Source organism: Protopterus annectens, chromosome 4.part0 (assembly GCF_019279795.1).
Source record: "Protopterus annectens isolate FY-2018-M chromosome 4.part0, PAN1.0, whole genome shotgun sequence".
NCBI classification, from domain to species: domain Eukaryota; kingdom Metazoa; phylum Chordata; order Ceratodontiformes; family Protopteridae; genus Protopterus; species Protopterus annectens.
Window position 1 is genome coordinate 165,956,763 of NC_056733.1, and position 144,179 is coordinate 166,100,941.

Sequence of the window (144,179 nt, forward strand, 5' to 3'; positions counted from 1 at the left end):
CTGCACAGGAGTGTGTATAAAACATCAAACTGTATATGTGTGAGAGTATGTGTGTGTGTGTGTGTGTGTGTGTGTGTGTGTGTGTGTGTGTGTGTGTGTGTGTGTGTGTCTGTATCTATGTACGTAACAAGTTTTTGGCTGCTGCACATCAATTATACAACACGAGTGTAGATACATTCATATAATTGATTTTGTTGTCAGAAAGCTGCTTGATATGGAATCCTTATTCATTATTGCAGCAGGTGATAGTAATATGTCTGCATGTTTCAAATGTCTCAGATATCTCTTGAACCCTACATCCCTTCTAGAATGAATAGGTAACATCTCTTTTTATGAACTGAGTTTCAAATATTTTCATAAATCAAAGAGCAAAAATTAGCACAATATATCGCCCACTCTTAGAAACAAATGAGTATTAACTCTGGTCAGTTGCCACACATAACTGGAAAAACCCAATGCAAGTGCGTCATGCAGTGCACTGTGGGAAAGAAGTGTTATGTACCGAAGATGATGGAGAGGCAAAATATGGAACAGAGAAGCAGAATAATGTTATTTTTTCAAACCAAAATTTGAGGGGCATTACCTCAAAAGGGATAGTCGAAAAGGAAGGTAGCTTTCTATACATTAATTTGCATAGCTTGATACACAGATGATAGCAGCATGGGAAGCTGTATCTAAGTGTTATCTGTAGTTGCGTCCAATCATACATTCCAAATATCTCTGGCATGTGGTTACAGGGAAAGGAATGGCACGGAAGTGGAAACTTATACCACAAATAGTTATTGGAAAACCATTCAAGCTCACCAAATACCACTCACAAATCATTTTAGACCACTAAAGAAAGCATCAGTATCTGTTTCCTGGTTGATTGACTAATTGTTTGATTGACTGATTTATCCTTCCCTCCTTCGTTGACAAAGTTAATCTGACTTAGCTGGGAGCCTGTTTTCAGGACAGACCCAGGTTAATATTTACATGGACTAGGAAAAACTTGGCCAGGGCACCAGGGAATTTCCCTTACTCTTTTTTCAATGAATCCAAGAGGATGTTTTAACATTTACCTCAGCTACCACCAGCTGAGGCAGCTAGGGCCTTGGTTTAGCATTTTATCCAAAGGAGGGCAGACTTAGGAGTGTGCACCCACTAACGCTGCAGTGCAGTGTCAGTATCTGAAAATGGATCCAGTCACCTAGCATGGGTACTGGATCTATAGCTGTATGATTTTCTGACATAATGTTTTACTTTATGGGCAATGATCAAGGGTACTGCTCCCTAGAAGTTACCTCTATCCTTAGAAGTCGTCCTCAAGTACTTGTTTTGGGTGTTTCTTACTTTTTGTGAATAAAATAATCTGAGGATAGCTAAGTGAAAAAAATTATAAAAGCTATCAGCAGAGACAATTCTGTTAAGACATGCATTCTTTGATCACAAAGGGAGGTAATATGGTAAGGAGAACTGAAAGGCAATGGAGACTGCGTAAAAGTATTTACAGATGAGAAATGCTCTCTGGAATACAGAAATACTAAGGAGGACATACACTAATGAAGGCAGGTGACAAAGTGCTGTTACATATAGATTGATACCATCACTTTGGTCTCTCAGATGACAATGGCTAAGAATTATAATGTTTTATGGATCCAAGACAGTTTAAGTTTCATTAAACTTCCTTTAGCTTTCCCATGATTGTGGATTGTAGAAACAATGCCATGGGAAGGACAAGGTGAAAGGTCTAGGAACTGGGATGCGACAAGTGTTGAACCTAGCACTGCAACATGGATGTCTTCATTTTTCTGCCTCTGCAGCAAAAGATTATCATCACAACTGTGTATTGATAGAGACATAGTAACAAGAATATGTATAAAGTGTACAAAGATAGCGCTGCATGTAAACATTACTTGATTCAGCCACTAGCCTCAACCTTCTGCTGTATGTAATTCCTTTCTGTTATACTAGATTCAGTATTCATTTTTTAACTTGATATACGACCAACTCAAGCCTTCTGCTACATGCAGTCCCTTTATGTAATACTGGATTAATTTCTCCATTTTCTTAAATTACAGTATTGGTCTCGGCTTGAATATTATTATTAATGCCATTGTGATTACTTTGTTAACAAACTAAGCTGTACCATAAACAAATAAATACATTTTTTGCACTGTTGCAGTTTGGAGGTATGTCACTTGTAAGAAACAAAGTATTATTTCAGGGTAATAGCCATTCACCAAGAACAGCAAGGTGATATAGTTAACAGTTTTTGCATTACAGTGCTGTTCCTGGCTGGAGTACCTTCTGTATGGAGTCTGTTTGTCCCTTGTTCCTTGTGTGTTTATAGCTTTTAGCTTTTTTCTGTGTTTGTCTGCTTGCATGTGTGTGCATTATAATAAACTGGCATCCCATTCATGATTAGATTTTTTGTCTTAGTCCTTTTGCTTGATGGGATATGCTGTGAATCCCTTATAACCCTAAACATGTCAAAGCAATTAAATGAATGAAAGAATGAATTTTTACAGCCTTGTCAAGTCACTAGCTGGGACAGGTCCACATGGCACAGATGTGTTGTTTCTACAAATGGAATGATAACTGGACAGAACCAGTACTGGGAGAGCTATAATGGATTCAAATCAAAATACAGATTCAGTCAGAAACAGGATATTGATATGGTGAATACTGAAGCAGGGATGTATTACAAATGAAGTAATGAGAACAGAAAGGTATTTGTTTTTTTTTTAAAGCTGCAAAGAGAAGGAAAACCATACTCTGTACAGATACGAGAGGGTGCAAAAAGAAAGAAAAAATCTTTAAAAAAAGCAAATATAGCAGAAACTAAAAACACTGTACTTGTGTTTCAAGAACCCGGCTATATTATGAACCAAACAATAAGGAAGTGTCTGTAAAATAGACAATAGTTCAGTAATGTCAGACACAGCTGTATGATTTGGTGATGGTCTTTGAGTAATAGCAAGCTGTAGCATTACTGTAGTACTTTTGTGAAGGAGCACAATGGTTAGAAGGTAATGAGCTATAACTTCACAAATGTGAACTTTGTTCATAAAACTATAGCTCTGTAACACAACCATGCAACCATTTAATGACATTAGGTCCTTTCATAAATGGATATATAAACTGGCATATTTCAGTAATTATCCCTATTTATTGATGGGGATTTGTGTTCAACATTTTATGAAAAGAGAGCATAAGGTACCTGTGCTATACAAAGGAAATTCTGAGCACAGACAATTATTCCTGGAAATGAGCATTTCTTGATACTGTGACAGGAAAACAGTAATCATTTTAGAATTTTTCAAGGACCTTTGGTCCTATTTTCAATGTCTGCAAGTTGAGAGGTATGTTATATGTATGTATGTATGTATGTATGTATGTATGTATGTATTTATATTTGTCGAATAGAAATGTCCAAATGGAAAATCCCATTTCAGTGGAGTCCCATGGAGAAAACTCTGTACCTTAAGATGATACAATCAATGGATACAAATTAAATTATTGTTGTCACTTGTGATACAGTGATTATTTTTTACAGAGAGCAAATTTACACCATATTAATAATGGCTTATTTAGTGTATAATGTCATATAGTGGAAGCTTATTTGGTGTATATTGTCATATATCGGAAACTTCTACATCTATATTTATCAGTATGCATGTAGACATAGATACCAATTATAAATAATAGAATGGCAGAAAGCTGAACCACAATAAATATAATGCGTATGTGTCTTTATGAGATAACTACTATAAAAACAAGTAGTATAGGCTTGATCAGTGATAGGTATATAGTACAGCTGATGATGTCTTGAGAATAATTATCTCTGATTTATGATTGCAAAGGAAGAACTATAATTATGTTATTTTTACATCTGGAGATACAATTGTGCTCAGAGTGGACATTCAAGGAGTTTCTGAAGAAGACCTTAATGAGAATGTATGTAATGCTGAATGTCAGTTTATTCCGTAGGCTTGCTGATGCATACAGAGGATAATGGATCACCATGTTTGTTACTCTGTGATTAGCAGAAGTCCTGTGATTGTAAGGAGAATTTCTTCAAAAAATTATGCATAATATAGATGAACAGTGGGATTTGTAGAAGAGTTTGTGAGACGCAAAGCTGTGTGATAATGAGAAATGATAGTAAAATTCCAGACAGGGCTGGTCATGTAATTACAGACAGTGAAGTGTTCTGCTATGGTCACCAGCAGCAAACATCACGACATCATGTTGATGGAATCACACACATAGTGTATTAACTTGATCTTTGCAAGTTCGCTGGCTATATCATTCATATAACATGTGATGGCAAGCAGCCAATCACAGATCCTTGAGGGAGACTAATTTTAATTTGAAGATGGGGAGAGGCAAAACTGTTACCTCATACCACTTGTGTTATATTGCCCAGCTACTCAGAGAACCATTAGATTGCACAATGTATAAACACATGACTGGGCAGAACAAATAAAAGTTTGGGGTCTGTATTAGAACACCAAAAAGACCAAATGTCGCATGGCTGAAAACTCGGAAATGCTGTTCATCGAGTTGTTTTTTGTGAGATTGAGGTACAGTGAAGATCAAGAAATGTGCTCTTTCCTCACTGTAGTGCAACCTTGGAGTTGGTATATATAATTAGTGGGAGGTGTGGGGGGATGCAGCCTCCACAAAAGCAATTTCGATGAATGGCATTTTTGAGTTTTAAGCCATTCGACATTTGGTCTTTTCGGTGTTCTAATATAAACCCTAAAAGACTAAACTCAGACATAGTATCAAATGCTTTAGAGAGGTCAGTGAGGATAATACCAACATTTGTCCCCTGTCAGGTTCACCACAGATGCATTGAAAAAGACCTAGGAGAGCAATGCCTGTGCTAAGATTTAGTTTGAAATCATACTAGACACTAGAGCTGGAATTAGAATTTAGAAGGAGCTCCAAGAGTTGCTTGTGTAGTCATTTTTCCAAGGCTCTGGAAAGTAAGAGACAACAAGGAATGGTAACTTAGCAGCAATGTGTACCCACCTTTCACAGACGAACACTGATTGTTTCCTGTAGAACGGAACATTTACTTCTCTAGCAATCTATTTCTGAGAATACATGGATTTTCTACAGACTGAACTCTAATTCTCAAGAAGTTGAGCAGTATATTAGCCTCAACAAGTGAACCAAGTTAGAGTTTACTGAGAAATTCCAGGACTGTGATCATATATATTGTTTGACGTGTAAAGCTGAATAAACTGAAGGTGTTAGATTCACATTTCTGAAACAAAGCTTGCCAAAGATGTATGAAAAATTTAATGACAATGACATCAATGAATTCAAAAAGGGGGGGGGCAGGGTGTTCTTATAACAAAGGTGGAGGAGTTGATGAATGTTTACAAACTGAACTTTTCCAACATTTAATACTGTTCAGCTTAGTTCCTCATAGGTGGTAATGATAAAGTACAAAGGCCACTGATGCAGATGTACATCTCCCTCATAATAATGTCATTAAGCTATTAATAAACAATAGTGATATATACACTCAGTATTGTGAATTCATCTAGTTCTTTGTGGCCCCGATATATGCAGCCATCTAATGTAAAATTGTGACTTTCCTGGGGTAACATGGTATCTGGCACAGCAGAAGCTGATTCAGTGCATTTTAGTTTTAGTTGATTATTACTTGACAGCCAGTACCTTAAAGAAATATATTATATTTCTGATTACAATGGAAACTCTGGGAATGACATGCCTCAAGCTAATCAATAAATATAAAGGCAGTAGATTGCACCTAGTACCTAAACAAGATTTGTGTGGTATAATATATTATATATTTTATATATCACTGCCAAATCAAAAGCTTAGCTAAACAATTCTGTATTGGTCTGTGATTGATTATGTAGTTGCCTTGTAATAGAAGACTTGTTTTGATTTATAATTTATTTTTACCACTGTTTTTTGCTGTAGGAAGAAAGGGATAGTGTGCAGACAAGATTTACCAGAGTGTTGATTTGTAACTTATTGAGCTTTACTGTTAAAAAGAAATGCAACTGTGAGTGATAGTGAGCAGAATTTATAGGTTGCATTCGCTCATGAGTTAAACGTATTCCATTTTTTTTTTATGGAACATCTCAAATGGTACCATCAGTGCAATGACTTTATTCTACTTAATTTAGTATTTAGTTGTATATTATTTGTGTGATTTTTCTCATACAAGTTTATTTAACATCTCTGTGAATTCTGTGGTAACTGATTTTGATTATTCTTTTCGTTCAGATTTTTTTATTTATTTGCAACTGAAAATGGATTCCTTAAATGAGTATGCCATTAATGATTTGGTAAAGCACAAGTATCTTGTACAGTGTACTAAATGCTATTTATATTTAAACACAGCACCTGATAACATCGGTGATCTGTGCTCCTCATGTCAAAAGTTGGATAATTTGCTTACCATTATTAGCAGGAAATCTAGACTTACTGATGATGATTGTACTTGTAAAATCGGCACAGCAAAGAGCAAATAGAATACATTTAGGAAAGGAGCTGTCTATTGTCAGTAAAAATCAGTCAGCTCCTACCAAACAGGATAATATCACTGACAGTTTTGGAAATCTGGATACAACTATTCAGCAGTCTGAGGATCCAGAGCATACAGACAAAAATAAAAAGAAAGAAAGGAAGACGCTTACAAGTAACAAGGAAGAAAGAGAAACTGATTAAAGTCTATAAAGCAAAAAAGTGCATACTAAACAGGACACTGCTTTGTTATGTAACTCACAGATTACAGGGAATGATAACACTTTTCTACGGGAAAATCTTCAGTCTACAGAAAAAGACATAATGTTTCCAAAAGGGAAGGTAGAAAAAAGAGGCAAGGGACAGGTGAAAATGAAGAAATCAAAACATAACATAGCAGGACTGAATAACATTACTGTAAGAAAAAAGGGGAGAAAGACACTTGTTAAAAACATGGCTCAAGCTGTGGATGTAAAAAGGCAGCAGGATGAGAATTGTATGCTTACAAATGTAACAGGCCATGAAAACAGTGGGATTAATAAGACTAATGGTGATGAAGATCATTCCTTTTTAACAACTGATAGAGTAAATATTACTGAATTAGAAGATGGATACTCTTCAGTTCTGGCCAGAAAAGCTATTCTTGTCATTGGAGATTCAGTTATTAGAGGACTTAATGCTTACGTTTGCAGAGAAGATAATGAGCATCAAATAGTGTTATGCTTGCCATGAGCAAACATAGAGGATATGAGAAAGGCCTTAAAATGCTTTAATGTAAGGAAGTATGGATCTGTTTTTATTCATGTTAGTATAAATGATCTCATCTACAAGGACTCTCTGGCTGTTAGTATGGAATTTACAGCCCTCTTAGATAGCATAGCTTGTACAGGCGTTATGATGTATTTTTCACAAATCACATATAGAACGGAGAGTCAGGTCATTGTAAATAAAAAGATTTTAGGGTAAATACCTACATGAAAAAAATTACACATTTTAAAAAATGGAAATGTGCAGAACATCTGATCCTAATTTTGGGCACACAAGATAGGATGGCATTCATTTGTCAAGATCAGGCAGCAGATGTTTTACAGCAGATATTTTAGAATATTTGACAAACACAAGATAGGATTTTTGCTAAGAAAAAAATTTAACATTTCCCAAATAATAACATTTGATGCATCTCTGATGGTTGTTAATGCTAGGAGCATTGATAACAATGTTTTTTTTTTGTTGGAAAATTTGTTACATTCCCATAAGATTGATGCTGTTATTGCTTGTGAAACATGGCTAAAGAACAATGACTGGGAACTAGTCCTATCAGGGTATAAATGTTTTCAGTGTAACAGGCATTGTAACAAAAACAAAAAATAAGGTGGAGGTGTTATGATAGGGATTAAAGATTCATATGAGACCTATGATTATTACATGTTCAATGACAGGACCACACTGTAGATTGCATAACTGTAACATTAAAGACAACCCTGAAACATATAACAATTGTTGGAGTGTATAGACCACCAATGTCAAGTGTTGATGACCTAGAGGAATTCATACAGTTCTTGCATGACACACAGGAAGGAATAATAATAGTGGCTGGTTACTTAAATTTACCAGAAATAAACTGGAATAATATTGATTTGACAGCATTAGAGAGGAAAGTATTTAAAGCATATTTTCAGAAACAACAATTTCTTCAGATTGTAAAAAAGCCTACCAGGGAACAGAACATACTAGACATTGTTTGTGATCCTAAAGAAATTCCTGTTTCTTCATGTTAAGTTCTACCACCACTGATGTGCAGTGATCATGGGGTTATAAAGGTTAATTTGTTGTTATATAATTCTGCCAAACTGAAATCTAAACCGAAAGCACAGAAGATTAATAGCAGAGTATATGGAAGCAAGAGAATCACTTCTTCGTCTTCTTCTTCTGGCTTTTCCCATTTAGGGGTCACCACAGCAGATCACCTGTCTGCTCATGATTACCGGTGGAGTTTTACGGTGTCGAGTTGCCAGCCCAGCACCCAACCTTTCACAGAAGGAAAACATACGCACACACTCACACCTAGGGCCAATTTAGAGTGTCTAATCCACCTACAGCATGTTTTTTGGGATGTGGAAGGAAAACAGAGCACCCGGAGGAAACCCACGCGACCACAGGGAGAATATGCAGACTCCGCACAGAAGGCGCCCCTGCCAAGGATTGAACGGGAGAACTTCTTGCTGTGAGGTGGCAACGCTAACTGCTGCACCACCGTGGCCGCCTGGAAGCAAGACAATCTCTATGTAAAACTAATTGAATTAATTAATTCAGAAGAAAAATTTTACAAGGAATTGTTAAGGTTAAATAACATACTTCAGTCTGTGACAGAATAAAGTACAAAGTACAACTTTATTCAAAAGAAATCAAACATCCGGGAGACAGTTCTCAGAAAGTCACGTCTCCCTGAACAAAAAAATTCATGGTCATCTTATAGGAAACCTTTATCAAGATAATAAACCTCATCTATCAGACTACTGCTAACATTCAATAGAGTAAAACTGGCCAATACACTTTCTTCCTCAAACCACTACTAAATATCCAATAGGAATATTACAAGTTTAGCAAAAAATATATCTACAGCTTCTTATCTACATTTTAGCCTAGTAAGGAATAAGTTTCTTTTTACCATGTGACTTACAAGAAATGTTGCCTCAGGCTCAGGAAACAAAACTTAACATTCTGTACTTTTCCATAGTTACACAGTACTTTTGCTGTCACGTACACCAGGCTTTTAAGATACATGCAGTTTTCATTTTAACCATTTACAATTCTTCATTTGATGCATAAAAAGCACCACACTCATATAAATATGTCTTCTATAATCTAAAAATGTTATTATATATTTTCCAAAACCTTTAAAAAGCAATTTTTCATTTTTACTTTTCATATGGCTTTTATTGGCATAATTTGTAAATGGCACATTTCATTGCAAAACTATTAACATGCACATTCTGTAACAAAATGTTAGACCAAGATGTAAAAAGCTTGGTTAATAAAATTTTACATACAAATAAAAGCAAAAATAAAATCATAATAATGACAGCAACAAACATAATACATTTAAAAACACTGCCTTCCCATCCTGAAAACAGATTAGTTAGCCAAGCCCATTGTGAACTATACTCCTATTCGGTATCTGATAGTTCAGCCACCTTTTGGATGATTTCCAAGTCACTATGTATTGTGTGCTCATTATCAGGAATAAATGTACAGCACTTCTTGTGCATGTACACGCATGTACCTCACTTTGATGCAAGTATGAAATCAAGTGTCATTCAGTTTTGCAGTACCACTGCGTGCATGGCACGCAGCTCTATAGTGATTAAAATTAATGATTCAAATGTAGCATTGCACAATACTTTTAACAGTTTAGAGAGCTTTTTCAGCTCCCAAATTGATTTTGCAGCCCCATAAACAGGAAATATACCAGCCCCAGAAATAACGTTATCCCAAGGTCCATATGAAAAATTCCTTTAAAAGTTGCTTGTTCTAAATTATAGTGATAGATCCAAGAAACATCAATCTTTCCAATTAGATTTTTTACAGTCTGCGTTTCTTGAACATTGTGAATTTTCTGGCTGGGTAAACTAGTAGTATGTCAAATAACAGAAACTAGATAACCAATAAAACAACTTTCACTCCAGTTTTCTGGTAACCATTTGTATGTGTTTTTTCCACAAATAAAATAACACCCTTTACCTAATGCTATCTGAGGTGTCATGTTGTCATTAATGGTTACTGGCTGAAAAAAAGATATTAAATCCCAACATGTTGCTTATAACTGTTTTTAATTCAGATACATTTGCAAATTTCCAGACCTGCTTAAATAGAGTGTTATGTTTGAGGTTATATGGTCAAGAGCAGTTTTACCAATAAGTAAAGTCATACAAAATTTCATCTAATTGTCTTCTCGTCAAATTTCCTTTATATTTCAAAGATGCACTCACATTTAATACTTTGCATACATTTACTGTACCCCCAACTTTTTTGTCCCATTCTGTTGAAAACACAGATTTTTTTTCTGTGAGTAAAGGGCAAAGAGAGAGATGCAGTTGTATTGATCATGACCACAATGCTCCCAGTCTCATTTAATAAAACTATAGGAGTCACAAAAATATCTAATGGAATTATGTTATATAGTAATCTGCCATGTGCTGTCAGAATTGCTACATACACCCAACAATTGCTTACATTGAAAGTCATTGCATAGGTTTGTAGAGCAGCATTAAAAGTATTAAATGAGGGGTGCCAGTCTATTATTTGTTGTTTAGGTTTGGATGTTATTAATTGCTGCCTTTTCCTTACAAAATGATTGAACAGTACGTAGAGTTTCTGCAGGAATCAGGAAGTGCAGCAGTACAACAAAAATAACAATTGCAGTCATTAAGGTGACAATCAAGCACCAATGGTGAACTGGGTGGGGTTGGAGTGGATTTTCACAAATGTCTAAATACACATTTGGTTTGCAATGAACCATTCACTGCAGCATTTTAAACACATTCAACAAAAGTTGCTGATGATGTTGTTGTTTGGTTCCCATGAGTGGTGCTTGGTCACCTGACTCAGAGAAAATGTTTTTTTTTTGGGGGGGGGGGGTTGGTGCCTCCACAGCATCAGTCATTGGTGCTATTTGCAGTTTTTCTGTTTTTTTTTTTCTTTTGGTACAAGATGAAACTATTTCATGTTCAGACAAAGCTGCAGAAGGTGGGTTGAAAGGAATGGGCTGACTTTCCTCATTTGGAACAACTTTTCTAACGTGGGAGATTTGGATCCAGGTTGATGACCCTTTCAGTCTAACGGCTGTTGCTGTGATGAGGAGCACCAGGAATGGGTCTTTTCATCAAGTTTGGAGGGAATGTCATCTGGAGAAGGAACGGATGTACACCCAATTGCCAGGGTGGGCATCATGTGTCATATCAGGATCAGGCTGAAGCTGGGTAGATACTACCTGCAAATGGAAATGCTGCAGAACAGAAATAAGTTGTTTACAATAATTAACATTGTCTCATTGATTACCTGCAAATTAAGGGTTGTGAGTAGGAGTGTGGCTGGCATTCTTACAGAGCATCCCATGAGGATTACATGAGGGAAGAATTTTTTTAGGTGCACTAATTGTATTGTGGATAGTAAACAGCACTAAGGGCAAGACTTTTGGCCATTTTAGACCTGTTTCTGCAGCAAGTTTTTCTAATTTAGTCTTTAATATCTGACTTAATTGTTTTACCATGCCTGAAGCCTGAGATCTGTGTGGGCAAGGATACTGAATTTGCACCTGAAACCCTTTACAAATGCGCTGTATAATCTGACTCATAAAATGAGTACCTTTATCTGACTGAATACAACATGGTACCCCAAAACAGGGTATGAAATTTATAAAACAGCCTTTTTGCCAAAGTGAGTCTAGGGAATGACAGCAGACATCACAGACTCACCTTACCTTTTTTAGATTCATCAGCTTGGTTCTGAAAAAAAACAACACTTTCTGCAAAGATACAGGTACATTGTCAACTTGAAGAGGCTGCAAAAAAGAAGCCTGAACAGGATTTAACAATGCAGCCTGTCTTGCCATTCTATCATCAAAAGCATTTTCTTCAGACCCAAAGGAATTATCTGACTTATGAGCAGCACATTTAGCCACAGTGATTTTCTTGGGAAGGAGTAATGCATCTAACATTTTTTTACAGAGAGTTTTTAATTGTGGTCCCTGCAGTGGTTAAGTAACCTCATTCCCTTCACAATGTGTCAAAATCATGGACCACTCCACAAGTATATCTAAAATCACTAAAAATTATGATAGTTTTACTCTTTTCTAGTTTACAAGCTTCAGTAATAGCTATTAATTCAGTTACTTCAGCCAGTTAGTAAGACTTGATTAATGGTGCAGGCAGTGAAGGCAGCTTTTAATTGTCCCTTTTTTTCTTCTTATACAGGATTTATAGATGAAGAAAATTAAGTCAGGGTCTTTTAGAGGTGCATCTCAGAGGTCAGGTATAGGAGGAAGCACATTGTTAACAACAAAAACGCATTCATGACGTTCACCTTTATTGGAAGTTGGAATGAGGGAAGCTGGATTCAAAGGACAGCATCTAATAATTTACAAAGAAGGATTATTTAGTAGACCTGGCTGATGGAAGGGATTGAATCAGGAGGTTGACTCATCTTGCCAGTGGAAGAGGATGACTCAGGAGGTTGACCCTCCTGAGAAGGTAGTGGAGTAGAAATCCCTGAGGTAGAAGAAGAGACAACAAAATTCTGATGGGCAAGGTGAGGTACATTATATGGTGGTGGTGTAGAGGGTGAAACCAACCAGTCATCTTCAGATGACTCACCATGGCTAAGCTGTAAATTCTGAAGTTCCCTAAGAGGATAGAGCCCATAATCACTCTGCCACTGATGATCAGAATGTTGAATATGGTTAACTGTCTTATTAGCCACCTGTAATTGTGTTTTTAACTTAGCTGCATTATGTTTTAAACTACAAGCAATAGAGTCTTTCTTTATCTTTAGATTTTACCTGTCATGCATTAAACACTGACCAGCAGTTGACATGAACTTTATTACCCTTTTTTCTAAGTCTTTCATATAAATTTAACAAAATATCTTTGTCAAAGTATCTGCAGGTGGAAAGGTCAATTTATCATAAGTCTTAGTAAGGTCACACCATCTATTTAAGTAAGCACAGCTGTCTTTGTTACAATTCTGATACATATATCTAGCAGGAGTACCATACCCTGGCTCCTTTAAAGTACCCACAGTTGCTCCCATTGTAAAGAAAACTTACAATGATAATACAAAAATAAAAGATATCACACTGACATACTAACCCACATGCATACAAAAACAACACTTACCTGTAGAAATCTAAAGCTCTGCCAAGACTGAAAGTTCCAAAAAGAAAAGTGCTGCTGTGAACTGATGCAGCAGAAAACATGCTAGACAGAAGTGGCAGATGGCCCAGGAAAGTGATTTTTTGCTGAAGCAGCTCCAGTGGCTTGAAAAAAATCTGAGTCACGGCACTAGCTGTTAAGGTTGAATAAAATACTTCAGTCTTTGGCAGAAAAAAATACAAAGTGCAATGTTATTCAAAAGAAATCACAAATGTGTGGGAGACAGCACTCAGAATGTTATGTCTACCTGAAAAAAAAGAAATTCATGGTTATCTTATAGGAAAACATTATCAAGGTAATAAACCTTATCTATTAGACCACTGCTAGCATCCAATAGAGAAAAACTGAACAATACACTTTATTCCTCAGACCACTACTAAATATCCAATAGGAATATGCCAAGTTTAGCAAAAAATATATTTACAGCTTCTTATCTACATTTTAGCCTAATAATGAATAAGCTTCCTTTTACCATGTGATTTACAAGAAATGTTGCCTCAGGCTCAGAAAATGAAACTTAACATTCTGTACTTTTTCATAAGTACTTTTGCAGTCACATACACCAGCCTTTTTAAGATACATGCAGTTTTCATTTTAACCCTTTACAGAATGTAAAATGTTTTGAAAGAGAAATTGTTTGAATGAGAAAATAAAAAAAGATCTTTAACATCAGGATCTAGGCACACAATGTCAGGAGGATATATTTCCATAATAACAATATACTTGATTAAGGTGAGACACAAAAATATATAAGAAGTAGAAAAGAGATCAAACTATGACTTTGAAAACTGAAATAAACAAGCTGAACAGACAAATAAAACATAGGGCCAGATTTCGTAAAGTTTGCAGAAGATATTTGCAGGCACAATTCCAGAAGACACACTGAAGGCAGACTGAGTACTTAAGTATTCAGTATAGGATAATTAGGGATTCTGTGCATGCCAGTGTGATTCCAAAACACATCATGCACACACAATGCAACACAAATGTGACAAACAACAATTCCGACTCCATTTTTGAAAGCCACATCACAAACATTATGGACCTCAAGGAATTCAAGTCAGTACTATGAATTAATGCAAAGGCTACAGCAAAACTAAAAAAAATAATAAAATGCAACCAGTTGGTAATATACTACAACTGACAGCAGTAACACAAACCACAAATGAGGCTGTAGCTGTGCATCCTAGAAAGTAGCCAGCTATAGTTAGAGCAAGGCTGCAACTAAACCAGTTGTCAGACCAGTAAATAATAGACAGATATCATCTAGACAGACAAATGGTGCAGACCGTCTGTAACATCTGTAGAAACCCAGTGAGGAAAACCCATCCCCCTTGAAAACAAAGTGTATTTCAGCCCGGGTCTACTTGCATCTGGGACATTCCAGACACACATGGGGGATGCTGTAGGAATATCACAGACAGATGCCAGTTGTATCCTGGCAAAATTCCATGAAGTAATGTGCAGCAACTGGATGACTGCATACACTTTCCATCCACCACCATGGAGTGAAGAACTGTAATGCACCACTTCTACAACATAGTAAACTTCTCTTATGTACTCAGTGCAATCATTAACACCATTAATCAGGTAAACACAGTTAAAACACACAGAATGTGTGACATACACATACCGCTCATATGTGCACTTGATGATTCCTGCTGTTGTAGGGCTTGTGGGTTGTACTGTGCATCTTGCAGTGGGAAAGTAAGGAGAAAGACACCACAGTTGTATTTAGCAAAATTAATACTGACACCATCACATATACAGCACAGTAATATGGACTGCAAATACACATGTGATGGACAATGCAGCTGTATGCCAGAAGGGTCTGTATTGAAAAATATTGACAAAAATGCAAGGCATCACATATGCTACACATTGTTGAAAGCGATGACATTGATACTGTAACATAACTGGTCTGTCTACACTTGATAATGTGTCACTTGCCCCTCCACTGGATGTACCTGTATTGTTCAATGTTAGTGAAACAACATAACAGTAAACAGCAATGACATTACATGAGGTGGGGGACTAGCAAGGTAGTGTGCACATCGACAGTATAAAGACACTCACCTGCTGCTCCCTGATGTAGACCTGAAGTATATGGACTGTATATATTAATGTAATAAACATTTCAAATATTGTTTGCACTGCTCTATTTGTAACTCAGATGTACCAATACATGCAATAATATTTATGTTCATTACACTGTCTGTGATAAATACTGATATTTAAAAGTATCAGCAATGCCTTCATAGAATATCTGCATAATCAACATAACTTGTGATATGTGTACAGTTTGCGACTGGGATTAGAACCCATGACACTACATATATGTTGAAGGGAGGTCCAAGGATAACAGCATCATGTGACCATAGTCTGCTTACATTTCGCATTAAAATACTACATCAGTCAACAAAGAAACAATTTACAGAATGTGTCAGAATAAATCAGGATCCATAGGCAGTACAGATATGTAGTAAATTAAGGCAGTAGTGACAGCATCTTTGTTAAGAGGCATCATTGAAGAAATATCCATAACATCAACACCACATGTTTTAACACTGTTTTAGGAAACATGATTTAAGAACTATCCATAAGATAAACATCACATTATAGTAATCCACAGGTTTCTATAGTTGGACCACAGAGTACAGGGAATCACCAGCAAGAATTGCAGATGATCCCTAAATCTTCCACTTTATACTGGTACCATTTTCAGTAGAAGTCTGTCTACACAACTGCATATAGGACTGAGCCAAAATATTTAGTAGGACAACATCTGTATGCATACATTTTCAAACATGACTCCAGGAAAATTTAACAAATTTTGTTAAATTTATCATTTTGAGTAAATATGACTTTAGATATGTACCTTTTGAAATAATTATCTTTTTCAGCTCTATTATCATTACAGAAGTTTCACCAGTTGCCAATGTACCTATTACTCAGACTTACAGAATCCAGGTACACCTTGTGTGCACCCAGCTTTTAGTACAATTTGTGCCATACATAATTAATGAGGTTAATTAAAATTTAAGTTTTTGGAATCTCATTCATGCACATCCACATAAATTGCTGTTATGCACCAAAACACCCAGGCATACCATGTAAACACCCAATAAGTATCAATAAATGATACCATGTATGGCACGTGCCCATTATCTTCAAATAAACTTATAATATGACATCATTGCCACTTCCAAATATTGATTTTGATACATTTATTGATCAGACCATTGCTAACTGCAAACTGAGTGGTACCTCAGTAAGCATTTCTGTGTTTTTGTGTTTTTCACAGTTTTACCAATTGAGGATCATGATGGCTACTTCAAGAAGAATGAGACATGTCCTTGGTCCCAACTGGACCAATGAGGAGATGATCCAGATGTTGATGGTGTATGTCAGATTGCAGCAGCAAATGAGAGACAGGCCCAGGAACTTTGCCATGACTGAAGTGTGGAATCAGATCATCAAGGAGTATCAACAGAGGAAGAGGATCTACCACACTGGAGTGCAGGTTCATCACAGCTATAATGACCTGCACTGGAGGGATACAGCAGAACTTCAGAGGAAGGTTGATGAGGTGCAGAGGCAGCCTGAAGATCCCTACAGTAAAGTAACACTATTCTATGTATACCCTGGCATTCTTACAGATTTTACAGTTATTTGTTTGAAACATGTATATGATAGATATGTTTTCATAACCATGTTTTAGCTGCTGTGAGAATTAATTTGTGGAGATAATTTATTGGATTTAATACATATTGTTGTCTTAATTAGGTGTTTGATACCCATGTTGATTTTTTATTTAATAATTAAATAAGATCCCTAACTAGGTACTTTGTAGATGTACATATGTTTTATAACATCTAAATACATAATTTTACATAGTGTTTATTCTTGTAAATCACAGAAACCTACAGTGCCTAGGCTGTGGATGATTGTATATTTCATAGTTTTCCATTATAGTCCCACTATATCAATTATTGAACTATTACAAGTTGGAAGATAAACACTTTTATAACTTACTTACATCATTCTTCAGAAACAAGTACGCATACACATTTGCTTAATTGAAACATTAATACCCGTAACACTGCATAAACATAGGTTTTTAGTTATGTGTTGACAGCTGTTTTGCCTTCACTATGAGAAGTGTGCAAATTGTATGCATTTTCTCTATTCTGCCATTTATTTCAGGATTAGTGATAAACACCTCAGAACCTATTTTCTACAATGAAGCCCTAGCTGACTGATATCTTAGCCTCTAAAGCACATGGTGCATATGTCTACATTTTAGCGTGTTGTGGGTTCCAAATTACATAAGGGAACCTGTTGCCTTAGCTAACTTCACCCATATCATTGTTTTAAAAAATATATTGCAATACTTCATATTAAAGTTTATGGGGTGCATGGTAATGATTCACTGATCTAGCCTTTCTATGGATAATGCCATAATCTGTAATGGCCTGATAATATCTGTTGTTGAATAATATGGTTTGAAGAGCAGTGCCTGTTTATGCACAAGTAGCACATGCTCAGTGTTAGCTCAGTTTGTATGGGCACAGGCCAGGATGTCTGCATTTTATGTTCTGTGTCTTCAATTCTTGAAAGGGAGCATATATATCTTAAACTGTTATATTGATTTCATATACCCATACCATTCAGTTAACTGAGTATAGTACCATTATTGATATTAGCATATATTTTGAGCGTTGTTGCGAATAACTGTTATTTGTCAAAATCCTCCTGATATCTCTGTAATCCGTAACATTCCATTAACATCTGCTATTCAACAGCAGGGCCAATACATCTTAATAAATCAGTTGCATGTCTGAGATAGCTTCAGGGCAATATTGTATACTTTTTTTAAATGTCAACTGTGTAAAAAAAAAAAAAAATATCCAAACCCAGAAAAAAATGAATGGAGTAAATAACCAAGAGCACTGCACCAAAAATAAAAATCCAAAAGTTTTATTCCACCACGATAAGAGTTTAGTGCTTTTGCCAAAAGTACATAAAATTGATTTCTTCAGAACTACATGACACACATAAAATGCTGATTTAAATAGCCTGCCCTACTCAACAATTAGTCAAACAAGAAAGATGTAATTTCCTGCTAAAAAATGTTATTTCCTGCTAAAAAAGTATGTCATTTCCTGTTAGAAAAATATATCATTCCATGCTAAAAAAGTACCACCCTACTAAAGTAATACAACTGAATTATTGATCCATTGATCCCCCAAAAATAGAGCATATGTTAAAAACATTACATAAAAAACTGCTTTTAGTTTTAACATAGAACTAATAGAAATGTTATCATTGAGCCCAGGTGGCACACATGCATTTAACCTTATTTGCCACTTGAGCTCTAAAAATTCAAGAAAATTATCGACAGGTCCACCCCTTGTACCCAAGTTGACCTGCTCTAATACAAAAAACTTGAAACAGTGTGTGAGATATAATTTAATATGCTTAAATAAGGCATTGGTCTCCCTATGTTTGTTAATATCATAACTGTGTTGATAGATCCGTTGTCTTAAAGCTCGGACAATCTTACCCACATAGTAACAGTCGCAACCTGTACAGGATGCAACATATACAACCCCCTTGGTGTAACAATAGTACTTTTTATATGTAATGATTTTACCAAAATTCCTAAGTTTAATAAATTTGGCATCAATCACAAAAGAACACTGGGTGCATCTTCCACATTTGAAAGTACCACCTAGTCCAGATGCCAACTTTTTTCTTTCAACTAAACCTTTGAAAGATGTACATTTTTTGTACACCACCAGGGGTTTTTCACCTAGTTTATTAATGATATTCTCATCAATACAAAACATATTCCAACAATCACAAATGATGTTTTGATGTCAAAAAAATCAGTAGTGAAAGGTAACACTAATGCCCTGCTATAGTTGTTCATTCTCTCAGTTGCTAGGGGCCTGGTTAGACCCAGATTGTTGTCCAATAATGTTCTATAAACACCATTAGTTCTTTTTTGTTGGATCTTACCTATTATGTCCTTAACAAATTGAGGGGGGTAACCTCTTTTCTGTAACATACCCAGTAGGAGGTCGCACTCTCTAAGAAAATCAATATCCTCAGATACCATTCTGGCCAATCTGACACATTGTCCCTTCACAAGGGATTTCTTCTGGTGCAAGGGGTGCCAACTCTCAAAGTGCAAAAGAGAGTAGGAGTACGTGGGTTTCCTATAAAGATGTGAGATTAATTTCCCCTTGGAATAATCCTTCCTGATGGTCATGTCAAGGTAGTTCAAAATATCATGGTCCTTGGTCATGGTGAACTTCAGAAAAGTGGTGGTGTTGTTAATATAAGTAAAAAATCTATCCAACTCGTCTTCACTACCATGCCAAAATAAGACCAAATCGTCAAGGTACCGCCCATACAGTACCCACATGTCTGTGAACTCGGAGTTGACAATATACAGGTCCTCCCACTGGGCAAGTACTATGTTGGCAAATGACGGTGCACAACAGGTGCCAATAGCCACATATGTCTACATTTTAGCATGTTGTGGGTTCCAAACTACATAAGGGATCCTGTTGCCTTAGCTAACTTCACACATATCATTGTTTAAAAAATATATTGCAATACTTCATATTAAAGTTTATGGGGTGCATGGTAATGATTCACTGATCTAGCCTTTCTATGGATAATGTTGTAATCTGTAATGGCCTGATAATATCTGTTGTCGAGCAACATTGTTTGAAGAGCAGTGCCTGTTTGTGCACAAGTAGCACATGCTCAGTGTTAACTCAGTTTGTAAGGGCACAGGCCAGGATGTCTGCATTTTATGTTCCGTGTCTTCAATTCTTGAAAAGGAGCATATATATCTTAAACTGTTATATTGATTTCATATACCCATACCATTCAGTTAACTGAGTATAGTACCATTATTGATATTAGCGTATATTTTGAGCATTGTTGCAAATAACTGTTATTTGTCAAATTCCTACTGATATCTCTGTAATCCGTAACATTCCATTAACATCTGCTATTTAACAGCAGGGCCAATACATCTTAATAAATCAGTTGCATGTCTGAGATAGTTTCAGGGCAATATTGTATACTTTTTTTAAATGTCAACTGTATATTTAGCTTATCTAATGTTCTTTGGAAAAAACAATCTACACATTGTGCTGTGAAAAGTATATCATTGTTATTTGTGGAATACATTTTGATTTGTTTTTATTTTATTTTTCAGATGATGAAGACAACAGTTGGAACTGAGTGATGTACATCTAGCAGATGCAAAGGCTTGAAAAGCAGAAAAGGGAGAGAGGTATGTTGAATATTTTATGTATCATATGAACTAAAATGCATATTCCACTGTTTTCAGGGTTGTAATTTTCAAATTAACATGTTTATTGATTAGAATGTAGGAATACTCATCTTGCATCACTAATGTAAGATAAATCAGCAAATGTTAGCTGTCATTACAGCTGTGTATAAAACTTATAGTGTTGATATACTATGTATTTTTGATTCATTCCCCCGGATTTACTAATCTACCAAGCAGGACTAGTCTAGTCTTGCATGGAAGCAGCCATTTAGGAGCAGGACAGCAGCACACCATGCATAGTAATGAAGGTGCGATGCCCGAGCTCCCAGGCTTACACGGAGTATGTACGAGTGCAGGGGCTTGTCTGAGTGCAGAGCTCTCAGAATAAACATGCCCCTGCAATTTTGAACAGCAGAAAGTGGAAATAAATGAGCAAGACCACTCATAAGTGTCCACATATCCCCACCAACAGTCCCCCATGTGTACAACAGCAACAGGACATAAAAATCAAAAGAAGAAACCCCTGTATTGTTTTCTAAAACTCCGAGTACAGCTAACCGTAGGTTCGTGGGTGTACCCATTGCTTAGCTACGGATAAAGCAGCCTAAAAGGCTGAAGAGGATAACAGGGATGATATATGCAAATGAAGCATCTCAGCAATAGTATAGTGGGCAGAGTGTTCGTCTAATGAGCAGGCATTGCCAGTTCGAGTCCCAGTGCAGCACAGTCTACTTTACATAGCAAAGCATGGTATAAGCAATATTTGTATTGCAAAACCCATTAAATAACATATATTTATGAACTGGAGTACTGCAGGAAATGTATATGTGAAGAGTCAGTATCATAATGAATAAGGCAGCAGTAAGCAGGTGTACGCACTGATAAGCAGTAGTAAGCATATGTAAGCACTATTAAGCATGTGCAAGTGCGTTTGCACAGGGGTAAGCACTGCCAATACAGATTAAGCAAAGGAGAAGCTAACTGGGTGTAAGAAACTGTGACTGGAAGTTAGTGCTTACCTCCGTGCAAATCTGTGCAAACCCACTTACAACCACTTTAAAGTGCCTTAATCACACCATATCCAGTGGCTGGTGTTCTGCCCAGCAACAAAACAAACAGCTTCTGCAAGGCTGGAACCCAGGACCATGCACACCATGCACAAAATGATTTACCACTAAGCCATGCCAGATATGTATAAATTGTATGTTGTCAGAAACATAACTCCAGCCCAGTCATGCAAAAGTACAGAGAATGGATACCTACATCTAGATGGATGTGCAAACATATTACAATCTAAATGGATACAACATATCTATAGATGTAGTCACACACACATATATATATATATAGATATATATATATACACACATATATATATATATATATATATATATATATATATATATATATATATATACATACATATATATATATATATATATATATATATATGGTTTACCATCATAAATTCGAAAGCAAAAATAAATAATGTCTTTATTTTCGAATTTATGCATCGAAAATTAACATTTTCGAATGATAGTAAACTCAAAAACAAGGGTGTATTGTCGAAAATGTCGCTTGCGACATTTACGGCGATACACAGCATGCCCACCCTTCCCATAATCACCTACCTACCTAACCGAACACACAGTTATGCAGGGGGGCTGTGCCCCCAACACCCCCCCTAACCTAATATTCCAACTCCGAGATCGCGCTACAGTGAGGAAAGGGGTGCATTTCCCTAACAGCACTGTACCGCGATCCCCTCCCATGACCGAAAGTTAGAATTGCGAATGCACAGTGCATTCGCAATGCAAACCTTCGCTCATGTCACCTGCCGTCATATGAAGTATTCGAACATCTGATGTTCGAATACTTCATAGCCGTGCAAATGCATGTCGACATAATGATAGCAAACCTATATATACATGCAAATGCGGACATCTACACATATATATGTCAACAACTATATGTCCACATATACACAGCAAGTTATATATATACATGAACACAGATATATGTCTCCATAGGTTTATATGGACATAGTTAGAAATATGTAAGCAAATATATATACCCATAGAGGTATATATGGCGAGACATCTGTAGATAGCAATGGTAGATTAACAGAAACATATATGTCCACATGCACCGTTAATGGGCTTGAGATGCCCCAAACAATATACATCTTGTACGAATTGGTATACCCCCCCCCAGCCAAACACGTCCGCCCTGCAATACACTACCAAGCTCATTGTATTGTACGTGTGTCATTTAAATAGGGATTTAAATTAGCCCTCTGTTATGTTCCACATGTTGACATCACATTCCCCTCTCCCCCACCCACTAGGCAAGCCGACCAGTACAGGCCCATCCAACCCAGGCCATCCTTGACCCATACATTCATTACCCACAGTTCCACTCACCCCAGCTGCACACATGCAGCCATCATCCCTTCTCTGCTTACCGGCCCATAGGTACCACACTACACATTGCCCTCCCTCCATTCCCCGCCTCGGGACCTATCCTGTATGTTGTCCCGACCCAAGTATTCTAGGTCTGGCACACGCTGCTGTCCATGCACATAGCCATGGGTACCTTTGTAACTCTGGTTTTAGATGAAAGTTGAATACCCAATTTTTGGGTTGTTCCCCATGGGACGAATGTTTCCCTGATACTAACAATAGATTTCACGTCTGACTCTGTTTACACTAACGGTTTTATTTGTAGGTATCGCAAAGCATATGTGGCACACAAGGTTGGCCGGTATGCACACGAAACACAGTATCCAGCAATACCAGTCTACATTACAGGACATGTAGCTAAATATGTAGAGGTATGTGTGTGTGTGTGTGTGTGTGTGTGTGTGTGTGTGTGTGTGTGTGTGTGTGTGTGTGTGTGTGTGTGTATATACCCATAACTAAATAGATATATACCTCTCCCTCTCTGTAGTACATATGTATACATACATAGACATACATGTATATAAATACCCACATATAGATATATACATATACAGACAACCATACATCCACATGTCATTAGATATATATACAGCAATATATATATATATATATATATATATATATATATATATATATATATATGTGTGTGTGTGTGTGTGTGTGTGTGTATATATATATATATATATATATATATATATATATATATATATATACACACACACACACACACACACACAGATATATATCTATGATATGATACAGCACATAAGAATGATATAAGATCACAAGCCATACCAATGAGGGTGAGGGTCCCAATCAACATACGTGTAACATCTAGCAATACCACCACCCCCAGCCAGACAGGGAAAACATACAAACAAACACACAAAGTGAACAATCCACTGCTCCCCAAACCACAGGCAGGACACTACCAGTGGGTTGAACAGTGTGGACCAGCCAAGTCTAATCTTGCAACAGAGACAGGAACATCCCTTGCGGGACACCCAAAAAATTTTGATGACTGGAGTCCCGTCCATGCAACAATTTAGCAATGCACTCGGACTACAAGGGTGGGAAAGCCTGTTGACCCATGGGTCGAGACAACATACGAAATGGGTCCAGAGAAGTGGAGAGTGTGCAGTGTGTAGTGGTGTGGTTAGGCCCAACCTGCACCCAGAGTAAGGATGAGTGCTGTAGAGGAGGGGCGGGGGGAATCATGGGTATGAAATTATTGGCCAAGGTGTGCAGGTGTTAGCTGGAGTGGTATTATGTGGACCACCCCGGGGATGTAAGCAATAGTGGGAAACGGGCAGAGCTGCTATCTAACGAGCAGCCAATCCCGGTATGAGTCCCACTGCAGCACAGTCTATTTTACATGGCAAAGTATGGTATAACCAGATGTGTTGTTGCAAAACCCACTACATAACACCAAAGAACACATGGTCGCAACACCCCACTGTAGGCATGTAAGCCAATCTAATTGGCATCACAAGTTATTGTAGTCCTTACCCCCACCCAGGTGTGTGAGTGTCCAAAACAACCTCCAAATGCAGTGTATATGCACAGCTGTTGCAGTGGAAGAAATGGCCAGCTGTGGACCTTCCCTTCAGCCTTCCTACACATTCCTGGATAATTCCCCTACTATCTCACCCTCTTTGCGCCCCATGACTACCACTTACCTATCAACCCCTTTTTCATTTCTGTTGATGTTTAAAGTTACAAGTAGGTGACACCCACTTCCCCAACTATATTGGCAGAATCTGGAACCACCTACCTACATGTGTTACCTCAGCTGTCCCACAGGACACATGTAGATAACACATGAAAGAACACCACAAGCACACTTGGATCAGTACATGCTCACCACCTGTTGAATCCCCCCCCCAACTATCACTCTATACCCCTACACCAACTAGTGAAACCGACACCTCCTGTCCTGCCTTGCATACAAATCCCAACATCTTGCATACCTTCCCTATCACTCCCCCACCAATCATTCCAATGGCCTACTATACAGTTATAATGTCCCCCCCTCCACCTACCTACCTACTCCTTCACTATTGTCTTCTACTCTACCACACAGGTATGGCATAACCTTTGTCAACTTTGTCAATGCCATTGGAAAAAAATGGAATTCCCTCCCCCCCCAGTCTCACCATCATTTCCTCACTAAACCTATTCAAAAAAAGATTAAATCACCATCTCAAATCTCATTGGCTCTGCCAGTGTGCAAGTCCGGATTATCTCTCCCTTAGCTAGTGAGCATCTTCTTTTTTTCAGGTCAAACAAAATAAACCTAGATGACCTCTCTCTCTTTCTACCCCTCCTACCCCCCCCCCCTTTTAATTCTGGTTATAAGATCTCCTTCATGGTCAGACTAGAAAGAGAAAAGCATGTTGTAGCCTGTGTCTGTTATCTTTCTCTTAATACTTAGCCTAGTCTATTTTTTTTAATATACTTTATAGTATCTTCTCCTCTGTTAAACTACCAAATGAGATTAATTTGTATTCTATGAGCATGTACTTACCTACTGTTATTGTGGAGCTTTTCTCTCCGGGCCTCCGCTGAAAATGGACATGTATCCAGTCGGACCATCCCGGTCAACAAATGTAAAATAAATAAATAAATAAATAAATAACTAAACCTAACCCGAATACCTGAGTGTAACCTATCCAGAACTGTTACACTGGAATATAACTTCACCTTAAACTGACCTTTGTCAGCAGTCATACCTGACATGTAAACCTGACCTAAGCATGTATAATACCGACATGTTAATTTGATCTAAGCATGTATAATACAGACATGTTAATGTAAAGTAAGCATGAAGAATGTGGTACATAGCTATGTTAAAGCTGTTACTCTCTATGAATGTGAACACCTCAGTATTACTTGTAATGAGTAGCCGGGGTTTACTGTGCAGCTCTACTCCCCTTGGCCACCGCTGAGAATGGACAAGCATCCAGTCGGATTGTCCCGGTCAACAAAAACTAAATATATCAAGTAGCATGGGGGTATGCAGGAGCAAGTGGGTTTAAGCCTGTGTGGGTGGTGGTAAGCAATGCCCACACTGGTTAAGCAATGTAGAAGCTAACTCAGTGTAAGACGCTGCAACCGTAGGTCTGCAATGCTGAGCCTGGCACAAACCAGCGCATACCTCCCTACAATTGCTCTACAGTGCCTTAGTCACTCTGTAGCCAATAGCTCTCATCGTGCCCATTAACAAAATAATCTGCACTCCCAGGTTGCAACCCCCCGGCCCTGCATACTATAGTCTAAGTGAGTTACCACTAAGCCATGGCAGATGCACATTCAGCTGCTGTGATCACAAACATGCCATCCAGCACAGTCATTCAACAGTATAGGAAATGTATGTAAGTATGTAGATTAATACCAGCAAACATGGCATGTGTACATTGCTCAGCCACAGTATTTTGAGCAGTCTATGTGTATCAAAGAACAGTGCCTTTCCAATCATACTGTGAGAATGGTAGTCTTGCATAGTACCAAAGAGAATAATGAAAAATGGTGCATGCCGTGGGGGCATGTGGATGTGCTTCATGCACAGAATGTCACACCTGGGGCATCACTTCCGTGGAACTGGGAGATGAGGCTGGCCAGGTGTGTGAGCAAACCGCTGCTTCTCAAACTCTGGCAGGATTCTATCAGTGGGAGAAACAGTGTAGACCAGCTAAGTCTACTCTTGATACAACAACAGGTCCATCCCTGGCGGGACGAACCAAAAGTTGTGGGTCACATCTATGTCTCCACCAGTATCAGAGGAGGATCAAGGGAAAGCTCGTATGTACATGGACTAAATGGATGAAGAGCCTGCAGAAGCTTGGGTCGAGACAGTATACTGGAGGAGTAACGACACGTGCAGAGAGGGAAATGTGTGGAGGTGTGGTATGGCTGGGCTAGCAACTGGAGAATAGATGGATGATATGTACATGGAGCTCGGGGGCTGGAGGAAGGGAACATGGGTATGACATTATGGTAGAAATATGCAAATGAAGCAGAGAAGCAATAGTGTAGAGGGCAGAGCATCCGCCTAATGAGCATGCATTCCCAGTTTGAGTCCCACTGCAGCACATACTAGTTTCCAAGTGAAATCTGTATAAGAACATCGTTTTGCTGTATAACCTACAAAATAAAATTTAAATGTGAACTGGAGTACTGCATTAAATGCATATGTGAAGTGTCAGTGTCATAATGAATAAGGCACTAGTACGCAAGTGTAAGCACAAATAAGCAGTAGGAAGCATAGATAAGCAGTAGTAAGCATGTTTAAGTGGGTTTGTGTGGGGGTAAGCATTGCCTACACAGATTAAGCAAAGTAGAAGCTAACTGAGTGTAAGAAACCGCACCTAGAGGTTAGTATTGCTTAGCCCCATGCAAACCCATGCAAACCCGCTTACAACTGCTCAAAAGTCCCTTAATCACTCTCTATCCAATGGCCGGTGTTCTGCCCAGCAACAAAATATACAGCCTATACAGGTAGAAACGTGTTTAGCATTTCCACATTGGAACAAAATCCTGAACCACTCATTACAACATAACAAACCATAACTACTGTTAATGGGAGTGGGGGCTCAAATGAGGGATTTCTAGTAATTAGTGCTATGTTACCCCCCCAGCCCTAATGGATATGCTGTGCAATCCAATATCCAGCACATGCAGTACTTGACTTTAGGACCCTCCACAACACAGCTACAATGCTTTAACAGTAATCCAATTCACCTGTACATGTCAGGGCAATATCTGTAACATATCATGCTGAAAAGTCATTCTACCATAGGGAATGTACAACGTGGAAGGGGTACACATTACAACGGTACAGATATGCACACACATCTATACATTGACAAATATGTTCAGGTATATCTATATATATTGTGTGCATATATATCTATATATATGTATATCTATATATATATATATATATATATATATATATATATATATATATATATATATATATATATATATATATATATATATATATATATATATATATATATATCGAGATATATATATATATATATATATATATATATATATATATATATATATATATATATATATGAGATATATATAGGTACATACACATATACACAGACAAAAGGTATTAGTAGCCATACATATGTAGAAGTAGTGTGGAAGTACTGAGTGCAAAGTATATCCCTCCGCCACAAGCCCTGTAACTGGTACCTGTGACATGTGTAGTGTGGCAACCATTCCCACAAGTAAGAATACTTACATTAAACATATACCCACTCACAATTCAAAGGACATGACATGACACACAGGTACGCATACACAGAAAACCTTTATTTGTGTACTATACAATAATGTATGCCATTACTTACAGCACATAGAGTGTGAAATATTTAATCAGTGATGAATGCAAGGCCCACACAAAACAGTAAATGCAAGCAATGTGGATATATAACATACTATGCTGTCCAGGCCAAGGCCTTCAATTAGCACAACAGTAGACAAAGGATTTTCTTTCAAGATAAGTAACAATCAACAATTACAGATGTAGTTAAGCAGCCTCCAATTACACCCTGTAGTCAAGCCCTAGGGGGAAATGTATTACTTGTGGTAATGTCAATGTATCTGTCACATGTATGGACCCTGACCAACAAATATTGTGGGAGTCCACAATATGACTGGGATGATAGCAGGAATGCTAGTAGTAAATAATGATAGGCCATTTCCTAACAACCCCTAACTGTATCACAGCAGGACAAAGCCTGCCATATATGTGGAGGACAGAGGTAGGAACAGAGAGCCATACTCGCAATATTGCTGTTACACACCCTGGAAATTGCTGGTGTTACAGGATTTTTTGCAACATACCCTTATGCAGGAATAAGACATCAGAAACACAAATGGATGTAGCCATGGAATGATAGCATGCAACAGACAGATTGCCGGTGATATATTTTGGACAAGACCTGTGTGGTTCCCAGGCAAATGCAAACAGACAATCCACTGCCATCATGTGGATAGGCCCACAGTTGAGAGCTATGCAGACAGACTGCATTCCATCCTAAACTACTATGTACACGCAAACACTGCAAGACCAGCAATATACAATGCACATAACAACACTACTCACTCTGTCTGTAGGTCTGGAACCTCATACAAATGTGTAATTGGCCTGTGTCTGCAGGTCCTGCTGTAAGAGGTATCGCAACCTGCTGTCTGTAACACTGCTGCCCACATATAGGATAGGATGTCTTCCATACTGGAAAGGTTAAGGGACAACGCCCACATTTGTCAGTATTTTATAGTACTGGGTTGCCATGACAGTGGTTATCTGAATCACTACACAGCAGGCTGCATGAAGTTAGCAACTGTTGCACACTGATTGGTGAAGAGCCCATCACCTGATCATGTGCATCACCTACAAAAGCCATGCTGCAATCCATTCAAACCAGCTCAATCACTCTAGTGGAGAGAGAGACAGAGAGAGAGACAGACAGATAGACAGAGACACACACACACACACAAAAACACAGAAAAAAACCCACCAACAACAGAAAGGTGTCACAGCAGTCAGAAAAAAAAAGGTATGTAAAACATAAATGTATGTAACTGAATGTAGTATGTGGTATAGATTAATAGGATATATGATGTGGAATGTTTGATATGTGCCATCTGTAGTTGTCCCTGTAATGATGTTCTGCTGAACAACTGCTCTGGACAATACTTTCTGTCTCTGTAGCCAGTGGGACATACCCACCAACTGTGCAGATCAGCAATGAATGACAAAGATGTAAGCCATAATATCTGTGTTTGGTATGTTAGTGTGGGCAATAGCTGGTGGTGGAAGTACTGCCGTCATGATAGACACATGGGTGTCAGAGCACACCACTTGCAGGACAGTCATGTTAATGTGTAATGTAGCATGCGGAAATGTCATAGGTGTATAATAGGCTTACCAACAATCTCTCACCGTATATACCATCCTAATGTTAGTCTGTGTTCACATGTGACACCTGTCTGTGTTGCAGCAAGGCAGAATAGTGCAGCTGTGAATGAAAGACAGTTACAGAATGTGGACCAGATGTCTGTGTGCACCCCACATACAGATAAATATCTGTGTGATATATAGTGAGACGTGTATGTCTGCAGATACACAGACACTCATATAGATATAGGTATATCAACAACCTACAAGATATATCTACAAATATATGTACAGATATATATATATATATATATATATATATATATATATATATATATATATATATAGTGGCACTGACAATGGCATGCAGGTGAAATAGTCTGTAACAGGCCAGCAAAGATAGTGTCCCCACAGGGAACATGGCTACAAACACATAGCACAAAGCTTGGTACAATGCAACATATGTCCCAATGGTAGGTAAGCAGCCAACATACCAATTGCATTCTGTGAACAGTTTGTTGTAGTGGATATGGTGGGGGGAGACAAATATATGTATTAAGAACTATTGTAACCCTGCTGTATGAGTTGCTCAGACCTGTTTCCATCTTTATGTCTTCCAGGGAAGATGGCCCACACACATTTGCCAGAGTTCAGTGCTGCTGAAACAGAAGTTATCATTGAACATTTGGTACAGCACTATGAACAGCTGTTTGGCCGAAAAGCCCATGATCAGCATGAGAGGACCGCCCTGTGAAACGGTCTAGTCCACAGGGTCAATGATGTTGGACTGCAGAACCGCAGCTATGAGCAGTTCCGGCATCATTGCACCAACCTGCTTCGCCATATACGTCGGCATGCAGATGTCATATGGGGGGACCACCTCACAACAGGGGGGGCAACCCACCCATCTACCCCTCACCCGTGTGGAGGAGCTTCACAACAGCCTTGTGGCACTTGCCTACCTGCAGCACCAACTGGCAGGGTGCATTGTGGAGGTGGGTGCCACCAACACACCGGCTGAGGAGCATGCAGGTAAGACCCCAGGGCACATCAGTACACCACTCTAGTGTATGCATCTGCATATGTACAGGTACATCATGCAAATCTGAGATGTCATATACATAGTCTGTTGCTGTGTACTAGTAATAAACAGTCGTGCATAAGCTGTAGTATTGTGGACTTCTACTGTTGATTTAACATAATGCTGCACTCAACCTTTATGAATACCACAGCTGTGGCCACTGACATCAACTTTCTCACACTCTTATGTAGGTCCCTCCAGGATACCACCACAGCAGTAGCCTGTAGCTGGTGAGTATGGTTCATGTTCATGCATGACAATACACTGGGCATGTAATAGCTATGGGATATTCCATGCACACATCTAAAACACCTACCCATACTGCATGCTGTACATGTTCACGTTTTGTTGCTGTGAAATGCACTGCATCTTAATAGAGACCATGCTGGGGTATCGTAAGGGTACAACAAACACATGCAAGATAACTAACATCCTGTCATTGTGCAATGTGTCCACAGGGATGAGAAATATGGCAGGACACACAGCCTACAGTAGGGACATGTGTGAAACAACACCCTCATGGCTGTATCTGCACACAGTCAGGTTAAGTAACTGTGACAGACCTAACCCTGACCCCAGAGCAATAGTGACAGCAGTGTGTGCACTCCAAGAGATGTGCACATGAGTAGACCTTGCAACCATGCAGAGTTCTGGGACATGTGTAGGGCACCCCCCACAGCCATGGTAAGGTCTGCTGGTTGTCAGTGTAATAGTCTTGTACTGGTCATACATGCACTGCTGATGTTGTGATCTGTAAAGCAGACATCAGACTTTCAGAAATTATATCTGTTAACATATCATCCCAGGTATGATTTGCTCTAACACATAGGGGCTGTGAGCATTGGAGCTGACATAACTGACAAAGTACTACATATGCAGCAATGGTTTGTAGACCTGTGAGGTATGGTGCACAGTACAAAACGGGGTGCAGAACAGGTCCACAGTAACACTTTGTATGTGGGTGCAGTGTTAACAAGGGGAAGGACCATCACCTACCAATACAGCCCATGCATCACACACATGTATACTGCCTCTAGCATTATGTCACTATAGCTGCACTGCATGCTGTTGAGCACCATATGTAATGCATGCTGACAGAAGAGTAATGGGAGGACTGTGTGTACAAAGGTTGTGCAACCCCACATGTAGGTGTGTGTGTGGGTGTGGGTGTGTGTGTTGATTGCAATCTGGTGGAGTGGAGTGTGGTCGATGCATGTCAAATGTGTGTGTACATGTGTGTCTGTGTGGGTGTCCATGTATGCAGAGGCGATAGTGGGATTGATCACATGGCAGTACTTCTCCTTGGGATTGTGCTGTACATGTACATGGAGTGACACATGAGACACCAGGACAACCTGTCTGATATGTGAGCACAGTACAGCTGATAGCATAACAAGGTCTGTAGCATGGAACATGCTTGGGAGGAAAATACATACCAGGTATACACATAATATTGCCAACAGCAGCTAAATAACTGGCTACCCACGTATGCAGCACTACTAATGCAATGGAGAATTACCAGAGCACATCAATGAGTGTACCCAGGTATTACTGTTGTCCGCATGATGGGTTGATCATGCAGCAGATGTGGCATGGACTGAGCAAGTCTGTAGTATGAGACTCCGATGTGCGACATATGTAGTGAATGTAGCAGCCCCAACCATATAGGGGCCATGTACACCATGACTGGACATACACAGGGTAATACTGGATGACAGCAGTGAGAACATGTACAACTTACTCCACCCACATCAGGGAGGTGATGGAGTAACAGGTCATGTGTTGTGATCACATGTGTAGGCATGGAGAGGAATGATATGTTAATGGGTAGTAGTAATGAGTGTATGTTAGCAAGTGCCATGCAGGAGGGGGAACATATGTAACTGAATGTGGGACTGTCTGTAAACCCAGGGAAAGGGAGGTAGTAAGGTGGACTGTCAGTGTGTGTGTGTGTGTGTGTGTGTGTGTGTGTGTGTGTGTGTGTGTGTGTGTGTGTGTGTGTGTGTGTGTGTGTGTGTGTGTGTGTGTGTGTGTGTGTGTGTGTGTGTGTGTGCGTGTGTGTGAGTATGCGAGTATGTGACTATGTGAGTGTGTGACTCTGTGAGTGTGTGACTGTGTGTGTAAATGTGTGTACTGTTATGCAATGCTGTACAGGTCTTAAAGTGTGTGTTTGTTTCCCTCACAGGTGGCAAGGTATGTCAGGATCCTTCCTGCATGCAAACGGAGGTAGGTGTCCATACAGACACTGATGATGATGATGATGGTCCTGTTGAGGCGCAGGTGGGGTTGTCAGAGACTGACACTGTGCCAACATGTGTCATCACCCTCCTAGCCACCCCATACAGTTACAGTGCCCCTACAATCCCATCACACATAGCCATAGCAGAGGGACAGCTGGTGGTTGGAGCCAGTGACCAGGAAAGTGTGGTGTCCATGCCAACTGTGTCAGATCACAGTCGGCATAGCCAGATGTCTGGCAGGGCACCACATTGGCAGATGTACCGTTGTGCTCGTGGGAGGGCCACTGGTCATCATGACCTTAGCAGAGGTGCCACAACTGGTACCACCAGGAGTATGTTTCAGGCCATAATGGAGGCACAGGCACGTATGGAAATGTACACCAGACAGGGCCTGAGGCTGCAGAGGGCTGCTTTCTCATCTGTAAGTGGCAACCTCCATGAACTTGCTGCTGCCCTCCGTGAACAGACCGAGGTCATGGATAGACAGTGGGGTGAGATGATGGGCCTCCTCGACCGTGGTATGTCCGTGCTTGAACATGAGGTGGGAGTGGTGCAATGGCCTGTGGATGAGGCCAGAAACAACAGCAGCTGGCAATCAACGTGGATGTGCCAGGATGCCAAGCCTCTCCCGTAGTGACAGTACCAGCCCCAGCACACCACTGGGGGTGTTGTCCACACCACACCACAGCAGGCCTCATGCACATGGCCCTGGCCAGTCCCAGTTGGGACATGGTTCCAGTGGACATCTGTCATCATCACGGGAGAGTAGCACTGTACCTGCATGTGCCCATGGAACCCCTGGCCAGCACAGTCAGCGTGTCCATGGATGGAGGCAGTGAACTGCACACCCTGCCAGGTATGGTCTGCAGCTGTCCAACAACACCTGTACAGGGCAGCCACATGGCAGAACTGTGTGCATGCATACCCACACACTATGTAACCACACCTAGGGTGACCCCATACTGACACACACCACATCATCATGCCCCAATCAGTGAACCAAACCCCTCACCCACAAAGATGGTGGCACATGTGTGGACCACCCTCGGCCTCTGGCACACCAGCAACACACCCTGTGCATATGATAATACCTGTGCCACATCCCTGTCATCCATAACATCAATGCAGGGACAGGCTAATATGGTTCTGATGCACACGGTGACTGTAATAGAGTGCTGCGATATACTGCAGTATAAGATGTCAGGGGTAATGTGTAATGCATACATGTCAGGTAGTGTAGCCATGCAGCTATGATGCATTTCAGCTGTTAGTAACACTGATTATCTCCATAATGTTATCCATTTGTGCTGTAGGTGTACATGTGTCAGCAGGAGGATGGTCTGCAGTCATATTCGACAAGGGTATGTTTCTGTGGTGACACCATGGCCATGATATATCTGGTGTACAGTTGCACACATATCACAGGTTTGTATAACATTTATTGCCCATGCCACATTGACAGGTGGCCTGCTGGCACATTTATAATCTGCACCCTTATGTCAACCCATCCACACACACACACACACACATCCTTACTTGGCAACACTGTGACTAGACCCCTACTTAGGTATGTAGTGCTACTGAACTGTGTGGCTTTCATTGCACACATAACACCATGTTTAGGGTGAGGTGTGTACCAGGTCACATGTTACATGCAGAACATCCACAGACATGTACAGTGTGGTAATGGGGGATTTAATGTTTGTATATGGAGAATACATAGTGTGCCATACCATCATATACACATTGACTAACACATAACAGGCAGACACACATCTTAGAGACCTGGGAGTATTGTTGGTTACTAACTAGTCCATTTTTACAATGTGTTACAGGTAGGCTGCACACAGCACATGTGTAACTGGGCTGTATCCTGTTATCAGTTACCTGTATGGGTGATGGTGACAGTGGTCACCAGAGAGTGGTACGTGGGCCACATACTGGGTGTACCATGGTGTAATGAAGTGTACACAGCACCCACATCCCCCAGTGGATATTGTACACACTGGAACCCATCTTGATACTCTGACATAGCCACTATCACACATTGCCCACAATGCCAATACAACCCATTGCATATCACAACAGTGGTACCACAGGTATATGCATGTAATGCACATGCCACAGGCATAGTAAGGTGTTGCATTGTGATGCCACACCTATGGGCAGTGACAACAAAATCTGTACTACTGTGTGGCAATACGTATTGTAATAGGAGTATGTGGCCTCGGAATGGTGCATCCTACAGATATGCAGACATGCACACATACACACACATGGCAGACCTCAATGGGATTCCCATGCCTATTGACCCATTTGTACAACATTGTTGTTCTGGTACTGCAAGGCACATGTAGCTGTTAGGGACAGGAGTGTAACAGGCTACATGCCATGCCTAACACAGCAGCAGCCACATCTGACTATGGCAATGGGAGTGGAGGTGGTTGTGAAGGCTGTCATGGAATTTCCAACTACAGGTGTACTAACACACAAACAATGCTATCCTCAGTAATGCACACTTACACATGTCAATACTGTGGTGCTTTGCTGCAGGTGGTCATAGCTGTGTACCTGGTTGTTGTCCATGGAGGGACTGGATGTGTAGGGGGAGTGTGTACATTGGTATCATGCCACCTGCCATGTGCCAGCAGGCAATCTATCAACAGACACCACGTTAGTGACTGGCAGGGTGAGAGTGACATGCATCAGCCAATCCTCTGGATGCCTTCTGCACATGGCCACCAAGGTAATCCAGTTGACATGTATGCAACATGTATTACAACACATGGTTAGTGTCTGTGATGGAGACCCGTACTCAAGCATGTTCAGTTGACTGTGGTAGTTTAGTGTAGGTACCAGTGGCATGTGGCCCATACAGGGTGATGTCTCCTATATGTAACAGGTAGTACACAGCTGGTCACATATGTTGGTGTCAATCAAGCATAGGTTATCTGTACGTATCCCAGCTGGAGACCTGCCATCTGCACATCTGAAGAGGGACTGACAGACACCAGTTTGGCAAGTAGCTATGCAGTAGGATGAATGTGTCAACAGATGGATGTTTGACAACAATAAGTATGCCATTACTACATGTTGTAAGTCCTCACTAACATGTACTGTACCGACGGTACTCTTCAGTTAAATTCCATATGTCTGATTATTATCCAGTAGGGGATATATACTGTGACACAGCCCACACACCAGGAACACAACAGTGATCCCTCAGAGTGCAGCTATGCCTGCAGGTGTGCTTGTTGTCAGTAGTAATGCTAGCACTCCACCCTTCCCTGGAACAGCACTGTTGACAGTCGTAATGCCATGTTACACTACATGCCTGTGTGACAGCATGTGCCCTGGGTTGCTACCCCTGCATGTCACACATTCACACAGATAAGAGTGCTGTGCAGGCCTCATATGTGTGTCCCAGACATGACACTCAATACCCTTTACTACTGTAATGAAAGCACATAGACACATGTACTGCACATGGCAGTACATACACGTACTACAGATGTCATTTCCCAGGGTTTGACATAGCCTTGTATGTGACCCAGAGATAGCCTCTGTGTAGACAATATGCCACAGAGTATAGCTGGAGGATGTTTAGATGGTCAGCATAGGCCATCTGTTTGATGCCTGTGATTCTTACAATGAGGTATTTCCACTCCTTTCCAGATGTCACAGCTGTCTTGCGAGGTACATACCAAACGGGGACATTGTACTCTATACAAGGTGTAATGAGGGATGAGTACAGTGGGACAATTACCCCCTTTTCTCTGGATGTAAAGCCCTCAGTGATGAGGTGTGCCACATAGAAGGATTTCCTTACTGTTGTGGCTATGTGGTTAAGGAAGGTGAGACCACTGTCCACCTGTGTCCTTATGTCTGTCAGCACACTTTTGGTGTTTAGTGTACTGCCACCTATGTGATAATTCATGGGTACAATGTATGTCCAAAGGGGATAATTATACATTACTTGGCATTAAGCTTGAGCCCATGGCTCTGGCACCAAGCATCTGTTTCTGTAAAGCCATGTTGTAGAATATCCACAAGATTTGTGGATGCGAGTCATCTGTAAACTCTGTCAGCCAGAGTTCCGTAGTGTTGGCCTGTACTTCAGGGAAGTAGATGCCAAACAAGAGCTGTGCCAGGACCAACCCTGACGTACTCAAATTGTCAATTGTCTGGAGCAGGGATTGGACATGGCTACGTTTACAGTCTGGGTTCTGTCTGTAAGTCAGTTGGCAACCCATCAAATGACACAGGTGTTTATGGCCAGCTTTCCATATTTAACTATGTCTCTAGAGTAGGCAATGTTGTCGAAGGCCTTGGCGAAGTCCAGATAGGCAGTGTGCACTGCCTTACCCTCCTCCACAGCTCCGGAGACTGAATCAAATTAGTTAAACAGGTTCAGGAGACAAGATCAGCCCTGCACAAGCCCAACCAGGGTGGGGTCCTGTGTTTGCTGGTTGCCAATGTCTTTGTTAATAATTTGCATGATATTGCATTCCATGCCCTTGCAGATCAGGCTCGTCAGACTGACGGGACAGTAGTTCCTGGGATCCAAGGTGGATTCCCCCTTGTGGAGTGTGATAATTGTAGCTGTACGCCACTCAGTGGGATAGAAGCCTGAGGTGAGGCTATGATTACACATGGCACTTAGGTGAGATGCAGGGTTATGTAGTATTTCATGTAGTACACAGCCCGGGATGTCATCTGGTCCCATGGATGCTGTATTCCTAGCAGTGGAGTCGATGGTTTCCACCTGTGTTTCCATGATTACTGGAATTTGGCAACCATTTGTTACTGAGATGTGCCCTTTAGGGGGTGAGGGAAGCTGAATGTGGCACTAAATCGGTCTGCCCGGATATCAAAACACATCCTTTGAATCAATCTGTTGTAGCACAGAGCAGTTCTGAGCATTGCCGTATAGATCCTGGACATAACTATAGAATGCCATGTGGTTGTCTTTGGAATCTATGGCAATTATATTTATGTAACAAGCTGTGGCAGATTTTGAGGGATAACAACTTCTTACTGAGGCTGGTAAGGGAGCAGTTTGCATTTTGGGATTATCCTTTTAACTGCAACAGTGTCTTTCTTCTGTTGTATAGACTGCTCATGGCAGTGGAGCACAAGATTGGCTTCCTTGTTTGGAGGACAGTATTTTGGTTCTATGTGGGATGGTACAATTCATGCATGAGTGGATGTGCCCATACAGTGCCTTAATGTAGGATTCACCAGTTGCACTTTCAGCTCCCATCTCCATGGGTGTCATGAGGTTTGTCACTTCTGACTTGAGTAGCATGGTGTCGACTTTGCAAAGGGTATTTATGGAGGATCCTTACTGGTGGGTGGGGGTGGGATGTGGATGTCAACGGTGATTACCTAATGGTCAGACCTGACCTATGAGGGGTGACCACTGGTGTGGGGCATCTGACTCCCATGTTGGTAATGACCAGGTCTAGGATATTGGAGACCCTGGTTGGACAATGGATTTGTTGATGAAGGGTTGTGGCACACAAGTTGTTTTCCCAGCTAATGGCAGAATATTTGGAATCACCCAGTATTATGGTGTTCGTTTGTATCTTAATATTTTCCAGTATGTTTATAATGGTGTAGTGAGAACCTTGGACCATGGAAGGGGATCAGTAGGCAGCTACAATTTGGATTGCACTCTTACATAGTGTTAGTTCCATCTGGTGATTCTCAGATGCATTGTGTTTGACACTAGGCTGGAGGTGTGAATGACCTTGGTGAATATGGACATTCCTCCACCTGTAGTGGTGTGGTCTTGCTTTGTTTCCCAACATGTGTGATAAGGGTTGTAGGCAGGTATTGCAGGTGTGCTGTCTGGAGCGTTGTACCAGGTCACAGTTACTGCACAGATATCAATGTTCCCCATTTGTAGGTGTGGTTCAAGAGAGTGCATTTTTAGGTTTAGACTTCTAACACTGAGTCGCATTACCATCGGTTTTGCATGCTTGTATCTGTTACAGTGGTGATTTTGTCCTTTGAACCTTGTCTAGATAAGGTGCTATGGGGGTGCCAAGAGCTGTAGCCAGTAACCTGAATCCCAGGGGCAACATGTGCAGACCATCTCTGCCAGAGCTTCATGGTTTGTACATCATGTTGCCCCAGGCAGACAGATACTGGATCCCCTTTGAATGACATCAGATGCGTAGCCACTTGTTGAAGCCATTGTGTGTATATGTATATGTGTGGTATATATATATATATATATATATATATATATATATATATATATATATATATATATATATATATATGTACATATATATCCCCATATATGTATGTGGATATGTATATGGCCATATATGTATGTGGATATGTATATGTGTATATATCTACATAGATATGTGGATATATGTGTACACATATCTGTTTACCATATGCCCAGAACATGGAGTAGAGTCCTACCTCAGTGCCAATAGTCCCAACACCATAGTGCAAGGGAATGTCACGGATGTATTGCAGGTATATATGCAGACGGTTGCCACTGTCATAGGGGTGTCTTAACAGACATGTTGGGTGTGGGAGGTCGCATCTGCTGTAGATATGTGCACCATTGCTTATGGACAGACATCCTAGGGGCAGCATAGTACAGACCCACTGCTAGCACAGTAATGATCCTGTGGACTACAGCAGGGATATGACCACTATATGTGGTCAGTGTGGCACTCTGTGGTCAGTCTAAAAGTGTACACATGTCCCCTTCATGTGAGACATGTGGGTCATGCCTCCCAATGTAGATGCTACTAGCCATGAGCATGGGTATATCACAACAATACTGGGGTACATATGCCCACACAGTGTATGCTCTCACACACGCCAGTCTGTCCAGGCACATGATACCTGATGCTGCTGAGTTCACATGGCCACATGCTACCCAGTAGAGAATGACATACATCTGTACAGCATACCACTGCTTTGTTAGAAATACACAACAGTTATGCTGGCCTGAGAAGTATGTCCTGCAAATAACTAGACATAACAGCACACTAGGTATTTACAGTAGGCTGCTAGGCATGTCACAAAGCACTGGGCAAACTACAGGCAGACTGCCACAACACTGGAATACATATTGAATGGAGGAATACACATGTACCTGTGATTATAGTGGGCTTGACACGCATGTCACAGCACAGCATAGCAGACACCTGTGAGAAAATGCCTACCCACATCCAATGACAATGCAACCACAGTCACATATGATACACAAGCTTAACACTGGAGCAGCATGTAACATGAGATAGAACAGGATGGAGAACAATGGCATCTACCACAGTCTGTACAGAGCCCATGTGTCATAAGTGCAATGCACATATAGTTATCAATCATCCTAACACAGGGTTATGCAACCTGCGGATCTGGAGCCACATGTGTCTCTTCAACCCTGCTGTAGTGGGTCTTTGTACCTCAGAGGATTAATGGACACACTACTGCACAAAACACACACACACCCACACACACACACACACACACACACACACACACACACACACACACACACACACACACACACACACACACACACACACACACACACACACACACACACCCAGCAATCCCAACACAGGAACACAAGTATGGACATATGTTAGGTATTGTTCTTATACACTTAGTTATATTATATTTAGTATAACTATATATGAAACTGTATATGCTGTGCTATTCTTCATTGTAGGAGTCAGACAGCTGTTGTGCCTCCCAATGACATTAGTTCGGTGAGTGAGGGGTCAGGAATGGCTCTTTGGATAGTGAAGGTCACAGACCCCTGCCATACATACACAGACCACAGTACTGTACACACAAACACAGAATGTCCAGGTAATGTCCTCGGAAACAGCCTCTATTACACACAAAATGTCCAGCAGTCTGTTATCTGACTGGCTGGTTATCAGGTATGCTGTCAATAACTAATGGTGTACAGACCATATTTACCATATATATGTGGGCTTCATTTGCACAACACATGTGTGCACCTCTGTAATCTAGAGGTCAATGTATGTAACAGTGTGCTATGCCCCTGTAAGGCAGTGTATGGGGAGTATGCACCATAAGTATCCCAGGGTGTTATAACATGTGAGAACCACCAGTAGTAAGCTGCCTTATGGTATGCAGATGTACATTGCCATACATTTCACTTTGTGAACACTGCTGGCCTACTGCTTACCACCATCAGTGTGATTGTGATGATTACAGTTATGCATTGTTATGTGACAGATACCAGCCATAGTGTCAACCCAAGTCTTTCCCCCTAGGGATTGCATGCAGAGTGTATTTAGAAGTCACTTGGCTATACATCTACATGACATACTGTGGAAAGTTTGTTATGCTGTGGCCACGTCAGTCTTCTCTGTTGGATTACCTGAAGGCCTTGGCATGGACACCAACAGATGTGATGCTTTTGGACTACTGTAATAAAGGATATTTCTGAGTGTTGCATTAATTTGTATGTATGTATGTCAAAGCATAATCAGCTATATGACATGGCATATACAACTGTATTAGTACACAACTGAACCTTTTCTATGTATACTAACCTGTGTGTTGTGCTACATCCATTGACTTCTCTGTGGGTATATGCGACAGCCAACACTTGTCTGTGGTATGGGTGACTCATACATTGTCCATCGGATGAGGTTGCAAATGTAGGGATACTGGCTGTTCAGTATGGTGTGCACCCTTTGATTATGTTTCTTCCTAGACATACCTCTGTGTGTGTCGATGTGGCTACATATATATATCTATACATAGGTATATATATATATATATATATATATATATATATATATATATATATATATATATATGTATATGGATCTAGGTCATTTGGTCGACAACTCATATGACTGACACTCATTTGGTCGACAGCTCATTTGGTCGACAAAAAGTATTCAAGGCAAAAACCTGAGATTTGCCCCCCTCCCCACTGTTGTGCGACCGTGGAGTTGTTATATATAGTTGGGGGTGTGTGGGGGGCACAGCCCCCCACATTGGGGGGTGTGGGGGGGGTGAAGTCCCCCACCTAGAATGTTTGTCGACCAAATGAGCTGTCGACCAAATGAGTGTCAGTCATATGAGTTGTCGACCAAATGACTTAGAGCCATATATATATATATATATATATATATATATATATATATATATATATATATATATATATATATATATATATATATATATATATACATACATATGAGTATCTGCATGCATGTGTCCATGTATAGGTATCATAAGAATGTTCATTGCTTACACATTGTACATTCACTATGGTAGCCAGACTGTACTGCATGATATGTTATCAATACCTGCCTAATATAATACAGGTGGGATGGCTTACTTTTAACATCTTGTGGCCATGTATTGTCAGGTCCTGGTTATAGCATTTGCAACAGTTGGTATTGTATTGCAGGGGGGATATCAATACGTGTAAGACATATGTTGCTTGCGCCCCCTGACCCACATTAACAGTGCCTGTGTTCATATATGTCTTTGTTATATTCTCTATGATATCTATAGATATATATCTGTATACACACACATATACACACACACACACATATATATATATATATATATATATATATATATATATATATATATATATATTTATAGATATATATGGATCACCTTCAATTTACCGAAACGCCAAAACGCCGAAACACAAATCACTGACACCAAAAGACCGACAACAAAAAATACCGACAACGCAAAACACCGAACACCATTACACCGACACACTACACGTAAACAACACAGTACACTACATGACATATCCACTAGCCCTAACCCAAACCCTAACCCTAAGGTCCGACACTACCGCACACTTACCCTACCTGCACCCCAACCCTAACTCACTTACCCACCCCTAACCCCAAGGTCCGACACTACCGCACACTTACCCTACCTGCACCCTAACCCTAACTCACTTAACCCACCCTAAAACATAAACCCATCACTAACACACACTTCTATTACCCAAACCCTAACTCCGACACTACCGCACACTCACCTTTCACACACCCTAACCCTACATCCCTCACTATTGCACACTTACCTGTCCGCTCCCTAATCCTAAATCCCTCACTATCGCATACTTACCAAGTCGCGCTTACACATTCCCCTTGTCGGTCTTCCAGCTGTCGGGATTCCAGCATGTCGGTCAACTGCGTTGTCGGTCCTTTCGCGTTCCTCTTCCGCGTGTCGGCGAATCGAAGGTGATCCATATATATATATATATATATATATATATATATATATGGGTTCCATACACTAGATCGAATTTTCACTAATTCGAAATAGTGCATGGAATGCTCACTGCAGCAAAAGTGCACTTAATCAAAAGTGCACTTACGTGAAGTTCAGTACAATGAACGGGTGTTGTGCTGAACTTCCATGCAGTACTCACGGACCTTAAGGTTAGGGTACGGGTCACAGTAAGGGGATAGCCCCCTTACCATGACCCGTGCCCTAACTCTAAGGTCCGTGATGACTGCAGCGCAGTGAAGGACATAGCAATATCCTCCACTATGGTGCAATAGTCATGAACCTTAAGGTTAGGGCATGGGTTACAGTAAGGGGATAGCTTTACTAACTATCCCCTTAACCTAACCCATACCCTAACCCTAAGGACCGTGACTATCGCACCATAGTGGAGGACTTAGCTTGTTTTTTATGTCCTCCACTGTGCTGCGGTGTTTTCGGTGAAGTGCACTTACGCACAACTTCACTTTTGTTAAAGTGAACTTTCCCAGAAGTGAGGCTTCCTATTACAAGTTCGAAGTAGTGAATTTTCATTCTTATAATAGGAATCCATATATATATATATTGCTGTATATATATCTATATATTGACATATATATGTAGACAGATTTGTATAGATGTATGTATGGAGAGAGTGAGGTATATATATATATATATATATATATATATATATATATATATATATATATATATATATATATATATACACATACATCTAGATGTTAAAGTACATTTTCTGTACTGTTGTATGATTGTGCTGGATGACATGTTTCTGAAGCCATCAGATGTAGGTATATCTGTCATGGCTAAGTGGTAATTCATGTTTTATATGGTGTGTAGGGTCCTTGATTCGAGCCTTACAGACACTGTTTAATGTGTTGCTGGGCAGAACATGGGCCATTGGGTGCAGAGTGATTAAGGCACTTTAAAGCAGTTCTAAGCAGGTTTTCATGGAGCTAAGCACTGCCAACTTCCAGTTACAGTGTCATACACTCAGTTGGCTTCTATATTGCTTAACCTGTGTAGGCAGTGCTTACCCCCGCGCAAACCCGCTTACACCTGCTCAAAGGTGCCTTATCACACTGTATCCAATGGGCCGTGTTCTGCCCAGCAACAAAATAAACAGCTCCTGCAGCGTTCGAACCCAGGACACTACACACCATAGACAAGGTGATGTACCACTAAACCATGCCAGATACAAATAAACCTGATGTTTTCAGAAACATATCATCCAGTCCAGTCATGCAACAGAATCATAAACAAGTTTCCAAAAGACAACAAGTCTTGAAAAACAATCCGGTGTCTGCCAATAAGCGGAACAATGCCAAAAGACGCCTCTTTGATTTAAAAACGTGTTTTAATCTAAGTCACTCAATATCCCATTAAAACAACGCACATCACAAACAAAAACGGACAGAACAACAACGCTAAAGCGCGGTTTTAGCTTCAACCAATAATCTGGTCTTCTTCAGAACAGAGAATGTATACCAACATCTAGATGTATGTCTGGGTACATATATTAATATCTAAACAGATACAACATATCTATATATGTAGATATATATATATATTTCTGAAACTATATCCCTTACCCGCACCGTAGTACAGCCTCGGCAACAGGCATACTTGTGCGAAAGTGCTTCTTCGGTGAAAAGCACTTTCATGTAAGTATGCCCGGCCATTTGGGTTTCGGTCGTTTGCTCACTTGAGCAAACGTCCTAGAGCCATATCAATATATATATGAACATATATACATGCAAATGCCTACATCGACACATATATGTGTCTACACCTATATCTCTACATATACACAGCAAGTTACATATGTGTACTCAGATATATATCTATGTAGGTATATACGGACATAGTTTTATATATATTTTAGCAGATATATATATCTATACAGGTATTTATGGCCATACATCTGTAGATAGCAATGGCAGATTAACAAACGACACATATGTCCTCATGCACCGTTAATGGGGTTGAGAAGACCCACACACTATATGTCTTGTACGAATAGGCATCCCTCCACAGCCAAAAACATCCATCCTGCAATACACTACCAAGTATTGCAGATCCCGTAACCAGGACCTGACACAACATGGACACATGATGTTACCAGTACTACATCCCACCTGTATGATGTCAGGTTGGTATTGGTAACATATCATTCAGTACAGTCCGCCTTCTATAGGAAATGTAATATGTGAAAGCCATCAACATCCCCAGGACACAGATACACAGACACAGATATGCAGATACAGATATATATATATATATATATATATATATATATATATATATATATATATACATGTGACTACACATACACACGCAGTTATATGTACAGTAAGATACATAAGTAGAAGGTGCACACAATATGGAACAGCCACTATGCCTACAGTTAACCCCTGAACAACTGGACACTGTATGGGCCACCCATACAAATGACAATCATTGCCTGCCACATATACCCACAGAGAGGTCATAGGAAAAACACCACACACAGGTTTGCAGACATGGAAACCTTTAATTGTGTACTATTACAGTTCTATATGCCATGTCATATAGCTTTTCAGGCACTGACAACCATATAAACAGAGTAATGCAACTGTGAACCAGTTACAGTAATACAGTAGTCTGGAAATGTTCACAACTGTTGCTGTCCAGGCCCAGCCCTTCAAATTGCACAATAGTGAAAGACTAACTGGGCCACAAGATACCAAACAATCAACAGTATGTAATGCAGGTGTATAATTCAGCAGCCTCTATCTACACACTGTACAAACTCAGTAGGTGGTAAAGATGTCATGTGACCACATGGGTTGTAACTGCTTCATAATAAGGCATAACTGACACCGTCATGAGCACACCAACAAACAGAACAGTTTGTATGGCGGGGACAGTAGGCTTGCATTAACCAGATCCATGTCAGTAATGTATATATAGGTGACGTATATAGTACTGTACATCCAGATACCTTAAGGCAGCTCACCCCTGATACTCCCACATTTTGTAACAGCCTAGGTCATTTATGGTGCTCCTCCCTAGACTCAGTAATACAGAGCCATATACCACAGTTACATACACTGGCTTCTGGAGTGTATAAGGGTGCACATGTATTGTGTAGGTGATGTCCACACATATATGGCCCCAGCCCCACCGTATGTGTGGGGGATACAACAGCAGTGGACTGATGACAGCAATGGCAGTGTGATATACTCACAGCCCACTAGAGAACAACCACCGACAGCATGACATATGTGCAAAGCTTGGTATGTAGGTGATGGACAGAGGCTGGAATACAGGCATATATATGGACAACTGTTGCCATACACTAAGCAAGGTGTTGGTGTTACAGGATAGTCTGTAATATACCTTTAGTCAGTGAAATGAGATTAGAAACAGACATGGATGTAGCCATGTACCGATAGCACTCAACACACACACTGCCAGCATAATATCTGACACAGGACCTGTGTGGTGGACAGACAAGACATGATAGGCATAGCTCTGGCCAGCAAAAGGATAGGCCCACAGTTGTGAGCTATGCAGACAGACTGCATTCCAAGGTAAACTAGTATGTACACACACACCCTGTAACACCAGTACGATACAAAGCATAACACAACTCTACTCACAGTCTGTCTGTAGTTCCTGATCTTCCTACAAATATGTGGCTGTCCTGAGTGTGCCAGTTCTCCTGTAAGAGGTATTGCTACCTGCTGTCAGTGACACTGATGCCCACACACAGGACAGATGTCCATCACACAGGAAATGTAAATGGACCATGCCCACATGATGTGGGGATTTATAGTGGGTGGTTGCCATGACAGTGGTAATTACGAGTAGTACACATATGGCTGTCTGCATAAGTATATGCACATATATTTCCACCATATGTCCTAGACATGGAGTGTAACCCAACCCCAGCCCCTATGATCCCAATGTTGTAGTTGAAGGGGATGTCAGGTATGTATAGCAGGTATACTAGTAGACTATTGCTACTGTCACTGGGATTGTCTTCACAGACATGGTGTGTGTGGGAGGTCACATCTGCTTATAACATGTGTGCCACTGGCTACTGACAGACATCCTAAGGACATCATTGTACAGTACCGCTGCTAGCTTGTAATGCCACTGTGGACTGCAGCAGAGATATTGGCCAATATATGTGGAAAGTCTGACACACTCTGTATAGTCCAGAGGTATACACATAAGCCCTTAGTGCTAAACATGTGTACCATGCCTGACAATATGGATGTAGACAGCCATGTAGATGGGTATACCACATAACGACTGGTATACATTTGCCACCATAGGTTATGCATTCACACACCCCTGTCTGGCCTGACACTTAATGACCGCTGGTACAGGGGGGACATGGCCACATACTATTCACTAGATATTGGCATACATCTGCACAGCATTCCACGCCTCTGTCTGACATACATGACTGTTAAGGGAGGCCCAGCAGTGGTACATCTGGCAAGTATTTGCACATGACATCTCACTGGGTAAGTACACTAAGCTGCTAAGCATGTAACAATGCACTGTGCAGGCTGCAGGCAGACTGGCTCAACACTGGCCTACATCTCCTGTGGGGGAATGTACATGTACCTGCATATAAAGCAGGCTCAACAGGCATGTCACAGCACAGGGTAAGATACACCTGTGTGAAAGTGCATAACCACAACCAATGTGAACACAGCCACAGTCACATATGGTTAGCTAGCATGATATTACATTATATGGACTATCTGTTCTACACCATCCTCATATGTGCCACTCACATACTGACCCTACATATACTGGGCTGCTACACAGTTTGGTCTGATGGCTGTCTGTGGTATGTGACACGTGTGTGTATGGCCCTACAAACATGTACGCCAATACAGTACCATACAGTGGAGCAGCATGTAACATCAGATAGGAGGGGAACTAGAACAATGACATCTACCACAGTCTGTACACAGGCTAAAGTACATGTTAACAATACACACACTGTCGGCATTCACCATAGGTACACAGACTTCAGTACTGTACAAACATCTGCAGAATGTCCAGGTAATGTTATGAAATATAACCCCTACTGTACATAACATGTGTATCAGTCAGATATATCACTGGCTTGTTATCAGATATGATGACACTAATTATGGTGTACAGCACATATGCACCACTTCATGCACGACATATGTACAAAGGTTGACAGAGGTGTGGCTGGAAGCACATACACAGCGCCAATATTGACATGTTGCTGTGATAACCACATACATTTACTGTTGTAACAGGGTTTGTTGCAACATATGTCCTATGAGGGATACGACATCAGTGACTATCACAGCTTTCACCATCTACAGACTGCAATCCTCACACTACTTTCTGCAGTCCACAGATAGATGCTCCGTGGGTGACACATGAAACCAAAGACACAACACTGCCCAGTCTGCAGATAACCCTGCAGATGGGGATTTCTCATAAACATGGAACTGACATGGCAGGTATTGAGACATGTATGACAGCCATATCCACACAAACACTGTTAAACCAACATTACTCCAAATGCAGTATAGCAGCACTTACAGTCTGTAGTCAGGTCAGGCACATCACCCTCCTGTTTGTTGCCCTCTTTCCACAATGTATGTTGTTAGAGGTAAACTCCAATCCCTCTGAGATGCTGTTTGCCAAACGAAAGACCTAGTTCCTGCTCACAGTGGATGAAAAGGGTCAACACCACCATAATGTTACTAGATATTGGAGTGTGGTTCCATGCAATTGGCAATGGGAATGTTACCACAGCTGTTTCACATTCAATCAGCTAGAGGATGGCTGCAATTCATGCATAGGCCATCAGCTGATCATGAGCTTCACTTAAAATACACATGCTGCTGCCTAAGCAAAGCAGGTGTGGGTCTCCACATCCACCAGAGAGAGAGTGTGGGAGAGGCAGACAGAGGCAAAGACATGTCAGGGAGTGGTAGGAGAGTAAAACTGAAGCATGTTTGTGTCATACACCTACCAGCCCAGGGTAACAACCCCCTGACAACTATGCAGTGATATCACTGCTTGATGCAGTTATTGCCACATGGGTTAACTGCTGTGGAGCACTCAGAACATATATGTGATGGTGAGTGACATCTGCAACAAGGATATGGTAGCTGTATGGTAGGTGGGTAGTAGGGAGTGTGGAAGTGAACATACATACCCTACACACACACACACACACACACACACACACGCACACACACACACACACACACACACACACACACACACACACACACACAGGGTGCCAGTACTGACATGCATGGGTGCATGTCTGCATGGGTGTGTGGTGTTCAACTGTGCCAGATGGCTGTACAAGACTAGGCGATGGGTATACCTTGGCATCAGGCCACATGACAATGGTCTGCATTGTGGCTCAGGGCTGTAGTGTCTGCATTTGCCCACACAGGTGGGTATTGTATCCCCCATCCAGTCACCTGGCTGACTATTGTGTGTGGCCAATCTTGTGCATCACTTGCCATGTATGTGCTCCTTAGTCCATGACATGGATGGTGTCTGGGATGTGCACATCTCCCACATGCATGTACCGTGACATGTGGAACTGTACCTGGAGTGTCTGGCCCATGTTGTGAACACAGATTATCATCAGATGTGTCAGTCCTGCCCACCTGTGGTGGGAACTGGTAATGGCCAACAGGTTTACCCTGCACCTATATTGTGAGCATGCTAACAGCATTCCCTGATGTCAGTGGCATCTGTCCATACAGGGCATGTTGTCAAGCATGGTATGTCCATTGTGAGTCACATGTGATGGCACCACAGGTGGTGCAGATGTCCACTGGAGAGCTTGGGGGAGGTGCACTGTCTGCAAGGATGTGCATATTGGACAGATGGAAAGGGTGACATGGCCTCTGTAGCCCACTGCTGTCACTCCATAGCTACTATCAGTGGCCAATGTGCAGTGTACTACCCACATATTGGCTGTTGCCTAGGCATGTGTGTGTGTGTGTGTGTGTGTGTATGAGACATGAGTTGAGAGTGTGCTCTGGGTAATACTGGGGTTGCTAACTGTGATTGCCTGGCCTAGATGTCACATGTATGGGTATGGCTTTGCACCCCAGCCTCTCAGCCATTTCACATCTGTTATCCCTGTATGGTGGACATTGTGATATATAGTAGGGCCACCATATAAGAAATATGCATATAAGAAATATGCAAATCTGCTCCACATCGGCCACACAGTCATAACCACCTCTAGACAGGATATGGGTTACAAACACACACACCTGTTATGTCTGGGAGTAGAACCCCTACCTAACTAGTGTATTACACTACAGAACTACACTGTTATAGTACACGCCATGGACATTACTGGAGTACTCCTTCCTCAAAAGTATATTTCACAATGACTGACATCAGCAGAAATGCCAAAGTAGGGCATTTGAAATTTACTGTGAGTGACTAGCCTACAATCCATTGCTCTCTACACAGACAGTGAGACACACAAAGCATCCACAACCAACATGTGTGGGTATAGAACCCCTAACAGAGGTCTATATCACACTACAGCATGGAGCTGCTATAGGACGCACCACAGGGATTATAAGCGAGCTCCCTCCCTGAAGGTGTATTTCACAATGAATGACATCAGCAGGATTGCCAAAGTAGGGCATTTGAAATTTACTGCAAGTGACTAGCCTAAAATGCATTGCTCCCTACACAGATAGTGACACACACAATACATCCAGAACTGCCATGGGTTGAGATGGAACCCTAAGAGGGTTGTAATTCACAATGCAGCAGTACGCAGTTACAGGATGCGCTACGGAGATTACTGGACTACAACTTCCCAGAGGTGTATTTTTAGGTCGGTGACATCAGCAGCCTTGTCAGAGATGGGTATATGAATTGTAAGGAGTGTGAGTAGCCTAAAAGGCATTTGCTTTCTACCAGTCAGACACACACACAAACACACACAGACTTACACGCACACAATTGCTAAGTATGGGGTTTGACCTCTTACCTAACTACTTTATCCCACTACAGCAATACGCAGTTACGGGATGTGCTACGAAGATTATTGGGGAACAGCCTTCCCAGAGGTGTATTTCTAGGTGGGTGACATCAGAAGCCTTGCCAAAGTTGGGTATATGAATTGTAAGGAGTGTGAGTACCCTAAAATGCATTCCTCTCTACACAGTCAGACATGCACACAAACACAGTTGGCAGGTCGGGGTTAGAACTCCCACCTAACTCCTTTATCACACTATAGCCATATGCAGTTACATGACTGTACAAGGAAGTAGTCAGCTACTAGATGACTACTTCCTTGTACAGTCATGTTGCACAGCTGGCACGTACACCACATAGTCTGTGGTGCTGACAGGTACTGGTCACTAGTATCTGCAGTGAGTGACATCTGCACTTCATGTGTTTGGGGCCCTTTGGCTGTGTGCTGGGTGGGACAGGCCTGGATGTCTCCTTGTCACGGTCACCCTCTTCCACACATCTATGTCCATCTACCTTTTGCTTATTATAGTGTGTTGTCCTTACATATATGTCTGTATTCCTATCTACTGTGTGTGCAAGGCATGAGTGGTGCATACTGACAAGTGTATGCACTAACAATTGCAACTGCCGGATGTATCTGGTCCACTGGTGTTTGCAGACATGGCCTTCATGTGTTCAAGTGTGTAAGCATGCCCAGTATGTCCTTTCAGTATGTTGTTGACTGACATTGCCTTCATTTCTCTAAGTGTGTGAGCATGCCCAGTAAGGCCGTCTGTATTGCATGTGTGGATCAAGTCCAAGTAGTTTGTACTGCAGTGCTGACCTTTGTGTTGTACACCGACAGGTAGCATGCTGTGTCTGCAGGGTATCCATTGATCATTTGTCATTGACTGTTGCTACATTTCTGCATAGTGGGGAGGGAACACCTGACTATTTCTGTATTTCTACACAGGATTGGGGGTGGGCACACCTGACTGTTACTATATTTCTGTGTAGGAAAGGGGGAAGGGCACACCTGACTATTTCTACATTTCTACACAGGAGTGGAGGGGCACACCTGACTGTTACTATATGTCTACGTAGGATGGGGGTGCACACCTGACACTTGTGCACATTTACTAGAACTGTACTGGTATGTCAAGTACTCCATTTCAGTCTGTAGTCTTACCTATCGTACTGGCTAGGCCATACCAGTGTATTACAATTTTTATCTTTTGATTACCTACATATTGGTTTCTGACTTCCTAGCCTTCACAACTGATTTTCCACTACCTGTCCTGCTGTAGTCTGTCTGTGTAGGCCTGGGGGGGTGGTTACCCATAGCTCTAATTCAGAGGCCATAGTACAGCATTTGTTTGCATTTGTCTTTACCTGTCCTGCTGGCTGTGACTGTTGTTGGGTATGTGACCCCCCCTCCTGACTGGCATGCATGAGTCCCTTATCTTGTGGGTGTCCCAGTATTGTGGGTGGCAGGGCTGCTTATGTCGGATGTGCATAGTACACTCCATACTCATGGTTAGGCACAGGTAGTGTAATGTTTGTCATCCCTTTTACCGTATGTGAGAGTCAGAGAGAGGTGTTATTCCCTGGGTCCCTCCTGTATCAGTGTATGTGCTGTGCATTGCCTCTTTGCCAGGGCCAGGGCATACTGGGCATGCCTCCTTCTGCCTACTGGGGCAGGCTCAGGTTGTTCCTCCTCCGAGTCACTCTGTGCCTTTGCAGGCCTTGGCAATGGTGGGGGCTGTGTGGACCTGCCCCGTGCTATTCCTGCTGCAGCTGTTTATGCAGGATAATATTGTGTAGCATGGCACATACTAGGATGATGTGGGTATATGTAGTTGGTGAGTACTGCAAGGTTCTACTGGATGTGTCCAGGCACCGGAACCGTGACTTGAGCATCCCAAACACATGGTCTATTATGATTCTTGTTTGTGCGTGTGCCTCATTATGGAGTTCTTGGTTGGGTCTGTGTGCATTTCTGATGGGTGTTATCAGCCATGGCTCCAGTGTGTATCCAGCATCCCCCATTAGGTGACCATGTGGGATGTCCCCATTAGCAAATTTCTGGTACAGCTGCATCAGATCCCAGATGTGGGAATTGTGATAACTTCCAGGGCAGCCAGCACACACATTCAGTATTATGCCCTGGGCATCCCACACAACCTGGCAGTTGATGGAGGGAAATCCCTTGCTGTTGATGTAGACCCAACCCTGCTCACCAGGTGGTGCTTTGATGTGTATGTGCATGCAGTCTATTGCACCCACTACCTCAGGGTATTCTGCTATTTAGTGGAAGAGATGCATATTGCTGGCCAACGCCTCACGGGTGATGGGGAAATATACGTGCTCACCAACATGTGCTGACATGGCATCCAGGAACTGGTGGAGTACCCTGGATGCTGATGCCTGTGAAATCCCCATCATATCCCCAGTTGGCCTTTGGAAGATACCTGTAGCTAGTATTCTTAGGCCTACACATACCTTGGTGCCCATTGGGATGGGTTCCCCTCTGTTAGTTCTGTGTGTGAGGTGTGGCCAGCACAGCTCCACAATTTACTGTAGGAGGTCCCTGTTCACCCTATAGCACTCCACTATCTCCAGCACATGTAGCCTTTGGTAGGTTACCCTGGGTCTGTGCACTCTTCTCAGTCTCCTCACTGTGGGTTGGTTGGCAGCATTCACATCCTCACCACCCTCAGCATCTTCCACAAGTTGTATGATAGCTATTGCAGCCCCTAACATTTTGCTGTTGTGAGTGTTAAAAGTTCCCTGCTTGTTTACACTGGTGGTGTAGAGTGTGGGAAAAACCAGAGGGGTAGGTGTTTGCATAGTTTATAGTAGTGTTCTGGGTTGGGCTGGTCTGCTGCCTGTGTAATTGGCTAGTTCTGATATGTTTCACCTGGCAACTAAGCTAGTACCCCTTGATTAACTTCCTACAGCTGTTTTCCCTTCCCATTGCCCTTCTGTTTCAGCCCAGTGGAGCACCATGCAATCGGAGTACTCAAATGTGCAGACTGCTGCTATTTCCTGGTTTAACTTCCTTTTTCTTCCTGTAAATCCTGGTGCGCGGCACGCACACCCGCTTATACTTTGTCAAGAGTACTAGGCAGGTTTAGACATACACCCTAGCTTAGCTGTGCTAAGCTAGGAGCAAACCCAAGCCACAGGGCTCCAATCTGCTTACAGTATGCCTGACATACTCACCCATGATGTCACCTACCTCCTAGTCTTGTACTCGGCTATTCATACTCTTACACTGTTGGGACCTGCCTCACATGCTGGGGAAAACTGGGATTCACTATCCTTCCCCTCATTTGCATAGGATTGCCTGCTAATGCATAGCTGCATGTGTCACACTGAGCCTCTCCCCTTAGCAACCACTATTCACTGGCCAGGTTGTCTTTTGCCTGCCATTGACTTGCATGGCAGAATACTGATTTTATTTAGAATGCTTGTTTTAGGTTTATTTTCTTATTTTCCCACCGATCCCATTTGTGTGCCACTGCCCTATGCTTAAACAGTCGTGATCTGCAGAAATAAAATAAAAGTTGTATTTTTTACATTTTGTATTGTTTGCAATGCCGTTGGTGTTATACTTGGCCATTGGCATGCTTCCTCAATGATATGCAGCCTTTATTTTGAGCTGTCATGTCTCCATTTTGGATTTTGCAGAACCGTACTTGGTTACTAACTGAGTACATTTCTGCAGACTACGCTAGTCCTGCACGACCTGATTCCAGCTTCCTGGATAGCAGATTTACCTCATTTGCATGATTTTCACCTTCAAATGGGGTAATTTGCATACAGGGGCTGGGAACATGCAGGACTAGTGCAAGAGCCCTCGCGCACGTCAAACGAGCACATACATGGATCACTCGGCTGCCATATTGCCAACATGACCTCGTACACTAATCATGCACGCAGTGCAAGCTTTTGGGAATCCGGGGGATATTGTCAGCACACATTTTTTAACAATACATCCACAACCTAAATGACAGTTTGATGTGTCTCTGTCACACAGTTGTTAAGGTGAATGTTTTGCCTACAATTGCAAGAGTTGTGACTATTGCTTATGATTTATGGTTTGGCATACATTTATGTCTGGCTGTGTTTTCTGATGATTGATCAGTTTTGCATAGCCTGTTGTGTTAGTGTTAGTACTGCTGTTTGCAGACTGTGTTGCATGGCCTTCACTTCAACATTAGTATTGTATCTGCCTCCACACACCACGGGTGTGTTTGTAAAAACACTGTTGTAACCTAGGTTGACTGACACGTGAGCGAGCACCAGTTTGATAGCAGCAATTCATAATCAGCACACCCTGCAGGTCAACACTGGCATTGTTTCTGTCACCCCTTGGTTGTTTTTTTAAAACATTCCTATAGCTTAAGTGGACTGACACTTGAACAGGTACCAATTTGATGGCAGCAGTTCAGAATCAGCAAGCTTATTCTCAAAGTTTTGTTTTGTATACCTTCTTATTCCTGATTGTTTTAAAGATAATGCATACAGTTGTTCACATGCACTATTGTTATTAATAGATATATTACATTCTGATATGTCTAAAATTGTTTTGACTGAACATATCATATTGTTTTTAGTGCTATACTCCTGATGTTGATGTGTATTCAGCCAAATATTATGCTGACTGTCTCAGAAGGTTGCCATATAGTTTGTTGTCCTCAATAATGTCCGATACCTTTCTCCTCATTTTTAGAATGACATGTTGGGGCTGCTCAAATAAATCATTGAATGTAGACAGTAAAATATGAATTTTGAACATTCATGCATTTTTAAAAAGTTAATGACCTGTGTGTGTGTGTGTGTGTGTGTGTGTGTGTGTGTGTGTGTGTGTGTGTGTGTGTGTGTGTGTGTGTGTGCGTGTGAATGACCTGTTTGTGTGTGTGTGTGTGTGTGTGTGTGTGTGTGTGTGTGTGTGTGTGTGTGTGTGTGTGTGTGTGTGTGTGTGTGTGTGTGTGTGTGTGTGTGTCTGAGCATAGAGAATTGTTCAGGAAAGAATACTATCTTTTTTATTAGTACAACATATAGCGCCATAGGTAACTCTGTCCATAATGGATGTGTCTCAGACCCTGTGTAGATTGTCATCATAATGATACTGTGTTATGCTATGATTTTCATAGGACTGTTCTGCATGATAGACATTTTGTTTTCTTTTCTGTTGAGTTTTGCAAATCTTTACAGAGCATGGTACCCGAGGACATTCACCAGTCCAAATATGTCAATGTGCACATGGGAGACCACTGCCAGATTTATCCAAAGAAGATGGTGATGATGATGATGCTGAGGCACATGGACCAACCCCTGGCTGAGACATCCTGCCTGCACCCCAGAGGAGACATTCCCATGACCGTGACAGAGATGATTTTCATGATGAGATCTGGGAGATCATGACAGATGTGTTCTAAACACAGATGAGGGACATGATGGGGACTGTCTTTGATAAGATGGCACAGGCTATGTGAGATTCATTCAGGGTGATAGCTCAAGAGATCATTCAAGGGTCTGATCCACATCAGCCAGGTTCCTCTGGTTGATAGGTATTGTCTGTGTGCTCCATTTCTGTTATGTTGCCAACATGGTGATTGCAATTGAATTGACTGGACTGTAATGCATTCTTGTTCATGCATAACATGCATATGCCATACGTATGTGTTGTTATAATGTGACATTTACTTTGTTTTCAATGTATGCATGATACATATTAACATATTGCACTGTCCACACACATTCAACTGCTCATGCTTTGTTCATAGGTTCATAGGTTCATAGGTAGGTACTAGGCTATCTGCCTGAGGGCATTTTTAAGCCTAGCCAGAGTGTGCCGGTTTTCGCCGTCCCATTGATTAATTAACTGAGCCTCTGTCAAGCAGAGCCAATGAAGTGATCCCAGGTGTGTATTTTCTGTTACACATCCACTCGTCAAGGCTTTTCTTGAAGAGTGTTAGCGAGGGGCTCTGCCTAATGTAGTTAGGAATTTTATTCTAAAGCATGGGGAGTCTCTGTGACAGGAATCTATCCCTCCAGCATGTTCTATTTATTGTTGTGGTGAGGTTTAGCTTACTAGAGTGTGTGGCTTGCAGTGACTTGCATTTCCTTAGGTGGAGCATGTCCATCAATTCTGAGTTGGGCATGGCTTTGTCAGTCAGGCAGAGATCACCTCTGAGTAAGCAATATGCCACTGAGTACAGCTGGAGTTTTTTCAGTCAGGCTGCATAGGACATATGTTTGAGGCCAGTAATCCTCTTGGTGAGGTGCTTTTGCAGTTTTTCCAGCTGTTGGAAGTGTCTTGTGAGGTACATCCCAAATGGGGCATTGTACTCTATGATGGGTCTGATGAGTGATGAGTAGAGGGGCACTATAACCTCTTTATTTCTAGATGCGAACCCCTTAGTAATTAGATGGACCACATAGAAGGATTTCCTAACTACTTTGGCAATATGATTGTCAAAGGAGAGATTACTATCTACCTGGGTCCCCAGATCTCTTATTACCTCTTTTGTATTAAGGGGGCTGCCACCTATGTGGTAATTTGTGGGTGTTTTGTTTTTCCCAAACGGGATGACTATGCATTTTTTGCAATTAGCTTGAGGCCATGACTTTGACAACAGGTTTCTATCTCAGTAAGATCTTTTTTAAGGATGTCTGTGTCAGCCGGAGAGTCATTTATGGCTCCCAGTTTGCAGTCATTGGCAAACTTGGTTAGCCATTGTCCTCCTGTGTTTGCCTGTACTTCTGAAAAATATATGCCGAACAATAGGGGTCCCAGCACCCAGCCTTGAGGGACACCACTTGTGACTGGTTTAGAGTCAGAACTGGAGCCCGCTATTCTTACCGTGTGAGTTCTGTCTGTAAGCCAGTTGGCAACCCATCTTGTGACGTAGGGGTTTATGTTCAGGCTGGTGAGTTTTTTCTATAATACCCAAGTGAGGAATGGTGTTGAATGCCTTGGCAAGATCAAGGCAGGCTGTGTGCACCACCTTTCCCTCATCTATGGCCTTGGTGACTGTCTCAATGAAGTCAACCAGGTTTAGTAGGCATGATGTGCCCTTAACAAAGCCGAACTGGGTTGGGTCAAGTGTTTGGAGGTTCCCAATGTCTTTGTTAATGAGTTCCATGATGATGCGCTCCATAGCCTTGTAGACCAGGCTAGTCAGGCTTATAGGGCAATAGTTACCAGGGTCAGTTGTGGCCCCTCCTTTGTGGAGTGGAATAACTGTTGCTGTGCACCATTCTATGGGCACGTAGCCTGTGGAGAGGTTGAGGTTGAACAGGATGCTTAGGTGGGGGATTAGTTCATTCTGTAGTTCGTGCAAGATGCAGCCTGGGACACCATCTGGCCTCCATTGATGCTGTGTTTTTGGCTTTTGAAAGGGCTGTTTTCACCTGTGCTTCTGTGATTTCTGGGACACTACACTTTTCTGGTATTGTTGTGGGCCCTTTTGAAGGTGAGAGGGAGGTGAAGTTTGCACTGAATCTATCTGCCAGGATGTTGGCAATATCAGTAGGTTCAGTATATTTTGTGCTATTTTGCACTAGCTCAGAGCATATCTGTGAGTTGCCACTTAGATTCTTGACATAGCTAAAGAAGGCTTTGTGGTTATCTTTCAAATCATTGGCTATTTTTCTTTTGAAGTTAGCCTTGGATGATTTTATGAGGGACCTTAGTTTCTTACTGATACTGATCAGGGATGTCTTTCCTTCTTGGGATTTGCTTTTTTTCTGAGCTAGTTTCATCCTTCTGTTGTATAACCTGTTTATGGTAGGGGTCCACCAGACTGGTTTCCTTCTCTTAGGGGAGTGAGTCTTGGTCTTGCTAGGGATGGCATGATCCATGCATCCTTGTAGGTGCTCATAGAGTGCAATTGTAAAGGATTCTGCATCTTGGGCAGTGTTATCCTTTAGCGTGTAGGCTGTGAAACCTACCACCTCTGACTTAAGTAAGGTGAAGTTTTCTTTAGAAAAGTTTTTCACTGTGGTTTCCTTGGCAGTGGATTGTGGCAGTTAACTTGTTGAAAGTGCTACAACAGGCAGCTTGTAAACATGTGTCTTACAGGGACAACTGACAGACAACATATGTTGTCCATACTCTAACACTACTAGTGTCATATCTCTTAGATATCTGTTTTACCATATCAGGTATGTGCAACATAAAGACATGTTATTCCATATGTTTTTGGATGGCATTTTTCATGATGTGGTGTTGTGTCATGGTTTGGCAGTACTGATGCCATGTGGGATCACATACAGGTATATCATATCTATGTGCAGCCCCCCCTTTTCTGACTGCATCAAACAGCAAGATAACATTAATATGTACACATTGTTACAGATTACACATTAATTTACAGTGGATTGCACCATGTTTGTTGTATGTAGCATTTCAACACTCATGATGTAGTAACATTGATATACACCTTTCATAAATAGTTGTACACATTATGACTGGACATGTCGGATACATACTGACAGAAATGTAACTTTGACAAGTGAGCATTCAGTGATCTACTGCTGATGTGCTGTAATGACGCTCACAGGACTGTCCTCTGCTCCAGAACAAGTAGGGTGGTTGACATATACCTGCATTTCTTTATTTGACATTTGTATGACAGATTATGTGTATGTGTTTGTAATTTTTAGGTTCATAGGTGTTCATAGGTTCATAGGTGTGTACTAGGCTAATGGCCTTGGAGTCTTTACAAGCCTAGCCCATAGGATTACCCTGGCATCATGCCACCCAACCTTAGCTCTTAGTGCCTCTGTCGAGTAGAGCCACTGGAGTGATCCCCGGGATGAATTTTCTAGTTCCCGTCCACTCATCAAGATTTCTCTTCAAGAGGACCAGTGAGGTGCCCTGTTTGACATGTATGGGAAGTCTATTCCATAGCATGGACAGTCCCTGGGTTCTGAACCTGTCCCTCCAGCATGTTCTGTTGATTATGGTAATGAGGCTGAGATTTCTGGAGCATGTGGTGTGCAGGGACTGGGATTTCTTTAGATGTAGCATTTCTAACAGAGCTGGATCAGACATGGCTTTGTAAGTCAAGCAGAGATCACCTCTAAGCAGGTGATATGAGACTGAGAATAGTGGGAATTTTTTGAGTCTGTCCATATAGGACAAGTGTTTAAGGCCTAGGATCCTCTTTGTGAGGTACTTTTGCAGCCTCATCAGTTGTTGCAGTTGTCTAGTGAGGTACATGCCAAATGGGGCATTGTACTCGATGACTGGCCTAATGAGGGAAGAGTAGAGGGGGACAATGGCCTCTTTCTTCCTGGATGCAAAACCCTTAGTAATGAGATGTGCCACATAGAAGGACTTTCTGACCACAATGGCAATGTGGTGGTCAAAAGAAAGGTTGCTGTCAACCTGTGTTCCCAGATCTCTTATAACACATTCTGTGTTCAGTGAACTACAATCGATGTGGTAATTCATGGGAACTGGGTTTTTCCCAAAGGGATGATGACACATTTTTTGGCATTGACCTTAAAGCCGTGGTTCTGACACCAGCCATTGGTCTTAGTGAGGCCTTTCTGTAGGATGTCAACATTACCTGGGGAGTTAATAATAGCCCCAACTTGCAATTGTCTGCAAACTTTGTTAGCCAGAGTCCCTTCATGTTGGCCTGGACTTCAGAGAAGTAGATACCAAACAGGAGAGGGCCCAAGACCAAACCCTGTGGGACTCCACTCATGACTGGTCGGTAGCCTGACTTGGGGTCAGCTACTTTCACACTGGGCATTCTATCTGTGAGCCAGTATGCAATCCACCTAGTGATACAGGGGATGATGCCTAGCTTAGTGTGGTTTTCTATGATTCCTGAGTGGGGAATGGTATCAAAGGCCTTGGCCAGATCAAGGTAGGCTGTATGAACTACCTTGCCTTCATCCACAGCTCTGGTGACTGACTCAAAAGTCAACCACATTGAGCAGGCATGATCTACCCTTCACAAAACCAAACTGTGTGGGATCCAGAGTTTGGAGAGTCCCTATATCCTTGTTTATTAGGTCCATGATGATGTGTTCCATAGCTTTGCATATCAGACTCAGCAGGCTAATGGGGCAATAGTTCCCAGGGTCTGTAGTCACTCCTCCTTTTTGGAGAGGGATGACTGTAGCAGTGTGCCATTTGGTAGGGACAAAGTCTGAGGTGAGGCTGTAATTGAACAGGGCACACAGGTGAGGTTCCAGTTCACTCTGTAGTTCATGTAGAACACAGCCAGGGATATGTCAAGTCTCATAGAAGCTGTATTCTTGGCCTTGGGCAGTGCAGTTTTAACCAGTGCAGCAGTAATACTGGGTGCCTGGCAATCTACTGATATTGTCATTGGTCCTTTGGGAGGGTAAAGTGTGCAGTAGCTCAGAGCAAATCTGGGTATTGCTGTGGGTATTCTTTACATAACTGTAGAAGGCCTTGTGGTTGTCTTTGCTATCTGCTGCAATTCTGATTTCATAGCTAGCTTTAGAGGAATTGATGAGGGATCAAAACTTTTTGTTGAGGCTGATAAGGGAGTTTTTCCAGTCTTGGGACTTCACCTTATTCCACATCAGTTTCCTCCTTCTGGTACAGAGTTTGTTTATGGCAGGGGACCACTAGATTGGCTTCCTATTTTTGGAGGAGAGTGTCTTGGTTCTATTGGGTATGTCGAGATCCATGCATATGTGTATGTGTTAGTAGAGTGCATTGGTGTATGGTTCGGTGGTCATGCAACTATTCTTCATTTGCATTGGTGCCATGAAGTTAGCCACCTCTGTTTTTAGGAGCCCAGAGTTAGCTTTGGAGAAGTTTTAGCTTGCTTACATCTGTGACATCCCTCCTCTGGCCCAGTGATCAAGGAGCCTCAATCCTCATCACTGACATGAGTGGGAAATGTTCACTGTAAGAAAAACAGACACACACACACACACACACACACACACACACACACACATGCACACACAGTATTTTTAGATGCAGCTCTCTGCGCCAAGCTCAATTTCCCTTTACAGCTCACAGGGGATGCACACTCCAGTCCTGGAGCTGGGCTTTCTCTCCAGGTCCAAAATAAGACTCCCCACTGGCCACTATAGGGCTGAATACTTAGCCAGGTGTTCCAAGCCAAGTTCCACACCACTCTCTCTGTGAAATCAGTGCTCTTGCTGTCCCTGTTCAAAGTTGCTAATACACACCCTCTCTTTGAGATTTGATTTTTCACACACACACACACACACACACACACACACACACACACACACACACACACACACACACACACACACACACACACACACCTGGTAGAGGCTGGCACAGCTTACCTGATCTGCCACCTCCACCTAGACTATAAGTTAGATCTGCAGCAACCAGAACACCCGAAGCCAGCTACTACCAGGATACCCAATTACACACCAGCTACCACCAGGATACCCAATTACACTTAGCAAAATTAATACTTATACAAATGGTAGTGTTTAACCAAGCAGCAAGACTTTCAGGAACATGGAGCCACAATGCTACTAAGTAAATGCAAGCACTCTCAAGGGTTAAATATTTTCAAAAGACTATCCAAAATGAAAGGTTCAGATATATTTAATAATAAATAATAAAAAACATGAAAATACTAAATATCTATTTACAATAAACATCAGAGTTTCAATCACAGGAAATATAAAAAATGCCACTGGAAAGACTGAGACAGATACAGAAAAAATAACATTTAGCTAATGTCAATATATATTTTTAACTGACTGAAGAATTACTGTTCCCTGGCTATTTACTAAAGCAAGGCAAGTTGAACATAGATGAGTGTCTTGTCAGGTTCAAAAACAGAATGCAATCCTTGCATCTCTCACTATTATTCAAATACAATGTGAGTGATGACTACAGTGACATCACATCTGGTCACCTGACTCTGTGGTTCGCACACTATCCTCTCACTAGAAACTGAGCCAGGATCTGGCACATGTGTCACAATACACACACAGAATTTTAGCTAAGGTTTATTACAGCATATGCAAAATGTAAAACAATTCCACCACTTCCACTCTTCCTGCAGAAGCTAACAAACCATTCTCTGGCACTCCAGGGTAGCAATTATTTCACCACTAAGGACAATAGAGCGGGATCCCAGCCCAAGCTTTTCACAGATATTGTGTCTTTGGCTGCATTCAGACCTATGATATAAAATCTTTATGGCCTATTTCAGGCTATATTTCTTAAGGTTAGCTGGGCTGAGTTTAACCACTTCCCTTCCAGTATCCTCTGTTAAAATATATACCATTCATTAGTTACAACAATACAGTCTGACATACAGGTATATATTTTTTCTGTCCGTCAAGACCCAGTATTGATACATTTTTAACATAAGCAACTTTACAAATACATTTTAACACAAGCATCTGTACAAATCAGTTTGATATTCAAATGACCTATAATTCTTTGCAAAATTCCAGCTAGCTTTGCTGGCATGTGTTACACATGCACAATCCTACTCTCCCTGGCACAGCTGGCACTACCTCACATCATCACAGCCTTTGCATGTTTATGTGACATAATTACACACTACTGTGTGTGTGTGTGTGTGTGTGTGTGTGTGTGTGTGTGTGTGTGTGTGTGTGTGTGTGTGTGTGTGTGTGTGTGTGTGTGTGTGTGTGTGTGTGTATGTGAGTGTGCATGTGCATGTTTTATACATGTCCAGTTTTGTGGACACCAGCAATCCATCTAGCCATTTGACATACATTTTCCATTAGTTTAAGTGTATGTCTGACTGCCTTCTACAGCACCCTGTTTGCTTTACACATGCATTTGAATTGTGTCAAATTACCATGTCCTGCTTTACTCTGATGTGGTCCAGATTTCCCTAGTATTTTTTGTAGGTATATATTGCCTTTGTTAAAACAAGTGTCCATTGCCATATCTTACATTGACACAGTGAACATGTGCAATATATATGGCCATTTTACAGTGCGGGACATCTGCACATAAATTGCTGGCTAATGATTGCAATATGTCCTTGTTATCATTATACTTGTGTTTTACCCAGTGTAGTTTTCTCACATCCATGTGCACATCTTGCTATATTCATTATTCTATACTGTTATATATTTTAACATATTATTACATATCATTGGTGTATGTATATCTATTGACCTTGATTTCATGCACATTCCATTTATGGTACTGACACACATATATATATATATATATATATATATATATATATATATATATATATATATATATACACATGTACACCTGTGTGTAAATGTATATGTGTGTTGCATAAACACGTTAAATTACATTTATTTGGGTTATGCACACCTAGTTGTGTATGTAGCACCATTTGCTGCTTTTTCTACAGTACTTCTGTTTGGCACTGTGCTTGATTGTTTGCCTTTCACATACATGGTTATAGGTTTGATGTTGTCCTCTGGAGTTATCTACCATTGTTTGACATGCATTTACTCATCTGTGATGTTGCTTAACTTACACCTACACTGCTGACACACTATTTGGATATGTGTTTATTCATCCAATTTGTATTGTGATCCTTATTTATCATCCTACAACACATATTTACCATTGCTCATAAACAGCCAGGTGTGACTGCCACACAGCTTGAGACGTGGCAACAGGATAGTGTCTAGATAGATATGTTTTTTCTGCATTTCATCATAACTAGTATGCATCTCTACCCTATTTGTCAGCTTTCCTTTCCTGTGTTGTGCAGTGTCCTGTCTAACTTACCTGTCCTTACTGTTTTTTTTTAACCTTTGTCTGTTTTGTGTTGTGCTATTTTTCTGTGGGTATACCTGCTATGATTACCTTCACCTCCTCAATTACTATGTTTACCTTTCCTTCCATTCTTTAAAAAACAGAAAAAATGGCACCTATCCCCACTAAAAAAAATGTTCCATGCTCCTCTGACTTTCCCCTCAGATGTTCCTCTTCTAACAGTTATCTTGCTTTTTCCCTGTTCTTCACCAATACCTCACATCTTCTTTTCTATCACCTACTTTCCTTGGGTGTGTACAGTACTTATGTTCACACATAAGTCCCAAATGCATTGTTACTGACTGTTGGCTATGGTGAGGTGGCCATGATTCTCCTTCACCTTTAAAATTTTTATTCGGAAACTTAGTGCAATGAGTGATGTGAATATATATCTATTTCAATAGCCTTGAAGCTTGGAAGCACGTATTATATGTTAGTGGATGGCATACAGAAATATCCATGGTTGTCTGAGATGCTTCTGTGCATACTCCTGCAACCCTGTATTACAAATGCCATATGCCATGCAGCTTAGTTTGGGATACTTTGCATTTTTTTTTTTTTTTTTGTGGTTATCACAACTGAGTCAGTGACATTCCATAGTTGTCTGTAATATTACTGTACAGATTTTGTTAGAATTCTTGATTTGTGACCATCTTTCTTTTTGTTTGGTAATGTACAATGTGCAACTCTGATGTGCTTGATTCTGTGAGCTTTACAGAATCTGGCCCATAGTGTGAGACAAAATGAAAAACATTTTGAAGAAAATGTATATAAAGATATTGAGCATAATAGGAAGCCATTTTATAGATATGTAAGATGTCACATGAGTAAATACATACAAACTGCTAAAGCATGTGTAGATTCTAAAATTTATTCTCAAACACAATAGATTATAGATATATTTACAAAATATTAAGGAAAGAAGTTTGGATCCACAATTGGGGTGATAAATTGTCCTAGTGACATCTAGGTAACCTCAGATACTGAAATCAAATTAGATTATATTGAAAAATAGCTATGCAAACTGGATCCAACAAAGCACAGGGAGAAAATGTAATTTGTAATAATGACTTGAGAACACTTTGGCGTGAACTTACAGTGCCATTATGTCTGTTATTTACTAGGTTGTATAAATATGGAGAGGTTTTGCATGATTGGAGACATGCACTTGTTAAACCTGTCTTTAAGAAAAGGGAAGTAGGGGAAACCCAGCGTGTCATACAGACCCATAAGTTTACTTGCATGTCATAGAAAAATAATGGAGAAGGTTATATTGGTTGAATTACTGTCAGAAGTGAAAAGATTGGGACTTGAAACCATATATCAGCATGCATATGTTGAAAATAGTTCTATTACCACTTAGAACATGATGTTCTATAACAATATAATAACAACTAGGAATGAAAAATTGTGTTGTGATGTAATTTATATAGATTTAACTTCAGCATTTGTTAGGGTCATACACAAAACACTGATCAATAAATTAGGACAACTAGGTATTGATGTATTCTTAATAAAATGGATTGCTGCATGGCTTACAGAAAAGGACATGGAAAGTATCATACAGCAATTGGAGAGGTGAAATTCAGGGCTACAGTCACAATGTCCCACAGGGCTCTATCCTGGACCCCTACTTATTTAGATTGTATTTTTTAGATCTGTCTTTTAGGTCTATCTTTTTCATGTGAGGTGTTTTACAGTCTGTATGCAGATGATTTGAAAATAGGTAAACTGATTACATGTGTTACAGATAGGGTATGTCTCTAAATGAACTTGACTAAATTAACCATTGGGCACAGGAAAATACTATGCTAATAAATAAATTAAAAAATAAGCACATGAAATTTGGGAGACAAAAACTGAAATGCTAATACTTAATACATAACACAGTGCTTGAAACTGTAGATTAATTTAAGGATATGGGTACATGGGTAGATCCAGCTTTGAGTTTTTCTAACCATATCAGCAATAAGTAACAGTTATATAGCTATAGGTTGTATAAAAAGATTTATAAAGTCTAGGAATTCAGAAGTGATTGTTTATCTGTTATATTACACCCAGATGTGAGCATATAATAACAACATGGAAACCTTATAAGAAAACAAACATGAGCAAACTAGAAAGAGTACAGTGGAAATATATCAAGGGCATCTATGGATGTGAAAATTTAAGTTATTATGAAAGACTAAAATATCTGGACTTGTACAGTGTCTCATATAGATATTTAAGAGGAGACCTTATTCAGGTATATAGAGCATTTAGAGATAACCACCTCTGGGAATGTTTGGGGTTATCAAAAAATAGGGGAGAATCATCACATAACCTATACAGAACATTCTATAGAAATGAGAAGTGTACTATTTGGTTCTCTGAGAGAGAGGTTGGTGCATGGAATAAACTACCAAATTACATTAAAGCAAGCACTTGTTTAGATATTTTAAGAACAGCTTGGACACATATTATGGGAACAACCTTTTGCTATATAGACAGGCTAGAATGGCATTATTGTCCTTGCTTGAAATAGTGGCACACCTCATATTGTTGTTGCTTCACTGCAAGTGGTTCCCTGGTTTGATCCTTAGCTGTGGTGCCTTTTGTGTGGAGTCTGCATGTCCTCCCTGTGTTCATGTGGATTTCCTCTGGGTGCTCTGGTTTCCTCTCGTGTTCCAACGACAGGTGGACTGGACAGTCTGAACTAATCATTAGTGTGAGTGTGTGTTTGAGTGTGTTGTTTGGAAGAACTACTGTGGCATGGCTAGCCACCTGGCAGTGTAAACCTTGGCTTTAGATGATTGTCACTGATGAAGTGACACATGAGCCCATGTGGAAAAATGAGAAAAGGTGTTGTTGATGTATGTATGTATGTATGTATGTATGTAATACCTAGCAGAAGTGTGGCATGTCCACCCTGCAAAAAACTGCTACTGGTCTTAACTTTTCTCACCTCAATATTTTAGTAGCTGACAACAGAAAGTATTCATGTGTGGCAAAGCAGAACACATATATTCTTCCTATGATTCCTCCATTATAAGAGGAAGTCAAAGCTCTCATCTTAAGTTTATCGCAAGTGTCATATAATAAAACATTACATTATCTATAAGCACTGTGGCGTTATTACTCTGGCACACACTAAGAAATACATTGAATAGACATGGCCATACTAGTCACACATAATTTCAAATGTCTCCAAGCACATCAGACATTATACCAATAATTAGCATAACAAACTCAACCCATTTTATATAGATAGCACTACATATTGCACATTGAGAAGACATAATTTATAGTACAAAATAAAAAAATTTGTACAGCTTGCAGAGTCATATGACACAGCATGGCTTTACTTTGGCTCACTTGATGGACTCAAGATTACTATGGTATAACCAGTGTTATGGTCATTGTGACCTGGGCCTATATTTATAGGACAGAATATGGGGGGTTGTTGGTCTGAGGCAGGTAGTAACACTTGCAGAAACACTATATCACAATGACAATAGTGTAATAGTTGTTGGGAGATACAACAACGTACAACAACACTTACAATCAAGCTAAACATTTACCCAGCCACCATGTCATGATGCAAAAAATACTAAAAATATGCTAAGTGTCCACTCTGACCAGTTGAGAAGATGTGGTGTCCAGGTGGCCAATAAATAGCAAACACAGATCAATGTGGTGCTTGATCTGTGTGAAGAAGAGGTATAGGATGCAGTCTTCTGCATTCTAAAGGGGTTAAGGGGTAAAAGTGAGGCAAAGGGCTTACAGGTACCTGAAGGTGAAAATAAACATTATAGGCATGGCTCACTGACTTTCTTGGGAGTATAGTATGAGCAGCAGTGAACCCAACTGATATGAATCAGGGAACACAGACTGTGAGCAGTAGCACCTATCTTGGCTCTCTTGACAGACCTGGGACTAGGGTTCCTATTAGATGAACGAACACTCAACATGTTGAGTACAACATGCTCAACATACTTTGATCAAGTGTTCATTTAATCAAATCCTGAAAAAGACAAAAAACAGAGTTCAGAAAAGTTTTAATTGGCCATGGTGGTGAGTGTAGCTTGTGACGTAAGGAAGCTACACTTTCTGGAATGGCTAGGTAAGTGAATTCTGTACTTGTGTGTGTATGTTGCAATTACCAGGTAATTTCCCTTTTCCCAATTTAGAGTGATCTCTGAGTTCCTATATATAGTTGGGGGGGCACAGCCCCCCACATCGGGGGGTGTGGGGGCCAAAGCCACCTACTTTCTTTTAAAAGTAAAAGAGTGTGTTTAGGTTTGAAAGTTGCTGAATGATATGAGAATTTATGGGTTTATATGTATTAGTTGTATGTGTGTGTGTGTTGCATGTTAGTTTAGGGAAGGTGTGGGACAAACAAAACTTTTTGGAACTCTGGTTTTCGTTATTTTAAAGGTTCGATTAGATGAACGTTCAATCAAAGTCTGTCAAGCATGTTGTATTCAACATTTGATCATTCATTTATCTAATATAGACCCTGAGACTACCCCAACTGACACAGAGTTTTTATTTATTTATTTATTTACTTATCTAGTATCTGTCAGCTAGGTAAGCAGGCTGGTTAAATTACTATTTTCAGTCATAACTCAGGCTGGAGGCACAGAAAATGCAGAAATATTGACTTACTCAAATTTGCAGAGTAACTCAGCTATGCAAGTTTAGAGAGCAAATATTTTAATATAATTTTGATTTAACATGTGTAATAATTAAATGTGAAAATCTTAAGGAAATGACAGGGAGAGAAATAAGTGTAAAGAGCAAATGGATTGTGTTTTATACAGTGGCTGCTACTGTTGAGCATTTTTAAAGCATTTATTTAATTATGTGCCTCATAGAAGGGTGACTTAGTCAGTGACATTGTTGTTTAGTAGTTGTTTGTTGTTTAAAATCTTCACTTGAGAGCTACGTTTGCTGTGATTTTCCATTATGAAATTATATTTAAATGCTTTTATTTGGTTTTAAAACAATAAATAAATTCATCATAAAACAAACAAGTATCTGTTTACAGAGATCCACAGCTGATCAATACATCAAAGTTATACATCAGAACAATTAATACTTTTCAAGCAACTCTTTAAGTTTAAGCCAAGATTTATATGAATGTGTAATATTAGAAGTTCTCATCTTTATAGTCTGAAATTCACTACTGCAAACAATTTTTGATATACTAATAAATTCAATACTAGAGGGGTAACTTTACTTTTCAAATTTTTAGTAATTACTTTTATGGCTATAGCAAGAATAGACCAAAGAAGAGGCACTTGGGTTTTTGGAATTATCTCAGGAATTGGAGCATTAAATAAAACTAAAGATTTAGAAATATTACATCTATATGACCACAGAGCTTGAATAAAGTTATTAATTTCTTTCCAAAAAGTGGAAATGACTTCACATTCATATATATCCGTAGTCAGCCTTAGGCATAGGATAAGTAGGTGGCAGCCTAGGGCACCACTCTAGCAGGGGAGCTTTTCCAGTATTTATTTAATTATTCATTTTATTTATTTATTTATTTATTTATTTATTTATTTATTTGTAGTAAAGAAACGGTTTCTTTGAAATGTATTAAATGAACATAGGAAAACCTGAAGAGTAAGACAAATTGTGAGAAAAACAAAGAAAAATGTAATCTGGATGATGTAGGTAAATGATTATGGGGTCACCAGGTGGTAGAGGGGAGCTGCGGAGCCATTTTGCCTAGTGCATCACTTGACCAAAGAACAGCCTTGCATATACCATATGTGTCCAATCAGCTATTATTTCAGAATCACATCTCCAGCATTTAATTTGATTTGATTTATACTTAAGTACAATTTTGTTAGGAGTGCCAAAAGCTCTGTGTAAGAATTTTCAAGTCAAAATTTTCCAAATATAACGAAGATGCAGTTTTGCATGTAGAGTTTAATATTTTTTCTTGTATTCTTCAGAAAAGTTTTCATTATTAATTTGTGAGAAGTAGTTCCAATACTAATTGTCTAAATATATGAAATCTAACTTAAGAATTTTATAAATTTGTGACAAATATGATTTATTATTCATTGCATTATTACTGATATCTATTAAGAATTCCAATAATTTGGGGAACAAGTTCTTATCTAGGTTAAATATCATATTAATCTCTGTGTTCATGAAGTCTCTAAACATTTGTAAAATTAATCAATTCTCAGAATCTTGATTGAATTTGGACCTTACAATTTCAGCAGTATATATATATATATATATATATGTATATATATATATATATATATGTATATATATATATATATATATATATATATATATATATATGTATATATATATATATATATGTATATATATATATATATATATATATATATATATATATATATATATATATGGTTTCCCTTTATAATCTCGAAAAACTGAAATATTGAATTTCAGTTTTCCGAGATTCTAATCCCGAATGCTCAGAATCGCGAAACACCAGAAGCATGAAATTTGAAATCCCGAAGTTCGGAGCTTCTGGTGTTGCAGTGTATGAATGGATGTAAGTGCAGGTACGTTTGTATGAGTGTGTAGATTATGTGCTGTAGTGTATGTTAGTGTGTTTTGATTGTGATGTGTGTGTGCAAGGGGCTGTGAAATGTGTGAGTGTGTGTGGTGTCGGAGTTAGAATATATAAGTGGGGGGTGCAGGGGGTGTAGATTAGTTGTGTTTGTATGTGGGGGACAGTTGTGTGTATGTGAGTGTGTGTATGTAAGTGTCAGGATTTTGAATTTCGCAGTTATGGGCATTTGGGATTATGGTGTTTCAGCTTTATGATCTCGATATTCTGAAATTCGGTATTTCAGAATTTCGAGATTATAAAGTGAACCCATATATATATATATATATATATATATATATATATATATATATATATATATATATATACCATTTAAGACATTTAAGAATTTATGCCAATAAATTAAATGACTTCGTTGTTTCAATACTAGCATTTTTGTTGAAGTTATGAGTTTCTAAGCAGTTATTTGTATATGCAGTTGGAAATATAGAAAATATTTAAGTCTTTAATGCAATGGTTAGGATATGTGGAATTTGGAAAGAGGAAATTATGTTATTTAAACAGGGAATTTGAAAAGAGGATGTTTATACAATTTATGCAAATATATGTTAATAACCAGACAAAACTATTATGTGTTATTTGTTTAAGACTGGTTGTGATACATTTATTATTTACTACTAATATTTTTGATGCATCTATTTCAATTTTGAATCATAAGATACATTTACCCACAACACTATAACTTTACAGTTGTTGAAGTAACATACAATTGAATATCAGGGTATCCTATTCCACCATTATCATAACTTTTTCTGTGACAATCAAAGGAAACTCTTAATTTATTAGGATGCCAAACATTTAAGCAGAATATTATTTATCTTCTTCATAGATTTATTTGGTGGAGATAGCGCTAAAGATTGTAAGGCAAACAATATTTTAGGGAAAATTACCATCTTAATAAGTATTAATCATTCTTTCATAGTAAAGATGAATTTGTTCCAATTTGTGACTAAACCTAAACTTTTATAAACAGCCTATTGAAAGTTTGTTTGTATCATTTCTTTACTATTAGACATAATGTTTATCCTAATGTAGTTCATTTGATTGCTATTACAATTGAAGTTAAAATATTTTGTATTCTTTTCTTTTATTAATAAATAATGTACTTGTTTAATTATGATTAAATCTTAAGTATGAGATTTTTTTCAAACTGACACATAGAACTAATTATATGTTCTAATTAATTTTCTATATTTCTGTTGTTAGTAAAATATCACCAGCAAATAGTTGAATCTTTAGTTTGAAATATTCTTTTATTTTGATACCATTGCTGTTCTTATTGGATCTAATACTATTAGCAGAGAGGTCTATAGCTAATGTAAAAAGTAAAGGTGATAATGGATAGCCTTGTTTTGTGCCTTTTTGCAATTTAAAGGAATTAAAAAAGAACCTATTTTAACATAAGCACAAGTTATTGTATAACTTAGAAAGTAATGCAATTAACTCAGGTGAGACATTATATACTTTAAGTGTTTTAAAGAGTTACAACCACAATTAACAGAGTCAAAAGCTTTATCTAAATTAAGACTAATTATAGAAAGTTCTTTTTTATTTTTATTTGCATAGTCTATTAATGTATGCATTCTTATTATAGTATCCTGTACTTGTCTGTTTAAAATAAACTTAGTTTGATCACTGTTAATTTGTTTAGGTATAAGTAGATTGATTCTGTTAGCTAAAATGGATATGAACATCTTATAGTCCACATTTAAAAGTGAAATGGGTCTGTATGATGAACACTTTGTAGAATTTTTATTTTGTTTTAAAATAGGTGATACAAGGGAATATATGCATGATGGGGAGACTTCAGCAGTTGTTTTTATTTCTCTATAGACCTTATCTAATATTTTAACTGCATATTCTGGTAGTATTTTATATAGTTCTTGTATAAGACCATTTAAGGCTGATACCTTATTATTTTTAAGTTTTTTATTTGTTCTTTTATTTCTGTTAAAGTGAATGGTCTATCATTTTTTATTTGCTCAGTTGTTAATTTATTATTTATATTTTCCATTAAAAAAGCTTCAACTATACCATTATCTAGGTTATTTGTTTTATTATTTATATATTCATAGAATAGTTTAAAGCCCTCAAGAATACCTTTAATATCTGTTCTACTTTCTTTTATGTGTGTGTGTGTTCTATTTTTTGATATAATTTAATTTATTTATTTTCTTTGACCTAAGAGCACGTTTATGTAAGCTTAAAGAGTTTACTGAACATGTCTGAAGTTTTTCCAGGTTTCTGAAGCTTTAGAATTTCAATATATTTTGTATTTATATTTTTTAAGTTCAGACTGACTGATAATGTCATTTGGTTTTAGATTTAACTTTAGTATGTCTATTTTGGCCTGTAGTGTATTCAGTTCTTTGTCCCATTCGCTTATTTTACTAATACACCAGCTTGTAACTCTTCCATTTAACTAAGCCTTTAGTGAATCCCACAAGACAATGTCAATTAATTCACTATTCATGTTTATTTCTAGGAAATTTCTGATCTCTTTAACATACCAATCCTTGAATCCTTTTATTTTAATAATGTACACTGGTAATCTGCTGTGATGTATTAAATTGTCAGTTTTTTAAATAATATTAAAAATTATAGCATTATGGTCCTATAATGGACATGAAACTATTGAAACTTCTCTGATGTGTGATAACAGATTGTTTGAGACAAAAATTTTATCCATATTTGTGTTCCATATCTATATGAATTATGGATAAATTGAAGTGAATTTGTTTTCCATAGCTCATATACATCCTTTAAATTCATTAGATTTACAAAATTTGTTAAGTGTTTGGCTGAAGATATGATTCTCAGCTTTCTATCTGTAGTGGAATCTTCATCTGATAAAATACAATTAACATCACCATCCATTATGACTTCAACTTTCATGTAATAGGCTATAGTATCTAAGTAATTTTTTGCATCTTTAGCTCCAACCCCTGGAATCCAATAACAGTTCACCAATGTATATAGTTTTCTCTTCCACTCAGTTATAACAATGCTTAACATACCATTTTTATCAACATAGGTATCTTTTACTTTAGGCATTACTGGTTTGTTCTTCCATAAAATGAGGGTGCCTCTTTTTTTAGCTCGAAAGCCAGAACCTGCTAAAACAAAATAATTCTCTAATGAAGGTTTATTTACATCTTTATTAAGTAAATGTGTTTCCTGTAGAAATAGTGTTTGAGCTTTATGTAATAGCAAGTATTTGAACAGACTCCTCCTGTTTACTGGATTATTCAATCTGTTAATATTAACAAATATACATTTAAAATCAAAATTTATATAAGAGAAAAAAACACAGGTATGACAAAATTGCATTTAAGTACAGAACATATTATATACTTTATAAATAACAATATGAAATCTTCAGCTATGGACAAAACTTTTGAAACAAATAAAAAAATACCTAATGATATAACCCTAAATCATACTACCATGGAATAACTTAGTCCTAGTTTATTGAAAAAGATGAACAAACTACATCTCAAACTCTGTTAGACTAACAAAGTTTAGCTCATGCTTCTGATTCAGATTCGTGCATTTCATTTTTAGTATGCATCATCTTAAAAAAGCCCGCCAGTGCTTTATTATGAATAAGAAAAGTTAAACAGGTGTTTGGAATCGTTATTTTAAACTGACCAAACTGATTATCTTTACAATCATCTTTGTCTGTACCTCACATTATCTCCCTGGTCTATTATAGGGAAGAAGCCAGTTGTTATTTTCATATTTATTAATTTATAGGTCAGAATATTTTGTGTGTAGCTAGCGTGCTTATTACACTTTACTACGAGTTGTGCTGTGGAGGTGAGGCGATTTTGAGAATATTTTTTATCTTTTCTATTTTATTTACTATGTGTAAAGTTGTACATAGGATCATAAATTCATAGATTAGTACCAGACTAACTGTCCTTGAGAGTCATTTGAAGCCCAGACAATTACCCCATGTGAGAATCAAAACCTGCATCTTGTGCCTATAAGGTGAACACCCTAGCCACTATGCCAACTGCCCACCCTTGTAGGCATGTTTATATTCTTTAACTATATACATATTTACTTAGTCTGACCTGTTTCTATTTATGTCTGTGTACTATGTCTTATACTATTACCATATTCCTTGGTTTTATATTTTAGCTATACTCTTAGTGTAGAGTGTCATATAACAGAACATTTATCTTTAGCCTTATATATTTGATATTCTTTAATCTAGTACTACTGTTAGAATCAATCCCATTTTCCTTAAATTTTATATCTAATAGTATCTGAGCAAACATCTGAAAAATCTTCCCTTTTAAGATTAACTTTCCATAATAAACTGTTCTGAGATATTAAGATTTGCTAGCATTAAAATAGACAATAACAGAGAAACACAATCTTAATTTTTTTATCAGAAGTGTCATTCTGTAGGCTAGTATATAAATTCTCCTTTTGGTATACTGTGAGCATACAGAACTATTTAATAATTGACAGTGGTTTAAAATGCAATATATTATCTTTTGTTTATTATCTAACTTATATTCATTGACATCTTAGCATATGATTCAAAATATTTTGATTATTTACTTTTAGACAGGAAGAAGTAGCCTGGACAGTTCTTAGAATTTTAGAACGCTTGTGACATCACAAAAATGCTCATGATTCTAATTAAGCTGCTTCAAGCTGGTCCTCATGAAAGGGCTTATAACTGAACAGTTTATCAGCTACAGTTCACACAAAAACATTCATGAGTGAATCCAAGCCACCCCCACTCCATACATCAACCCCTCAGACCCTCCAAAACCACTAAAAGAACAATAAAAATAAATTTCAAAGTGTGTTAACTATTAAAAAGATATTGTATTTAAAGAAATCACATTTAATGATTCAGTAAGTGCTATTTTTATGGGATGTTTAATATAAAGGAGACTGTCATCATAAAGGAGACATAAAATATAAACTTGCATTAAAAGAATGACAGCTATGCGTTATCCAGGTTTAACTTGTAAAAGTATGAATGTTTCTCTTCTTCTTCTTCTTCTTCTTTTGGGTTTTCCCGGTTAGGGGTTGCCACAGCGGATCACCTACCGCTCATGACTGGCAATGGAGCTTTACAGTGTTGAGTTGCCAGCCCGGCGCCGAACCTTCCAAAGAAGGCACACACACACACACACACACACACACACACACACACACACACACACACACGCACTCACACCTAGGGCCAATTTAGAGTGTCAAATCCACCTGCGGCATGTCTTTGGGATGTGGGAGGAAACCGGAGCACCACAGGGAGGACATGCAGACTCCAAGCAGAAGCCCCCCCAGCCGAGGATTGAACCAGAGAACCTCTTGCTGTGAGATGGCAATGCTAACCACTGCACCACTGTGGCCGCCCAAAAGTATGAATGTTTCTCTAATTATCTGATAACATTCTAATTATAACTTTTATATATGTAATGAACTATATTTTTATACTTTCTTTATAGCATAGTATAACTTTCCTAGGTGCTATTGCATGTCAAGTATACTATCAATAGCAACGATTCAGAACTATGTAATAACTGACAGTGGTTTAGAATGCAGTTCACTGTCTTTTGCTTAGTATCTAACTTGTGTTCTTTTACATCTTAGCATATCATCCAAAATATTATGATTATTTACTTTTAGACAAGAAGTAACCTGGACAGTTCTTAGAATTTTCAGAACTCCCGCAGCATCACAAAAGTGCTCGTGACTCGAAATTGTTTTAAACTGGTTTTCATGGTAAGGTCTTGAAAATGAACAATCCATCAGTTGCAATTCACACAAAAATGCTCACAGGTGAATCCAAGCCACTCCACACCTACATCAATCCCTAATATCCATCCAAACCACCAAAAAAAAAAAAAACAACAAAAACACCTCAAAGTATTCCAACTAGGGAATTGTTATGGCTAGGCTTGTATAGGCCCTAGGGATGATAGCCTAGTACCAACATATGAACCATTCAAAGAAATAACATTTAATGATTCAGCAAGCAGTATTTGTAGCATATAAACTTGCATTAAAAGAATGACAGTTATTTGTGATGCAGGTTTAACTTGTAAATGTGTGATTGTTACTCTAATTATTTGATATAATTCCAATAATAACTTTTATATATGTAAAGATCTATATTTTTATACTTTGTTTAAACTATAGCATGTCTTTTCTGGGTCCTATTGCATGTCAAGTATACTGTCAGTAGCACACTACTGGACCATTTCAAGAATCCAGAATGTAACTTAACATGCCTCTTTTGCATCATTTGTTGCATTTTGTATTATATTTAATAGCACATTACTCAATTATGCCAAGATATCAGAAAGTGTGCCACATATATTTCATCATCATAATGATTATCTTTTAATAAGATGAATAATTTAACCTTTTAAACTCTAAGTGAAAATAAGTGGTTTTAATTTCATATATAGCTAAAAAAATCAAACTTTAACATTTTAAAAATGGAACTAGTAACCATTTGAAGTAGAGAAGGAAAGAAATGATTTACCTTGTAAAAAGTAATATGCAGCATCTGTTCATAAATATTGAAGCACTTATTTAAATTAATAAGAATTCATAACTAAGAAATACATTGATTTTCATTTGTCCTTCAGTTTTTTTATAGTTTTTGGCTTTTATTGACCAACCACCTCTTGCTGCATTTCTCTTCAAAGTAGTTGATAGATTCCAGTCCATTTCTTCTGTTTTTTTTTTCCCCTAGGGTTTTATTTTTCTGTATAAAGTCTATCACGTCTTTTTTCCTTCTGGAAGGTGAATCCTTATTTTTGCTGGAAACAAGATTTGCATTTTAATATTGTTCCTCTTTAAGCTTTTAATAAGTGGCACACATGCTTTTCTCTTGAACATCACTAATGTAGAATAGTCATTGTCAAATCCTATAGTATTTCTTTTAATTTTAACTGGATAATTAGTCCATGTAGATTTTAAGACTAAATCTTTATCTTGACTTGAGAAAAATCTTATGATCACTGACCTTGGTGAAGGTGTTTTTTCTTAAGATGAGTTAGAAAGTGATCTATGTGCCCTTTCGATGCCAAAGAAAAAGCTTCAGGCATAAAGGAATCGAATCATACTGTCTCCTTCTTTTTCAGGAATCCCATAAATCCTGATGTTATTCCTTCTAGATCTGTTCTCTAAGTCTTCTACTTTATCCCAGAATAAGTTGTTTTATTTCATAAGAAATTCAGTGTTATTCTCATTTTCAAGTAATCTTTCATCAAAATCAGATATTGCCGTTTCTACACTCAAAATTTGCAATGATTGTTGTTTAAGAGATTCACTCAGCACTTCAACATTTTTTTTACATTCCTCTATGAAATTGTCTATTTTGCTTCCTAATTTATCTATATTTACAGATAATTCACTGGTGTTATTTAGTATAGCTTGTATGTCTTTTTTTTTTTCATAGTACTGTCCTGTACACTGGGCTTAGAGTGGTCCATCCGAGACAATTAGTTCTTTCTAGTTTTCTTGACAGGAAAAAGCAGTTAAGAGTTTCAAGCTTGTTATTTTTTGTAGTGAATCTTTCAGGAGATGTTCAACTATAAATTCACCACATTGTGAAATGTTCTATTTGAATTTTTTTAGTAAAAAGTCTGTCAGAGATGTTAAAATGAAACAGAGCTAAAAAAAAGAGCCTTTAACTGCTCACCATCTTGGCCACACTCCCCACATTAAGAAATTCTAGAATCATCCATTTTGTGGCAGAAGGTGTTTATCTAGTTTCTCTAAGCTGGGAAGCACTCTAGGGAGCTCAAAGTGTGGTTGTTTATTACTTAGAGAGCATAGGCATCAGTTTTTTATCTGCTTTTCTCTGTTATAAATTAGGCAGATTTGTGTGGAGCTGCCCACCGTTTAGTGGCAGTTAGCCTAGAAAGTAAAATTTCCCTGTAAACTTAGGATTAGGTCCAACACCTATTAAACAGTATAGCATTGTGCAGAATTAAGCTTAGAGTGACTAGCTTGTTCATCAGATAGTACTATCATGTCATAGCACTGTATAACATCTTACTTTTAACCCCTAAAACTATTTGGAGTATTGAATATCACTACCATATCCTAGCACTGTATAACTCTTGACCTTTACCCTAGAAACTACTCACATTAAAACCCAATCCTTAATCCTAATCAGCCCACCCTATGGACAACATGGACATGCACTTACTAATGTTCTAGTATCTAGCCTGGTAGATTTGGGCATCCTAAGGCAATGTAGCAATTGCCTCACAATCTCTAACAACCAGTTAATTGTTAAAGAAAATAATACAGTATGTGAAAGATGTGAATACACAACTCCCTTGGAGACAAATATCTCACATACAAATGAGGTTGTCAACAATACCTCAGTACATCTCACATACATTCTGCTCACCACACACACACACACACACACACACACACACACACACACACACACACACACACACATACATACACACACGCACACACACGTACACACACACAGATGGTTTTATGCTGAAGCACTTAAAAGAAACCTTCAAAAATCTCAAACACCTCCAAAGCTGTCTAATGGTATAGCTGCTCCTCAACAATCACTAAAACATACCAAAAGCAGCACCAAGCATCTCACAGAAGCCTCTACCCAATGGTCCCCAACAGCAAAGACCACAAGCCAAGCATATACTTTACCTAATGCTCTTGTCATTAGGGTCTCCATTGTGCAACACAGAGATGCCCCAATCACCAGGTTAGACAAGGAGACTATAATCTAAATGTTTCATCTCCTTAGCCCCTGCTTACACTTATCAAGAGTAGCAGAACTTGTCAGAGATTTGGGATGCATGACCTGGCTTAAAAAGGCCATAGTGGTCGTTAGTTATAAACCTATGATCCTATTGTGGTTAGTTGCCTTTCTAGATCTGGAATCTACAATATCATGCAGACACCCAAGTCACTGCACCCCAGGTGCCAATATGATTCTATCATAGTCTATGAGGGTGTAAATGACTTGAGACGTACTTAACTGGACTATATGAAAAGAGACGTAATGGACCTCTCAGAATATGTGTCACCGACAGGTATGAGCCTTGCATTAAGCAGAATTCTACCTGCATCAAGGATGATGCTACAGTATTAACATAAATTAATTTTAATAATTGGTTTAGTTTTTGTTGTCACTCCAGGAAGATCCAATATTTGTAAACATGGGAGGACATGGTCAACAGACCTCATTCTTTTGCCAAGGATGGGCTGCACCTGTCCCCCCTAGGCTTTTGGATATTTTCTAAAACTTTATCAACTCCCAGAGTCTTTTTTAGGCAATGCCAAAAAGACAAAACTACCAATATGGTGAAAAAGTCTACAAACAACCTTAAGGTGTGACGGCTCAATGCTGGGAACCTAAACAAAAAAACTACACTCTCTTCAAGCTCTCCTCACTCTGGTGAATCTAGACATCTCTGTCATGACTGAGACTTGGTTTAAAGCCTTAAAAATTACTCCACAAGTGTAAGGCTGCAGTTCCTTCCACATATTTAGACCAACAACAGCACAGACTGGGTCCAAAGGTGAGGTGTTTCAATCTATGTTAACAGCAAACATACCTCCAAGTTAGTTAAATAAGATGATACCATGCAGCTCATCCACATGTAATTCACCACAGATAAGGTTCTTCACCATATCATAGCTAGCTACAGGTGACCATCTATGCTCCTAGAGTCTCATGACGCTTACCTGAACCTACTATTGGTGCTCATGATCCAACCAAACACCCTATTCATGGGTGACTTGAATACTCCTCTACAGACTGGGAAACTTTCATGCCTCAAACTCACAGACAAAATGTTTTTTGGGACTTTAGGAAAATGAACAACACTCTGGAAGAGGTACTGCATGCACCAGCTAGATGACCAAAAATACTGGATCTGGTACTCATCAACATCGGAGAGCATTGCACCCAACCCACCCCCAGTGTCACATCCTCACTAGTGAGGTCAGATCACAAAGCTGTCTCCTTTGAAGTAAAATTCAACATAAAAACCCATCTAAACCAGTACCAGTTAGGAACTATTCTAAGACAAACTACATCCTATTAAGTGGTTTGTCAAAATTCAAGCCCCCCCCTTACCCCCAAGACCACAGCTACCTATGCAGTTATTCACAGAGTCCCTATATAAATATATGAATGGCTGCATAGAGGCTGCCATACCTACCAGCAGTAAACTTAAAACAAGCACTAAAAATAAACACCACTGGTGGAATCCTCAAATAACAGGGTATATAATAAAAGAAAAAAAAGAATCATGGCCAAAATCAAGAAGAGCAACTCCCTTAAAGACATGTGATCTCTTTTTAAAATAAACAAGAAACTAAGAGGTCTAATTAAGTCTAACAAGGCCAACAATGAGGTCAGGATAGCCTCACAGGCTAAGGACTATCATAAGGCCTTCTTCTGCTATGTCTGGAACCTTAAAGTTAGAAGACAACAGTGTGCTGAACTGGTGGTGAATGGTACAACCTTCACCGATCAAGGCAACATAGCAAATCCAGTGGCTGATAAATTCAGCTCAAACTTCACTTCTGACCCCCCCCCCCCCAACCTTCAGGTGAAATTCTCTCTGATATAGTTCCCCCAACTATTAGCATGGTGCAGGTTCTGGCAGCACTCACTAAAGCCAAGAACACTGCTTCTATAAGTCCTGACAACATCTGTGGTTGCCTTCTGAACATCTAAAACCATGACTTATCAGGCCACTTGAGGCACTCTTCAATTATAGCCTCAAAACTGGCTACATTCCAAGTGAATGGATGACTGCAACAGTCATTACCCTCCACAAGGGTGGGCCAAAAACCAATCCAGGGAGATACAGACCAATCAGTCTAACAGGTCTAATATGCAAACCCATGGAATGAATTATCATGGAAACTGCAAACAAGGACATTGGCAACCTACAAACACAGATGATGTATCCCAATTTGGGTTTGTTAAGGGAAGGTTATGTCTACTTAACCTGGTAGACTTCTTTGAGAAAGTCACCAAGGCAATGGTAAAACAGCTCATATTGCATATCTTGACCTGGCCAGGGTACTCACTGCAATACCCCACTCAGGCATTGTTGACAAGCTCTCTGAGCTAAGCATTAATCCCCACATAACTTATTGGAGATCTGGCTGGCACACAGACAGGATCCAAGAAATCAGGATCGGTGAAACCACCAAGAGACTTGTCACTAGTGAAGTACACAGGGCTCTGTACTGGGTCAACTCCTGTTTGGCAACTACTTCTCGGAAGTCAAGGCTAATGTGCAAGGCTTCTGTCTCACCAAGTTCACAGATGACTGTTAATTGACAGCATTATAGATTCTCCCCAAGACACTAACATCTTGCAAGAGGGTTTAACACAGACAAATGACTGCTGCCAAAGTCATGGCCTAAAACTTGATGCCAAAAAATGCATTATGATGTCTTTTGGAAAACTATCAACCCAAGTTATTTACTCCATCGTTAAAACACCCCCTAAGAGCTGACCCAGTAGTAAGAGATCTTGAAATATATATAGACAGTAATCTAGCCTTTGACCAACACGTAGCTAAGACAGTAAGAAAATCATTCTATGTTGCCCAACTTATAGGTAAGAGTATGGCATCCAGGACCAAGGAAGTTATAATACCACTCTACTCATCCTTTATCAGACCCATCACTGTGTACAATGCCCTCTTTAGCATGTACCTAACCAGACATTTGCAACAGTTGGAATGCCCATAAAGCTTTTACACCAGCATGAATACACTGTCCTACACTGATAACCTAAAGGCACTGTCTCTGTATTCAGTCTCCTACAAGCTACTGAGAGGGGATCTTTGCCTGGCTTACACGGCTTCCTCAGACCCAGCCCTGATGGATTTGTTCCACATATGCAAAACAAACAGCACCAGAAACACTAGCTCCAGGGATCTAAATTTCACTTATGACATGAACAAAATGTGCTGAAGAGACAGATGTCTGTTTCAAAGGATCCTTGTGATAAGGAATAGGCTCTTCATCTGGAAAATCATTTTATCCCTGACCCTATTCAAATGAAACCTTGACAATTGGATGAAAATGTTAAATTTATCCCTGGTCTGACCCAATGTCTATTATGGACAGAGGCTGTCAATAAGAATAGTATTATCATATTTAACACCCTCTCCCCACAAATCCCTTACTTACCTCTCTACTCACATGTCCCTCTCTGTATAGACTCCCATAGTATTCAGGATTCAATGGGTTTGGGGTGCACAGCTAGGCCTGTAAAAGCCCTTGTGGTCATTAGCCTAGTAACAACCTATGAACCTGTGAACTTATGAGTAAACGGATAGTTATAGACTGTAGAACTATGGTAGGAATTGGTTAAAAAGAAAGAAGACAAGGCATTAAGATGGTCTATCAAAATATTTACAAGGGACAGATTCAAACTAATGGTTCTGGAGATGTATTCTGAATGTTTATTTTATTTTGTTTTATTTTATTTTATTTTGAATATTAACCAGAGTAATGCATTGATCTCAAAGGACTGATTTTATGTATTGCTAAGTTGCCAACCATGAAAACAAGCACAAAAGTAAAGTCTTAACTCATTCAAGCCTATAGCTTCTTTTTGTAATACTTCTGATTAATACCCATACTTCCTTATGGCATCCACACCTTTCCTGGGTCTGGCCTTTTAACTAATTGACTTACCAGCTTATAATAGGCAAAGTTAGAAAGGGCAAGAATTTATTAATAAAACGATACTAAGATTGTTAATCTAAGATGTCCCACAGTAGAGAAGCCTTGATTATCTTATGTTTTTTAAGTTGATTTTTCAAAAAATGCTCTAGAATACAAGGATGTGTAAGAGGTGCAATATTCCACACCACATAGATGTTAATGAGTTAAAAATGAGAATAAAAGTCATTGCATCTAGGCTAAATTCTGAATGCTGTATTAAGTACATACATAATGCAGCTATGTTATGTTATATACACTGATGGATAATATCTATAAATACAGATTAATGCTTACAGTGAAAATCATATTCAGGTCCATTGGAACAGGGTAGAAAATACACTTAAAAGTTTGGAATTCAATTAACAGTTTATTATGAACTATGGTGTCTGCAACATTTGTTTGTTACTGCTGTTGTTTGGTCATTTGTCAAGTCCAGCTCTTCGCTACCTCAAGGACTTCAGCGCATGAGATTTGTCTGTCAACAACTCATTTAATTTCTTGCCTTGCCTAATGGGTGAAAAAGCATGAGAAGAAATGGCTGAATGTGGGAGGTTGATGGTGTTGATGTTGCTTTAGTCATGTCCTCCATTTCTCAACAGTGGATAAAATGAAACTAATGGGAAGAGGGTAGAAGTGTGATCTTGTGGTTATATTTACAAGGTGGAGATTGTGACCTGTGTACAAGTTTGGAGAATGGGGGAGGGGTTGAATATTCCATGAGGAAATATAAGGCTGAGGCTGGGATGTTGGCTGTGGGGATGCTCTCAATAAGAAGGGAACTTTTTTTTTTGGTGGATGTACCAATTAGTGTGTTAATTTCTTTCTAAAGGTTTTTGTCTTGGTAGAGCAAGAAAAATTGCTTGGCTTGGTAGAAGAAACCTTCTAACAATTAAGTTCTTTTGACAAGGTTTCTAAAAACGTTCAAGTGGTCTATTAATTGTAGGCAGGTGTAGTCTTCCCAGTTGTTACATGACTGGTCTCCTAAATGTAATAGGGCCTTGAGTTCTGTAATAAGCCACATATTGTGGAATTATTGTGGGATTGCATTTTGTATAATCTTATAAAGGGGAACAGCAGTTCTAAAGTATGGAGAATATTGATGTAAGCAAGCTGGCTGCAGAACTGGCATCACAAAACTGGTTAATATGAGACATTGTTAAAACAGAATTTTAGTTTTTTAATGTTGACCTAAGATTTTGTCTAAATATTACAGTAGTGGATGTATGTTTAAAAAGGCAGGTGAAAGAATTGAAGAAAACTGGGCAATGGAAGAAGAGTGAATCTGGACTGAGAAAATAATTTTGGGCATATCTATCATAAGAAGGCCTACAAATGAACAATTATTGGATTTTAGATTAGGTGGTGTGGGCTCGTGTACCATTTGCATAAACTGAACTGTGAAAAATTTAGTCCACACTCATGTATATCCAGCAATTGCACTTCAATGATACTGTATCCAAGCTCAGGCAGGTTCTTTATTCCAAATTAATGTCTTTTATCAGCAGTTTTGGTCTGTACACAACATTCTAAAGAATGATGTTGAACAACAAATTACATGTCAGGGGCATTGGTAGTGCCTCTGTTAAGTTTGCTTAGACTGTTAGAACTATATACACCTAAGGAATTGTGTATAACAAAATTCAAGATACCAGTAAGCACTCTGTACAGCCCAAATAGTCTATAACTAAAAAGGAAAGATAGTGGTTATATGAGAGATTATGTTAGGTAAGTAGAAAAGGAGTTTTAAATCAGAATTTTAAGTTAGCATTCTGCAAAGAACTCACTTAACATTATATAGCTTGGCAAATAAAAGTACTTCTCCTTTAAGAACAATGAAGACAGTCTGCTTTAAATACTGTTTCCTTAGTGCGGTCAGTCAGGTGTTCTGGTCATTGGAGTTGAGGGGAAGGACAAACTGTTCCTAGCCTGTGGTAAGACTATAATCAGATATTAATTACAAAAACAAACTACACTAAATTTATTTATTTTTTTGAAATACCAGTCAATTTGTTGCTGAAAAGCCAAACGCAAAATAAAAATTATCTTAGGGGAACATTTAAAATTCAGATATGCAACAAAGGTAGATCATTAACAAAATGCACCATTTTCATCTAGTAGAGGTCAACAGGCATAAGTTCATAAATATGAAAAAACTATAAGAGCTGAGCCTTGTGGAGCACCAGTTCAGAAAACTGCAAAAATGGACAGAGACTAAGAGAAAAGAACTAGGAAAGTTTGTTATGGATGACTGACTGTGTTTGATGAGAAAGTGGTACTAGTAAGATGAAGTAGTAATGGCAGTATGTGGTCTGTTCATAGTAGGCCAACAAGGAGCACTGGAGTATTCTTAGCGAAAAAGACAAAACTTAACAGCACATCCAGGATTCATAAACAGGGTTTTCAGTGTATTGGACTAGTGCACAGAAAGAAGAACTTTAAATAGCGAAATGTGATTCATAAACAGTAACAGAGCAGGGTTACAGCACAGATATTGTATGAAATAATGATGAGTGACCCATATGCAGACGGACAATGGAGCATGTTTAACAGTGGCTACTCAATTTAGAGATAGGCAGAACAGGTATAAGAGCCATCAACAGTGGCTGCATTCCAATGCTGCCTACAAGGGCTGCTAACAAAGCCAGATATATTACCCAACCAGCAGACGTTCAGCCATTAATGTCCTTGCTAAACAGCAGTAGCAACATAAGCACACACAACACTTACTGCCTAAGATCAAACCACATATACAAATATAAAAACAATTGTGCACCACAAATATTGACATGGATACTATAACCATGAGCACATAAGCACAGTAACAGGCACACAGAAATATATATGTGCACATACAGGCAAACAATGGCAGTAACACTACAAACAACAATAAATAAATAAACATTAGTCTATATTAAACTTAAGTAATTTTTATGTGGAGCATTTCTCCCAAGGCCTCCACTGAAAAGGTATATGCTTGTCATCTCAGTTGGACCATCCCATAAACACATGCTAAATAAATACATAAATATAAAATAAAAAACTTCCAAAGTCGTCTGATACACAATACAACAGATCAGAGTCATGGATTAAATGACCCACACATCACACAAGCACATTTTCAACTTAAAGCATTTCAGTGCCCACTTTTGTTCACAAAAAGTTAATTCACTTACTGTCACTACAGTGTCGGTAGGCTTCTGATTTAGTGATTATTAATGAAAGTGTATGGCATAGGATGCCACTATTTCAGATGCCTAAAGTAGGTATTTTTAATGCATCTTGAGATTTTGCTGTACAAACCACATTTTCCTTCAATGCAAAAAAAAAAAAAAAAAAAAAACTTTCTTTATACAGCAGGCAATTGTTTAAAGCATTTTGACAAACATAGTAAAATTAACTTATTTCTATTAATTTACTTTATCAGTGTCTAAGGTTTCATTTTCTGACTATTCTGGATATAATCCTCATTTTGTGTTTCATGCCAGATCATAGGCAAAGTAGAAAGAAATGTAATTCTTTCACTGGTCTGCCTGACTGCAGGTTTAATCATAGGATCATTTCATTACAGGGCCTTTGATATGTCTAAACTAATCGTGTACTTTGTGGTTTTGTTTTAATGACTATTTTTACTTATCATTTCTAACTATGTAAATATTTTAAAAACAAGAAGAACTTTATGAAACTACGGAACTAGACAAAAGTGTTTTTAATTCCAGAATATATCAGAGCAATAAAATAAGAAATGTCAAATTCAAAGAACTTGTTCTTTTGGATATCAGATATATTTTATGTAGCAAACACGTGATAAAATTAGCTAAGGATGAGCTGGATTATAAAATGACTGCTTAACCACTAGTATGGTTTATTGATATTCTCTATGCACAATTACTCTGCATTTAAACTTTTGTATTCTTAAAATAATAGTGTTTGTTTAATGCAGACATCACAAAGTTATTCCATTTCAGCAAAATATTGCTGGTTAAAAAATGATTATATATCTCACAGACTGAATCGTACATTGTGAAAGACAGTAAATATTTTAAGCAGAACTAGGATCATTCATTTTCCTTTAAAGGAAAGGTGTTATTGAGAAGAAATAATTTTTTGCTTGTATCTGCAAATGTATTTATCAGTATTAGCAATTAATGTTTTAGAAGAGTCATGTTCTATCCCAAACAATTCTGTGATCCGTACAAATATTATAACAAAGTAATGACCATATATTGCTCCTTCATCTGTACAGGCCCACCAATACCCTGGTTTATAAAACTGCAGGAGTTCCAGAAAGTTGCTAGTATCAGAAAATGTTCTATTATTTATTTATGTACGTTTATTTAATGGAATAGTCTGACTTGGCAGTGCTCCTTTTCAGCAAAGGTCTGGGGAAAAACCTGCAACATTAAGTTCAGCAATACAATATACAATATGCATGAGCAATAAAGAAGTAGGTGAGGCTTGACATAATGCATATTAAAATAATATATTTATTTATTTATTTATTTATTTGTGTATTTATTTATTTATTTATTTATTAATTTATTTTTTTAAGTAAGATCTAGCCAGATGAAGAGAAAAATGTTGTCTCAGCACAGCTAATGGACGGAATAGCCTCTCAGGAGGATTAACAGAGACAGTGGACTCATCACATTGAACCTTGTCTGGAAAATCACAGCTAAGTTAATGAAATCACGAAGCATCCCTTTTTGATTAAATGGCACCCCATATAACTGAGCAGGTCCATTTATACTGTGCATGATGTTTCAGAATAACCACAGGTATCTTTCATTTTTTGGAAGCAATACTGATTGGAATTGGAGATGTTTGTCACTTTGTATTCATTGCTACACGTCTAACATTATCTGCAGCAAGTTCTGGACATACTGAGTGATGTAGTGAACTTTTTTAACAATAATTTACAATAAGAAAATGTTAAGGGTGTTTCTTCTCCATATTAACCCACAGGTTAGCCAGCAGCAACTACAATGTTTGTTGGTTCCTAAAATTAGTTGTGTTGCCTGAGACACTGAGATGTTAGCATCACTAGTGTAATGTACTGGGACACCTGCTAAGCTAAATCTTTATAAATGGCATCTCTGTAGAACTACATAGATGACACCCTTTTGATACAGTAAAGTAAAACTAGTCAAACCCTGCAGATCCAGTTACAGTCAAACTTTTCTAAGCTGACCCTCTTTACTGCACAAAAATAAACTCCTGTTAAACTCAACAAAAACTATTGTTATGATCTTTGCTACCTTTCCAAAACTCACTTACTTCCCTCCTGTCTCAGCCATAGGCAATAACAGTAAGACTATTCCAAAATTCTCACAATAAAAATACCTAGCTCTCACTCTTGACCCCCTCACTCAGAATTAACCACCATACTGAAAACATTACCTCTGAGGTACTTACACAGCTGAAGCTCTTCTACTCTATATCATATATTCTATCACCTGCCGCGTGTGCCTCTATAGCTCAAAGCCTACTAATACCTAAACTGGAGAGAGGACTGCCCTTATTACACCTACAATCAGCACAAAATATGTACAAGCTACAAACTATTGAGAGTAACATTTTCAGATATGTTCTACTTGCTAATGAAAATGAACATGACTGCAGCCTATTAAAGCAAGTCAATTGACTCAGTTTTACAATCACTGCTGTGTCACTAAATGTCACTTTAACCTATAAAATACTTAGTCTGGCTGCTGCCCTCTTCTCAAAATAGTACTAATAACAAGAGGGCTAAACTACTCTTTAATAAACACGCAGCATGACTTCCTCTGGATTTGTGTACTGCAGTGAGATATATCCTGCTGGACCTGCAAAACATAGAAAAAAAAATTTATAAGGGCAGTGTATAAACCACAGATGAGTCAGACAGAAGAAGGGAAAAGAATACCACATAAAACTTTGGGATTTATATGTTTATTGACAGGTATCCCCGCTACTATCTGTAAGCATCTGTTTGTTTAGAGAACCAAATGTATCAATGGGAAGTTATCTGTGTGTAGGGGGTTCTATATTAGTTTGTTGCAATGCAATTGCAGTGAACACCGGATCATCGACCCTCATTCAGTGAAAATCATTTCAGCGATTCACTGAATTTACCGAAGGCAAGTAAATACTTGCCCTACAGCACAATGGACTGACAACTATGTAAATCGAAACCACACCCCTCACACAAACCCTAACTATATATATATATATATATATATATATATATAGATATAGATATATAGATATATATATATATATATATATATATATATATATATATATATATATATATATATATATATATATATATATATATATATATATATATATATATATATATATATATATATATATATATATATATACACTAACTCCAAGATCAACAGTGGAGAAAAGGGCAAAGTTGTCAGTGAATCGCCAAAATGATTTTCACAGAATGAGGGTCAACGATCCAGTGTTTGCTGCAATTGCATTGCAACAAACTGATATAGACCCATGTGTAGGCACTTAATTAGCACACAAATGTTACAAACAGGGCCTGATTCCAAAAGACTTTCACTCAGTGTAAGTCAACACTTACTCTGGGAGCAGGCTGAGAGCTGGTCTTTTGGATTCTGATCCCCAGTGTAAGCCTATGTATAGATAGGCCTTACACTAAAGTAAGTCACTTACACTGAGAGCAAGTCTTTTGGAATCTGGCATATAGTCACCAGATGCTCCAGTTTCGAAAAGTCTCCTAGGCAGTAGGATCATCTGCCAAAGACCAAACTATCATATTTTGTCTAACAACTTTAAACTATGATCATTAACCCTGTAGCATACATGAAACACAGCCATGTGTAGACGTACAAGAACATACTACAGGGAAGTGCTATTTGACCAAAAACAACTGTGATTAAAAGACACACTGGATCACAGCTATGCTCTCCAAGCATTAATTACTGTGAATGTAAGTTATGGAAAATACACAACAAATGGGTTCCTATTAGATGACCGAAGATGCATTCTATCTAATTCATCTTGGTCGAACTTAGAACAACGAAAAGGCAAAATATTAAAGCGGCTTTTAAGCGAATTCTTTCCCAGGGAAAGAATTTTCTTGGCTGCTTCCGTTACTTTGCTATTTTCGGCACTGTAGTGCAATCTCGGAGTTGGTATATTTAAGTAGGGGGAGTGTGCACTTTATGTATTCTTTCAATTTTTTTTTTTTTTTTTTTTTTTTTTTGGAACAGCGATTTTTTTCCCTTGGAAAAAAATCTCTGTTCTGAGCTTTCGAGATTGTAAGCTTTCACTTACATGGGGTTGATTATTCATCATTCGCTTTTTTAAGCATTCGATGATATAATATAGACCCCAACAAATTACTGTGCACCTGGCTAATAAATATATATATATATATATATATATATATATATGACTTTGTCTGCATTCAGGCAGTAACGAAAGTTAGCTGAAAAATGTGGAAAGGACTTTGTGTGGCAGCAGGAAAAAAGAAACCTCATCCTGGCCAGGATAGCAAACCAGGTATACTATAAATAAAATGTAAATTTAAAATGGAGTTTAAAGTAATTGTGTACAACAAAAATACCTTTATAGTGTAAAACATGTCTAGGACATCTTACACAGGCAGTCACTTAGCACTGAGAAGCACCCACCTAAAACTCTGCATACATTAGCAAATAGAAAAAGAAAAATGGACCTCAAAAATTCAAACAAATACAAATAAGCATTTTTGCACAATAAGGCTTTCCTGTACATACCCATGGGGGATGGGCCACACCCTATATCCCTCTGCTACCTAAATATACTAATTCCAAGACCTCAAAACTATAGAGAAAAGGAAATAGTTTGAAATATTTAAAATAATTTGTTCTCCCCACTATGTGCTTACACAGTCTTCAATACCCCCAACTTTATTAGGCCAACAAAACTTCAACAGGCTCCATCTTGATGAAAGCGGCACTCGATAAGTGAGACTCTGATGTTTGATTCCCTATAACCTACATCAGTAAAGTATGATTTTTTTAGAGGAAAAGCAATGAATTCAATGCACATGCAATAAGATGTTTGATTAACAGTGTGCATCCTTTTTTACATTGCAATATATGTAGTGTTACAAATGGTCAGATATGATGTTAAAACAATTCATAGTAAATTCCTACTAAAAATCTCGCACTTCCGTTAATGTAAAGTTTGAAATGTTTGTGTTTTGTTCAACTACTTTACTTTGTTTATTTCATCATACAACTGGGATGTACCTGAAAAAGGTGGCATGTGATCGGTTTTCTACCCTGGTTGATAAACTGAAATAAAATGTAAGTTAGAAAGTAAGTAAATAAATAAATAAATAAATGCATACATAAATGGGGACAATTGCTAGGATCACATGTTGAAGGCAGTGACTAGTTCAATCAGTTCTGCAGTACTAATAAATGGTGTAAAAGCAAAACAAATATTGTCACATTTAAAGAATATAAATTTATTTGAAAGCGTTCTATGTGGCATGCAGCAACTTAAACATAAAGGGCAATTAGTATCTAAAACTAAAGTAGACTTGATTGAGATTCAGAAACATAGTCCACAATAAGCAATTAAAGTTCTCCATGGAATTATAGTCTATTGCTAAACCATAGGTAAGATTCTCAGAGACATAATTGATTTTGCCTCAGAACATTCATGTGTCTCTCATAAAATCTGAGATTCTGTAGCATAGTACTTGTGACAATAGGGGGTACTGCCAGCTATGCCAAGAGAAGTAGAGCAGTGGATGCTATGCAGCAGTAGAAAGAGAATGTTTAGCAATAGCGTGGGCACTGCAGAAACTTCAACCCTATATGTTTGGAAGGAAATCCACTGTCATTACAGACCACAATCCTTTAATATGGCTACATTGAGCCAGCCTACAAAATGCCAAGTTACTCAGGTGGAGCCTAGGGTTGCAGGCATATGATATGACAGTACAGCACCATAGTGGGGTTAGCAATGCCAATGCAGATGGGGTCTCAAAACAGGATGTGAAAAACTGAAAGGTTGTCATCCCAGCCAGGCAGAATCTTGTAAACAATTCTATGTGATTTATAAATATTAATATAATCCACAGGTTTGGGCGGCCGCGGCGGTGCAGCGGTTAGCATTGCTGCCTCACAGCAAGAGGTTCTCTGGTTCAATCCTTGGCTGGGGTGCCTTCTGTGTGGAGTCTGCATGTCCTCCCTGTGGTCGCGTGGGTTTCCTCTGGGTGCTCCGACCGCAGATCCGACCACAAGCAAATCACCCTAGACATCCACATCCCACCCCCATTAGGGAAACCACCGTAAAACATTTCTCCAAAGCCAACTTCATGCTTCTTAAGACAGAATTGGCAAACTTCATGACACCCATGCTGATGGACAATAGAGATATGACTGCTGAATCCTATACAATTGCACTTTATAAGCACTTACACGAGTGAATGGATCATACAATCCCTAACAGAACCAAGATGCTATCCTCCAAAAAAAGGAAGCCAATCTGGTGGTAGTCTGCTATAAACAAACTCTACAACAGAAGAAAGAAACTGTTGCAAAAAAGAGTAAAATCCTATGATTGGAGGAACTCCATGGTCAGCCTCAGTAAGAAGCTAAGATCCCTCATAAAATCCTCCAAAGCTAGTTACGAAAACAAAATCGCCACTGATTCTAAAGACAACCACAAAGCATTCTATAGCTATGTCATGAAATTCAATGGCAACACTCAGATCTGCTCTGAATTACAGCACGATGGCACGAAATATACAGAACTAACTGATATTGCCTACATCCTGGCAGATCGGTTCAGTGCTAACTTTACCCCTCTCTCATCCCCTAAAGGGCCCATCTCTATACCAGAAGAATGCAAAGTACCTGTAATTACAGCTGCACAGGTAAAAAACACACTCTCCAAAGCCAGGAACACAGCATCCATGGGACCTGACAACATCCCAGGCTGCGTTCTACATGAACTACAGAATGAACTGGCACCCCACCTAAGTACCATGTTCAATCATAGCCTCACCTCAGGCTTTGTGCCCACTGAATGACACACAGCAACAGTTATCCCACTCCACAAAGGGGGAGCCACCATGGACCCTGGGAACTACCGCCCCATTAGCCTGATGAGCCTGGTCTGCAAGGCTATGGAGCGTATCATCATGGAACTTATAAACAATGACATTGGTAATCTTCCCTACCCAGTTCGGGTTTGTAAAAGGCAGATCATGTCTCCTAAACCTGATAGACTTCTTTGAAGAGGTCACCAAAGCCGTAGATGAGGGTAAGGTGGTTCACACAGCCTATCTAGATCTCGCCAAGGCTTTCGACACCATCCCCCACTCTGGAATTATAGACAAACTCACTAAACTAGGTATAAATCCCTATGTCACAAGATGGGTTGCCAATTGGCTCACTGACAGAGCCCACACTGTGAAAGTAGCAGACTCTAAATCCAACTTCATACAAGTGACAAGTGGTGTACCACAGGGTTCAGTCCTAGGTCCTCTCCTGTTTGTTATCTACTTCTCTGAAGTACCGGCTAACACAGAAAGTATTTGGCTAACAAAGTTCGCAGATGACTGCAAACTAGGAGCCATAATCAAAACTCCTAATGATGTGGACATCCTACAAAAGGGCCTCACTGAGACATATGCCTGGTGTTAAAGCCATGGCCTCAAGCTCAGTGCCAAAAAGTGAATTGTCATCCCTTTTGGTAAAAACTCTGTACCCATGAACTACCACATAGGTGGTAGTCTACTTAACACCAAAAGTGTGATAAGAGACCTTGGGATACAGGTGGACAGTAGTCTCTCCTTTGATAATCACATCGCCACAGTAGTCAGGAAATCCTTCTACGTAGTACACCTCATCACAAAAGGTTTCTCACCAGGAAAAAAGAGGTCATTGTTCCCCTCTACGCATCACTCATTAGACCCATTATACAGTACAATGCCCCTTTTGGTATGTACCTCACAAGACATCTACAACAACTGGAAAGGCCACAGAAATACCTCACAAAGAGGATTACTGGCCTCAAACACATGCCCTATGCAGACCGTCTCAAAAAAACTCCAGCTTTACTCTGTCGCATATTGCCTACTCAAAGGTGATCTCTGCCTAACATACAAAGCTATGTCAAACCCAGAGCTGTTGGACATGCTCCATGTAAAGAAATCCCAATCCCTCCGAGCTACACGCTCTAGGGACATAAACCTTGTCACCACAATAAACAGAACATGCTGGAGGGATAGATTCCTGTCCCAGAGACTTCCCATACTCTGGAACAAATTACCTATCTATATCAAACAAAGCTCCTCATTAGCACTCTTCAAGAAAAATCTTGATGATTGGATGGGAGATAGGAAATTCACCCCGGGGATCACTTCTGTGGCTCTGCTTGATAGGGGCACAGGAAAATAATTTTCTTGGTTGGCAAAAGCCAGGGTACCATTTGGCTAGGCTTATATAGGCCCTAGGGCCAATAGCCTAGTACCTACCTATGAACCTATGAAAGTATGATTAGCCACATACCCATACACTCAGACCTCGTTTTAAACTATACACATGGCTCTGGCATATTTCATGTTGTTGTGCAGGACCTGTGATGCAGTAGCCTGGACTGCATAGAAACACACATGTAGGAACTGTCAGGTCTTGTAGCCCATGCAGGTATGTCCCAAGGCCTGGATAGCATTCTGCCATTGGCCAGAATGATACTGCAGTACAGGGACAAAAGGATTGTATTCCACAATTGTCTAATGTACTGGTGTAATTCAAAGGGTATCCAGTGTCTCCCTGCCTGGGATAACATGGTTGACAGACCATAATGCTTTGCCAGACAGGGCCTGCATCTGTCACCCCTGGGAATCTGGATACTGGCTACGGCTCATGCTTCCCCCTATAGTGCCTTCATCATGCAAGGTTCAAGTGAAAGTCCACTGCTGTAACAGGGACAGCCAAGCAATAAACTGCGAGCCTCGCTACTCAATGATACATATCAGAAACTCAATATGGACTCACATCAATCCTTAACATGGAGAACATATCTGTGCAGTGACTGAGATATGGTTCAATGCTCCGGAGAGCACCCCTGCATGACCATGTTATAACACATACCTCACCTCTTGGCCATTATCCTTTATTGGAACACACAGGCCACAGGTGTGTCCATATTCCTGAAGGATATGTACCCCCCCATGCTAGTTGCACTTGCATAACTTCAAATGCATTATGCTGAGCAACTATCCAAATTGCACCTTGTGACAGATCATCCACCATGCCTCAGAATTCCCAACTGTCATATTGTGCTGTAATGGGGAATATTAGGTTTGAGACAGGAAACCATTATACTGGCTACTCTCAACTATCCCATTATGAACTGGGAAGCCTCCTTATGTACCAACACCTGTGCTTAATGCATGTTGGATTTCATTAACCCCAGTGACCTGGATCACCATAGTCACACAAACAGGGCTAACAGTATGCTACACATAGTCAGTCTCCATAGCCAATCTTATGCTTCTTAAGAGCGAAGTGGTGACTGTGATGGCACCCATGCAGATGGACAATGCATGTGCAAATGCTAAACCTACACAAATGCACTTTAAGCACTCACATAACTGCAGTGATTGTGCTATTAAAACAGAACCAAGATTCAATCAAGCACAAACAGGAAGGCAATCTGGTGGTACCCTGCCTTAAACTGTACCCCAGAAGGTTGTAACTGTTGCAAGAGTGAACACACATGAGTGGAGGAGATCCCTGGTCAGCCTCAGTAAGATGCAGATACACCGTATAAAACCACACAAAGCTACTGTGGAACTAATCAGCCACATATTATGAGGCCAGCCACAGAGCATTCTATAGCTGTGTCATGAATCGTAATGGCAACAACAAGACCTGTCATGCTTCAAAGCACTATGGCATGAGAAGTACTGCACCAACAGAAATAGCACTTGTTCATCCAGATAGGGTCTTGGATAACCTAAACCCACTCTCACCTCCCCCCCAAAAGGTACACATATTTATATATTCATGTACACTACAGAGTCCCTGTAATAACAACTATGCAGGTACAAGCTGCACTCTTTAAAGCCATACATACAGCTTGCATGGGACCTGTCAACATCCCAGGGTGTATTTTACACAAATGTCTGAACAATTTGCTATCCACATACACATCATGTTTAATCATAGCTTCATGTCAGGCTGTGTACACACTGAATGGTGCACAGCAACACTTATCACACCCCACAAAGGGGGAGATACCACTGATAATGAGAAATAGTGCACTACTACCCTGCAGAGTCTGGTCTGTAAGGCCATGAACCTTGAGCAACTTATTTGATGTAGTCAGTACAGATGTAGATGACAGTAAGTTTGATTCACACAGCATATCTTGACCTTGACAGGTCGTAGGACACCATCACCCATACTGTGTTCTAGCTACACTCAGTAAACTAGGTGTATATTCCTATGTCACAGGATTGGTTGGCAACCAGCTTGCTGGCAGAACCAACACTACAGAAGGTGCCTGACTAATACACGCACATCAAACCAGTGCCAGCTACAGTAATACAGGGTTCATTCCTGGTACTCCCCCTCTTTGTAATCTATACCACACAGACTAGCACAGAAGGCATCTACCTATTGAAGTTTGCAAATGACTATGAGCTAGGAGCAATAGTTGACTCAATGAGTGCTGCGGGCAACATACAGAAGGGCCTTTGTGGGTCAGATGTGTGGTGTGTAACGTATGGCCACAAACTCACAGTTAAGTATTGCATTGTCATCCCCTATGTTAAAAACCCTGCACCCATGAACTACCACCTAGGCAGTGGTCAACATAATGGAAACTGTGTGTGTATGGGATGCAGCTGGACAGTAGTCTTTCCTTTGATAGTCACTTCACCACACCAGTCAGGTGGTCGTAAGTGGCACCCCTAATCATGACAGGGTGCCATCCATGAGTATAGAGATTATTGCTCAGCCATACTCAACACTCAAGTGACCCATAATAGATCACATATTTCCTTTAAGTGTTATTGGCCATGTTCAGATAGCCTACACTGGCCTTCCCAAACCCTAGCTCCACTATGTAGCATGATGCCTACCCTGAATAAAGCCATGTGCAACCCAGAGATGTTGGACATGCTACACTTACACTTCCTGATTTCAAATAAACACATACTTCATGGACATCCACCTTTCTAGTACAAGGATCATAACATGCCTGACAGATCCCTGTCTTATACACTTTACATACTCCTGCCATACTATGCATCCCTGTCCAGCAAAGCTGCACATTGCCCTCTTTGAGACATGGTGTGATGACCGCATGGCAAATATATCAGTAACCCTGTGGATCAGTTCTGTTGCACTGCTTGAACTGGCCACTGAAAGTTACCTGTCTGTTGGCTACAGCTAAGTAACTTTTCAGCCTAGGCTCATAAATGGCCCAGGGCATATAGCCTACTTGTTCACTATGACCATACATGCTATAGTTGATATCCAACCCTGCAAATACCAGCAAGCTAGCCATTGTCCCATGTGTTTCACATGTGCAACACAGGTAATACATGGCAGGATGCTATAGTGCTGTACAGTGCCATGTAGATGTATATGGCAAAACATATACATGTAAACCTTTCCATGAGCAAGTTTGCAGGGTCACAGGTCATGTCCCTTAAGGCTGTGTATGGCTATATATGTGACATATACACAGCATTAAGGACGCTTGCATTAATGTGAACACATCTAGCCATGTGCTGATAGGTAAAGGCACCAGTACAGACAAACAGACATGCCCACATCAAGACAACATCCACATGGAGTATGAGCAATGTCAACACTTGATACACACATACATGGTGATAACATCAAATCACCAGTAAGTGTCAAATGTGTGTGAGTTAAACATGTCAGTGGTGTTAGTGTCATGCAGATTTGCAAGACATGTTTGTAATCATAATATATGTGATATGCATGTATGTGCAGCTGTACGTCTGTACTACTCTATGAATTACTGTGACCTGTCTCCATCATTATGTCTTCCAGGTATGCTGCGTGCCAGGCTGCCACCATACACCCGCATGGAGGATGAGGTCCTCATTCCATACCTCCTTGACAATCTTGAAACACTCTTCAGCCATGTGCCACAGGATGCACATCACCTGGATGCCCAGTGGGAGGAACTTCACAGGAAGGTAAATAATGTTGGCAGCCACAATCGCACCTATCAGCAGGTGCACCAACACTGCACTGAACTCATTAGATGGGCAAAACAGCATGCAAATGCAATTGCCAGGGAGCAAGCTGCAACAGGTGGGGGGGGGGTCACACACCCATCCTCCACTTACACGTACTGAGTAGCTACTGGCCAACCTGGGGACACCTGCAGAACTCCATCCACAAGCTTTAGCTGGTATTGTGAAGGTGGGTGTCTCACAACCACTGATCCAGGAGTTGCCTGGTAAGTCACTACTGCACATATAACACAAGTATATTTAATATAGTTACATGTTACTTTACAATATTTAATGTAACATCATATGCAAGGCATGTATGCACACATGTCACATACTATAGTTTGCTACTTTATGTATGCACAGATGTGCATACTCCATAGTATAGTCTATTGCACTGGCTTATGTGCTAACATGCACATTGTACCCTGTAGCTATCACACAGGTGTGGATAATGATCTTACTGCTGTAACACTCCTATTTAGGTACCTCTTGCATTACACAGTGAGAGCAGCCTGTTACTGTTGAGATTGTTATTTATTATCTTGGTAATGCACAGATCATATTAATTGCATGCTATCTGCCATGTGGCCATTTAACACATGTACACATACTGGATGGTGGTCCTGTTAATATATACAGGTCAGACCTGCAATGCATCACAGTTGTTACCCATGTGGAATAATTGAAGACTATATGAAACACCTACACTAAACCTTGCAAACTGGCATTGCCAGATGTGTGGACAGCTGCAAATACAATGGTGGAGGTGTGTTTCATTGTAAAGACATGTACTACAGATCAGCATTACACATGTGGGGAATACAAACAGTACTATACAGAGAGCATATGTGTGCACACACTCTAAATGATTTGGAGCTGGAGTATGACCAGCCCACAGGATTCACCCTTGTAGATTATACCCTTGCTATGAATGTCACACAATGGCATGTGCTATCTGACATGTCAATGACATTTTGTGGGCTGACTACAAAACTGGTTAACTATCCTGCAAAACATGATATCTCACATCCCAAACATACCACCCTTTGTCTGCATAATCCTGTCCTCAGTGGAGCATATGAGATATACAGGTGTATGTCATATGGGACAACACTGACATAAGAAATAGATGCCCATCACAACCATTGGACAAAATATGTTTACACATGGCCATGGAGGATGTCCAAAGACATGAAGCAACACACACAGTAGAAGGGCTGTACATGTGTGTACACCCTGTTGTACATTGGCTCGACACAATACAACTATGGCCTCTGTGTAATGTTGATATTGCAGATGTGACACACTAAACATCATGCAGGCCTGTGCACAGCTTGTGTAGGCATGACATCAAACCACCACATAACATGTCTTGAAAATCTTGAGTGTGTCACGACATGAAAGCTTTCACCTATACAGTATCCAAATACATACATGTGTTGCACAACATACACATACAACCACATCAGGCCACAGATACAGTGCATTCACCTTGCTGGTGTCAGGCATCACTATCATGGTTGCTCCTCATGTGTGTGAGGTACACATATGGCATGTGGCACATGGAGTACTGCTAAGTTAGCCATGTCTGGGCATAGTTGCCAGACATCAGCAATATGGTTGCAGATGTGCAGGGGTGTCATCTGTATACCCTTCAGTGACCTGTGTCACACATTCCACATTAGGGTTTAGTGTGTATACACCTCAGTGACATGGGTCACATTCCACATTAGATATGTATTGTATCTGAACACAGTCATGGCTATGAATTGTGTCTGTAACTCACACTTTATGGCCATAGTGAAGCCACATGATGCCCTGCAATGGCTATGCACATCAGCTCAATGTGCAGTATGTCACTGTATATCTGTAGGGAAGATGACAACACTGCATCAGCTGAAGGTCCATGTTAGTATAACACGTCCCTGCATTGAAACACCATTACCTCACTGTATATTTGAAAGGACACCGTTGTGTTAAACATGTATGCATGTCATGCAACACTTCAGCAGGAGACATATCATACTGCACGCTGCATGTGATTGGCAAAGTCATAGGCCACACATCAGGCTGGTGTACTGTTAACCTCTGCTGGTCTGTGGCACCATTGCAAAGTAGGGACAGCCATGTCAAACGTGTGTACAGCCATATGCACATTATCTGTAGACTCAGCTCAGGGGTAAGCAGAATAATGTTGAACAGACATGCACTGCTTCTGGCGAGATATGCAAGCTAGGGCTCAGGCAAACATAATATTCACTCAACATACCCTTCTGCTCATGTCCTCCTCACACATAGGGGCAGTGGCCAACACAAAGCACCAGTGGCAGATGTACACAGGTCAGTGATGGTCTGTTAAAATGTGGGGTATGTTGCGCAAAACATGGCAGTGCGGTGCAACGGTGCATAGTGCATGCATTGTGTTGCAGGTGTGGGGCATAACCTACTAACACAAATGGTGCAACACAGGGATGTATGCTAACTACTACTATAATTGTGTAAGGTGCATACCTTCTGCTATAACACATGCATGCTGTTGTGTGCAACTCAGGGATGTATGATAACTACCACTATAATTGTCTAAGCTAAATGTCTCTGCCATAGCACATGCATGTTGCATGCCATTGGGTGCCATTTCATGTGTCTGTCTGTGTCTGTTGGGTCTGTCTGTCTGTCTGTCTGTGTCTGTCTCTGTGTGTCTGCCACTGTGTGTCTGTACTGTAATGTATAACTTGTAATGTACAGTTCTTGTCTGCCTCTCACAGGTGTTGATGTAGGTGCATTGACCTCTTGCGGTCCACCTGATGTTAGTGTCCCCCTCAGACTCTAGCAGTGATGATGAAAGTATGACTGAGGCACAGGTAGGGTTGTCAGGGGCTGAATCTGTGCCATTGGTTGCCATTCCACCTGTATCCCCCTCATCCCCACACACAGTTCTCATGCCTACACATACCCCATCACCAGTGGCCATAGTGGAAGGACAGTTGGTGGGTGGTAGCATGGAACAGGAATGTGTGGAGACTATGGAAGGTGTGCCTGCACACCATGATCCCAGCCAACCAACTGGTGATGTCCCACACAGGCATGTGCCATGGGCTGCTCGTAGGAGGTCTTCTGGCCAACATGCTCCTGCAAGACATAGCACATCAGCTGGTGTCACCAGATGCATGTTTCAGGCTGTAATGGAGGCACAGGCATGTGTTGAACTGCACAACAGAGAAGGTCTGAGGCTTCAGAGGGCTGATGTCCGTTCTTTAACTGACAACATCCAGACAATTGCAAATGATCACCATCATCTTGCAGATGTTTTGGATAGACGATTGGGTGACGTGGGAGTCCTTGACTGTGGCATGTCAATCATAGAGCGTGGTATGTCTGTGCTAGAACATCTGGTGGGAGTGAGGTGTCAGGCACGTGGATGTAGGCCAGCTACATCACCTGTTGAAGGTCTATGTGAACATGCTACTTCACATGCCTGCTCACATAGTAGTGGTAGCAGCAGCAGTGCAGCTGGTGCTGTGCTGCCCACACCAAGACACAGCAGGCCAAGTGCACATAGTCTTGGATGGTCCCAACAGGGACATGGTTCCAGGGACATGTGTCATCAGACAGTACCTAATCTGGACCTCTGCCTGGCAGTGGCCGTGCAACCCCTGGCAGGCACAGGTCACATGGCCATGGCCGGACACTGTGAACTGTAAAACCTGCCCTGTACATTCTGCAGCTGTCAATAATACCCCTGTGTAGGCCAGCCACATGCCAGACCTGTGTGCATACATACACACACACACCAGAAGCAAATGTAGGGCCACTCAACACACACACACGCATAACATCCACACACACACAATGAAATAAAAGGCCCTAACCCACACACATGATGTCATCCAATGGTGCAGCCTAGGCAACTGGCAAATATTATCACCCTGTGCATATGATGATGCTTGTGCATCCCTGTCATCCACACCATAAGTGCAGAGACAGGAAGACAATTGTAGATTACCATTGTTGCATAGTGTTGACAGGCAGCAGACATATCATGTACTACAGTTTTAGAATGCATTTTGTACTTTTGATAGTATGTATCATGTGTCACAACAGTAACTGCATGTTGATCTTGATGTTCTGCCTTCCTCTTTCAGGTGTAATTGCATGTGCCGGGGGATGTCAGTGTTTTCAGTTTGTGTCCCATATGTAAATGTAGACTACTCACAGGTCTGTAGGACAATACCTGCATGCACTTTGTAGCTTCCACATCACAGTTATAATCCCCCAAGTTTCAAACATGTTTACTGATCTAATGATCCAAGAACATGATAGCTGTGTAGTAAGCTACTGTGGCCAGAGCCGTCAAATCCATAGTTGGTGACATCACAGGTATAGTTACCTGGAGCAGGGAGGAGGTAAAAGAGTGGTTTAGCAGATGACAAGGGTAAAGGCCAGTGGAAAATGTGGTGTCTCATTGGGAAGCAGTAATACCCGCTCTCATGACAGGATGCAAACACACATACACACCCAGGGATTCATAGACACAGTACCACACCCACACACTCAGGGATTCACCTAACACACACTCTGACACACGCACACACACAGTTGCCAGTGTTGGGATGAGAACCCCTGCCTATGTGCAAATCATCATTACAGTACTACGCAATTACAAGAAATGCCACAGAGATTACACATGTACAGTTAATCAGAATGACCTAAGATAGAGGACATCAACAGGGATACTAGATTGCTGTGAGTGTATGTGGGGAGGGGGGTTCATCAGTAGGCTATGGAACAACAAGCCTCACCCCAGGGCTTACACATTTACAGGCAGTTAGAATGCCCTTCTAAGATTGATGACATCAACAGGGATACTAGATTGCATTGAGTGGATGGGGAGAGGTGGTCTTATCATTTCACTTTGGTAAAATACAGACTCACTCCAGGGACCAGACAGCCACACACACACACACACACACACACACACACACACACACACACACACACACACACACACACACTCTCTGTGGCATTCACAAAGATATACACCTATGTCACACACATACAGACACTTCACATGTGTGAGATTCAAACCCCTGCCTATGTCTTGCTTTCTACACTTCACTCTGTACAGATGTCTACAACAGTCTACAGGAGAGTGAAAAACATTTGGGATGTATTCCCCACCATACGAGACATATATGGACACACACATCCCCAAATGTGCCAGTACTGTGAATCAAACACCTGCCTATCTCATTATAGGTATTACAGAGTTATAGCACTATTGCATGCTCTACGAAGCATACTGACTCTTTCCTTTGCCAACTGTGCTGATATATGCAAAATATATGCACAGGGGAGGTATTACTGTTACGGGTATCAAGAGGTTTGCCTTCAGTGTCACACTTACTGCATTCTATGTTGTGTGTCTTTCCCTTCAATTAACGAAACCATAGCTTAGCAGTTACACAGGTTATTGTAGGAATGGTTGTAATACACCTGTGAGCTGTCCTCAGTAATCATTTATCTACAAAGTAGCCCCACCACTTAGTAGTTATATCCAAGCATCTGTCCATAACTAAAGTACAGCTTACTGTACTTTGAGCATATCACCATATATACTTGGCAATGTTGAGGCTGCATTGCAACTGCATGATGAACTAAGACAACAGTCACCTTCAAACATCAGACACTGCAGACGCATGGAATCTGAACACACATCACTACATGTACACATATGCAGTGTCCATCAGTAAGTGGACTAGCAGGTCAAGAGGATACATTCCCAACTTCCCCACATCATGTGTGAAACCTAGCTGAGCATTACACCATAATGGATGTTGTATTCATGTACTGGTAGGACACACAACCACCTTCACTGAGTAGCTAAGTGTACATTTATGTCAGCAGCACATATCAGCAAGACACACACACACACCAATATTCCATGTCATGATCCCACAAACTGTTAGTTGACAGTTCCACTGTAAAGCCAGAGCACTGTAATGGTCAACAGTGAGCACATCATATTTGCCACACACACACATCATATTTGCCACACACACCTCATGATTATTGGAAGAGTGCCAGCAATGTGCTCTGTTTGAGCTAGGCATTACACTTGTTCAAGCATGTGTGAGGTCTGTGGCTTATGAACATCTCACCCCAGCATGTTCTGGCTATTTTGGTAATAAGGTTAATGTTCAGACAGCACACAGCATGCATGGCTTGCAATTATTGACATGGGGTATATGTAGGAGCTGTGGGTCACACATGGCTGTACATGTCATGGACATATCACCTGTAACTACTCAGGAACATACAGAGCATAGTTGTATTTCCCTGAGTCTGTTAATACAGGCCATGTGTGTAGGTCCTACGATCCTGTTATTTGGGTATATTTGTAGGCATTGCATTAGGTGGACAGGTCTAATGACATACATGCCACATGGATTGTTGTATGATATGATAGGTGTCATGGGTGACCAGTAGAGAGGGAATATTACCTCTGTCAATATAGAATCAAACCTTATGTGCTGTTAGCATTCAGCAGCCATGGAACTATCTTCCATGTGCATGTGTGTAATGAATGTAGCCACCTGTATGTACAAAGGACAACAACAGCTATGGTATTGTCATGTATGTTGTATGAGTGTGGGATGTATATATCTAGGGCAGGTACATCTAGGTCATATCCAACCATGAGGGTGTTGTTTACTTGTGTACAGCAACAGTCAACTGTGTTACTGCTGACAACATTCGAGGGACCCTGGTATCTGTACAACCGACCTGGTTACAAGCAGTGGCATTATTGCAGTGCATAACACATTATGCAACTGTGTCAGTACATGGGTACTTTGCACAGTTGATGTAGGGCTAGGTACAGTCTACCAGTCGAAGGTTATTTGGTGTTGTACCATAATATTTCTTACCACATTTATGGATGTGTGTTGGTAGTCCAAGGACATGGTGGTGGATGTACATGAGGATACAACCTAGAATGCAGCTTTTGCTACTGTCACCTGTACCTGACTGATCTGTGATGAATTATGTTGGAGTAGTGGTCTTTACTTGTAAGTAGCCTTCATGAATATATGGACACCACCACCTGGAGTGGTCCATACCAGTGTTATGGCCCACATGTCTGGATCCAAGTTATATGGTGGTAGTGCTATTGTGTACTACAGAGCCTTCAGCCAGGTGTTCCTCACTGCACAGATGACAGTATTCTCCATTGTAAGTTCTACATTGAGCAAATGGATTACAAAAGCCACACATCTAGCACTGGTTTGCATAAGCATCCAATGCAATTGTCTTGTAGGTGTCAGGGTGTTACTTCTGTGTTTAGGATATTTGCCTTGGAATGGCACTATATGGGTAAATGCGACCTAGGTATTATCCACACTCCCTTGAATCAGGGATGCATGTGATCTGTGACAAAGGCTTGTCTTCTTTCAGTCATGTCATCCCAGAATGACAGACACTGGACAGCCTCATAATTACAGCAGGACATTGGCTCAATGTTTTGGTCAGGTAGTTGTCACTCATACCATGACATCACTGTGAGTGGCAGTATTGTGCTTGGTATCAAATGCTACATCTAAGGTGCCAGACAGCTGCAGATGTTGTGTAGATGATCAATGTCAGATATACTTAGTGGAGCGGTCCTGCTAATAATGAAAACTACGAACACAGCCGGGTGAGGTCATCTTAACACCTGCACCTCAGTAACATTAGACAATGGGGCTCACATATTATGCTTGCACATGCCACTGTTCCAAGTATAATGCCACTGTCCATAACCTGATATCAATGTATGCCTTTCAGGGCAGCAATGTGTGTGACACATGCTGTACTTTGCATCCACCTGTGTGTCCCAGTTAACTAATTGTCTGTCACTTCCACAGATGCATGATTGTGTATACTTCACATATATATGACAGTACTTCATGTACATGTATGCATGTGTATCACACAGCACAGACACAGATATATCACTTATGGGCTACATACAGGTATCTGTTAGTAAACCTGTATGATGTGCATATATACTGACAGTTAAGATGAACATAGCTGTAAACCTGTGTGTTTACAATAGGAGTCCATTACAATGTGTTCTGCATGTCTAAATGTATGAGCATGCTCACTGTGGCCTTCTGTGGTTAGAATCAGAGTGCATCCCAAACAGCCCTGTGCTACTAAGTGTATGAGCAGACCCACTGCCACCTTGTGTAATTTGAGTCAGTTTATCCAAACAAGCCCTTTGTTTCTAAGTGTATGAGCATGCGCAGTATAACCTTGTGTAGTTAGAGTCAGAGTGCATCCCAAACAGCCCTGTGCTACTAAGTGTATGAGCATGCCCATTGTCACCTTGTGTAATTGGAGTCAATGCATCCAAACAAGTCCTGTGATTCTATGTTCATGAGCATGACCACTGTAACCCTGTATATTGATAGTAGTCCATTCCACAGATGGGCATACTCCAGTTCAGGGTGTGTTGTGCTACAACTATACCTCTCAGGCCTACCTATGTCTTACCTGCAGATGATGTGTCTTGTACGTGCATACAGGTTGTAATGGACTCCTACTTTAAACACACAAGTTTACAGCTATGTACATCTTAACTGTCAGTATCCCTATTGATGTCTTCAATCTTAGAAGGGCATTCTGACTGCCTTGAAATGTGTAATCTCTGTAGTGCATCTCGTAACTGTGTAGTACTGTATTAGTGATCTGTAGATAAGCAGGAGTTCTGATTCCACCACTGGCAACTGTGTGTGTGTGTGTGTGTGTGTGTGTGTGTGTGTGTGTGTGTGTGTGTGTGTGTGTGTGTGTGTGTGTCAGCAAGTTCCTGAGTGTGTGTGTGTATTTGTGTCTGCATCCTGTCATGACAGTGGGTTTTACTGCTTTCCAAACAGAAGCCACCTTTTGCACTGGCCTTTATCCTTGTCATCTGCTAAACCACCCTTTACACCCCTCCCCACTGCAAGTAATCAGTCATGTGATGTCACCCAGCTCAGAAGCAGAATCAGATTAAGTGTAATTGTATGGGTTCTGTGGCACATACCCCAACTGCATACCACTCTACAAGTTACCTTTACATAGGCAAGACTTGACAGCACAATACTGGCAAGTGTGTGTGTTTGTGTGTGTGTCACTACCCTGTTGCCAGGCATACACATGTGTTATGTCTTTTAACATGCTGCACACCATGGTAGTCATCTGTGGTGAGTGGAGTCTACAAATTATTACATAGTTAGGAATAGAAAAGAATAGACAGTCAAGAATGACTACCGTTGGGTATGTTATTTTCCTGTGCCACTGTCGAGCAGTGACACAGATATGGTCCCTGGGGTGTATGTCCATACCCATCATTCCCCCACCCAAACTCCACAATCCCCAGGGTATATTTCTTTAGCCAACATTCCCATTCCAAACTCCACATACACAACAATCATCCCTTCTTTGGTGAACTGATTAAAATTTAAATGTTATAATGCAAGAGTTGCCTCTGTTTTGTGTACATGTCAATTCCTTTGAAACCCTTCTATGTCACAAAGGGTGTTCAGACATGTTTATATATATGACTAAGAAACATAAACGAAACCAAACAAGCAAAACTAAAAATCCATGGACAGCGAAAGAAAGCCAAAAAGTGGATTTATTTTTAAGCGCTTTTCGTCAGCACATATAAAGCTGACTTCTTCTGAAACAGAACCACTGACAACATGAGCATTTAAAAAGGCTGAACAATCAGCCTACATCATGCAATTAACTTCACTGATACAATTTAAAAAATTTTAAAAAGTTTTAAAGTGACAAGAGCCGTAATTGGTGACAAGTATATAAAGTCTAAATACAGATTAAAAGCAAAAAGTACGTAAACCAAATCCACTAGTTAAATTAAAAGTCATATAGTAATGTCAAGACGTTTAAGTGGATTGTTGTTGAATATTACAAAATACAAAAGGAGTGTTAATAGTAACGTAAATTCAACAAATAATCTGTATACATATAATGTACTATTAATTCTTAGTCCAAAGGTCACAGGAATCATGTGTATATAATATAAACAACTCTAGAAGACAAGATTATTCTAAATTATGTAAAAGGTGTTTATAATAAAATAAGAAGCATGTATTTTTGTATATAAGATAATTGTATGTATATGTATATAAATAAATAAGTGTAATAAAAACATATTTATGTGAGGGATAGCATTTACGGAAATTATGTTCATGTATTTTTATTTTTATTTTTATTTATATTCCCATATTATCAATAATACTAACCCCTTATTAAAATTCCAAATTTTTAAATCCTACATTTTAATAATAATAAACTCAACTTCCATTGAGGAGGTGAGATAATTATATATGTAGCGTAGCCTGTTATAAAGTTCTCAAAAGGTATGTATAGTTCTCAAAAATTATGTGTATATAGTCTATAAAATTAGTAAAATTAATATGTATAGTTAATATATACTATGTAATGAGTTAAACATACCTTATATTACAACTGTCATATCAAACATGTTGACAATACAATCAAAAAACTGAAAGTATCAAAAATTCAAAATGTCATACACAAACACATAAAAACTTAACATCAAGGCCAGCATCTCTTTAGACTGTTCAATTGTAATAAACTTCCTATTGAACAAGACTCATTTAGTCCAGGAAAGCTATACGCATTTAGTTTCACCTGCCATTTTAGTTCCATTTTCTTATTTTATTATAAACACCTTTTACGTAATTTAGAATAATCTTGTCTTCTAGAGTTGTTTATATTATATACACACGATTCCTGTGACCTTTGGACTAAGAATTAATAGTACATTATATGTATACAGATTATTTGCTGAATTTGCGTTACTATTAACACTCCTTTTGTATTTTGTAATGTTTATATATATGGCTATAGCTTGTCTGTGTATATGTATATATATATATATATATATATATATATATATATATATATGTGTGTGTGTGTGTGTGTGTGTGTGTGTGTGTGTGTATATATACATCCCATAAGTGCATATATGCATTTAGTATTTATTTATAACAGTTGTATATATGTAGACTTGTCTATGTTGTTTCACAGAGTACAGTACATTCAAGGGTACTGTACATATGTACACAAAGTGACTATTCCATTTGTTTTCAGTACTGAGGAATACCTGTAATGTGTATTCTAAAAACCATGAGCCATGTATATAACCCAGATGGCTTAGTGGTAAGTCCAGTGACTATGGTGTGCATGGTCCAGTGTTCAAGGCCTGCAGTAGTTGTTAATAATATCCTTCAGGACTGAATAAGGCGCTTTTAAGCAGGTGTAAATGTGTTTTCATGACAGTAAGCAGCAGGTACACATGATTAAAAGACATATAAAACCCATAGTACATTTAAAATGCCCTTCTTTGGTAATCCTGCTAATGTTATTTCTTGTCAAATACACCTTTGGGGAACAAGCTCCCTAGTAATCCTCGTGGTGTGTCCTAAAACATCTCCATGTGGTACTGTGATATAGATTTTGATCATGGGTTCGATACCCACACATGTCAGTTGTGGATGTTTTGTGTGTGTCTCACTGTCTGTTTTGTGAGCAATGCATTTTAGGCTACTCACAGAAATTTTGAAATGCCTTACTTTGGTTAACCTGCTGATGTCATTCCTTGTGAAATGCACCTTTGGGGATAGAGTAGCCCTGTAATCTCTGTAGTGCATGCTATAACTGTGTAATACTGTAGTGTGATAAACTAGTTAGGTAGGAGTTCTATTCTGAAACATGGCAGTGGTGTGTGTGTGTCAGTAGCATCCTGTGTGGAAGTGGCTGTGAGTGTCTAACCACTGAACATGTTGAGGAGTGGGTTTTGTAGTTTTCCTATATGGTGGCCATTTATATGTCACAATGTCCACCTCACGAGGATTACAGATTTCAATCAGCCAAGAGACTGGGTTGGCAAGCCATACTCCTACATCTGGCAAAAGGCCTGGTGAACAAAGTAAGCAACCCTACTATCACCCAGAATACGGTCTGAATCCATGTGTCATACACAAACACACTTGCCTAGAAAAGTCCCGCTATGTTGCTAGTACCCTGCACATTGTTGACAGATAGTAAGCATGGTGTGATTGCAGTGGGCTGTAGAGGGCATGGCACCCTGTCCACCAGTACAATAGGCACATAATTGTGGACAATGCACCTTCACTATGTTCCCCACTGGACACCTGCAACACATGCCCTGTATGGACAGATGCCACTGACACCAGGGAATACCTGTATCATGCTATCAATGCAGGTGCAGGGTCAACCTGCTGTCTATTAGCAGGTCCTGCCACACCAGGCCAGGATTGGCACATCTGATCATAACAGTCTGTGTACATAGCATGTGCCAGGCACACCAGGTACACATACACATGTCACTGTACATTAATGTGGGATGTGCACATCCCAGGCAATGTCCATGTCAAGGACTATCAAACATAGACATGGCATGCATTGCAAAGCAATGGCCACACACAATAGTAACCAGGATGACAGGATGGTTAATACAATACCCATCTGTGTGGGACACTGTAGACACTACACCCCTGAACCACACTGCAGACCATTGTCAGGTGGCCTGATGCCAAGGATTACCCCTCACCCAGCCATGTACAGCCATCTTGCACAGCCAGCCACTACACACCCATGAATCAATGCACACATGCATGTCAGTACTGGCACCTTGTGTCTGTGTGTGGGGTATGATGTTCCCAACCACAGTCACACCCAGTATAACCCCCATTGCCATACTGACTTATGTCAGATGCATTCACATGCCCTAGCCCATAGAACCTCAGAATAACCCCTGTGGTGCATGTAATACCTGTGCATTACTGTAGTGTGGCAAACTAAATAGTTAAGAAGTGTATTTGTGAGCCTGACAAAGTGTGCCAATGTGTCTGAGTCCCTTAAACAATGTGGCTGTGTTGACAATGACATCTGTTCATGTGGACAGCCATGTGTGCTACACCTAATGCATGTCTCCTATATCTCTGTTGCAGATGTCACTCACCAGCACACATATATGTTCTTACAGCACACCAACATGTCAGCTGTGTGGCACATGGAATAACCACATGCACTTGTAATAGTAATAGCTAGTCAAACCCCTGTACTGGTAGGTGTGTGACAGAAGCTGCTTAGGTTTTAGTCTCCCAGCCCTTCTCTGATGTACTTTGACTCTGTCTGTCCCTCCCACACACTCTCTGGTGGATGTGGAGATGTACATCTGCTCAGCAACAGCTTAGGTTTTGTAAGTGATGGTCATGATCAGGTGATGGCCTCTGCACCTATTGCAGTCCTCCTCTAGCTGATTGCATGTGGAACAGCTGTGGTGACATTCCCATAGCCAATTGCATGGAAACACAGTACAATATCTAGGAACATCATGTTGGTGTTTGCCCATGACAGTCGCTGTGAGTGGAACCTGGATCTGGTGTTTGGTAAACAGCATCACAGATGAAATATGAATATTCCTCAAACAACATATACTGTGGAAAATAGCCTTAAGACAGGAGGGTGATGTGCCAGACATGACTACAGCATGTAAGTGTAGCTATGCTTCATTCGGACTACTGCCGGTTTAACAGGTTGTGTGTGGTAATGGCTAGTATGCATGTTTTAATAACTGACAACACAGTGCTCTGTTTGTGAGGAAACCCCCATCTGTAGGGTCATCTGTGGACTGGTCAGTGTGTGGAACCATTTGTTTCTTCTGTTACTCTTAGAACACACATCTGTGAACTGCAGAAGTATAGTGAGGATTGCAGTCAATACACGGTGACAGTGATGAGAGTTACTGACATTGCATCCCTGATTGGACATATGTCACATGAAACAGTGGTATGACAGTCACTGTCTGAGTTTATCACAGTGACATGCCAATAATGGGCCACTGTTCATAGCTGCAGTCACAGGTCTTCTATGCTTTGGACAGATGTCATGAATTGGCTAGGCTTAAAATGGCCAACAAGGGCAGTTAGCCTAGTACTAGTCTATGAACCTATGAACCAGTATATATGCATGTGTTGTTCTCCCTCTGCAAATGTATGACATCTGTTGTCTTGGGTTTATGGTAATATCTATGCATACTGTTATAAGTAATCCTGACTGCTGTTGACTATTACTAAGCCTTATCGTTATTAGAACTGCAACACCATAGGCTTTATAGGATTGCAGGTCCCAGCGGAACCACCTGTCCCACTTCAGCTGGCCATGGCACCAGGCACCAGCACGTCTGGGGCCCAGCCTTGGACCTCCACTTCTGTTGGCTCTGCACCACCTTCAGGTGGAACTGCCACTGAGGATGGGGCTTTCCCCCCCTGGGAGCAGGTCCAGACAGGAACTTGTCAGCCATTGTACAGTCCAGGCCATGGTATGTAGAGAGCTCAATAAGGGGTTTTGAGACCAGCTACGCCAGCTCGAGGGCAGAGTGGCACAATTAGAGTGTGAGCTAGCCCCTCCTAGACAGCCCCCAGCACAGCCATCTTTGGGGCTGTGAAGGTGCAGTGGTGGCTGCCCATGGGTGGGGACCTCCGTCCCACTGTTTCCATTTGGGGGCTCATGTGCTTGTGACTGCCAAACACCCCTCCCCGTCCAAAGTGTTTCCACTACACATGTGTCATATACCGCCCCTGTATGCTGTCTTGTCTGTCATCTGTTATCCTATCCAACCTATCCTCCACGAGCATACCTACTCTCCTTTCAACATCCCACTCTCACCGTACAAAAATGGAAACAAAAGGCCAATCTGTTCTGAGAACAACGTTTGCCCCATACATAGCTGTCCATTTCACACATGTGTCCACTGGACACATGTAACCTTTTTAATTTCCATCACAACATACTAATGTTGTCCTCACCCCTCTCTCAGGCACTCGATCCTGATATGCACATGACTCCTAAAGGTTCCAGGTACACGTGATGCAGATGACCCCAGTGTACACATGACACTACCAGTCCCTCTGTGGTTACCCCATTTAACTTTTTAATGATGATGATGTTGCACCCAGCACCTTGCAAGAGTACTGTTCTCACATTATGATTGGACAGGAACTGTTTTGTTAATGTAAATAAAATGCTCAAACTAATGTATTTGGGCAATGTACAAATGTTTGCGTATATTAATGACACATGTCTGTCTGAGGGAGTCTTGATATTACATAGGACAACACCACTACATAATACAGGAGTTGCTGTTGTTTTCCTTTTCATTCTTTTTTAATACTTTGCTGTCACGTTTGTTCTTGATATATATATATATATATATATATATATATATATATATATATATATATATATATATATATATATATATATATCTGGACATAAACACACATATACATCTACATCATGAAATACATTTCCTATGCTGTTGAATGACTGTGATGGATGATATGTTTGTGATAACATCAGATATCTGTATATCTGCCATGGCTTAGCGGTAAATCACGTTGGCTATGGTGTGCAGGATCCTGGTTTTGAGCCTTACAGAGACCTTTTATTTTGTTGCTGGGCAGAACAAGGGCCATTGGATACGAAGTGGTTAAGGCATTTTTAAGCAGTTGTGAGCGGGTGTGCCCGGGTTTGTGTGATGGTAAGCAGTAGTTATTTTTGGTTATAGTTCCTTACACTCAGTTACCTTCTTGATTGCTTAACCTGTGCAGGCAGTGCTTACCCCCACACAAACAGGCTGAAACCTGCTGACTGCTGCTTAAAAGTGCTTACTCCCGCTTACCCCTGTGCTAATTTCTTTAAAAGAAAAGAAAAAGGGATGACAGGAAAGTGGTGAAAAAGGGACACAAAGAGGGAAAGACAGTAGGCAAGGTAGCTAGGGATGTGCAGGAAGGGTGTAGGGAAGGTCCATTGCTGTCCATTTCTTCTACAGCAATGGCTGTACATATGCAATAAATTTGGCGATACATTTGGACACTCACAACCCTGAGAGAGTGATGAGGACAACAATAGTATGTTGTGATGCCAATTAGAAACGTTTACATGTGTCCAGTGGGCACGTGTGTGAAATGAACAGCTATGTATGGGGCGTGCTTTTTTTTTTGCGGGAACAGATTGCTCTTTTTTCTTTTATTTTTAGGTGAGAGTGGGATGTTGTGGAAGGAGAATAGGTATGATCAGGGAGGATAGGTTGGGTAGGATAACAGACAAGACAAACAAGATGCATACAGGGGTGGTATATGACACATGTGGGGGGGCACCTTGGACGGGGAGGGGTGTTTGGAAGTCACAAGCCCATGAGACCACAAATGGATACAGTGGGACTGAGGCCTCCACTCATGGGCAGTCACCACTACACCTTCACAGCCCAGAAGGTGGCTGTGCTGGGGACTGTGTAGGAGGGACAGGCTCACCCTCTAGTTGTGCCACTCAGCCCTCTAGCTGGTGTAGGCAGTCTCGAATCTCCCTGTCGAGCTCCCTACACACCACGGCCCGGTTCATACCATGGGTGACAGGTTCCTGTCCGCTCCCACTCCCGGGGGGGCCAAGCCCCATCCCCTCTGGCAGTTCCACCTGAAGGTGATGCAGGGCCAATGGACAAGGAGATCCCAGGCTGGGCCCCAGATGTGCTGGTGCCCGGTGCCATAGCTAGCTGAGGTGGGACAGGTGGGTCCACTGGGACTGGCCTTCCCATACGAGCTATGTTGTAGCATGTTTCAGGTAGATATGGGTTAGTAATAGTCAACAGCATTCACAATTAGTTATAACAGCATGCATAGGTATTGCCATTACCCAGTGCATCAGATATAAAATAGTTGCAGTGCAAGCAGAACACATGCATATATGGGTAAACAGTGGCCATTACAACAACATGCAGGTTTCATTGATGGCAACAGGCCACCAATATGGGAGTATTTTAACATGGAACATGCATAGAAACAGATGTGAATATTTATAAACCAATAGGACATATGTCCCAGCAAAGGTTAGTAGTGTCGACATTCCAAATGAGTTGTGTAAATCGGTTATTTTTGCACATATGGCAGAGGTGAGAAAGAGTTCAATTAATAACTAATATATCCTTGTAGTTTTCACAACATTCATAGTCACTGCAGTGGTCTGTCCCTTACATGTATTATTGCACTACCCAATGGCGTTATATTGTACAATGGTATGTTTGTAGATTAGTATGTATGGGACCTGTGTCTTACATACAGGCTTGACAAGATGCAGGTATTAATGCAACATGTTTTGAGACTGCTCTCATACACTTTGGGTGATATGCTGGGATGACAGGTATGTTTGCATGTACATTCGGTGACTGTACAAGTCTGACTATCAGTTATATGTCATTAACAGCTGCCTACATTTCTTGGATCATCACACTAATTTGTCAGGGGAACAGGGCAAAAGGCAGGTGATGTGGGCCATTTATCAGGACATTCTGGGCAGATTGGAACAGTTGAGGGGTATGAATATGCATACCACTCTATATTTGAACATTCTAGCAAAATCTGTACAGTTGTTAAGTGTAAATATGCATACAGCTTTCTCTCTGAACATTCTAACAAACTGTGTGCAGTTGTGTGGAATGATTATGCATACAACTTACTAGTGCTCCTGGGATCCAAAGCCCTGCTGTGTGTGACAAAAGCATTACTGTTAAGATCACTGTACACTATGCTATCAGGCAATTGTTGTGAGGCTTTGCAATGTATTTTGTCTAATATGACTGACATGTTTGCACTTCCAACATTGTTATACAGCACTTCATACACATTTTATCTGCATACCACAGTGTGGGTAACACTGCTTACTACAACAGTACTATTTAATAACTGCAACAGTACAAAAACATATAAATGCAGAGTAAACAGAAGCAATGCAGGGGTTACACCTTTATTTGCAGCATATTACACAATTCGGTATACTGGTACAACACTTTCTGAGGCTCTTACATTTCTTTGTTATGACAGTACATGCATGCTGTTTACTAACCTGCCTCGCTACACATCCTTTGCAGCCTAGCATCATAGGCTTGCTGGTTCATATCACGCTCATCTGCAGCTGTCAGAGAAGTACAGTGATATTTAGCCATACCTATACACAAACTAGGCTATTATTAACTACGTAGTGTAAGGAGTACTTACTCATTTCTGTGGTATTCTGCATCTGCCTTGCTTCCTGGATCCACTGTTCCAGGACATCCCCCCCCGCCACTTCAGGTCTGTATGGTGATGCCTGACCTGCTCACCAGTCCAGGGGATACCTGTGGCACTAGTGAGGTCACGGGCGAGACTGTCCCAGGCCTCCATTTTGTACTGTGAGCCCTGGTACTGGCCCTGCAGTAGTCTCCTATCATGGTGCTTTACAAGGAGCCATATCATGAATTTGGACTCGTGGATGCCCCAGCGCTGCACTCTAAAATGAGTGCCTTCTCCCACTCCAGCCATTCTGCCTGCAGGGGGATGCTACAACCAGTTATGAGCCGTATTCCCGCCTCTTCGGTTTAAGTAGGGCCGTATTCCCACACTTTTCCTTAATTAGCCAGTTTCGAAAAGGCTAAACTATGGGCACACCTGCTTATGTCAGGTTGGCACTACTTAAAGGGCTGTACCTGTGGGCATATTGTATTGGCTTCCCTACACATTGCTTACAATTACTTAGTTGGGCTGTGCTGCAGTTAGCATTACTTATTGGTTATCTAGCATTATATTTTCCTTTCGTCAATGATGTCTTATTTATTACAGGTTATATATGTGTCTGATATCCATGATTCATGTGTACATACACTGTATGGGGTCCTGGGGACTTCAAAACTTTATTACAATGACACCTCAATTGTAATACACCTCTGTGTTTACTGCAGTACTCCAATTCACATATTTATGGTCTGTGGCGGGTTATAGAACATTACACTGTACATAGTTTCAATTCACGTTTTATTTGATTTCCCTGTGGTGAGGATTAGTTTTCTGATACCTCCTTTATATGTATCGCTATCATGGCGTAGTGGTTAACTGCTGTGACTGTGATGTACAGGGTACTGAATTTTCGTCTTGCAGAGGCTGTTTATTTTGTTGCTGGGCAGGACATGAGTCCTTGGGTACAGAGTGATTAAGGCACTTTAAAGCAGTTGTGAGTGGGTGTGCATGGTTTTGTGCAGAGCTAAGCAATGCTAAATTCCGGTTATAGTTTCTTACACGCAGTTAGCTTCTACTTTGCTTAATCTGCGTAGGCAATGCTTACCCCTGCTTAAACGCATGTAAACATGCTTACTGGTGCTTATATATGCTTACTACTGCTTATTTATGCTTAAACCTGCTTACTAGTGCCTTATTCATTATGACACACTCACTTCACTCCAGTTCACTTTTAACTGTTATTATGCAGGTTATACAGCAGACGGATATCAAAATATGTTTATATACATATTACCAATGGAAAATGGTATGTGCTGCAGTGGGATTCAAACTGGTAATGTCTGTTTCATAGATTCATAGATTCATAGATTAGTACTAGACTAACTGCCTTTGTGGGCCATTTTAAGCCTAGCCAATTATCCCTTCTGAGATTCAAACCTGGCACCTTGTGTTTGTAAGGCAAACACCTTAATCATTAGGCCACCCTCCTTAGTTAGTTGGATGCTCTAACCACTATACTATTGCTGTGCTGCTTAATTTGCATATATACCCATATACCCATGGATCCTAGTTCTCCACACACCCACCCCAACACTTCACTGACACAGCAGTCATCCATTCCCCAGTTGGATACACGGTGTATCCACACCACTACGGATTGGCCACTACCAGCTCCTGTAGACCCATCCCATGGGTTGACTCACTCCACGTATCCTCAGACATCCCAACCTTGTAGTCCATATACATTGGTGAAATGAGTGACCATTAGGACACTAGTCACAATTTTTGGGTTGTCCCACCTGGGACACACATGTCTTTATTTCAAGATTAGACTCTATACTTCATTACATTGTTACTCCCATTAACAAGATACTACAATAAATTAATAACTATGACTGTGATAACACACACGTTACACATGAAAGCTAATAATGTACGAGTTCGGCGAAATTATATTACAAATAGGACTGGTTTAGTGATTGGCGTTGCCATAGCAGGAAGATCACAGGAATGATTCCACTATTTCATAGTGAGAAAGTCCTCACATTTTATTTTTTGAAAACAGCACTGACTTCAGACAAAGTACACACTTCTACATTTTTGCAGATTCATCCCTTCACTCTTATGCACAGCCTATTATTCTATCTACTGTCGAGGTTTGTAGGGGCACTTTCATGCTATTTGTGTCTGCAAAAGGAATGAATGTGGTACAGGGAATGTACTTCTACATATAGATGTATACATGTGAGTATGCATATTTACTATGAACTTGCTGACCTCCACGAGGCGGTCCAATTAGAACCAAACCATCCAACCCTGACATGCCTGATCCATAATTTCATACCCATGGTTCCTCTACCCCACCCGAGTTCGACATATACGCAAACCATCCATTCTCCGGTTGCTATCACAGCCATAACACATCTCCACACATTGCCCTCTCCCCAGTGTTTGGGACCCTACACGTATGTTGTCCCAACCCATGTATCATGAGGCTGTCCCACCATTTGATCCTTGAACATACCTGCCCTTGCTTGAGTAATTGTCGGAAGTCCACACTACCTAGCAATTTTTGGGTAGTCCCACCAGGGACTACCCTGTAATTGTTTGTAAAGTAGACTTAGCAGATCGACAATGTTACTCCCACTGGTAGTATCCTGCCTGTGGTTTGAGTAGCAGTGATTTGCTCGCCCCTGCCCAGCTTTATATGACATACACTGACAGCACTAAATAATACTGGAGTTGCTGTTGATTTCCTTCTCATTCTTTTTGTATGCTTTATTGTCACGACGTTCATTCTTCATATATATATATATATATATATATATATATATATATATATATATATATATATATATATGTATTATATATCTGTACATACATGCACATACATCTACATAATTATATACATTTCCTATGCTGTTGCATGACTCTGCTGGATGATGTGTTTGTAATAACATCAGATTTATGTATATCTGCGATGGCTTAATGGTGAATCACATTGGCTGTGGTGTGCAAGGTCCTGGATTTAACCTTTGCAGAGGCCATTTATTTTGTTGCTGGGGAGAACAAGGGCCATTGGATACAGAGTGATTAAAGCACTTTTAAGCAGTTGTGAGCGGGTGTGTGCATGTTTGCACGATGGTAGGCTGTGCTATCTTCCGATTACAGTTTCTTACATTCAGTTAGCTTCTACTAAGCTTAATGTGTGTGGGCAATGCTTACACCCACGCAAACACACTTAGACTTGCTTACTGGTACTTATACATGTTTACTACTGCTTATTTGTGCTTACACCTGCTTACTAGTGCCTTATTCATTATGACACCACCACTTTGATTAAATTACATTAGTTAAACATTTCATGTAGTACTCCAGTTCACATTTACATGTTATTATGTAGGTTATACAGCAAAAAATGTATAAATATTTTCATATACACATTTCACATGGAAAATGATATGTGCTATAGTGGGACTCGAACCATGAATGCCTGTTCATTAGTTGGATCCTCTAACCACTACACTATTGATATCAATGTTAACACAGCATGTTTTTTTCTGTTTGGATGATTTTGATGTGTAAGCTACGCTAAGCAGAGGGCAGTGACGTGCAAACACGCTGCGCTTCACTTACACTTTCAATAATGAAGCAATACAAATGTAAAATAAGGACACGGGGAATCTAATTGTGATTGTTCTAGGGACAGGGGCTCAACATTCCATTACGTGCTTGTGTGTTTACTACTTTGATTTTATTTCAGTGTTCGTGGACACTCTTGTATGCTTAGCATACATTTCAGTATCCACGGACACTGAATTAATTGCTTACTATTAGAGGCAGGCTCTAATAGTAAGCATTGTAGGTTGTGCAACTGTGGGGGCATGTTTAAGCCTCCGTAGAGCACTTAAACATGCCCCCTGCACTCGCACACGTTTCCTGTGCACATTGAGGGTGTGGCAGCGTGCCCTCATAAATATTCATATAGTGCTGCTGTACCATCTGTAAGGAGGATGCTCAGTGCAAGGCTAAAACCGTCCTTGTGCCGAGCTTCATTAATCCGGGGAGTGAGTATGCCTCCTGATGTGGGACAATGATAAACAAACATTTAAACTTTGAACAATGACTGTCTATCAAAGCTATGAATGCACAGTCTGTATCCCATGTAATGCTTAAGGTCATGTCTAGGCACTCCAGGGAGATAATTGCACCATTTCATAGCTCACTTATCAGACATATTGCTGAATGGAGTGTTGCTCTATGTAGTCATTGAATAAGCTATCTGAAAAACTTGAAAAAACACGACTCATTAGTATAAAAATTATATAACCGAAAAGCAAACTATTCACACAGACTTTGGAACCGGCACTATATTTTGCTAACTTTGACTATATAGTATGAAGAATAAAAAGTGATACCCTGACAATCTTGATGAACTTGTTGTCTTGAAGTACATATTGTAATATGTTAGCTCTACAAATATGGTGTCATACATGAAATGGATTCAACTGAAAAGAAAAAAAAAACACTCTGAAAAAGGACCTTTCTCAAAAGACAACCTTATTAGCAAAAAATAACTAAATAAAAGTATGCAAGATCTGTAGTACAACAGATTAAAAAAAACAGTGTAAGAAGCTTCTCTGTGTGGAAGATATATCTAGTTAATCACTGTATATTAATCAGATCAGATAATGGTAGTAGAAATACCGAACTTAAACTCGTCCTAAGTAAATAAAATAATAAAAAAATATATAATTTGAAATACTGTATAATTTGAAATATTGTGTGGAATTACTAAGTATTCAAAAGTAATCTAAGCAGGGTAGGCAGTCTGTTTCCAGTCAAAAATCCTTTATTATGTACACAGACAAGTGATATTATACATCATTTTGAGTAAGCAGTAAAAAAGAACAAGAAAAAAAAATGTACGATGATGGAAAACAAAAATTAAAACTGATTTAACATGGTATTTAAAGACAACTGGAAGAATAAAATAAAATAAAATTAGTTATGTAAACAATGTTGCAATTTTTTTAAGTTCCAGTACACTTTTAAGTGAACAGTAATAGTTTAGTCCAGACTTCCTCAAAGAGTTCACCTTTAATTGCCACATGAGCTCACATTTCTCCAGCATATTCAGGATGTCTCCTTCAAGATCACCCATGTCTATGCAATCCAGTATCTTGAACTTAAAGCCTATGTGTCTTTTATGAAGAACAAGGTGTTTGGCAAGTGTATTATTTTTACATTCAGAGCAGATTTCTGTCAGGTGACATGAAATCCTACGCTTAAGTTTATTTACAGTCTTGCCCACATAAAATGCATCACATTCATTGCATTGTGCCCCATAAATTACTTTTGTAGTGTTACAATCACCCTCTGCACTGGTCTTAATGATTTTCTTTAAATAAGGGCAATAAAAACTATGACCTTGCTGTATAAATATACAAAATATACAATGAGATTCACGTCTTTTAGTGTTTCTGTCATGTTTATATCACGCTATCTAAAGATGAAAATAGCAAACGCTATTTCATCGAACCTAAAATATCCAAACCACATAATATCGAACATTCAGAACAGTGAATTATTTCTTTGGGAAAAAATTCGCTATTCCGAAACACATACACACAACACAAGCACACCTAACAAACATCAATCCACACACACTTATAATCCTACAACTAACCCTACAGTAAACTATACATACACTAATATCTATCCACTTAACTTAACCCAACACTAACCCTAAGGTCCATCACTATCGCACACTCACCTAACCCGCGCCCTAACCCTAACTCACTTAACCCGCCCCTAACCCTAATTCACCTAACCCGCGCCCAAACCCTAACTCACCTAACCTGCGCCCTAACCCTAACTCACCTAACCCATGCCCTAATCCTAACAACCACACAATCACACACTTACCTGAACCCAACCCGTAAATTTCCACCACAGAGCTGAAAATAGCGATGCCACAGAACCTGCCAACCGAATTCTTTCCCTAGGAAAGAATTCGATGTTCTGCAGCTTCGCTATTTTACCATTCACTCAAAACGGGTCAACATTGGAACATTCGAAGTTTTAAAACTTTGATGTTCTGATATAGACCCTTTCTGTCATATAGTCTAGGTTTAAATTCAACAAAACTTCTAATGTTCCTAGCCTTCCTATAAACAAAGGATGGGGCTTCACCTAAGATGTTAATCAGAAAAGTGCTTCCTGTGACAATGGCCCAGTTTTCTTCAATAACATTTTTGATACTGTGATAGTCCAAAGTGTATGTCAAGATGCAGCTATTTTTGCATTTATTATTCTCTGTGGAATTTCTTAACATTCTCCTACTGGGGAGGTTGAGCTTCAGTCCTTTTCAGTTCTATAATGGGTTTCAGAATGTTTTTTAACATCTGACATTCATAACGTCTCTCTAGAAAAGCATTCTCAAAGTTGTTCAGGTTTCTCAAAAATGGTTCCATATCTGTGGTAATTCTAGCTAATCTATAGCCGTGGGACTTTACCACATTATACTTGTTTTTTGTAGGATGTAAACTTTTACTGTGGAGTAATAAGTTAATCCTCATTAGTTTTCTGAATAGATCAGTGGTGATTCTGTTATTCTTGGTGTCCTTGGAAATATGCATAAAGTGGTTGAAGTACAGCTATGGGAAGAGGTAATCTTCAGGAAGGGAGTTGTTTGATTGAGGTAAGTGATAATATCTCCAAGCTGCAAGGTGTTGCTTTCCCACACAATAAAGATGTTATCAATATAACATAAATAGCATGTGATATGCTGCATGTAGTCTGTGTTGTTTAACACAAAGTCCTCCTACCACTTGCCCAGGGCTATGTTAGCTATTCTGGGAGCCATGGCAGTTCCCATTGCTATGCCAGTTTTTTGTTTGTAGTGTTGGTCAATGAAGGTAAAGAAATTAAAGTCCAGTACAAGTTTAATGAGTTTGCTTAACTTTTGCAGTTGTGCCTGTGAACCTTGATTATGTTTCTTAAAAGATTCCATAGCTGCTGTTATACAGTAATTGTGAGGGAGCACATCAATAGTTAATAAAATACTGTCAGCTTCCACTGTAATGTTTTTTATTTTCCTCAAAAAATCCATTGAATCTTTTATGTATGACTTATTCTTTTCTGCTAAAGGTTTCAGCAAGTAATCAAGGTAAATGGCTGTGGCTTTAGTAGGGGAACCTCCACTTGCTACCACTGGTCTATAAGGTGGGTCTTCACTGTTCTTTTGTGGCTTTAATATTCCAAAAAAGTAAGGTAAATGTGGACATGGGCTCCATAAATAATTAAAAAGATTTTCAGTAATACGTTTTTCTTCCTATTTTTGATTTCTCCAAGTCTTTTGGGTTTCTAATACCATGACGGGAATGGACCCCATTCCTAAGTCAGAGTGCAATTAAAGTTCATGAAATTAGTATTATTTCACTCTTTGATGTTAGCCAAAAGTGCTCTTCGCAGTACCCGCAATGTGCCCAGCAATGACTCCTGCAATTCATACGGTGTTACATGAATTGGTAATATATCTAAATATGATTGTAAATTATTTTTTATAAGACCAGTTGCTCCTACTACTATTGGAACTGTCTGGGTATCTTCTTCCACATGGCTCTCACTGCTGCCTGCAGATCAAGGTATTTTATGACTTTGTGTCTCTCAATATGCAAGACACTTTAGTCACTAGGTATGGCAATTTCAATGATCAATGCTACTTTTGTCTTCTTTTCTTGGATTACTATGTCTGGTTTTCTAGCATCTATCTTTTGGAGTTTTGGTATTGGGTGATCCCATGTGATGTAAACTTCATCATTTTCTATGATTCTCTGTGGCTCATGTTTCCAATGTTTTTCAGCCACTTCGATACCATAATGTTTGCACAATCTCCAGTGTAACAATCTCGCCACATTATTACACCTTTCAGTATACAGTCCCTCTGCCATTAGAGCATCGCAAACAACAATAAGGTGTGGAACTGTTTCCAACTCGGTTCCACAAAACCTACATATGTCTGTTTCTCCCACATATTCAATGGACTTAGTAAACCATTGTGTACACAGCCCACTATCTTGGGCTGCCAATATTAACCTTTCATTTCTTGATGTGAATTCACCTCTCCTTAACCATTCCTGCATTCGTTCTTGATCAACATGAGGCTCTTCCAAAAGTTTTTTATACTTGCAACTATATTTATGTTTTTTCCACATTTCTTGCCTTCTTATCTGATCCTTCACCTTATATTCTTTCTTTTGTTTTTTAGCATATTCAGTTGCTGCCTGGTTTTTGTCTACTTCTGGTTTGATTTCCATTCTTGCTTGACGTCGATATGCTTCTGTTAAATTAAGCAGAGATGTCATCTTAGATTTATTCTCCTCATGTTTCAAAACTTTCACCACATTTGGATCTTGTGAGGTCAATAGATATGTGTGGAATCCCACGATTGCAGATCTATACATGTAATCAATTTCAAGGAGGCCCATCGCTCCTTCAGAATGGAGGAAATATAATCTTGGTATACACTGATTTTTATAAATCATTTGGTGAGCATGAAGCATCCTTCTTGTTTTGATATGCAATCTATCCAACACTTTCTGGGGCCAGTCAATCACTCCAAAACTATAAGTTAGGACAGGAAGAGCAAATTGATTTATAGCTTGGATCTTGTTCCTAGGTATCAATGCTGTTTTCAGGATGAATTTAAGTCTTCTAAAGTGCTCCGTATTAAGCCTTATTCACATTTGTTCATGTTTTATTGCTGATCCTTCATCAATTCCCAAGTATTTACACACCCCCTCTTGCTCAAGTTCTTTTATATCACATTCTTGTCCCAAGCTGATGTTTTCCTGGTGCTGCAATTTTCCTTTTTTAAAGGTTGCTTTTGCACATTTATCGTGACCAAATGACATTCCGATATCATCTGAAAATGTTTTGACAACCTGCAGCTGTGCTTTCGGTTCCTCATCTGAAGAGCTATACAATTTTAAATCATCAACAAAGAGAAGATGAGAAGTCATTAGACTTTGTTGTTTTCTAGAAGCCAAATTGTAGCCATGGCCAAGGCTGTTAAGTAAGCAGCTTAATGGGTTAATGGCAAGGCAGAATAACAAGGGTGACAGAGAGTCGCCCTGGAATATCCCCCTTTGAATTTTTATCCCTGGTATAAAAATCTGTCCTTTATCATGGCTCAATTACAAAGTGGTCTGCCACTGTTTTATGGTTACTGTAATGTAATCAATCAGTGTAGGGTGTATCTTATACATTTGTAAGCATTCTTTTATCCATGAATGTGGGATACTATCAAATAGCATGTGATATGCTTCATGTAGTCTATGTTTAACACAAAGTCCTCCTCCCACTTGCCCAGGGTTATGTTAGCTATTCTGGGAGCCATGGCAGCCCCCATTGCTATACCAGTTCTTTGTTTGTAGCGTTTGTCATTGAAAGTAAAGAAATTAAAGTCCAGTACAATATTAATGAGTTTGCTTAACTTTTGCAGTTGTGCCTGTGAACTTTGATTATGTTTCTTAAAAGATTCCATAGTTGCCGTTATACAGTAATTGTGAGGGAGCACATTGATAGTTAATAAAATACTTTCAGCTTCAACTGTAATGTTTTTTTATTTTTCTCAAAAAAATCCATTCAATCTCTTATGTATGACTTATTCTTTTCTGCTAAAGGTTTCAGCAATTAATCAAGGTAAATGGCTGTGGCTTTAGTAAGGGAACCCCCACTTGCTACCACCAGTCTATAAGGTGGGTCTTCTCTATTCTTGTGTGGCTTTAATATTCCAAAAAAGTAAGGTAAACGTAGGCATGGGCTCCATAAATAATTAAAAAGATTTTCAGTAATACGTTTTTCTTCCTATAGTGTGGTGAGATTAGTGCTCCATAAATCATATGCTCTTTTTATGTCATCCATGGTAAATAACTCATAAAATCTGTTATCCACCGGCATGTTCTCTATCTTTTGGTTGTAGCTAGTAGTATCAGTGACAAGTATACCTCCTCCCTTGTCTGACTTCATTACATGCCTGGATTTATCATTGCCTAGCTCGATCAGTGCTTTTCTTTCTCCCTGTGTTAAGTTATACCCCAGGATTCAGCAAGCTCTGCATAGTGTGCAGAAATAGTGCAAGAGCTGCTTCAGGGCAATATGGCTGACGTACGATCCAGGAATGAACTCCCGGGACGTGCACGAATGCTCCTGCACTATTCCTGCACAGACACAGCTCCAGTATGCTAATTACCCCATTTGCTGGTGAAACCCATGCAAATGAGGTGAATTAGTGATCCAGAAAGCAGGCAGGTGTCCATGCAGGAATAGTGTAACCTGCAGAAATGTATTTGGCTACTAACCAAATACATTTCTGCAAATTACAAAATAGAGGCATGACAGCTCGAAATAAAGTATGTATTCAATGTAGGCAAGCCAGTGGCCAAATATATGGCCATTGGCATGGGAAATAGTTGCAAAATTATAAAAAATAACTTTTTTTTTGGCCAGTTTCGGCTGTTTAAGCATAGCGCAGTGGTGCACAAACGGAATCGGCCCAAAAAAAAAAAAAAAAATATATGAGAAAAGTCAGTTTTAAGATGATTATGCATTTAGCCATTATAGTCAATGGCATGCATAAGTCAACAAGACCATGTAATAGTGGTTGCTAAGGGGGCAGTCAGTTCTATGCAAATGAGGGTAATGATACTGAATCACAGATTTTCCCTCAGTGCTAGCTTGCACCTAACCGTGTAGGTGCAGCAAGACCGTGGTGTAAACCTAAGAGCTAGATGACATCATAAGGGGGTGTATCATGCTTGCTGTAAGCTGAGTGGAGCTCTGTGGCCCGTGTTTGTGCTTAGCTAAGCACAGCTAAGGCAGGGGGTGTGTCTAAGGCTGTACTGTCTTATACCAAGAAATGCAGAGTGTGTTCGTGTCCAGGGAGAGGAAATTTTACCTGACAAAACTAACAAAATGATAGGGGCTGCTGTCGCTCTCATACATCAAAATGTGGAAGAGGCTGAGGGTGGTGAGGATGAGAATGCTGATGACCAATCCACAGTGAGGAGAAGTAGAAAGTGTACAGACCCAGTGTAATCTACCAGGGGCTTCATGAGCTGGAGATAATGGAGTACTATAGGGTGGACAGGACATCCTACAGCAAATTGTTGAGCTGTGCTGGCCACACCTCACACACAGAACAAGCAGAGGGGAACCCATCCCAGTGGATACCAAGGGATGTGTAGGCTTAAGAATACTAGCCACAGGTACCTTCAAAGACCAACTGGGCATATCATGGGGATCTCACTGGCATCAGCATCCAGGGTACTCCACCAGTTCCTGGATGCCATGTCAGCACATGCCAGTGAGCACTTATATTTTCTCAACACTCGTGAGGCATTGACCAGCAATATGCGTCTCTTCCACTAAATAACAGAATACCCTGAGGTAGTGGGTGCTATAGACTACATGCTCATACACATCAAAGCACCACCTGGTGAGCGGGGTAGGGTCTACATAAACCGCAAGGGCTTACCCTCCATCAACTGCCTGGTCATGTGCGATGCCCAGGGCAGTATAATGAATGTGTGTGCTGGCAGCCCTGGAAGCTATCATGACTCCCACAACTGGCATATGACAGCTATACTAGAGATTTGCCAGTGGGGACATCCCACATGGCCACCTAGTGGGGAATGCTGATTATGTACTGGAGTCGTGGCTGATAACACCCATCAGAAATGCACACACACCCGAACAAGAACTCCATAATGAGGCACACGCACAAACCAGAATCATAATAGAGCATGTGTTTGGGATGCTCAAGTCACGGTTCAAGTACCTGGACATATCCAGTGGAGCCTTGCAGTACACTCCAGCTACATGTACACACATTTTCATTGTATGTGCCATGCTACACAATATGATCCTGTGGAAACAGCTGCAGCAGGAACAGCACAGGGCAGGGTCACACAGCCCCTCACCATTGCCAAGGGCAGCACAGACACAGAGTGACTCAGAGGAGGAACAACCAGAGCCTGCCCCTGTAGGCAAAAGGAGGCATGCCCAATATGCCCAGGCTTTGGCAAAGAGGCAATGCATAGCACATACACTGACATGGTAGGAACCCAGGGAATGACACCTCTCTCTGACTCACACATACAGTAAAAAGAATGCCAAACAGGACACTACCTGTGCTTTACCATGTATAAGGAATGTACTATGTTCATCCAACATAGTCAGCCCTCCAGCACCATCCTCAGTACTGGCACAACCACATGTAACTCACTCTTCCTATCAATTGCTGAATGGAGTAATATGTTCTGCTTGTTGTATCTATGGTATGGATGCGAGCATGCAAGGGAATTGAGTGTCTGAATGGGATTACAGTAGATAGCGGACACCTATATGGGCAGCATGAAATCCATAACAACTACTGGTGTCAACAAAATAGCCAGTACTACACAAGGTGACAAATCCCACTGCAGTAAATGTGGTGGCCCAAATGTCTGTCCATAGGACACACACATGCATGTCTTTGAGGCTCACATACCCAACAACAGTCTCAGCCAGCAGGACAGGTGTAGATGACCACAAAGAAAGGTTGTGCTAAGGCTTCAAATTGATGGCAATGGAGAATAGCCCCCCTCCAGACCTATACAGACAGACTACAACAGGTCAGGCAGTTGGATGTTAGTTCTGAAGGGTAAGACGTCTGCAACTGAAATGTAGGTCAATAAAACCTAAGATCTGTACTCTACTGATATGCCTCTAGTCTGCATGATAGGTCAGAATACAAAATGAAATGAAAGCCAACAGAGTACCTGAAATACTAGTACAGTCATAGCAAATGTTTACAGTTGTCAGGTGTACCCCCCCCCCACAATACTATGTAGAACTGCAGTAACATATACATGTGGGTTCAATAACAGTGGAGCACAGATTTCCTGAGCTGGCCCAATATGCAGGTAGATTGTTGCATGTGTACAATATGCAGGGCTCTGTGTATTAGGTTGTTGTGTGTTGTATATTGTGTGGAAGTGGTCGGCATGTAGGCATGGAGGGTTGTGTCCCGGTGGCCTATGGCCAGTACTGTTGATGACACAGCCATGTTTTGACAACTGCAGTGCCAACCACAATGCATCCCAGCAAGACCCAATTCAGCAGTCATCAATACTCATTGTTTGGATGTAATATCTGTCACCATCTGAAAGATGGACATGCCATGAATGTGGGCCCAGATATACACACAGTACACAGATAGAGTACATAAAATTTAACTGTCAATTGCACACACCTTTGGAATTGTACATACATGTTAGCAGCACATTAGTTGTCTGTGTAGTATGGAATACTGATGTAGTCTGCCAATCACCGAGAGACCACCTGTGCAGTATAATGAAGTAATGAGAGACTGCCTGATGTCCGATATCTGTGAGCAAGCAGGGGAATGTCCCAGGTACATCTGTGAGTCCAGCGCCACCCAGAGCACACACACACTCCATGGTCTCATATCTGTTTACAGGAATGCAATGAGTATGACTTCACTCCTGCATGGGAATGGAGTACAGTATGCAGCATGCTGAAGAGGTGTCCCATGCAGGTGTGTCCCTTAGGCTGTAACCAGCACCTGCCAGCATGTAGAGCAATGAACCAGCATGACAGTGAACTATTGCCATTAACACATTACACACGCCTCATGCCTCACCCACCCACATACACACTTAGGAAATCCACTGGGGACTAGCTTGCAACTAGAGGAGACTGGTAGATGCTCAATGCACTCACTACCTACCAAATCACTACCAGTCTGCCTGTCAAGCCTCTTTCAAACTCACCCATACACCCATACTGCCATCTCATGGTGTCCCAACTAACAGCATAACCACACACACCACACACAACAATAAGGCTAACGTCAACGACCCATGTCCCAGCATGCCCACCATGTCCTACCTGATATGAACTGTGACAACCCCTAAATACCACTGGGATGAAGGGACAACTATAGGGATATGTCCCAGATATTTCTTGCATAATGTTAGGAAGAGGATAGAATAACAGGGGGGGTGTAGAAGCATGGACGCCATGGAGTTTGTGCAGTCTGAAACTCTGATGTGTGCCCATACTACCCCTGCCTGAAAACCCAGTAATGGGTGGTGACAAACCTGCTTGTAAACCACAATTTGAAGTGGAACTGACCAGACTGACTGAGCCCTGCCTCTGGGTAACCTTGGTGAATCTGTACAGCTGAGAGGTATGGCCACAGCATGATATGGCCATTCTGTTACATCAATAGAGGTACAAGCAGGGGATCCTAAGCCACCACAGTCCCAAGGTGCTGCAACATTTACACAGACCCATCAGCAAGTGTCTGAAGCTCCCCCTCCATAATGGCATGAGTGTGCAAGAATATGTAGGCTACAGACCACAATACTGGACACAGCTTCATTCATCTTGTATTCACCAGGAAATAACTGTGAACAAATAAGTATATCTGTCAGTAATTGATGACATAATACATCACAGTGTAAAACAGTACATGTCTGAATATCTCTGCTAACACCAAAACCATGTAACACAAGCAGCACAGACACAATAGTTACAGTATCTCACTATCCTTTGCCCATTGTGACTCCATATTGTCAACCTATCTACAGATATCCTGCAGAAACAGGCTGCTAGCTGTGGGTGTGGAACACAGAATCCTGCACTGGAGTACAACCTACCTGGAATGGATTCTCACACTCAATACAGAAGGTCATACTGTGCATGCTCCTACACCTAGAGAAATGAAGCCCATGTCGGACAACAACAGTGGACTATACATATCTGTCAGTTGCAGATTTCTGTGCACACACACACACACCACACTGCACACCATTCATGCTTTGCACCCACATCGGATAGGAATACACACATATATCCAAGGACAACACACTATAATAGGTCAAACATACACAAACAGAGATGTGGGGAAGAGAGAGACAGACAGTGACAAAGAGATTCCCATTATGAGGCCTGTCCCACCCACCACACATCCAACTGGCCAATATCACATGATGTGCCGATGTCTATCACTGTAGACATTTGCTTCTGGTAGCCCTCAGCACTAAAGTGTCTGTGGTGCTTATGATAACTGTGTAACATGACAGCACAAATCAGTAGTCATCTAGCATTTGTATACCCAGTCCTGTCAAATGTAAAGTTGTATGTGACTGAGTGTTGTGTGTGTGTTTCCAGAGGAATGGTTTATGCCCATTCACACACACTGCGCTTCTCATCACCCTACCTTAGCAAGCCTGCTAATGTCAGTAACCTTGAAATACCTCTTTGGGTAAGGTTCAACCCTATAAGCTCCATGGTGCATGCAGTAACTGTGTAATGTTCTAGTGTAACATACTAGTTAGGTAGGAGTTCTAATCCCACACATGGCAGGTGTGGGTGTTTGTGCGTAGGGATCAATGATTTTGAGACCATTCACAGTCACTACACCTCCCATTGCCCTACTTTAGCAAGCCTGCTGATGTCAGTCACCTTGAAATACCCCTTTGGAGAAAGTTCAACCCTATAAGCTCTGTGGTACATGCAGTAACTGCGTAATGCTATAGTGTGACATACTAGTTAGGTAGTACTTGTAATCCCAGACATGGAAACTGTGTGTGGGTGTGTGTGTTTCTGTGTGTAGAGATTAATGACTTTGAGGCAATTCACAGTCACTACACCTCCCATTGCCTTACTTTAGTAAGCCTGCTGATGTCAGTCACCTTGAAATACTCCTTTGGAGAAGGTTCAGCTCTGTGGCACATGCCATAAATGTGGATCAATGTAGTAGCAGTAACTGCACAGGTATGCATTTGAATCTCATCTGTGGCAAGTGTTTGTGTGTACGCCAAGCATTTTGGCCCCATTTACACCCAGTACATATCTGAGAGCCTGAATTGTGCAGTCCTGCAGATATCATCCACTTGAGAAGTACCTGTTGCCAACTGTAAACCATGTGAGGTCAGTGGTACATGTGGTAAATAAATAGCATAATGGTCAGTAAAGATTGTTAGATAGAGGTTTGAACCTCACCCCTGGCAAATGTAACTGTGTGTGTAGGGTGAAATTATTTTGGGGATCTCTCACCTACTACATCACCCAATGCCAGTATTTGCAAGGGCTGGTGATGTCCCTCACCATAGATGTACCTTGGAACAATGTCTATCCCACAAGCTCTGTGGTGCATGCAATAAATGTGATACACTGTATTACTAATACATAGCTAGGCTGGGATTTGAATCTCAGCACTGACAAAGTGTGTGTGTGTGTCTCTGTCATCAGTATCCTGTGTGGAGGTTGCTGTGACTGTGTAATAACAGGATGCATTGTGGGGTGGGTTTTGCTAAATTATTATGTTGATGACATAGTATATGTCACAATGTCCACCTGACAAGGACAACAGATGTCAAACACCAGATAGGTTGGTGTAGACAATCCATAGCCCTACATGTGACATTATGGATTGATTAACAATATAGGCAACCCTTGTATTACACAGAGAACATTCTCCACCCACGTCTCATACACAAACACACTTGGCTAGGCAACAACCACTATATTGGTAGTTCCCTGCATATTGTCTCACATATAGTAACCATGGTGTGGAGTGCACTACATGCCTGTTGACCACAACAGTGCCAATGACAGCCGAAAGTACTGTGATGTGTTAAATCTCCTGACTTGAGTGTGTGTTATTCAGCAAGTAAAAGGACAAAGCACCCTATTCCATCCCTACAGTAGGCAAATAAATGCTTACAGTGGTCATTTTGCTATGTTTCCCACTGGACGCCTGCAACAACTGTACAGTCTACAAATGTAACCCACAAAGGGAATAACAAGCCTTATACACATGTCCTGTATGGAAAGATGCCACTAACTCCACTGAATACCTGTATCATGTTGTTAATGTAGGTGCAAGCACGACCTCAGTTCCATAGCCAGGTCTCACCAAATGAGGTCAGGAATGCCACATCAGAAGGTAACAATCTGTCCACACAACATGCCCCAGAGACCTGAAGTACACCTCCACACATCACAGAACATGCATGTGGGACATGTGCACAACCCAGACACTGTCCATGTTATGGAATATAGATCACATACATGGCAAGCATTGCACAGCATGGCCACCCACAATAGTAACCCAGATGAGTGGATGGTGAATACAATATCCACCTGTGGGGTCCAATCCATCCTGAGCTACACTGGAGACCACTGTCATGTGGCCTGATGCCAAGGTATTCCCTTTGCCTAGCCTTGCACAGCCTTCAGACACTGTCACCTACTACATAGCTGTGAAGCAATGGACCCATGCATCTCAGTACTGGCAAGTGTGTGTGTATGTGTGTGTGTGTGTGTGTGTGTGTGTGTGTGTGTGTGTGTGTGTGTGTGTGTGTGTGTGTGTGTGTGTGTGTGTGTGTGTGTGTGTGTGTGTGTGTGTAGATTAATGATTTTGAAACCATTCACACTCACTACACCTCCCATTGCCCTACTGTAGCAAGCCTGCTAATGTTAGTCACCTTGAAATAACCCTTTGGCCATATATCAGCCAAATAAGTTATGTGGCGCGTGTGATAACTGTGTAATTCTGTAGTGTAACAAACTAGTTAGGTAGGAATTCTAATTTTGACCCTACCAACTGTGATAATGTGCATGATTCCCTGAGACAGTGTGGGTGTGTCTTCCTTGACACCTGCTTTTGTAGACAGTCACGTGTACTATACTTCCCATATCCCTCCTTTATCACTGTTGCTGATGTCACTCACCTTCAAAGATACCTTTGGGCAGCTCTTCAAAATGTAAGTTCTGAGGTGCATGCAATAACTGCATAACAGTGTAATAACAATACATAGTCAGGTATGGGTTTGAAACTCAGTACTGGTAAGTATGTGTTTGTCATCAGTGTCCTGTGTGGGTGATGGGGTGATTGTGTAATGACAGGATCCATTGTAGTGTGGGTTATATCATTATATTGAGGAACTACATGTCCCATTGTCCACATTACAAGGCTAACATTTTCTAAACATTGTAGAGATTGTTGTAGACAATCCTCAGCCATAAATGTGTACAGCCATGTGCAATTATCATGTGACAGTATAGATTAGTACACAATATAGGCAACCGTTATAATGCCCGGATACCACTCTCCACCCATGGATCATACAAAAACACGCTTGACTCTTACTCTCCTACTCCCTTTCTTTCTTACTTTGTCTCTGTCTGTCATTCTCACTCCTTCTCTGGTGGATGTGGAAAAGTACATCTGCTTTGCTTAAGCAACAGCTTGAATTTTGCAAGTGATGCTCATGATCAGCTGATGGCCTGTGCATGAACTGCAGCCCCCCACTTGCTAATTGCATGTGGAACAGCTGTGGTATCATTTCTATAGCCAATTGCATGGAAACACACTCCTATAACTAAGCACTTCATGTGGGTGTTGGCCCTTTTCCTTTGTGAGCAGGACGTCATGTGGGTGTCTGATAAACAGCATCACAGAGGGTAGTTGGAAATACCTCTTACAACATACTCTGTGGAGACAAGCCAACAAACAGGAGGGGTTTGTTCCAGACATGGGGACAAAATGTAAGTATTACTCTTCTACATTTGAATTAATGTTGGCTTAACAGTGTTTGTGTGGGTGTGGCTTTTCTACATGATTTAAAATCTGGCATGACAGTGTTATGTAGCTGAGGAAACTCTCACCTGTAGGGCTATCTGTAGACTGGCCAGAGTTTGGAGCCTTACATATGTTGTGTTACTCACACATTTCCTCTCTTTAGAAATGCAGTAGCATACTCTGATGATTACAGTCAGTATATGGTGACATCCATGTGAGTTACTGACTTCATATTTCCCAGAAGGCATATGTCACAACAAACCCTGTTACACCACTAAATGTATGAGTTTATCACAGCAACATGTCAATATTGGCCCTGTGTTTGTGTCTCCAACCCCAAGTCTGACAACCTCTGTCCATATGTCATGCAGTAAGAGGTGCACATTTTCAGTACATCATTATTTACTGACATCATACTGATAACAAGCCAGTAAGATATTAGACTGCTAGACATGTTATGTATAGTAGGCCCTACATTTGAGGAGAAAACTTGGACATTCTGTTGTAGTGTGTACAGTAGTGAGGTCTGTGAACTTATGGTGACTGTTGACAGAGTGTGTATTGTGAAGATGTAACTTGGCCTGTGTACAGACTATGGTAGATGTCATTGTTCTTGGTCCTGTTCTATCTGATGTTGCATGCTGCTCCAGTGTATGGTACCCTATCGGCGTACATGTTTCTAGGGCCAGACCGACACATGTCCCATACCACTGTCAGGCAACAGACTACACTGTGTATTGGCCCCATATATGTAGGGTTAGTGTGTGAGTGGCACATATAAGGATGGTGTTGTTCACTCAGTCCATATACTGTAATATTAATTGGGCTTACCATATGTGACTGTGGCTGTGTTCAAATTGGTTGTGGGTATGCACATTCATACTGGTGTCTGTAACTCCATGCTGTTACATGCCTGTAGTGCCTGCTGTATTTGCAAGTACATGTGTATTCCCACAGTCAAAGGTAGCAACACAACCACAGTAAAAACACAACGCTGCTCTGGAACAATAAAGGCTGTCCTTTTACCACGAACCAACACTGCTGCTTGCAGTCACAGGGAAAAAAATGATGTTCCAATGAATAGTTTAAATAATTTAATGAAAAAATATTGTAAAAACAGAAAAATAATAACTGATTAAGCGCTTTTGTCTCCTTAATGGAGACTTCTTCAGAATCCAATTGCTCTTATTAGTTCATACATTTTATAGTAAAGCATTGTTAGCCTATTGGCTAAAATTAAACAATTACTTTAATTGAACCAACTATTAGTTTAAACCAATTTAGTTATACCAAATTAAAAGGGCTAGCTGTACACAACTGCTCAGTACCTTACATTTTAAAAAACAGTATGGTGAACAACAAACACAAATACTGATTCAAACATCATAAATATAATGAATATAAGGAATATAAATAGTACATATCCCCGATCACTTGAAATTCCTTATTGTATCTTAAAATCATGTAAAAGCAATAATTAATCATTGTGTAAAAAAAAATATATATATATAATATTTCATTGTTTGTGAATCTGTGAACATGTATATATATATATATATATATATATATATATATATATATATATATATATATATATATATTTGTTGACATATATGTAACTATGTCTGTATATACCTACAGAGCTGTAGATCTGCATACACATATGTAACGTGCTGTGTATATGTAGACATATAGGTGTAGACACTTATATGTGTCGATGTAGCCATCAGCATGTATATATGTCCATATATAGTGATATATATGTATATAGTGTTAGAAAGCTATATATATATATATATATATATATATATATATATATATATATATATATACATATACAGATATGTTGTAGCAGTGCAGATAGTAATATATTTAAACACAGATACATCTAGATCATGGTATACATTCTCTGTACAGTTGCATGACGACTGGTTGATATGTTACGGTTATTGACCTGACTTTCTACAGCTGTAGGGGGCTACTGTTAAGACTGTTGTAGCTGTGTTGCAGAGGGTCCTGGGGTCAAGAACTGCATGTGCTGGATATTGCATTGCACAGCATATCTGTTACGGTGGTGGTGGGGGAGGACATAGCAGTCATCACCCGGTTCCCCTCATGTGAGCCCCCACCCCCATCAATTGTGCATAAGGTCAGTTATTTTGTGGTGGGGGTTCCGGTTGTTATTCCTATCTGGTGCTGCAATACACATATCTATCCATATATCTATATGTATATCTATATTTATATCTAAGTATATGTGAACATATGTATCCACCCACCTACATACCATTGATGTGATATGATGTATGTGTGAGTCAGACATTTATATGTACCTGTGTATCTCTCTACATATACAGATCTATGACTGTCCATATGTCCATGCATGAGTGGATCACAATATTGGCCTGCCCCACATTCATCTGGCCAATTGATGTGGATGATGTCAGGCATGTGGTCAGTCAGGAATGCTGATACATTACAGTTGCATACATCATGTTGTTCAGATTATGTGTATTACAACAGATCACTGTTTAACTAGCAATGTTTTACAAGTATATGAACAATATTTCACGTGTCCAGATATGTACCCCACCTTTGTCACCCTGTGTCCACAATGTTTGCAATAAGAGGTTGAGTGTTGTGCTATTAGTACAATTCCCCTTATGCAGATTGACTGTGCTGCATGATATATCTGGGTATACATGGGATGTCTGTATATCTGATATGGTGTAGTGTTAATTCATTATGATTGTGGTATGCAGGGTCCTGGGTTCATGCTGTCAATTATGTTGCAGGGTTGAACAAGGGCGGTGGGATGCAGGGTGATTAAGGCACTTGCAAGCAGTCATGAGCTTGTTTGTGTGACTGTATGCAGTACCAACTGCAGTTAACAGCTAGTTACACCAGGTTAGCCTCGACATTGCTTACTTTGTGTATGTAGTGCTCACCGTCACGCAAACACAGACCTCCAGTTACATATGCCTACAGGTAGTTTGCGTCAGATTTGCTGAGCCTGGAAGCATAAACACGCATGCTAGTGCTGACATATGCTTACAACAGCTTATTGCTGCTTAACCTAACTACTGCTGTATGCATTATGATACCGACACGTCACATGTGCATTTCCTGCAGTACTCCTGTATATATATATATATATATATATATATATATATATATATATATATATATATATATATATATATATATATATATATATATATATATATATGTATATATATATATATATATATATGTTATTTCATGGCCGCAGTACTCCAGTTCTTGTATATATGTTATTTCATTTTACCCATAATGTGGTTTGCCATGCGAAATTGTATGTCCCAGTACCTTCCCTGTGTCCCCCCTCCTTTTTCTCTGACATCCATGGGTCAGTCCCATTAGAACGTGTTCATCCAACCACAGCACTCCTTGGTCCATAATGTTGCACTCTTCATTCCCCCTAGGGCATTTATAAGCTTAGCCAGGGTGTGTTTGGCTTTCGCCACCCATTTTAAATTAATTTTGCTATGCCCTTTTTCGAGGTTAGTGTACTGTGCCTCTGTCTAACAGTGACACAGAAGTGATACCCGGGGTAAACCTATGATCTCCCATCCACTCATCAAGATTCCTCTTGAAGAGAGTCAATGAGGGACTCTGCCTAACCTGGACTGGGATTTTATTCCAGAGTGAAGGGAGCCTCTGGGTTATGAATCTGTCCCTCCAGCATGTCCTATTTATTTCAGTGCTGAGGTTCAAGTCTCTCGAGCGCGTAGCTCAATGGGATTTGGATTTTCTGAGGTGCAGCATGTCCATTAATTCCGGGTTGGACATGGCTTTATACGTCAGGCACAGATCGCCTCTGAGCAGGGGTATGCCACTGAGTAGAGCTGGAGTTTCTTTAACCGGGCAGCATATGGCATCTGTTTGAGCCCTTTGATCCTCTTGGTGAGGTGCTTTTGGGGTCTTTCCAGTTGCTGCAGGTGTCTGGTAAGGTACATCTCAAAAGGGGCATTGTACTCAATTATGGGCCTGATGAGGGATGAGTAAAGAGGCACGATGACCTCCCCTGATCTAGATGTGTATCCCTTCATGATTAGGTGGGCTATATAAAATGTTTTTCTAACCACTTTGTCCACGTGGTTGTCAAATGAGAGATTGCTATCAACTTGGGTCCCCAGGTCCCTAATTACTTCTTCTGTACTTAATGGATTACCACCTATGTGGTAATTTGTGGGCACTTTGATTTTGCCAAAGGAGATGACTATACAATTTTTGGCGTTTAGCTTGAGGCCATGGCTCTGGCACCAGTTGTCTGTTTCTATGAGGCCCTTTTGGAGGATGCTTGTGTTGGCTGGAGAGTCGATTATGGCGCCCAGTTTGCAGTCATCTGCGAACTTGGTCAGCCACAGTCCTTCCGTGTTGGCCTGTACCTCTGAGAAATATATACCGAACAAGAGAGGTCCCAGGACTGAGCCTTGTGGGATGCCACTTGTAACTGGTTTGGAGTCTGATATGGCTCCAGCAATTCTAACCATGTGGGTTCTGTCCTTGAGCCAGTTTGCAGCCCATCTAGTGACATAGGGGTTTATATTTAAGCTGGTGAGCTTATCTATAATGCCAGTGGGGTATTGTATTGAAGGCTTTTGAGGTCCAGGTAGGCTGTGTGGACCACCTTGCCCTCGTCAATGGCCTTGGTGACTGTTTCAAAGAAATCAACCAGGTTTAAGAGGCAGGATCTGCCCTTAACAAAGCTGAACTGGGTAGGATCCAGTGTCTGTAGGTCCCCGATATCTTTATTTATGAGGTCCATGATGATCCTTTCCATAGCTTTGCAGACCAAGCTAGTCAGGCTTATGGGGCGATAGTTTCCAGGATCCGTTGAGGCACCACCTTTGTGGAGAGGGACCACTGTTGCTGTATGCCACTCTTTGGGTACATATCCTGTAGTAAGGCTGAGATTGAGCAGTAGTTTTATGTTTGGGTTTAGCTCTTCTTGGAGTTCATGTTGGACGCAGCCCGGGACATCATTTGGTCCCATTGATGCTGTGTTTTTTGCTTTGGAGAGGGCAGCTCTTACCTGAGCATCTGAGATGTCAGGGGGGCAGCACTCTGCTGGGATAGATATTTGACCTTTTGGTGAGGAGGGGGGGGAGAAGTTTGCACTGAACCTGTCAGCTAGGATGTTGGCAATGTCTGTGGGTTCGGTATATTTTTTGTCATTTTGGACTAATTCTGAGCATATCTGGGAATTCTCACCCAGGTTCCTAACATAACTAAAGAAAGCCTTGTGATTATCCTTAGTGTCCTGTGCAATTTTTCTCTTGAAGCTGGCCTTAGACGATTTTATGAGTGCCCGTAGTTTTTTGCTAATACTGATCAGAGATGCCTTCCCTTTTTGGGATTTTGCTCTATCATGTAGTAGCTTCCTCCTTCTATTGTATAGTTTGTTTATGGCTGAGGTCCACCAGACAGGAAGTCTGCCTTTGGAGGACTGGGTCTTGGTTTTATTTGGGATTGCATGATCCATGCATTCCTGAAGGTGTTCATAGAATACGTTTATAAAGGATTCTGCGGTCTAGGCCGTATTTTCCACAGGCCCGGGGGCTTTGAAGGATTCCACCTCGGTTTTGAGGAGTGTGAAATATGCTTTAGAGAAGTTTTTCACTGGTTTTCAGGGCAGGGGTGGAGTCGGGATGTGAATATCCAGTGAGATTAGTTTATGGTCTGATCTTACCAGTGAGGGATACATTTCTTGTCTGGAGCATAGAGTCCCCAAGTTGGTGATGATCAGGTCCAGTATGTTTTCCCCTCTTGTGGGAATGGTAACAAGTTGTTCCATAGCATTTGAGTTTATAAATTCTAGGAACCTTTGGGCTAGGGTGTTGGAGCTAGAGTAATGCTCCCAGTCTATGTTTGGGTAGTTGAAGTCACCCAATATAATGGTGTTTGGAGAGACCTTCATATTGTCCAGTGTTCTCAGGAAGGCCGAGTGGGGTTCCTGGGTTTGGGAGGGTGGTCTGTAGCAGGCTATAAACTGGAAGGCAGTTTTACCCACTGTTAGTTGCACATGGATAGTCTCTGCTTCGTGCTGTGCCACCAACCTGGAGGTGTGGGTATCTTTGACGAATATTGATACTCCCCCTCCTTTTGTAGTTCGGTCCAAGTTTTGGGGCCGAAAAGCATGGTATGAGGTATAACCTGGTAGTGCTGGGGTGCTCTCAGGAGCCTTGAACCAGGTTTCTGTTACTGCACAGATATCAATGTTCTCCATGCTAAGGAGAGTTTCGAGTGCGTGCATCTTGAGGTTTAGACGTCTGGCATTGAGTAGCATTATTCTTAGTTTCTTATCCCTTGTGATACCTATGGAGGTGGGTTTGTCTTTTGAGCCTTGCCTAAAAAAGGCACTATGGGGGTAGCAAGAGCCTTTGCCAATATCCAAAAGCCCAGGGGTGACAGGTGCAAGCCGTCCCTAGCAAAGCATCGTGGCTTGTCGAGCATGTCATCCCAGGCTGACAGGCATTGGATCCCCTTTGAATGACACCAATACTTAAGCCAATTGTTGAAATTGATCATCTTGTCTTCATATTGTGGCATCATTCTTGGTGAGTGTAAGATGCTACTCAAGGTCAGGGTCATACCGGCCTGGGATACATGCTCAGAGAGCTCCTCTATGTCTCTTTTCATGTAGTCCAGGGAGGTACGTCTCAGGTCATTCACACCAGCATGGACAATGACTGAATCATATTTGTACTTGCCTTGGAGTGACCTGAGTGCTTGTGTTATGTGGCGGATCCTAGCACCCGACAGGCAGCTCACCGTGATGTTCTCCTTGTTCAGCCTGGTGAGCGGGACGTCAGTGTGCCTGACGATAGAGTCACCTATTGCAAGTGTATCAGGTGTGTTGTTTAGCCTTAAGGGCTGTGACTGTTCGGCACATTGGCTTTGTGAGCTATGTGTTGCACGTGTTTTGTTTTGGGGTAGCGGTTGCTTGGGTGTCTGCTTTGGAGGTCTCTGCTGCTTAGGCAGATTTTTATTTAGAGCCTCCGAGTATGTTTTTGTGTGTTTATGTGTTTGATTTGCTGTCGTGGTAGGTATATGTGAGACTGGAATTGTAGTGAGTGTGGTTTCCTTCTCCTCCTGACTGGTTTCATCAGTACTGAGTTGAGAGAGCTTTGCCTCCAGTATGGCTATATGGTTGCATCTCTCACATGTGTTGGAATTTGTTGGGAGGAGGAGAGGGTTGTCTG